Source organism: Rhipicephalus microplus, chromosome X, assembly GCF_043290135.1.
Source record: "Rhipicephalus microplus isolate Deutch F79 chromosome X, USDA_Rmic, whole genome shotgun sequence".
Classification (NCBI taxonomy): domain Eukaryota; kingdom Metazoa; phylum Arthropoda; class Arachnida; order Ixodida; family Ixodidae; genus Rhipicephalus; species Rhipicephalus microplus.
Genome location: NC_134710.1, coordinates 67,573,456 through 67,717,634, shown reverse-complemented (window position 1 = coordinate 67,717,634; position 144,179 = coordinate 67,573,456). Strand labels below are relative to the sequence as shown.

At 45.9% G+C, this 144,179-nt stretch overlaps 3 protein-coding genes and 3 long non-coding RNA genes across 7 annotated transcripts; 4 read left to right on the top strand and 2 right to left on the bottom strand.

The window, feature by feature from the left end:
• The first annotated feature begins 2,949 nt into the window (after positions 1 to 2,949).
• On the top strand, positions 2,950 to 4,289 carry LOC142775588 (uncharacterized). The gene is made up of 2 exons (XR_012886803.1): positions 2,950 to 3,242; positions 3,943 to 4,289. It is a non-coding gene; the product is annotated as an uncharacterized LOC142775588 (long non-coding RNA).
• Positions 3,863 to 8,894, bottom strand: LOC142775587 (uncharacterized). Its single transcript, XR_012886802.1, has 2 exons — positions 4,913 to 8,894; positions 3,863 to 4,062 (listed from the first exon to the last, which is right to left on the bottom strand). It is a non-coding gene; the product is annotated as an uncharacterized LOC142775587 (long non-coding RNA).
• An 11-nt stretch (positions 8,895 to 8,905) lies between these two features.
• LOC142775586 (uncharacterized) lies at positions 8,906 to 13,141 on the top strand. 2 transcript variants are annotated; one of them, XM_075877053.1, is made up of 3 exons: positions 8,906 to 10,440; positions 11,540 to 11,628; positions 12,405 to 13,141. In XM_075877053.1, the coding sequence occupies exons 1-2, from the start codon at positions 9,091 to 9,093 to the stop codon at positions 11,615 to 11,617; spliced, it is 1,428 nt and encodes a 475-aa protein (XP_075733168.1). In that variant the 5' UTR covers positions 8,906 to 9,090; the 3' UTR covers positions 11,618 to 11,628; positions 12,405 to 13,141. The 2 variants fall into 2 exon arrangements, with proteins under 2 accessions (XP_075733168.1, XP_075733167.1); XM_075877052.1 differs by having other exon boundaries at positions 11,540 to 13,141.
• Positions 13,142 to 16,502: 3,361 nt separating this feature from the next.
• LOC142776867 (uncharacterized) lies at positions 16,503 to 17,359 on the top strand. Its single transcript, XR_012887857.1, has 2 exons — positions 16,503 to 16,834; positions 17,195 to 17,359. It is a non-coding gene; the product is annotated as an uncharacterized LOC142776867 (long non-coding RNA).
• Positions 17,360 to 44,074: 26,715 nt separating this feature from the next.
• Positions 44,075 to 49,729, top strand: LOC119175912 (protein O-linked-mannose beta-1,4-N-acetylglucosaminyltransferase 2). Its single transcript, XM_037426948.2, has one exon. The coding sequence runs from the start codon at positions 45,220 to 45,222 to the stop codon at positions 46,915 to 46,917; it is 1,698 nt and encodes a 565-aa protein (XP_037282845.2). The 5' UTR covers positions 44,075 to 45,219; the 3' UTR covers positions 46,918 to 49,729.
• Positions 49,730 to 62,611: 12,882 nt separating this feature from the next.
• Srp72 (signal recognition particle 72) lies at positions 62,612 to 143,338 on the bottom strand. Its single transcript, XM_037426947.2, has 17 exons — positions 143,127 to 143,338; positions 142,634 to 142,751; positions 142,394 to 142,514; positions 142,237 to 142,302; positions 140,281 to 140,355; positions 140,086 to 140,203; positions 136,166 to 136,238; positions 136,009 to 136,089; positions 130,677 to 130,734; positions 128,545 to 128,811; positions 125,734 to 125,871; positions 122,188 to 122,283; positions 110,705 to 110,886; positions 91,459 to 91,631; positions 84,206 to 84,325; positions 73,810 to 73,849; positions 62,612 to 62,837 (listed from the first exon to the last, which is right to left on the bottom strand). The coding sequence occupies exons 1-17, from the start codon at positions 143,230 to 143,232 to the stop codon at positions 62,684 to 62,686; spliced, it is 1,986 nt and encodes a 661-aa protein (XP_037282844.1). The 5' UTR covers positions 143,233 to 143,338; the 3' UTR covers positions 62,612 to 62,683.
• Positions 143,339 to 144,179: the final 841 nt, after the last annotated feature.

Sequence of the window (144,179 nt, the reverse complement as noted above, 5' to 3'; positions counted from 1 at the left end):
TCTTTGGTCTTTGTCCGCACAGTTCGTGAGAAATAAAATTACAACAAGCATTTGATTGCTCGCTAAAAGGATCTACTGCGCAATACTTTGGTCGGTCATTATATTCGCTACCGCGCTCTTTACAGTGAGCCTCGTGATAGAATAGGTGAACCTAACGCCAGGCGTGAGAAGCGTAGGTAACCTGGGCGTAGTTACCTTATTAGCTTCAGCGTATCTATAGGTATGTATATAACGAGGTCGCGATTCTCTCAAAATCTCCTTACTGAACGCTGCAGCAAGTTCGCGGCCGTCTGAGGATTTATGCGACGCGAAATAAGCATGTACGAGCTAGGAATTGTCGATTTTAGAAACGGTGAGGTTGTGGTATCGCGAATTAACAGAAACAGACTAAACACCCGTTGAGGGGGGAAGGGGGGGAGTCCATTTGCACATGCGCTCCGAATAGTTGTATCGTCCGCGACCTCCCGGTGCTTGCCTAGAGCTCTCGCCGATCGGCCCGCCGTCCTCGAACTCCTCTGACCGTCTCCCAGTCTTTTTCTTTCGTATCAAACTTTGCCTCTCTCTATCATCCCTCCTCATACCTTCTCTCGTGAGCTGAGTTACGGTAATCACTTAGCATTTTTCCTATTTATAGATCTCTACCCCCCCCCCCCCCTGTCCCGGCCGCGATGTTTACCCGACATGAAATCCTTCGTGTACATCTTCCTGGCGAAAGAACTAAAACTCTTCCATGTTTTTTCACCTCTTGATGTGTCATACACAATGTCTTTCTCTCACAAACACCAGGAGCGTAGCCAGAAATCTTTTTCGGGGTGCGGGAGGGGGTTCAACCATACGTTCTGTTCGTGCATGCATTTGTATGGTTGCATGCATACGTACACAAGCAAAACTGAAAATTTTCGTGGGGATTTACACACACACACATTTCATTATTAGGGGGAAATGCACACACACACACATTTTATACATATATATGAGAGGTTCAACTTGAGTACCATCCCCTACATTTCAGATTTGAAGCGTGGCTTCATTACGCCAACCGGCCGGACCTGAAGAAAAAACCAAAAAGGAAAGTTCATGCCACCTATATGCTGTGCTCAAAGCACTTCACAAGGGACTGCTTCACCAACAACGCTTGCAAAAGGCTAGGCCATGGAGCAGTCCCCCGTGAAAGTGCAAGAGCCTAGGCTGAGGCCCTTGGTGCACCCAGGTGATTAGTAGTTGGCATTGATCAAGCATTACTCTTGCTCTTTACTAACATCCATATAAATGTCTCCAATTTGTTTGAGTTTGTAATTGCACCTAACCTATTACGTTTTATATTAGATTTTTTTCAAGAGATGAACAAGCATGGTAAGCCACCCAAAAAGGGATATTGATTCTGTTAATGAGGCATTGCTTGGGAAGTACATATGATTAAGAGCAAAATCTGCAATGTAAAGGTGAATTATTTACTTCATTGTTTTTAAGGCTAAAATTGGTCTGTGTGATGTGCATACGCACTCTGTGGTACAAAAATTTTTTTTTGCTACAGATATGCTCACAAAATACCCTCTGTTTGAACACTGTAAGCACTTACAATGTATGCAATGTAAATGTACTTGCTCATAGTCTTCTAAGCCGATTTCTGAAATATTGATAGTATTTTGTCACTGCAGACTACTGCCGAGCATCAACCGTGGCAGAAGCAGAAGACAGTATCCCATGAGGTAAAAAAGTTGCATTTTTAATGTGCATGGAAAGAAGCTGCGGCTTCTTGCCATGCTCAAAAGAACTGCTAATTTTACACAAGTATTATTTCAACATGTGCAGAGGATATGGTTTACACATTATTCATTGTGAGAACAATCTCTATATAGGTGATCATTTCGAGATGAAAAAGAATTTCAGCCATGCGAAGTATTCACAAGTGTGCTGACAACATAAGAAGAAATGAAATGCACATAAAACCTTAGCTGACAGAACAGAAAACCAAAATAATGAATGTCAGTGTTGCTAATACCAGGAACAAGCTTCCCTTGTATAGAGTCGTGCAGGAAGCATAAGGACAAGATAAGTACATGTGCGCGGCACCTAACTGGAGCAAGGTTTGTGCAATTCAAGGTAGCCATGTTAATGCTTCATCACGCCAGCTTCACTGGAAAACGCTGCATTGTACTCATAAGTCGGCCAACTCATTAATGAGCCGACTCACTCAGACTTCGATAAAGCCGCAAGTCTGAGTGAATCCCAGTGAGCAATATTTTGGCGAGCCTGAGTCCGGTTAAAGAAAATTTTCGTGAGCGTGAGTCTAAGCGAGTCCAGCTCGGGTAATTTTTGGTGAGTACAAGTCTGATTGAGTCCTAAGTCCAAAATATCCTTCATGAGTGAGCGTAAGTGAGCTCCACCGTTTTTGCCAACTTATGAATCATACTACTGTACCACTACATGGGAGACAGATTCTTTGCAAGTACAACTACACATGTTTTTTTACCATATTCTCATTAAAGCAAGCCACTTGTCAATCATCTATGAATTTCAGAGTGTAGTTTGTTTTTTCTCATAGTGATGCCACAGTTTCACCTTTACTGGGGATATATACTGTAAAACTTAGTTTTGGTGGGTTGCCAGCAGCCCTCCAGCTGTGCTGAAAGACGACTTGAGCTCATCTGGAAGGATTCCATTTGCTCAATTATATGGCTACAGGCTCCTCCTTTATGCATGACATCTCAGTTGCACTGGTTTACTTCATATCAATGTTTTGCTTGTGACTTCATTACCATGCTGGAGCGCAAAACAGTATGATGACATGTTGTCATGTACTAGTGAACACAAGCAGAGAAAAAGAGAGAGCAAGAAGATTATGGGAAGGTAGAAGGGTCAGCCTGAGCTAGTGTGTGCTAGCCTACTACTCTGCACAAAGGAAAGAGTAAAATGGGGGAATAGGAAAAAAAAGAGTTACCCATATCTGCAATGGCTGTGCACCAGAGTTGTTTCACTAGAGTAGCAACTATTCAGAGCACCAGCATATAAAGCTGGTTTGGAAACTTGATTTCAGATGCACACATTGTTGTGATGTATACCTCTCGCCTTTGTATGTCTCATTCAATATTTATTTTTGTAATTCCCTGCCGATGGCTCTCACCCAGAAGCCACACCGCCCTGCTCAACAGCTGCTGCAGCTTTGTCATCACCCAAACCAACCACGGCCACACAATTTGGCACACCACCCTCATAAATAACAGACAGTGTTCCAGATGAGTGTACGTCTGTTCACTGAATTACATAACAGCTGTAATTCCCCCATGCAGTTAGGCAGGCATAACATGTAAGGTATGATATGAAGAACCGTGTTTTACGCCTATTGATAGAATAGTTTGGCATTTGAATGGAACATTCTTATGAGGCAATATGTCAGCCGCACGATAGATTTCAAAGCACATATAGTTCCATGATGAATATAGGCGATGTAGTAAACACAAACAGTCCCACAGAATGTGGTGCAACAGATAGAGCAAAGTGTAACTGATCTACCTCCTAAAGAGCTTCAGTGACGGTTCCTTGATTTCAAAAGGTGCAAAGCAGCACATGTAAGAGTAGTAAGGATAGCGAAGCACAATTTTTTCCATAAATAACTAAAAGATACTTCTGTATAAAAAATAGAGGTGGAAAATTACCACGAGGTGTCACTGGAGCCGATGATTCAACAAGCAGCCTTGAAAAAAATCTACAATTGTGGAAACATTGGCTACAGCGACACCCCGTGTTCATGAATTTTTTCATTTCCTTCTGGTTTCCACCTTTCTTTGAACTTCTGCCTGTCTTGCACATGAAGAAGTCTTGTTAAAAAGCATACCAAATTCTATTCTTGACCTACAGGTAATAAGTTATGTGATTTATTTTATTTTCATACTGCAAGATGCATTATATCACAGTACTAACATGATTAACATTGTTTTCTAGGTCCTGCTGGTTCCAGTGGCCTCTCGGGGCTTTCACGAACTCCACTGACTGCAGCGATGTCCACAGGTTTTCAAAGCACACCAAAACCAGCCCGTAGAAAAAATGCTTCTGTGTACACCCCTAGAACCAAAAAACATACGGATGACCTTGTGAATCGAAAAAACAAGTACCGCAAGGCATTGGCGAGAATTAGACGGAAACACCAAGTTAAAAATATAACACGACTTGAGGCACTGAGCAGGATTGAACCACATTTACCAAGAGACCTTTCTGAATTGGTGAAAGCTAAAATTTGGCTCTGTTCTTTTCTAAAATCTAAAAAACATTGGTCAAAGGAAATAAAACAATTTCAACTAAACCTATTCTTCCATTCACCGAAAGCCTATCGCTTCTTGAGGGAGGTGCTTCACTTGCCGCACGTGAGAACATTAAGACGCTGGCTGGCAGACATCCCCATGACACCTGGCATCATACCTGATGCCATGGACATAATTCAATACATAACTAAGGATTGGCCAATTCAAGACAAAGCATGCTGTCTGCTATTTGATAAAATATCTTTAAAACAAAATTTAATGTATGACCAGTCAAAGGATATTGTAATTGGCTTTTCAGATGACGGACATAGCAAGACTTCTCGTGTGGCAAACACAGCCCTTGTTGTGGCTGCGTCAGGCATGTCAAGCAGTTGGGTCCAGCCAGTCACTTTAGTGGTCTCTCACAATGCAACTCCAGCCCTTGTGATGCGACGGCTTTTGCTAGACTTAATTCAACAGCTTGAAACGAAAGGTCTCTAGGTAAAAGCAGTAATATGTGATCAGGGCTCAAACAATGTGAGTTTGTCATAAATGCTCGTTGTTCATTCTTTAAATGAGCCCTTTTTTAAGGTTAACAGAAGAGTATATTTCATGTTTGACACTCCACACCTGATCAAATGCATATGGAACAATTTGAGGAGACTAAAACTTACAATTGGCTCACAGGTTGTGGTTTGGGAACACATTGAAACCCTGTACAAAAAAACACGTCACACATATCCGGCATTTAAGAAACCTGAGAAACATTTGTAGATTGGCAAAAAAACTCAGGGATCAACACATCTACAAGATGCCCTTCGCTGACATGAGAGTGGAACAGGTTTTCAGTGAATCTGTTTCTGTTGCATTACTCACTCTCATGGCCACTGAAGAGCTTCCCATAGATGCAAAAGCTACAGCAGAATTCATAGAGAGAATGGACAAGCTTTCTGACAGCCTCAACAATTCAGCAATGAAAAAACAGGACGACAAATTGAGGTATGCCATGTCACATGGTTCTGAACACCACACCTTCCTTGAGCAGTGCATAACTTGGATTGCTGGCTGGCACTTTGGTGGTCCTCAAGACAAGCAGCCACACATCATCAAAGGATGGCAAATCACAATCAAAGCCCTGCTTTTGCTTTGGCAAGATCTACAAACAGAATTCGGCTTCTCAAACCTCCTAATACGTCATCTACAAGAAGACCCATTGGAGAACTTCTTTGCCACCATTTGCCAAAAGCATGGTTGCAATGAGGCACCCAATGTGTACGAATTCACAGCAGCCCTAAAACATATTTGTATTGGAAAGCTTTTCCGGCTATCTGCACAGGGAAACTGTGAAGTGACAACAAATGCATTCCTCACCAACATCGAGGATGCTTCTGGATTTGTGTCACTAAGCAGCACACCTGCTGTTAGCCAGAGCACACTGCATTACTTTGATTGTGATGACCCGCAAACACCTTTACAAGAACACAGTGATATTACATATGAAAATGTCATATATCATGTCACTGGAACTCTTGTAAAGGGCTTCCTTGGCCTGAGGGCCACTGACTGTACGTGCAACAGCACGTTATTGGACAAAGATGGTGGAGTTTTCTCTGGAAAAGATCGGCTTTTGCATTGCTCAGGGAAGATGGTGTTCTAGAGCACCTGTTCAGTGCCATATAAGCGGCCACTGAAGAGTGCATAAATTACATCAAGCAATTGGACAGCCACTTCACGTGCGAGATTCCCTACACTGTACATTTCACAAATATATGCAAGCAGCTAATCCAGGACATGCCAAAGAGGCCCAATCTTTTTTGTTCCCCTGTCTGCAACACCAAATTCCTACACGTTTTGCAGCAAGAGGCTCTATTGGTACATCACATTTGTTAACAAAAACACAGAAACCAAGTCCAGGAAAAGTACTGCTGCAAAAAAAAAAAAACCCGCAAACTTATAAATTAGATTCAAAATCACAAATATTTCAATACATGACTCTGTACTGAGGGGCTTCAGGTAATTTTGACCATCTAGTGTTCTTTAATGTGCACTGACATCACCTGTACATGCACTGCCAGCATTTAATTAACCTCCATCGAAATGCAACCATTGCAGCTGGAAAACATGCATCTTTCGGGTCAGCAGCTCACCACTGTAACCACTGTGCCACTGTGGTGCTTTTTCTTTTTTTTTCTAATTACCAGTTCTTTATACGTGTACAAACGTATCAAAATGCCTGTGAAACTGCCTCTTCAGTGGTTGCATACATCTGTGCCAGACAAAAATGAACGGGGTGTATGCAGAAGCTGTGCTCTTGGTCTATGCTTTAGACGACATGACTACTCGTGATGAACACTGAATTGTTTTCACTATCATTTACGCACTTTACTGACATGTTTTTTGTAACTCACACACTCTAACTCTAAACTATGCAGTGTATCTTATCTGTCTAAATACTTGCAAAGCTTATTGCATACATTGCGTTACATCGGGCTGGTGCAAAGTGTGCCAACATGTGCTGTGCTCCACATTTACACTTTTGAAAAGCGTTTTAAATTTGCTTACTTATGTGTGCCAATATTTGTTGCTTATTGTCTGTACAATGTACATTCAAACGTAAAGTACACTCTAAAAGAAGAGCGAGTAAAAAGGGTGTCTTTTTGTCCCACAACCATAATCGTCATCTATATTGCGTTCCATCCTTGCACTTTCGCCCCGCGCCCGGTACATTCCGGTCACAATCGACATGCCCATTATCAGGGTTACATTGCATTCTCGATGGGAAAGTGGCTAGCGCCGAGTTTTCAAGAAAGGAAGCGCACGCAAGCCTGATGACGATTATTGTTACAGGACAAAAAGACACCCTTTTTACTCGATATTTCTTTAGAGTGTATATGTAAAACAAGTATACAATAATGACACGGCCACTTTGTTTTTGCAATGTGACCGCGACGCAGGTCTCGTCTCGTTGCGTGAAAACTTTTTGGAACACTTTCGCTAATCCAGGTGTACCTGCATGATGCAAATATGACTAACTATATCGTACAATGTATACGTAGTCGACGCATTCAATCTGTTAGAATATCATTGTCAGAACGTATGTGCATATTATGACCGTTTGCGCATGCAGACGGGTGTCACATGACCCATTCTCCGGCGCGGAATTCGATTTCTCGATCGCGAATGCCTTATTAGCACAAACTGAAGAAAAGGTCCAACAGCAGTCATGAAATTCGATACTGAGAGAGCCTCCATTCCGATTACAGCCAGTGCAGTGTTCGTATGACATCCGTGCATATTGCGTGACGTGCTACTCAAATGAACATGGTGCAGGCATACACAAGTGATTTGATATACAGTCCGCAAACACTGTCTGTGTGATTTGCTGAGTGTGCAAACTGTGCGCGCATTAACAGAACCTGACAAAACCATGGGAATCCTGCCGCAATAAAGGTTATAGTGTATCTGCAATGTGCACTGTTCTCGTTCTGTGATCGCGCAACTATGACAATCTACAAACGTCATACTACATGGAGCAAACACATTTCAAGAAAATGAAGGTAATGAAAACGATTACAAACGATTTAAAACGCTCTACAAGCACGGCCAACCAACCATAAGCCACCAGTGAGCTACCGATTGCAAACAGCCATGTTCGATTATTTGTGGATCGGTACGATGCACGAAGGAAGGAACGGAGGAAGGAAAAAGGTAAGGAGAGGGCATGCCCAGCCGGCGCAGGGCGTAAAAAATGTGGCGGAAATGACATCACGGCGGCCATATTCAGTAGGCACAATGGCGGCGTTGTTATGGTTACGTGTTGCGCAGTGGAGCTGGTCTAGCAGTGAGCGGCCGCGGCTGGCGGCGGAATGTGTGCCTCTCCAGGTCTCGTTCTGAGCCGTGGCGGGCAATATCTGTGCTCTGCGCCACGTTATTGGTTACGCAGTGTTCTCCTGGCTGTTACATTACTCTTAGCAACGTTTACAAATCCCTTTGTCCATCACGGGGTTTCAACAGTGCGTGGAACAAGTGCACATCCATGTGTCGTGCGGCGGATGACGCGGATGAAGCAGTTAGTGTTCAGCGAAATTGCGTTGGGCACCATGACGAAGCTCAATGACGACGAACGCCTTGCAGGTCAGTGACGGTTGAGCAGTGCTCCTCTTGTGACAACGGACGACGCTGTTGAGCCCAGCAAGACGCGCCGTGAGGACCATGTGCACATACGTAGTTTCGTGTTGTGTGTGTACAGTAATAACTTGCATGTGCGTATTAAAACACCTTTTCTGTTCCGCTTGGTACACTCTCCACCAGCATTGCATGTAATCTCAACGTAACAGCAACCGCGTTCAAGTGTCACTTGCACCGTGCTCAAAGTCACCACGGTCGCAGAATGCTGACGCCGGTGAGTTTCACGCGGAACACGGACACAGGGGCAGGACGCTGCGGCGGTCGCGTGGCGGAATGCAACCGTAGAAGGCGCACGACCGATCGTGTTGTCTGTACAGTTGCTGAATTAATGACGTGAAAGCACTCGCCGTTGTCAGTGCATCTAGCGCGCGTTCTCTCGTAGTTGCTTCGTTGTCGGCGAGCTGTTACTCCCTGTTATTACTCGGATGAAGCGATTTCGCTGAAGGTGTCCCGCTGGCTCAGTATCGGATGATATCGCTACTGCATGTACAACACGTGGCGATCAGTCAAGATATCTTTGGCTTGCCCTCGCCCGTTCCACCTGTATATAAAGCATGGCACAATAAACTTAGGGGATTCTTCCCGTTACGCTCGGACTGTCAGGATGGCCCAACGACCACACACGATACATGGTGTCAGAAGTTAACCGAAGCTAGCGCCTAGCATGTACAACATGGATTTTGTGAAGCCACCGCCCCCACTACGTACTAATGGGGAAATCAGCAAGAACTGGCAGGGCTTCAAGCAGCGCTTCGAGTTGTTCTTGACCGCGTCGGAGACCAGTGGCAAACCCCGAAAGGAAGCAACAAAGACTGCCCTCCTCCTAAGTATCGCAGGTGAGGAAGCCATTGAGATCTTTAACACGTTCGAATACCAGCAAGAGGAGGATAGCAGCGATTACAAAACAGTCGTGCAGAAGTTCGATGCATATTTTGCCGGACAGAGTAACGAAGTGCACGAACGCTATGTATTTCGCTCAAGGATCCAGAAGCCGGGAGAACCCTTCGAACATTTTGTGAGGGATCTGAAAACGCAGGCAGCATCGTGCAACTTTGGCAGTCTTAAGGAGTCGATGATCAGAGACCAGATCGTTTACGGGACTACTGACAGCAACCTTCGAGAAAAGCTGTTAAGGGACAACAATTTGACACTACAAAAGGCCGAGCTGGCAGGTAAAGCCGCAGAAGCAGCAGCGGGACACCAAGAAGTTTGGGCACGCGAACTGAAAGAAGTAGATCCGGTAGGCGTGGCTCCTATTGACAAAACTTTTTCGCCAGGACCCGCCTTTTCTAAGTGTCTGAGATGTGGGCGCAAGCATGCACCACGAAGCTGTCCAGCGTTCGGGATGAAGTGCCGGAAGTGCCACAGGCGCAACCATTTCGCCATATGCTGCAAAACAACCACGGAAGTTCACGAGCTCCGAGGCTCCGAAGACAACTTTGACATTCTGGACGTGTCAAATTTAGGCAAAATTCCACGCGACTGGACGGTGCGAGCTCAAATCAAGAACCTGCCAGTAAACCTAAAAGTCGACACGGGAGCACAAGCAAATTTGCTGCCTTTGAGCTGCTACCTCAAGATGCGCCCTCAACCGCCGCTGAATCCAAGTAGCGCGGTGTTACGTTCGTATGGAGGAGGGGCAATTCAGCACGTCGGGGTCATACGTACCGAAGTCACACTGAATGACTCGACCTCAGTACTGGATTTTTTCATCGTACGGAAGGGGCGTCAAGCGATCCTCGGACTTCAAGCATGCCAACTCATGAGGCTTGTGCCGCGTGTCTACAGCGTGTCTAAAAGCAACCATGAGTGCATCTTTGACGAATTTCGCCATCTGTTCACCGGAACCGGGTGCGTGCAACGAGCATACAAGATGGTGTTACGTGACGGCGCCATACCCGTCGTCCAGGCCGCACGGCGTGTTCCAGTGGCCTTACAAGAACCCCTCAAGATGGAATTGGACCGCATGCAACGAGCCAGCATTATCACGAAGGTGACCGAGCCTACAGACTGGGTGAGTCCTGTCGTTATTGTTCGAAAGAAGGACGGGAAAATCCGAGTGTGCATTGATCCACGAAACATAAATGAGTGCCTAAAAAGAGAACATTACATAATGCCTCGCAGAGAAGATATAGAAGCAGACCTCGCCGGCGCGACAGTTTTTTCACGCCTAGACGCAAACTCGGGGTTTCACCAGATCCCTTTAGATGACGAAACCTCCCGAATTTGCACCTTCGCAACACCATTCGGCCGCTACCGGTTTTTGCGCTTACCCTTTGGTATAGCATCGGCTTCAGAGGTCTTCCAGAGGACCCTGAATGAAATTTTTGAAGAACTTCCTGGGGTCAGAGTGTACGTGGACGACGTCCTTATCTGGGGTGCATCCATAGAAGAACATAATGAGCGTCTTAAGTCGGCGCTACGAGCAGCTGAACGCGCCGGCCTTACATTCAACCCAGAAAAGTGCACGTTTGCGGTCGAAAAGATAGAATTTCTCGGGGACGTGATTGACAAAAACGGCATCAGACCAAGCCCATCCTTGATAAATTGCATGCTACAAATTCCCACACCAGTTGACAAGCTTGCGGTGCAACGAATGCTGGGCGTTGCCAACTACTTCAGCAAATTCTTGCCGTCACTCGCTGAAAGAACCACACTACTGAGGGGCCTGATCAAAAAGGACCGAATCTTCGAATGGACAGATAACCACAATCAGGAATGGAAGCAGCTATGCGACAGTTTGAGCAAAGAACCTTTGCTATCTATCTTTGATCCTCAGAGAAAAACCAAAGTGTCGTGCGACGCATCACGGAATGGGGTTGGATCAGCTTTGCTGCAATACCACAATAACGCGTGGAAGCCGGTCGCGTACGCGTCACGAGCGCTCAGCGAAACTGAGCAACGGTATTCACAAATTGAAAAAGAGACGTTAGCATTGCTGTACGGCTGCGAAAGATTTCATCACTTTATCTACGGCCGCAATGTCATTGCAGAGACCGATCATCGGCCCTTGATTACCATTGCTCGGAAACCAATAGGCGATATGCCGCCAAGGCTACAGCGTTTCTTCCTCCGTTTGCTGCGTTATGACCTTGACTTGCAATTCATTCCAGGGAAGCAGCTCGTCCTGGCCGACATGCTCTCGAGAGCCACAAGCAGGCAAGCGGGTGACACCGACAGCGACGATGTAGAAGTCCACGCGGTAAGTGTGATGTCTTCATTAGTGAGCGACCGAACATGGAAGTGGTTGTCAGCAGAAACAGAGAAGGACGAAGAGCTTAAAGACGTTCTGAAAAACCTAGAATCTGGAGAGGATATCAAGGGCCAATGGAGGCCATTTCAAGCAGAACTATCTCAAGTTAACGGTGTACTTTTGAAAGGCTGTAAGGTGGTAATACCGGCTTCTATGAGACGTGAAATGCTAGATCGCATTCACCAAGGTCACTTAGGTGTCAACAAATGTAAATCAAGGGCAAGACAGCTTGTTTTTTGGCCTGGAATAAATCAAGATATCGAATCGATCTGCCATAAATGTGCACCATGCAGAAAATACGCATACAAACAGCCGACAGAGCCTCTTAAGATGCGCCCGGCGCCACCCCAGCCTTGGTACCGTGTAGGGGCGGACCTTTTCGAATATGGCGGTAGAACATACTTGTGTGTTTATGACGCGCTCTCCAACTTTCCCGAGGTGGAGTTGCTCAAAGACACATCTTCGAGAACTGTCATAGAAGCAGCAAGTGCCATCTTCGCCAGATATGGCATACCAGTTGAACTTTGTACCGATAATGGGCCGCAGTTCACAAGTCATGACTTCGCTGCATTTTCTCAGCTGTACGATTTCAAACACGTCACTTCAAGCCCGAGGTATCCACAATCAAATGGCCTCGCAGAAAAAGGAGTACAGGTCGTTAAGAGAATACTAAAGAAAACTACTGACGCGAAACAAGACTTTTGGCTTGGATTACTCGCTTACAGGACGACACCGATGGAGGGTGCGCCTTCACCTGCCGAGGTGTTACAAGGAAGGCGACTGCGAACGACGCTGCCGGATGTCCGTTCCGTTCCAGAATTTCCGGTCCGAAAGCATCGCCAGAGCAACGCCTGCAGGAGGACCCTAGCGCCGCTGGGAGCAGGCGACACCGTTCGAGTTAAAGGGGGGTCATGGTCGACCAAAGCACGAGTCCTCGAGCCATGCAATACTCCCAGGTCATACCATGTCGTCACAGAGGAAGGAAGGGTCCTCCGCCGCAACCGCCAGCACCTACTTCCGACCGGTGAAAGCTTTCGAAGGCGCACGTGTTCCAGCAGCAGTGAGGACTTCGCCGAACAAACTGCAAATTGCAGTAGTGGGCCCGCAGCTCTCCATGCACCCAATACGGCAGGCATCGTAACTTCAAGAAGTTCGACAAGACTGCGACGGCCACCACAGCGGTTGACCTACGACAGAAACTTTGTGCAAGTGTCGTGATGAGCTTCCCAGTGGCGTGCAATGAACGATGTTTCTTCTGTGCACTGTTCAACCCTGTAACTCCCCGTTAGAAAAATATTTAACTGTTCTGTTTTGTTTACTCATACGAAAGAGGATGTATCGGATGATATCGCTACTGCATGTACAACACGTGGCGATCAGTCAAGATATCTTTGGCTTGCCCTCGCCCGTTCCACCTGTATATAAAGCATGGCACAATAAACTTAGGGGATTCTTCCCGTTACGCTCGGACTGTCAGGATGGCCCAACGACCACACACGATACAAGTGATGAGCCCAGTTCCATTAGTTTCGGATCGTCACGACACACGCGCTGCGCAGCCCACGTGCTTTCCGAGCCGGAGAGGGAGTCGCGCCTTCTGCTTCGCATTCATATGTAAACAAGAAAGGAGAATTTGCCTACTCAATATGGCCGACTTCCGGCTTCATCGCGGCTTCACAACGAGTGACGTCAGGGCCTCTCCTTACCTTTTCCTTCCTCCGTGGGAAGCCGCGATGAAGCCGGAAGTCGGCCATATTGAGTAGGCAAATTCTCCTCTCTTGTTTACATATGAATGCGAAGCAGAAGGCGCGACTCCCTCTCCGTCTCGGAAAGCACGTGGGCTGCGCAGCGCGTGTGTCGTGACGATCCGAAACTAATGGAACTGGGCTCATCACTCTGAGCCAGCGGGACACCTTCAGCGAAATCGCTTCATCCGAGTAATAACAGGGAGTAACAGCTCGCCGACAACGAAGCAACTACGAGAGAACGCGCGCTAGATGCACTGACAACGGCGAGTGCTTTCACGTCATTAATTCAGCAACTGTACAGACAACGCGACCGCCGCAGCGTCCTGCCCCTGTGTCCGTGTTCCGCGTGAAACTCACCGGCGTCAGCATTCTGCGACCGTGGTGACTTTGAGCACGGTGCAAGTGACACTTGAACGCGGTTGCTGTTACGTTGAGATTACATGCAATGCTGGTGGAGAGTGTACCAAGCGGAACAGAAAAGGTGTTTTAATACGCACATGCAAGTTATTACTGTACACACACAACACGAAACTACGTATGTGCACATGGTCCTCACGGCGCGTCTTGCTGGGCTCAACAGCGTCGTCCGTTGTCACAAGAGGAGCACTGCTCAACCGTCACTGACCTGCAAGGCGTTCGTCGTCATTGAGCTTCGTCATGGTGCCCAACGCAATTTCGCTGAACACTAACTGCTTCATCCGCGTCATCCGCCGCACGACACATGGATGTGCACTTGTTCCACGCACTGTTGAAACCCCGTGATGGACAAAGGGATTTGTAAACGTTGCTAAGAGTAATGTAACAGCCAGGAGAACACTGCGTAACCAATAACGCGGCGCAGAGCACAGATATTGCCCGCCACGGCTCAGAACGAGACCTGGAGAGGCACACATTCCGCCGCCAGCCGCGGCCGCTCACTGCTAGACCAGCTCCACTGCGCAACACGTAACCATAACAACGCCGCCATTGTGCCTACTGAATATGGCCGCCGTGATGTCATTTCCGCCACACTTTTTACGCCCTGCGCCGGCTGGGCATGCCCTCTCCTTACCTTTTTCCTTCCTCCGTGCGGCTTCCCAACGAGTGACGTCAGGGCCGCTCCTTACCTTTCCTTCCTTTTCCTTCCTCCGTGGTACGATGCGACTGGCGAACAGATGGTAATCGCCGGAGCATAGCCTCCTAGATTTCCCTTGCCTGCCGGATTATCGGCGGTCACTTAGAAAGCGGTCGTTGTCGGAACTATGGTAATGGCGCCACCTAAAAAGGGGTATTTTCAAATAAGTTTTTACGTTTTTAGAACTTATATGCAACAAAAATAGGCAAGGTTCTGACTGACGTTACAAAAAGTGTTGCCAGACTAAGAGAATCAGTGTTGCCAGACTGCTGCCACATTTGGTAGAAAAATTTGCTCCTGTAGTTGGGGCTTCCTCGCGAGAGTATCGTGTCGTCCGCGGTGCATTGTGCGAGTGCATGAGCACTGCTGGCCATTTTAATTAACAGAATAAACCGCGCCTTGCAGACGTTGGAGCGCGTTCTCTTGCTGTGTGCGCTGCTGTGCAATTAAGAGATCGTGTCTCAGAGTTAGGGAATCAACGACGCGTCGTCCGCCGTGCATTTCACGAGTGCGATGAACTTGTCCACGAGTGCGTGTGCGACGTAATTAACGCAATGAAACACGAATTCTCTTGCTGTGTGCGCAGCTGTGCAATTAAGAGATCACGTCTCAGTATTAGGGACGACGGGGAAAACTGAATAGAGTCGCAGCAGGCAGTGCGCTGCCCCCCCCCCCCCCTTTTTTTTTTACAGCTGATCGTGCCGCGTCGACCGCGTGCCTTGACGCGGACTCTACGCTTTCCCAAGCTGTGTCAGCACAAGACATATCGTTCGGACTCGTGTACATGTGACGAATAAACGTGCCAAAGCTGGCTAATTGGGGTACGTCGGATATGCTACAGCTATATACGCCTGGAAGGCTGCTTTATCGACTCAGTTGGAGCGAATTAAGCATGACTCGCGCGTACCTGTAAATGGGACCCCGCATAAGCATTCATTATTTGGAATTTTCGCCCTTTGTGCTTATTGCGGGTGGGCCCTGCAAGCGATGGTGGCTGGTCGGTGGGGTCCTATTGACAGGTACGTTGAAGTCCTTAATTTTTTTTCATAAATATACGAAAAATACTAGGGATTTTTTTTAGACTTCTACGTCATGTTTTTCCTTCCAACATGTCTATGTAGGCCAACTACCGCACTTGTCTTGTTTACACACTATGGGCGGCAACGAGCGCTCTTCATAGCCCAAGTTAAAAAACACAAAAACGTTGCGCTTTAGGCGTGTGCGTGGCTACAAGCGTGACGTAACAAGGAAAAGTGAATAAAAATACGTAATACGGCCGCTCCTCGACGACGTCGGCCCCCTTCAAGGCGGGCGAGCACCCATCCACAGCTCTTGACCTCAAATTCGTGTGTTTAGTAAGGGTGTGCCACGATTGAAGCACCAGGTACCAAACTATACCAGAGCCGTCCCGACGAAGGCTCAATGTGGTTAATTTTGTGTGTTTAGTAAGGGTGTGCCACGACTGAATCACTAGATTCCAAACTATACAAGAGCCGTCCCGAGGAAAGCTCGGTGTGTTCAGAATAACTCAGGTGAAAATTTTCTGCTGGTTCCCTGCTGGGAGTTGCTGGTTTTTAATGGAACCAGCAGTTACGCTGCTGGTTGTACTGGTTCCAGCAGTGTGCCTACTGGTTTTCTGCTGGTTCCAGCAGGGTGCCTACTGGTTCTTTATTGGGACCAGCATGCTACCTACTAGCTTGCTGATGGTCCCAGCAAGCTACCTGCTGGTTTTAGCGGTTCCAGCAGTGTGCCCATTGGTTTTCTGCTGGTTCCAGCAGGGTGCCTACTGGCTCTCTACTGGGACCAGTACACTGCCTACTGACCTGCTGGCTGTGCTGGTACCAGCTACTCCTCAGTAGCATTAGTCTCGTATCTATTATTGGCGTTTTTTTAAACTACTACTGAATAGTTTGCTACATAATAATAAAAATACTACACAATAAAAAGTTTCATAATTTATTTACAGGTAAAAGCATAAAAAATAGTAGTCTTATATAACGTATAAATTATTATGACGTCTTCGAGCCGTAGTTTAGTACAACACATGTGCTCTTGTCGTCAATTGTCTGTCTTTGCATTTGTATGTTTGGTGTGTTAGTTGCAAGTTTCCTCTTGAATATGTGTGACATGAGCACGTAATAGTTTATTTTTAGGTCAATTGCGTCTGTGGAAAGTGTAACAAGTGAATATCAGCCTATTTGAGCTGTTTTTGCTGCTATGCTATGCGGTGTCTTGATTTCGTGAGTGCAGATCGAGGCCCACCTTGTATCTCAGTGATCAATCTTTCATGCAGGTAAGTTGCATATTTATTTCAAATATAAGTAAACCGTGCATATTCCGAATGCTTCTGTGCTTTATTAAGCTCAGTGTCATCGTACATTTGTGTTTGTGATGCTAATGAATTCGCATATCCATGCCGGTTGCTGTAAGTAAGCCATGCTCCTTTGTCTCCGTGTAATGAAGTATTAACACACTGCTTAATTCTAGTTTGCTGAGTGAACTAATGGGGGCTTATATATGTAAAAGTTATTTGCTTAATATGTATGTCGTCGTGCACACTGTTTCCCGCGTATTGACGTTAAGTAGCATTTTTAAAGATTGAGATCTGCTGTCACGATGTCCATTGACAACAAAATATTTTATTTTGTTATAGATTGCCTGCATCACTTAGCTGCCCTTGACAATACAGACATCTGTGGTGTGGATCAAGGTCCCCTGTGAATTTTCATTTGGAACAATTTGAGCGGGAACCGAAGCTGGAAGATTACCTTCTTCAAGTGTAAATACATAATTTTTAATAAATTGTAATAGATCAATGCATGGGTGTATTTAATGGACTTTTGAAAAGCAGCCCATTTAGAACTGCATTTTATTGAGTGGAACAAACTTAGTGTGCTCATTTGTACCACTGTAACTCGTATTACTAACTCATATTACTAAGTATTACGAAAATGGAATGTGACGATTGTTCAGCTGTGAAGGGACTAACTTCCAGTTAGAAACAGGCCGTATTTCAGCTGGTTCAAGCTGCAATAAAGCTTGCAGCTGACAATATGCAGCTCGAATCAGGCTTATTGCCTGCTTTGTTGCTTGGAGGTGTACTCCATGTCGGCGAGTTACAAGTTGGCTGACTGCCTGCAATACTGCGCTGGAACCACCAGCTACTCGTTCCATCAGCAACTGGTTCTATCACTTGCTGGTTCTATTACCTACCTGGAATGTGCTAATAAAGCAGCGCTGCTGGAACCAATAGCCAACCAGCAGGAAATTTTCACCTGGGAACAGATCTATTTGGAGTACGACGTACTCTACTATGGGAGAGCGTTACGCCGTCCCGCGGGGGGGGGGGGGTAGAAAAAAGTGGGTAACGATTTAGAGTACAGCGTACTCTACTATGGGAGAGCTTAAAGCCGTCCCGTGGGACTCAATGTACAAAGCCGCACTAGTAAGTCAGATAAACCTTGCGTGTGTTTAGAAAAAGTGGTTAACGATTTAGAGTACTAGCGTACTAGGTACTCGTTCATGGGAGAGCGTAAAGCCGTCTCAACTCGACCAATGGCAGAAAAGCACATTGACTATGTGCGCAACCGTCCAACTGCAGAAACAGAGGTTTATCTATTTTTCATCAGCCCCTGTGGTTTATTCAGTTCATGATCAAGAGTTTACATGTCTAGCCGAATTGACTGATCAGTAATTTGTGCCATTGAAAGAGTTTGGAAAATGAAATTACGCTTGCATTCTAACCTTTATTTAAGTAACGAGAAGTAGAGGTATTGTTTAAAGTGGTACTCTTTTTTTTACCTCCGTAACACAAGACCAGCCTTAATTTTTTCACAGAATCTCTCCGGAAAATTAGGTTTTGGTAGAGTGTACTAGAAGTGCTGAGTGGCGTGACCACGCCTCGCCGCCTGATCGCTTCGACGTTGCCCGCAGCGGCGGCGCTGCAGTCGAATAGTACTGACAAAGCCGCGCGCGGCGTGCAAGAACTGCTATGCGCTTCGGCTCCTCCGTCGCGCTTTCTTGATGCAGATTTCTTCGTACCTGCCCATAATTCATGTCTAGCACATGATGCCATAGCCCTTGAAGTATGACACGCCACTCTACTGAATTTGAGCGCCATAAAAGCCCTTGTGAGATATCAAAAATAATTGAAAAAGGGTGTGTCTTATACTAATTTCTTCTCTCTTAACTCTTGCTTCGTTGGTTAGGCGCCTACAATATTCAGAATAACTGAGCCAATTTATTATATGTTAGCTGTGGTCAGAAAGCTGTGAGATTAAAAAACAAATATTGTGTCACACGCACGCAGAACCAGAAAGCCATAAGTAGAGAGGGGAGTTGAATTTCAAGTTGAAATACGTGGCGCAAGGTTACCAATGAGAAGAACAAGAAGAGACAGCCTCTTCTCGTTCTTCTCATGGGTAATCTTGGGCCACGTATTTCAACTTAATATGTACCAACTAGCCCAACATAACGTACTGATAACGTACTACAGAGGGGATATTAAGGGAATCTGAACCCCCTACACCACGAAATGTTTTCGTAATTTAACTTTTCAGGGTATTCTGAAATATTTATATGCATTCACAGCGACCACAAAGTGCCAAAGTTAGGCGTGCTGCTGCACACCCCACCCCCTCAAGAAAAAAATCTGCCATGGGTTGCCCTGCGCCAGTATTTTACAGTTGTTGAAGCTGAATATATCGTGTCCCTACAAATGCGCACTGTGGATTTCACCTTTTCGACAGTATGAGGTCTCAAAACTAGTTCAAGTCTAACGTAGTCGGACGAGAAATGCACCGCCTAAAAATAGTAGCTGTGCTAAGGTGCATATATATATATATATATATATATATATATATATATATATATATATATATATATATATATATATATATATATATATATATATATTGTGAGCATTATTTATGCGTCCCATCTTTTCATCTGTACATACTCATCATCACTAGTCAAGTTTAGGTTGTGGGGCACATACTCGAGTCAATAAAGGAGAGTCTTGAGTGTACTCGACGCCATCTTTTTTTTATTGATATGATATATAAGGAGATGTTGGCGCACCATTATGGCGCCGGCTACTCCTTAGCCGTTAATTGAAACTTGAACACGTATCTTGAAGCAAAACATACAAAGCAGTGCATGGAAAATAGAAAACTCAGGCACAGATATGCAAAGGCACACTTATACGTACATATCACAATGGTAAGTAAATGTTTGAAAGTCATTGTAAGAAGTCTCTGGAAACAACAAAACACAAACAACAAACACAAAACACAACAACAAAACAATAAAGCACACGTCTGGTTCTTATAAAGATGCATTCGCTCGTATGTACATAATAGTCGACACGTCATTCATTTCACAACACACACGTGATGGGTGTCACATGATACTGTATATAATCAGTACATGTGTTACAAATGAAAGCTTGTTCTTTGTTAATACTTGTCAGCAATTCCGCTGTCTTGTAAAAAACGTGTTAATGCTTTTAAAGCGTGGGACTGTAAAACTCCAGTTGGCCACGGGCCCAGAAGTTTTTTCATGCTAAATGGTCTGTGGTCCAATGCGAACAGTTCACTTTTAAGACGGCGTCTTGGCGTGTCATGATGTGGACAGTGTATGAGAAGGTGACATACGTCTTCATCTAAAAATCCACAATCGCATTTGGGAGTTTCAGCTCTGCCGATTCTGTGCAAAAAATGTTTTGTATATGCGGTGCCTAGCCTCAATCGGTGAATTAGAGTTTCCATCCTTCTATCTAATGCCAGCGTAATTTTGAATTCAATGAATGGATCGATGTGGTATAAATCGCAGCTCTTTGTACTTTGGTCAAACCAAGCAGTTTTGCTCATTCTGAAAGTTGTATTCTTTATAATACTACGCAATTCATTTTTCGATATCGGTAAAGAAACAGTAACGTCTTTACGATGTGCTTGTCGTGCTGCTTCATCGGCAGCTGTGTTTCCAGGAATGTTGCAGTGGCCAGGTATCCACTGGAATTTGATCTCATGTTGCGCCTTCTTTGCTTTAGTGAGCTCCTTCAGCGTTTCGTATGTCATACTATCACTTATTACTGTCCTGTTTGCACTGGAGAGTGATCCTAATACAGCCTGTGAGTCACTGAAAAGTACCCATTTTTTAGCGCCTGCTGCCGAGTTTATAAACTTTAGAGCATACAGAATAGCGAAGAGCTCAGATGTTGTAGATGACGTCGTGCGGCATAATTTAAACGATTCCTGAATATTGAGCTATGGTATGATAAATGCCGATGTTGAAGACGTTGTAGTACTTGAGCCATCTGTGTAAATATGTATGTACCCTGGATACCGCATGTGTATCTGATAAAGCGCTAGTTGTTGAGCAGCTTGGATGAACATGTCTCTCTTTCTAATAATGCCATCCACTGAGAATTCAATGCTTGGTATAGCAAGCACCCATGGAGGATAGTCCATTTCAGAGTTCCAAAATTCATGTCCGGGTAATATATGTACATTACTCTGTACTTCGTTATGAGCATTGCTTTTATCTCTTAGTAAAATCTCCAGCGCCAATGGGTGGTCCCTGTGTTGCGTCTGTAAGCGAAAAAAAATGGCGGCATGTTTCAATTGTTCTCATGACTGGAAAGGGTGGTTGTCGAGTCTGTGCTATGACAAGGCTGCTGGAAGTCGCTCGTGGAACACCTATGCAGACGCGCAGTCCCCTAGCTAATAGTCTTTGAAGTCGCTCCTCTGAAGTGCGGGAAAGGCCGTGTAACACTGCTGCAGAATATGCAACTTTTTGTCGTATTAAAGCATTGTGAACAGCGAGCATGGATGATACAGATCCGCCCCATGATGTCCCAGCAATTCTGCGGAGTATATTCACTAGCGTATTCACCTCGTTTTCGAGTTTCTTTATGTGAGGTGCCCATGATAGCTGCCTATCAAGTATTACTCCGAGAAATCGATGCTGTGTCACAATCATTAGTGGTTCTTTTTCTAAATTGAGATTGAAGTTCTTTAACTTCTTACGGGTGAAGGGCAATACAGCTGTCTTTGCGTGCGATAGAATCATTCCTCTTTCTTTTAAAAAGTTGTTGATAATATTTATTCTGTCTTGCAATGCAATCTGAATTAACCGTATGTCCGTGCCAGATGCCCAGATGCACACATCATCTGCATATAATGAGTATTTCAACCTGGAAGGCAGTCTTTTAGCTAAATCAGCCATAACACAGTTGAAAAGAAAAGGGCTGAGTACGCTTCCTTGTGGCACTCCCTGTCTGACGTCGTGTTCTGCACTTTTTCCTTCGCTCGTCTGAATGAATATTTTACGACCTGATAAAAATTTGGATACCCACCGCAAAGACCTGCCGGACAGTCCGTGTTCCAACATACTCAGCAAAACATGAATGTGACTGACTGTGTCAAATGCCCTTTTGATGTCCAAGAACACTGCGACCGTCAAACTACCACAGGCGCGTTCATGCTCCACATACGTTACTAGGTCCAGTATTGCATCCATTGTGCATCTCTGTTTTCTAAAACCTGTCAAGTAGTTGGAGAATACACCAGTTCTGTTGCACCACCATTGAAGTCGCGCATCAATGATTTTTTCCATTACCTTACATAAACAGCTTGTCAGACTGATTGGACGGAAGGATTCAAGGTTCAAGGGTGTCTTAGCCGGTTTTAAGATCGGAATGATGCGAGCAGACTTCCAAGACTCAGGTACAATTTCTTGCGTCCATAAATTATTGTAAATATCTAAGAGAATAGTTGTGCCTGTGGGCCCGAGGTTCTTTAGCATATTGTACGTAATGCCGTCCGGTACAGAGGCCGATTTTTGACGACATGATGCTATAGCACAATGCAGCTCCCTTAACGTAAATACAGGGTCTAGCTGAGGATGCTGGGCCCAAAAGCAAGTATTAATTTTCTGGCTGGCTAATGCGACAGAATTATCAAATAAGGCACATTGTGATGCGGCGGGCCTACTGATAAGTTGACAAAATTCATCTGCTACCACAGCTTCCGGTTTGTCCAAAGCTACAGCAAGAGTACGAAATGGGAAGCTCTGTGATACAGGGCCACTAAGTGCTCGAATTACAAGCCAAATTCTTGGAACAGGTGTGTGGGGAGAGAGCATGCCACAGAAATCACGCCAGCGTCGTTTACCTAAATTTTCTAGCCGTCTGCGCATTACACTGTGGATTTTCTGTGCATTTTTGTATGCTTCTAAACTTCCGCTGCGTCGATATGCCCTTTCTGAACGTCGTCTGATGGCTCTTAGATGTTCATACTCTCCATCGACTGCAGCATAGTCTTTTGGAATCGGGACTTTCTTTGTACATTTATTCGCACTATCTTGCAGAAATTCAGTAAACCTTTCAACTGTCGTGAGTTCACTATTTTGGTTTGTTAGGTGGTGCCGAAAAGCTTTCCAGTTCGTCAGTTTGCTGTAGCGTCTGGTGTCGTCTTTTCGCAAGTAGGGGTGACTTATTAGAATGGGAAAATGGTCACTCCCACGTGTTTCTACATCCGTTGTCCATACCACACCATTCACTAGATCTTGGGAACACAAGGTTACATCGATGCAACTAGAGTAATTATGCCCTCGGAGAAAAGTTGGGGAGCCGTCATTTAAAATTGTCAAATTGCATTTGTCTGCGGCACACTCAACAATGTTCCCACGTGCATCACATCGATCACTACCCCAGATTATGTTGTGCGCATTAAAGTCTCCGCATATAAACGTATATGAATTAGAAATGCTGAAGATATTTGTTAGCTCTTCCACCGAAATGCGGCTTGAAGGTTGTAGGTAAAAATTGATCACTGTAAAGCACTGCTCACCAAAGGATACTTTGCAAGCGGCGAATTCCGGGAAGTCCGAATCACTTGAGTTAACTTGATGAGAAGGTAGGTCCTTTCTGACGCACAAATGTACTCTGCTAGGACCACTTCGACGAGATGACTTATATATCACGTAGTTGGAGAGGCGGAAATCATCATTCATTCCTGCCTCTTGGATGCAAAGTATTGGAAAATTATACTGCAGAAGGAGTTTACGGAAGTCAGCACACTTCCTTCGAAGACCATTGGCATTCCACTGGTATATGGAGACATCTTTGTAGCGCTTATTCATATCTTACTTGTCGCAGGTTTGACCCGGACTGTTGACACAGTAGTACTTCCAGAGGCAGCAGGGCTTTTACTTCTGGCAGGTTGTTTGCTTCCGGTAGAGCAGACAGGATTGCCTTAAGTGCTGCGAAAAGCATTGGCAGAATCAATTGCATGACTGATGCAGAGGCACGGTCTCCATTGAATGGTTGATTTTCTGAGGCCTGTTGAGAATGACCTGGCGTTTCGATGTTGTAGTTGGGGCGAACACTGGCACTGTCGGTTTTGCTACTTTCCGGCAGAGGTCCCGTGGGCGTTCGTAGCTTTGACGCGTAGGTTTGGTTACTTGAAGGTACTTCTCGTGAGTGGTCTTTCGAGTGAGCTCTTGACGTCTCTCTTGGCGGTTCTCTTGGCGTGCTTGTCGGCTGTTGTTGCGGTGGCCGCTGAGGTGGATCACGTACAGGATGAACAATCTCAAGGTTTGGAGATGGTTCATTGGGGCGCGGTTTTCTTCCATGGATGAGCTCATGCTGACGCATTTTTGCAGCAGCTTTACTTTGCGGGCAGCCTGAATATGAGGCAGCGTGATTACCTGCACAGTTTGCACACTTAGGCTGAAGAACAGACTTGCACTCCTTATGATGGTGTTCTTCTGAGCAGATCTTACACCGGCGTGTGTTACGGCAACTTTTCGCCATGTGTCCGAATCGCTGGCAGTTATAGCACCGAAGTGCTGGACCAAGATATTCTTCCACTGGGTGACTGGTGAATCCTAAGTAGATTCTTCCTGGAATCGGGCGGTCATCTCGAAAAGTCAGGATCACTGAGTGAAGTGGACGCGTCGTTACTCCTCCATCTTCCTGGCGGTAATATTTTATTTGCCGTCGCGCCGATATAACCCCTGCATCTCTCAAGTACTCTAGGAGTTGTTCGTCTGAATACCGCAGAGGAATATGTTTTACTTTCCCAACGTTCCGAGTGAATGACTCTGGGATGAAAGGCTTAACTTCCAGGCCACCTACATTTGAAAGCATCAGAAGTCGCTTAGCTGAACTTAAGGAAGCAACGCTGACACTAAAGCTTCCATCTCTGTTCGTTCTGAATGTCTGCACTTTTTCTTTAGCAGCGGAAACTACTTCAGCTGACACTCGATTGGGGTTCACTTTCCAGAAGCTAGCACCTTCAGCTGTTGGACGAAAGACGACTGGGATACCCTCTGCTCGTTTCTTTTTATAAGTAACCAACGTAAATGGTTCATCTTCGCCAATGTCTTCTTCATCACTTAGGTAATAAGTTGACGTTTTATCGTCGAGAGGATTCTCTTCTAAGCGAGGCTTCTTGCTCTCAGCTTCATCGTCTTCCAATGCTGCTGTGCTCGCTGGAGCCATTTCGCGGTTGTGAATTTGCAAACGTGCCGGCTTTATGATGCTTGGACGCACCTGTAAGCCCCCAGGCTTTTCATTGTGTCCTGCAGTATCACTCATGTGGTTTAACGCACTTGGACGAGCATAAGGCTCGTGGCGATGGCTACCAACCACCGTAGTGGTCGCGTACTAGCCAAATCTTTGATAACGGAACCTCGTACCTGTAGGGCGCCGAGCCCTCGAAGTCTTCACCCGGCGTCTTGTCGGCACACCGCGAAGAAAAAACGGTGCCACGTTCTTCGTGGTTCCTCGCGACGCTAGCTGCGTCGCAGCGGTGACGGCGGTGTCTACGGCGAACGCTATGCAGGTGGCTCTTCTTCCGGCGCAGCGAACACAAAAACGGGCATAAAATGGTCAAATGCAAGTCCTCCCACCTGATTTTTCGTCAGGATGGTCGCGATGACTTGTGGCGTCGATTCGTAACGACAAATACGCTGGATATGGTGATTTCCGCCGCGAAACATCCAGAAAACACGGAGCCGACGCGATGAGCGACTGCTCCTGCCGGGCGCCTCACGCGTCTCCTCGACGCCATCTTACAAGTGGTGGAGAGTGCTGCCGGGTTCCTGCGTCCTCTCGCGTTCTCGGACACCCCAGCGTCTTCTAGAATACATCCCTGGAGCTCCGTTCAGGCCGCCGCTTAAACGACCTGGGTCCGGTAATGTCGCAAGCCGCCCAGTCCAGCGTGCCAGCTTCGCCACCACTCCCACCGCCAAGAAACCCTTCTCACCTGGTCACCAGCCCTCAAAAGAATCCTCCGCTGTTCGCAGGGCTTCCGGGTGAAGACGTTGAAGACTGGCTCGAGGAGTATGACCGCGTGAGTGTTATCAACAACTGGGATGAGCCTGCGAAACTCACCCACGTTGCATTCTACTTGAGCTGCGTCGCAAAAACGTGGTTTATCAACCACGCCACAGATTTTTCCGACATGGCCCGCCTTTACACGTCAGCTCCACCAGATTTTTGCCAACCCGTCAGTGCGCTCGGATATCGCCAAAAAGAGGCTTGGTGCACGTGTTCAACGCCCTGGCGAGTCTTACACTTCTTACATCGAAGATGTTCTCGCCCTTTGCCGCCGCATCGACAACGATATGGCGGAAAACGACCGTGTGCGCCACCTGCTAAAAGGAATTGCGACTGTCGCTTTTAACGCGCTTGTGGTGCAATATCCCCAAACCGTAGCCGATGTTGTCGCTACCTGTCAGCGCCTTGAGGAGCTTCAGACCACTCGAGTACAACCTGATGTGTCTGATCTGAGCTCAAGTCATGATACAACAGAGCTGCGTGCACTGATCCGCTCTATCATCCGCGAGGAACTTCATGCACAGGCTTCACCTCGCCATCTCGATATCCGAACGACGCCACCCGCTACTAGTTTACGCGACGTCGTGAGGGAGGAACTGGCCTTGATGACTTGGTGACTACTACACCAGCTCCGAGTTCACACCCCATGCCCAGTTATGCTCACGTTGCTGCAACGACACCTACGCCCCACCAGAGCCTGGCCTCGATGACTGTCACACCTGTCCCGAGCTCATATCCTGTGGCCATGCCAACGTATGCTCAGGTTGCTGCTAGGACACCTGCACCCCAGCAAAGCCCAATGCAGCTACCAGCGCCCGAAGTGCATGGTTCGCTCAACTCACTTGCACCGCGACCATCTTCCCAGCCTTACAACGCCTGGCGCAGTTCGCGGCCGACTTGCTTCTATTGCGGCATCCGTGGTCATATTTCAAGGTTTTGCCGACGCCGTCAGCAAGACGAACGACGAAGCTACGATAACCTTGAACGGGACGACTTCTACGCGACTGGACCACCCTATCGTCGGCTGTATCCGAATAGCACACGTCGGTCGCCGTCTTCGCAGAACTTTGACCCAGTTGGCAGTTCCCGGTTCTCACGTCGTCACTCATCTTCACCGATGCGGCGTTCCTCTTCTCCTCTCCGACCTTCTACTTCAATCAATTCCCGACCGCCAACTGGAAAACTGAACAGTGCAGCTTCGGGAGGGAAAGCTGCATCTTTCGAACTGCGTCAAACTCCTCCGGACCACCCATCGAATGTTTTATTGGTGTATGTTGAAGGTATACAGACAGAGGCACTGGTGGACACAGGCGCATCACTTTCCGTAATTCGTGCAGACTTTTGTGCCCGCTTGAAAAAAGTTAGGACGCCCTACGATGGTCCTCCCCTTCGTTGCGCAGATGGAGTCCCTATTCAGCCTTTAAGTGTTTGCACAGTCCGCGTTTTCATAGATGGCATCCTTCACCACATTCAGTTTCTTGTACTTCCTTTGTGCACTCACACAGTAATTTTAGGATGGGACTTCCTTTCTTCGGCATCAGCTTTCATATCGTGTCGTCAGCGAGTCATTCAAATGTCAGCTACTGAGAGTTCATCGGATGTCGATCCATACAGCTTCCGTTTCGTTGCTGCCACTGATTGTTTCATTTCGCCAGGAGATGAACAACTTCTAATGATCGCTTCGGATACTACAGTTAATGGTGACGTGTTCATAGCTCCATCAGTTCGCTCCAAACCTGCGGGGCTTACCATAGCACCCGGCCTCGTGCGGTTTAACGACGGTAAAGCATTGGTCACCGCCTTGAATCCAACTTCTTCGCCAGTGATGCTGCCCCAGTGCACTGCTGTGAGCTGCTTCGCTGACAGTGAGCCCTTTTCGCTGGTTCCCTTTCACGCAGAATCACCGCCTTTGTCGGCTACTACTGATATCAAGGCTACCACTGTTACCTTAAATGACACCATAAGTCCTCACCTCATTGCCGAGCAAAAGAAAGACTTCTTAGACCTTCTCCAAAAGCACAGCCTTTCGTTTGATGTACATTGCAAAGTTCTGGGCCGCACCTCCGTTGCAGAGCACAGCATCGAAACCGAAGGCAGCTCCATTGTACGCCGCCGCCCATACCGTCTCTCTTCGGCAGAACGGCAAATCATTGAGGAAAACGTCGCCGACATGCTCAAACGGGATAATATTCGACCTTCATCCAGCTCCTGGTCGTCTCCTCTGGTGTTGGTCCGGAAAAGGGATGGCTCTGTCCGCTTTTGTGTTGATTACAGAGCGCTCAATAGGATCACGAAAAAAGACGTTTATCCGTTGCCACGCATAGATGATGCCCTGGACTCCTTACAAGGCGCAGAATATTTCTCCAGCCTTCCGATGCGGGTATTGGCAAAAACCTATGCGCGAAGCAGACAAGGAGAAAACAGCGTTTGCGACGCCTGACGGGCTTTTCGAATTTAACGTCATGCCCTTTGGCTTATGCAACGCTCCAGCAACATTCGAGCGCATGATAGATACTGTCTTACGTGGTCTCAAATGGAAAACCTGTTTATGTTATTTAGACGACATCGTCATTTATTCTTCTACTTTTTCTCAGCACCTTAAGTGTTTGGACGAAGCTCTAACGTGCATTTTGAACGCTGGCCTACAGCTCAATACAAAAAAGTGCCACTTCGCCAGCACAAGCATCAAAGTATTGGGTCACCTTGTGAGCAAAGACGGCATTCGACCCGACCCCGACAAGGTTGCTGCCGTAATTAGTTTTCCACGTCCGCGCAATCAAAAACAATTGCGAAGTTTTATGGGCCTGGCGTCTTACTTCCGCCGCTTCATCCGTCACTTTGCTGCCATTGCGGGGCCGTTACACAAGCTTCTGACATCAGGGACGGATTTCACGTGGACTGACGAGTGCGAGTGTGCTTTCCAAGCCCTAAAGCGTGCTTTGACATCAGACCACGTCCTCCGTCACTTCGATGAGAGTGCACCCACTTTCCTGCACACAGATGCCAGCGGCCACAGAATCGGTGCTGTCCTCCTCCAGCGCGACGACACTTCACGTGAGAGAGTAGTTACGTATGCCAGCCGCGCACTAACACCTGCAGAGCAAAACTACTCGATAACAGAGCAGGAATGTCTCGCTGTCGTTTGGGCCATCCAGAAATTTCGACCTTATCTGTATGGACGCCACTTCACTGTGGTTACCGACCACCATGCCCTATGCTGGTTGTCCTCGCTGAAGAATTTGTCTGGGCGCCTCGGTCGCTGGATACTGCGTTTGCAAGAGTACACTTTTGACGTTGTGTACAGGTCCGGCAAACAGCATTAGGATGCTGACGCTCTCTCTCGCTTCCCTCTGCCACTTTCATCTCCAACCACGCATCCTTAATGCCCCTCAGGTCATCAAGCGGCTTCCCCTTCACTCACGTTATCACCCCTGGCATTTGCTGGGTCGCTACCTTTAAACAACAGCGCCCAGTTTGCCGCGTACCAACGTGACGACCCCTACTGTAACCGCATCATCGGATACTTGGATGGCTCGCCTTCTCCACCTAATGCCAGACTACGTCGTCAGCTACGGCTGTTCAAGCTAGAGAACAATGTCCTGCAGCACTATACTTACAATGCGGATGGGCATCGGTGGGTGCCAGTACTTCCCCGTTCGCTGCGAAAACAAGTTCTCGAAGCATTGCACGACGAACCATCAGCTGGACACTTGGGATTTCAAAAGACCTACAACCGCGTTAGGAGCCGTTTCTTCTGGCCTGGTCTTTCTACCTTTGTGGCTAATTATATCGCTTCTTGCGCACTTTGTCAACGCCGGAAACGACCAACTTCAGCTCCTGCTGGCTTATTACAACCCATTCCATGTCCCGACACACCTTTTGCCGTTGTCGGAATAGACCTCGTCGGGCCACTTCCCGTAACGCCAGCGGGCCACCGCTGGATCGTCACAGCCGTCGACCACCTCACACGATACGCGGTGACCGCTCCTCTACACACTAGCTCCGCCTCAGACGTTGCCGCCTTCTTTTTAGAAGCCATTGTGTTGCGTCATGGTGCACCTCGCACATTGTTGAGTGACCGGGGAAAGGCCTTCATATCGACAATTCTGGACGAAATTCTAAAAACTTGTGGCACAGTTCATAAGACCACATCCGCTCACCACCCGCAGACAAATGGGCTGACAGAGCGATTCCACAGGACTCTAATCGACATGATATCCATGTACATCGGACCGAACCACGATAATTGGTACAAAATCTTGCCGTTCGTGACATTTGCACACAACACCGCTGTTCAACGAACCACCGAGTATTCACCTTTCTTCGTCTATGGTCGTGCGCCGACATTCACCATTGACGCCTCTTTCTTATATGTAATGACAAAAACGTCGACGACTATGCCAGAACATTTCGTCTCCAGGCTTGCTGAGGCACGGCAACGTGCTCAACTCAACATGGAGGCCAGTCAACAAGACCGCAAGCAACGCTATGACAGCTTTCGTCGAGACGTCACCTTGCGTCCTGGAGATGAAGTACTACTTTGGACGCCTGTTCGCACACCCGGATTGTGTGAAAAGTTTCAGTCTCGCTTTCTAGGACCTTACGTTGTTTGTGAACGATTATCTCCTGTCAATTACCTTGTCACTCCCGTCGAGGGTTCCTCGGACCGTCGTTACCGTGCCTCCGAGATAGTCCACGTTTCACGCCTTAAAAGCTTTGTGCGCCGTACCTTTCCCGCCTAAGTCTCGGCCGGGCCGGCCGCTCAAGTGCACGGGGAAAATAAGTGTGAGCATTATTTATGCGTCCCATCTTTTCATCTGTACATACTCATCATCACCAGTCAAGTTTAGGTTGTGGGGCACATACTCGAGGAGTCAATAAAGGAGAGTCTTGAGTGTACTCGACGCCATCTTACAATATATATCGGAAGTTGCTGACTTCGTCCTTCAGGCCATAATACTACGTCATGGTGCACCTCGTGTACTTCTGAGTGACCGTGGAAAGGTGTTCTTATCACAGCTTTTAGGTGAAGTTCTTCGCGTTTCTGGTACCACACACAAGATGGCGTCTAGCTACCATCCTCAAACAAATGGTCTGACCGAGAGATTTCATCGAACCCTTGCCGACATGATAGCCGTATACATTCAACCGGATCACAGAAACTGGGATAAACTTCTACCGTTCCTCACTTTCGCCTACAATATATATATATATATATATATATATATATATATATATATATATATATATATATATATATATATATATATATATATATATATATATATATATATATATATATATATGGGAAAGAAGTGTATACCTAAGGGCTCGTTTTTCCGTGTTTTAACACAATATTAATGAGATCTAACAGACAGTAATGCCAAGGAATGCACAGGGGAAGTTATAACTTCCCCTGTGCATTCCTTGGCATTACTGTCTGTTAGATCTCATATATATATATATATATATATATATATATATATATATTGTAGGCATCTATATTACGCTTCATCCTCATCTAGACAGCAGTCAATCATCATCACCTGTTCTGGCTGACAATCATCGTCTTTTAACGTGCGCCTCATCTTCGGGTCCGTTGCGCTTGTTCGTTCCCGAGTTCACCGCCAATAAACCTCGTTACAACCGAGTCGTCATACGTGGTGGAGGTGGATTGACGATCCCGGTCATCTCCTCACAACGCCTACTCGCTGGAGGTCCTTTCAGACCGCCACTTGGACCCTCAGTCCGCCAACATGTCTCAGAGCGAGTGGGCGGACGCGCTTTCTGCTCCCGTCTCTGCGCCGCAAGCCCATCCTCTTTACATCGTAAACCACCAGCGCGACCTTTTGATCTTCGCTGGTCTTAGCCGCGAAAATGTGGAGGACTGGCTCGATAACTACGAGTGAGTAAGCACAACTAATCACTGGGACGACTCTAACAATCTCCGCCGAGTATCGCTTTATCTCACGGGCGTTGCCAAGACATGGTTCTTGAACCATGAGATTGACCTCACCGACTGGCCTGCCTTCAAGCAGCAGCTTCGCCAAGAATTCGGCACACCTGCCATTCAATCCGCTCTAGCGAAGAGAACCCTAGATACTCGCCATCAACATCCCGGTGAGTCGTACACATCGTACATCGAGGATGTCCTTGCGCTTTGGCGGCGCGTCAATTCTTCGACAAACTCCGTCACATCCTGAAGGGCATCGGAAGCATTGCCTACAATGCCCTTGTTGCCCAGAGTCATTCTACTGTCGCTGACGTCGTCTCTACGTGTCAGCGTCTCGAAGAACTTGATTCTGTTCGCCATCAGTCGGGCAATAGCGAACACCGCCCAACAGGCCGGGACCTCCGTGACATGATACAGAATATCATACGCGAAGAACTCCAATCAATGGGCTTCTCACCACCTTCTTCATCTGTCACACAGCCTTCAAGCATGGCCTTGCGTGACATCGTAAGGGAGGAACTGACATCATTCACCGGTCCAGCACACGTACAGCCACCTCCGTCCAGCCCTCCAACGTACGCGCAAGTTGCGGCGGCGCCTCCTCGCAACGTTAACTCAGCGCTGCCGCTGCCATCGTTCACGTCGGTTGCTGCTGCACCACCGGTCCACTTCCGGCCAATGCCACCCGACCCTCCGTCTGCCCACTTGAGTGCGCCATCTCCCGGTGCGCCAAACGCCTTCTACTACCCGCCTTGGCGCCCGTCTCGCCCAACATGTTTTTACTGTGGATATCGTGGCCATATATCGCGTTTCTGCCGCAAGCACCAGCAGGACGAGCGTCGCGGGTACGACATGCGCGAACGGGACTAAATATCCCCTCTTTAGTACGTTATCAGTACGTTATGTTGGGCTAGTTGGTACATATTAGGTTGAAATACGTGGCGCAAGGTTACCCATGAGAAGAACGAGAAGAGACAGTCTCTTCTCGTTATTCTCAATGGTAACCTTGCGCCACGTATTTCAACTTGAAATTCAACTCACCTCTCTACTTATGGCTTTCTGGTTCTGCGTGCGTGTGACACAATATTTGTTTTTTAATCTCACAGCTTTCTGACCACAGCTAACATATAATAAATCGGCTCAGTTATTCTGAATATTGTAGGCGCCTAACCAACGAAGCAAGAGTTAAGAGAGAAGAAATTAGTATAAGACACACCCTTTTTCAATTATTTTCGATATCTCACAAGGGCTTTTATGGCGCTCAAATTCAGTAGAGTGGCGTGTCATACTTCAAGGGCTATGGCATCATGTGCTAGACATGAATTATGGGCAGGTACGAAGAAATCTGCATCAAGAAAGCGCGACGGAGGAGCCGAAGCGCATAGCAGTTCTTGCACGCCGCGCGCGGCTTTGTCAGTACTATTCGACTGCAGCGCCGCCGCTGCGGGCAACGTCGAAGCGATCAGGCGGCGAGGCGCGGTCACGCCACTCAGCACTTCTAGTATACTCTACCAAAACCTAATTTCCCGGAGAGATTCTGTGAAAAAATTCAGGCTGGTCTTGTGTTACGGAGGTGAAAAAAAAAGAGTACCACTTTAAACAATACCTATACTTCTCGTTACTTAAATAAAGGTTAGAATGCAAGCGTAATTTCATTTTCCAAACTCTTTCAATGGCACAAATTACTGATCAGTCAATTCGGCTAGACATGTAAACTCTTGATCATGAACTGAATAAACCACAGGGGCTGATGAAAAATAGATAAACATCTGTTTCTGCAGTTGGACGGTTGCGCACATAGTCAATGTGCTTTTCTGCCATTGGTCGAGTTGAGACGGCTTTACGCTCTCCCATGAACGAGTACCTAGTACGCTAGTACTCTAAATCGTTAACCACTTTTTCTAAACACACGCAAGGTTTATCTGACTTACTAGTGCGGCTTTGGACATTGAGTCCCACGGGACGGCTTTAAGCTCTCCCATAGTAGAGTACCCTGTACTCTAAATCGTTACCCACTTATTTCTACCCCCCCCCTCCCTGCGGGATGGCGTAACGCTCTCCCATAGTAGAGTACCTCGTACTCCAAATAGATCTGTTCCCAAGTGAAAATTTCCTGCTGGTTGGCCATTGGTTCCAGCAGCGCTGGTTTATTAGCACATTCCCAGTAGGTAATAGAGCAAGCAGGTGATAGAAACAGTTGCTGATAAAACCAGTAGCTGGTGGTTCCATCGCAGTGTTGCAGGCAGTCGGCCAACTTGTAACTCGCCGACATGGAGTACACCTCCAAGCAACAAAGCAGGTAATAAGCCTGATTCGAGCTGCATAATGTCAGCTGCAAGCTTTATTGCAGCTCGAATCAGCTGAAATACGGCCTGTTTCTAACTGGAAGTTAGTCCCTTCACAGCTGAACAATCGTCACATTCCGTTTTCGTAATATTTAGTAATATGAGTTAGTTATACGAGTTACAGTGGTACAAATGAGCACACTAAGTTTGTTCCACTCAATAAAATGCAGTTCTAAATGGGCTGCTTTTCAAAAGTCCATTAAATACACCCATGCATTGATCTATTACAATTTATTAAAAATTATGTATTTACACTTGAAGAAGGTAATCTTCCAGCTTCGGCTCCCGCTCAAATTGTTCCAAATGAAAATTCACAGGGGACCTTGATCCACACCACAGATGTCTGTATTGTCAAGGGCAGCTAAGTGATGCAGGCAATCCATAACAAAATAAAATATTTTGTTGTCAATGCAGATCGTGCCAGCAGATATCAAGCTTTAAAAATGCTACCTAACGTCCATTCGCGGGAAACAGTGCGCACGATGACATACATATTAAGCAAATAACTTTTACATATATAAGCCCCCATTTGTTCACTCGCAAACTAAGAATTAAGCAGTGTATTAATACTTCATTACACGGAGACAAAGGAGCATGGCTTACTTACAGCAACCGGCATGCATATGCGAATTCATTAGCATCACAAACACCAATGTACGACGACAGTGAGCTCAATAAAGCACAGAAGCATTCGGAATATGCACGGTTTACTTATATTTGAAATAAATATGCAACTTACCTGCATGAAAGATCGATCACTGAGATACAAGGTGGGCCTCGATCTGCACTCACGAAATTAAGACACCGCATAGCATAGCAGCAAAAACAGCTCAAATAGGCTGATATTCACTTGTTACACTTTCCACAGACGTAACTGACCTAAAAATAAACTATTACATGCTCATGTCACACATATTCAAGAGGAAACTTGCAACTAACACACCAAACATACAAATGCAAAGACAGACAAGTGACGACAAGAGCACATGTGTTGTACTAAACTACGGCTCGAAGACGTCATAATAATTTATACGTTATATAAGACTACTATTTTTATGCTTTTACCTGTAAATAAATTATAAAACTTTTTATTGTGTAGTATTTTTATTATTATGTAGCAAACTATTCAGTATTAGTTTTAAAAAACGCCAATAATAGATATGAGACTAATGCTACTGAGGAATAGCTGGTACCAGCACAGCCAGCAGGCAGCTTGCTGGGACCACCAGCAGGTCAGTAGGCAGTGTACTGGTCTCAGTAGAGAGCTAGTAGGCACCCTGCTGGAACCAGCAGAAAACCAATGGGCACACTACTGGAACCACTAAAACCAGCAGGTAGCTTGCTGGGACCATCAGCAAGCTAGTAGGCAGCATGCTGGTCCCAATAAAGAACCAGTAGGCACCCTGCTGGAACCAGCAGAAAACCAGTAGGCACACTGCCGGAACCAGTACAACCAGCAGCCTAACTGCTGGTTCCATTAAAAACCAGCAACTCCCAGCAGGGAACCAGCAGAAAATTTTCACCTGGGTTATTTTAAACACACTGAGCTTTCCTCGGGACGGCTATTGTATAGTTTGGAACCTAGTGCTTCAGTCGTGGCACACCCTTACTAAACACACAAAATTAACCACATTGAGCCTTCCTCGGGACGGCTCTGGTATAGTTTGGTACCTGGTGCTTCAATCGTGGCACACCCTTACTAAACACATGAATTTGAGGTCAAGAGCTGTGGATGGGTGCTCGCCCGCCTTGAAGGGGGCCCACGTCGTCGAGGAGCGGCCGTATTACGTATATTTATTCAGTTTTTCCTGTTACGTCACGCTTGTAGCCACGCCCACGCCTAAAGCGCCACGTTTTTGTGTTTTTTTTAACTTCGGCAATGAAGAGCGCTCGTTGCCGCCATAGTGTGTACACAAGACAAGTGTTGTAGTTGGCCTACATAGACATGATGGAAGGAAAAACATGACGTAGAAGTCTAAAAAAATTCCTAGTATTTTCTTCGTATATTGTCACGGGGTCGTGACGTGTCCGAAGACAGGAGACTTCGTGTTGGGATTTAACTGTTTATTTGGGCGAACCTGTGCCCGGTAAACGAAAAGTCCAATTACAGCAGCAGTCTCACACAGATATCAGTCTCGGACTGATAGCGGCGAACGGAGCGTCGGCCTTCGATCAACAACTGACAAGCGGTGAAGCGCGTCGGCATTTATACTCTTGCAGTCGAATGTTCTAGCGTTATCGCGTGCGGTGGCGTAGGTTCCAGTACAATCTGTACCGTTCGCACAGTGGGCGTGATCTTATCGAAGTGATCTACTACATTCCGTAACCTTCTCGAAAACTGCAGGCGCGGTTTGCGCTGAGAATCGTGTGGTGTTTTGGGACGATAACAAAAACTTGGGAAATGGAACGTGGCATTGCCCCCCTCTGAAAAAAGGCATCGTCCCGAGGCTTTAACTAAAGATGAAGGTACAATAATAATGCAAGAAAGTACAATGAATAAATTACGATACAACAATAATACAAAAAAACACTGTTTCAGTTTGTTAACACGCTGAAACGGCTTGAGGCGCGTGACATGGACGACTTCAGGTCGCGATCGGCGTCGTTGAGAGTTCGTGATGCCGTTGGGGACAACCTCGTAATCAAGTGGGCCGAGACGTCGAAACACCCTGTATGGTCCGAAGTACCGTCGCAGAAGCTTTTCATTTAGTCCACGTCGGCGTATCGGTGTCCACACCCAAACACGTTCACCGGGCTGGTATTCCACGAAGCGTCGTCGAAGGTTGTAACGGTGGCTGTCGGTCGTCTGTTGATTCTTGATACGGAGACGTGCAAGTTGTCGGGCTTCTTCGGCGCGTTGAAGGTACTCGCTCACATCGAGGTTTTCTTCGTCGGTGACGTTGGGTAACATGGCATCGAGCGTTGTTGCCGGGCTTCTTCCGTAGACCAATTTGTATGGAGATATCTGCGTCGTCTCCTGCACCGCCGTGTTGTATGCGAAGGTCACATACGGAAGAATGGCGTCCCACGTCTTGTGTTCGACATCGACGTGCATTGACAGCATGTCGGCGATCGTCTTGTTAGGCCGCTCGGTGAGGCCGTTGGTCTGTGGGTGGCACGCTGTCGTCCGGCGGTGGTTTGTTTGGCTGTATGCCAAGATCGCTTGAGTTAAGTCGGCAGTGAATGCCCTTCCTCTGTCGGTGATAAGGACCTCCGGGGCGCCGTGACGTAGGACGATATTTTCGACGAAGAACTTAGCTACCTCGGATGCACTGCCTTTTGGCAGGGCTTTTGTCTCGGCGTAGCGGGTGAGGTAGTCGGTAGCTACCACGATCCACTTGTTTCCGAAAGCCGACGTCGGGAACGGCCCCAGTAGGTCCATACCAATCTGCTGGAAAGGTCGGCAAGGTGGATCAATTGGCTGCAGAAGTCCCGCTGGCCTTGTCGGTGGTGTCTTGCGTCGCTGACAGTCCCGGCATGTCCTCACATAACGAGTGACCTCGGTGGTAAGACGTGGCCAGTAGTACCTTTCTTGTATCCTCGCGAGCGTGCGAGAAACACCGAGGTGCCCTGCCGTCGGATCGTCGTGCAGGGTCTGCAGGAGTTCTGGTCGCAGAGCTGAAGGCACCACAAGGAGGTACTTAGCTCGAAGCGGTGAAAAGTTTTTCTTTTGTAGAAGACCGTTTCGTAGAAAGAACGACGCAAGTGCGCGCTTGAATACCTTCGGGACTTCGGCGGTCCTGCCTTCGAGGTATTCTATTAGGGCCTTAAGTTCCGGGTCGGCCCGCTGTCATTCAGCGAAGTCGTCGGTAGCTATCGTTCCCAAGAAGTAGTCGTCATCCGGGTCGTCGTGTAGCGGTTGGTCGACAGGCGTACGAGAGAGACAGTCGGCGTTGGAGTGTTTTTGCCGGACTTGTAAATGACAGTAATGTCATATTCTTGAAGTCTCAGGCTCCATCGTGCGAGGCGACCTGAAGGGTCCTTCAAGGTGGCTAGCCAACACAAGAAGTGGTGGTCGCTCACAACTTTGAAGGGCCTGCCGTAGAGGTAGGGGCGAAATTTCGACGTAGCACAGATGATCACGAGACACTCCTTTTCTGTTGTGGAATAATTTGCTTCTGCTTTGGATAGCGATCGGCTGGCGTAACTAATAACCCTTTCAAGTCCGTCAGCCCTCTGCACAAGAACGGCGCCAAGACCTACGCTGCTTGCGTCAGTATGTATTTCTGTCACGGCGAATTCGTTGAAATGGGCAAGTAACGGATGCGTCTGGAGGCGATGTTTAAGCTTTAAGCTCCTGGAAAGCGTGTTCCTGTGGCGTTTCCCACTGGAACTCCACGTCGGTCTTGGTAAGGTTAGTGAGAGGATCGGCGATGCGGGCGAAGTTTTTCACGAACCGCCGATAATAGGCGCACAGGCCCAGAAATCGGCGCACGGCTTTCTTGTCAGTGGGCAGCGGGAAGTCGACGATGGCGGCTGTTTTCCGTGGATCGGGACGAACTCCAGACTTGCTGATAACGTGCCCCAGAAACAAGAGCTCCTCATACGCAAATCTGCACTTTGCTGGCTTCAGTGTGAGTCCGGAAGTCTTGATGGCTTGAAGTACAGCTTCAAGGCGCCGAAGATGCTCGTCGAAACTCGAGGAAAACACGACGACGTCGTCCAAGTACACAAGGCAAGTCTGCCACTTCAATCCTGCCATACTGTATCCATAACGCGTTGAAAAGTTGCAGGCGCTGAGCAAAGGCCGAAGGGCATCACCTTAATCTCGAAGAGGCCGTCCGGTGTTATAAACGCCGTCTTCTCTCGGTCTCTTTCGTCGACTTCGATTTGCCAATAGCCAGTCTTGAGGTCCATTGACGAAAAGTACTTGGCGTTATGGAGCCGATCAAGTGCGCCGTCTATTCGTGGGAGAGGATACACGTCCTTTCTTGAGATTTTGTTCAGGCGGCGATAATCGACGCAGAAACGTAGGGTCCCATTCTTTTTCTTCACTAAAACCACGGGGGATGCCCATGGACTCTTGGACGGCTGGATGATGTCATCCCGCAGCATTTCATCAACTTGTCTCTTCATGGCCTCACGTTCTCGCGGCGAAACCCTGTACGGACTCTGACGGAGTGGTCTGGCATTTTCTTCGGTTATGATGCGATGCTTCGTGATTGGGGTCTGTCGCATTTTCGATGACGACGAAAAGCAATCTTCGTATTGCAGGAGCAGGGCCTTGAGCTGTTCTTGCTTATCGTTCGGAAGTCTGGGATTGACGTCGAAAGCTATGGGAGGGGCTTGGTTCCTCTGAGCAGGTTCTGCAGAATCGGCGAGGGCGAAAGCACTGGTGGCTTCGACAATTTCTTCGATGTATGCGACCGTTGTTCCTTTGTTCACATGTTTGTACTCATTGCTGAAATTCGTGAGCATAACCCTTGCTTTGCCTCCCCGCAGCTCTGCAATTCCTCTTGCGACGCAAATATTTCGGGTGACCAACAGATGCTGACTGCCTTCAACGACGCCTTCCAAGTCAGGTGATTTAGGAGCGCCGACTGAAACAACTACGCTTGAGCGAGGTGGAATGGTGACTTGTTCTTCCAGCACATTCAAGGCATGGTGTCCTGACGGCGTGCGCGGCGGTAGTGCTTCTTCTGTGGATAACGTTATCGACTTTGTTTTTAGCTTGATGACAGCACCATGGAGGCATAAGAAGTCCATGCCAAGGATGACATCTCTCGAGCAACGCTGTAGGACTACGAAGTCTGTAGGATAAATACGGCCGTTAATGGTGACTCTCGCTGTGCAGATTCCTGCAGGCGTTACGAGATGACCTCCGGCTGTGCGGATTGCAGGGCCTTTCCAAGCTGTCCTAACTTTCTTTAAATTCGCGGCGAACGACCCACTGATGACAAAATAGTCGGCTCCAGTATCGACGAGAGCGATCACACTGTGGCCGTCTATAAGAACGTCGAGGTCGCTAGTTCGCCGTCTCGCATTACAGTTAGGGCGTGGCGTCGGGTCACGGCTGCGTCGGCTTGTTCCGCTGCTTCCATGTTGCGTCGTCAGGCCACCTTCGGTAAGTGAGCTTTCGCCGTCAGGGCTTTGCCTGGTTGGCGTTGTGTTCGGAAAGCTCCATCGTGGCGTCGTCGTCGTCGGAGGATCTTCGGTAGTTCGTCGCACAGCAACCGCACCTCCATCGGTTGCTGCCCTTAGTTTCCCGGATACGGGCTAAGAGACCGGCCCCGCTTTGGGCCAGAGTACTGCCGGTGGTGCGGTGACGTGCGGCGGCTGGGCGACGGTGCACGCGAAGGGCTTCGTGGTGTCCACCGAGTTCCTGTCAGGTAGTCGGTGATGTCACGTGGTCGTTCTCCTGGCTGTGGACGCGGTGCATTGACGGCGAAGCCACGCAGTCCCATCTGTCGGTACTGGCAACGGCGGTATGTGTGTCCGGCCTCGCCGCAGTGGTAGCAGAGTGGGCGATGGTCAGGGGTGCGCCAGACGTCAGTCTTCCTCGGTGCACTGCGCTGGGCCGCTGGCGAACGGTATGACGTTGGTGGGGGCGGTGGCGTATGTCGACGGAAGTGCGATGGGGCAGCGTTTTGGTGTGCACGGGGAGGAGCGTTGCGGCGCGGTGCAGCGGCGTAGCTCATAGCTTCCGGCTCGGGCAGCGGTGCTTGGGGAATTCGAAGCGATTGCCGAACTTCTTCTCGCACAATGTCGGCGATTGAATCCACTTGTGGCTGCGCCGAAGGCAACAGCTTGCGCAGCTTTTCCCGCACGATCGCTCGGATCGTTTCACGCAGGTCTCCGGAGTTACTGGCTTGAGCAGCAGCGCAGTCTGCAGTCAGGCGACGATTATACTGTCTGGTGCGCATGTCCAGGATTTTTTCGATAGTGGTCGCTTCGGCTACAAATTCTTGGACGGTGTTTGGCGGGTTTCTCATCAGTCCCGCGAAGAGCTCCTGTTTGACCCCTCGCATGAGGAAAAGAACTTTTTTTTTCCTCAGGCATGTCTGGGTCAGCGTGACGGAATTGTCGGGTCATTTTTTCTGTAAAAATGGCGACATTTTCATTTGGTAGCTGAACCTGGGTCTCTAATAAAGCAGCGGCCCTCTCTTTGCGAGCGACGCTCGCGAACGTTTGCAGGAATGCACCGCAGAAAACATCCCACGTTCGGAGCGTGGACTCCCGATTTTCGAGCCAGGTCCTTGCGGTGTCTTCCAAATAGAAGAACACATGACGCAGCTTTTCGTCATGGCCCCAGTGGTTGAGGGCGGCCACACGGTCGTACGTTTCTAGCCAGGACACCGGGTCTTCGAACGATGACCCATGGAAAATTGGTGGTTCCCTGGGTTGATGCATGACCATCGTGGGCTGAAACGCTGCGGTTGTCATTGTCGCTGCAGTCGTGGTCATGGCCTTGGTCTTCCGCGCCTTGTCTTGTAGAAGCCCGTACTCCGGTGGTAGCGCTTGCTGTCGGCGGCTTGTTCGCTGCTCCTGGTTGGCGTCGGTGTTTTCTCCGCGACGTGGGCTGGGTTCACGGCTTGACGGGGGCGTCCGGTATACATGAACGAAGCAGCACCTCCACCAGATGTCACGGGGTCGTGACGTGGCCGAAGACAGGAGACTTCGTGTTGGGATTTAACTGTTTATTTGGGCGAACCTGTGCCCGGTAAACGGAAAGTCCAATTACAGCAGCAGTCTCGCACAGATAGCAGTCTCGGACTGATAGCGGTGAACGGAGCGTCGGCCTTCGATCAACAACTGACAAGCGGCGAAGCGCGTCGGCATTTATACTCTAGCCGTCGAATGTTCTAGCGTTATCGCTGGTGGTGGCGTAGGTTCCAGAACAATCTGAGCCGTTCGCACAGTGATCGTGATCTTATCGAAATGATCTACTACAGTCCGGAACCTTCTCTAAAACTGCAGGCGCGGTTTGCGCTGAGAATCGTGTGGTGTTTTGGAACGATAACAAAAACTTGGGAAATGGAACGTGGCAATATTTATGAAAAAAAATTAAGGACTTCAACGTACCTGTCAATAGGACCCCACCGACCAGCCACCGTCGCTTGCAGGGCCCACCCGCAATAAGCACAAACGACCAAAATTCCAAATAATGAATGCTTATGCGAGGTCCCATTTACAGGTACGCGCGAGTCATGCTTAATTCGCTCCAAGTGCGTCGATAAAGCAGCCTTCCAGGCGTGTATAGCTGTAGCATATCCGACGTACCCCGATTAGCCAGCCTTGGGACGTTTATTCGTCACATGTACACGAGTCCGAACGATATGTCTTGTGCTGACACAGCTAGGGAAAGCGTAGCGTCCCCGTCGTGGCCCGCGGTCGACGCGGCACGATCAGCTGTGAAAAAAAAAGAAGGGGGGGGGGGCAGCGCACCGCCTGCTGCGACTCTATTCAGCATTACCCGTCAACCCTAATACTGAGCCGCGATCTCTTAATTGCACAGCTGCGCACATAGCAAGAGAATGGGCCCCGACTTCTGTAACGCGCGGTTCATTGCGTTAATTACGTCGCACACACACTCGCGAAACAGTAATCGCACTCGCGAAATTTTGCATGGCGGACGACGCGTCGTTGATTCCTTAACTCTGAGACACGATCTCTTAATTGCACAGCAGCGCACACAGGAAAAGAACGCGCCCCGACTTTTGGAACACTCGTTTTACGTTTATTTTGTTAATTAAAACGGCCAACGTAGCTCACGCACTCGCAAAATGCACTGCGGACAACACCAAACCCTCACGGAGAAGCCACAACTGATAGGGTAAATTTATCTACTAAATTTGGTGGCAGCCTGGCAACAACCACCGCGAAGTCTGGCAACTGACCTATAAAACGCCAAACAGAACCTTGCCAAAAAAATAACGTAAAAATTTAAAAAGGCGTAAACGTAATTATAATTAACCCTATGTAAGTTACGCTGTCACTCAACAGGCAACTTTTAAAATACAAGGCATAGCCTCTAAAACTAGTAGCAAACGCCAAAGTTGCCAATCTAAAAGGCCAAGTACAAATACTTTAATTCCTACGTAGGCAGCGCCGTTATAGATGACCGGCATTTCGCGCTCATTCAGCAGGCAAACAAAATTTAGGAGGCTATGGCTAGAGCCAACAAAGTCTTCTGCACTATGACTTCTTCACTCACAAAGTATTATTTCAATAATTTTGTTGTAGTACTTTTTATTGTGCGACGCTACTCTCGCTTCCAAATTTCGGTGCCCACGCGCTCCGGGGGCGCGCGCATCGAGGCACTCTATTCAAAATTGTTGTCACCATTACATCACCATTGGCTCTCTAGACGTGTCACCAAGGAGGATTAAAGAAAAATTGCTGGAGTGGAAGCTCCTGCAATGCCTTGCCAGCAGAAGTGAAGCCACGTTTTGCCACTGCCAAGATGGCGGAAACATGCTCTTTTCTGATAGTGCCCGCTTAAAGCTCAAGTGGCTTTGATACGTTATGTAAATGCTACGTTAGTTCTATATTAAAGGATAGTTGTTCCCGACGAAATAACACACAGAAACAAGTATGGATGACTGAAAATTCAAAGAACTTTGCCTCCGATTAGAGGCTCACGAAGGAAAACTAGTAACTTTAAGACGCACTTGGAGCACTATGTGGCCTGAAAAAGTTCCCACATTAAACTCGTTGGGCGTGCGAGGGAAACGCTTCGTTTTTATTCGCTGAAAGGTGATACTTTATCATGCCCCTAGTAAGATGGCCGCCACAACCGCCATCTTGCCAGAGGAACGGCTTCACTTCTGCGCAATCATTTCCACTCCAGCAATTTTTTAATCCTCCTTGCGTGTCACGGCCCATACCACAGCCTCCTAGATTTCTCTTGCCTGCCGGATTATCGGTGGTTGCTTGGAAAGCTGCCGTCGTCAGAACTATAGTGATGATGCCACCTAAGTAGGGGTGTTTTCAAATACATTTTTATGTTTTTGGAACTTATATGCAAGAAAAATAACGTAAAAAAAGTTTAAAAAAAGCGTAAACGTAATTATAATTAACCCTACGTAAGTGACGCCGTCATTAAGCAGGCAACTTTTCCAATACAAGGCATAGCCTTTAAAATTAGTAGCAAACACTAAAATTGCCAATCTCAAAGGCCAAATACAAATACCCTTATCCCGAAGTAGGTAGCGTCGTCATAGATGACGGGCGTTTCGCGCTCATCCGGCAGGCAATGGAAATCTAGGAGGCTATGGAGGGAAAGCTAGGAGACTAGGAGGTATAAGTTATAGTGTTCCGTGCTATGCCCGTACCGATACACTGGTAGGTGTTCAGTGACAACGGCACTAGCAGTGATACAAATGGTCTGTGGCGATACTAGCCGGTGTTGCCTCTCCTTGCGAAGTTTAGGCTCTGTGCCGTGCTTCCTACCGGGCTGCAGAAATTAGGCGCCTTCTTCATCTTCTAATCACTACCACCACCACCTCGCTACCACCACCACCTTGCTTGTACAAAGACTTCGTGTCTGTCGCCGCCAATCTACGCAGAAGGATACATTGGCGACACGCGTCAGGCACCGACACTGGATGCATAAACGCCTTCAGCATAAGCGGCGAAGCGCGGAAGATTCCCAACTCGCGTGGTTGTTGAGTTTGGAGAGCCTGTGCAGTTTCTCTATGGGGGAAGGCATTCTTCAAAGGACAGCTGTCTGCCTGAATCGCGGGTTATCTTGTGTGATTACGTGTGGTGCCACAACTGTCTCCTGTAGGACACAGTTGATTTGTGGGTTGTTTAGGTGCTGCACGTTTCGCTCCCTCCGTATTAGCACTTTTAGCCGCACTTTTGAAGCAGTTTAGTGCTTCTGGCATAAATTTGCTTGGTTTGGACTCGCCGATTCTCTTTCGAGTGACTCGTGGTACTTTGTTTGGACCAAATTTTTAGCTTTGTTGTGAAACTGAGGAGAGACTGCGGTACAGATAAGCTCTTAGACTTTCTTAGAAGTTGTTCATGGTGTGCGTTCATAACGTTCTCGTGAAGTGGAATTGATCTTCTAATGGGGTGCACAGTTCGACATGTTTCTTCGTCCCAGCCATGTTATTTGTGTACTTGCATGCGTTTTGATTGACCGTGTACTAGATTACACGAATGAGTACGTCGATAGCAGTTGTAGACTAACCGATATCACACATTCTGAAGCGGCCCCGGTCAAGGCATCGAGCTCTGTGTGGTGTCGTGGATCCAACTATACTGTGAGGACATGCGTATTTAAGAACTTGTATTATCGAGGAGACACGGGAGATTTCGTTTTTTTACATGGCCCAGGAACGACTCTGCTTGGCGACCTGAACAAAAGAAATGATCCTGCGCTTACCGATCTGTCGTCCGTAAGCGATCATGGGGCATTTTACTTTAATTTTGTGGACGTACCTTTGTCGGCATTTCCAGAGCTCGATGTTGTAGATATTGACAGTGACACGCTTGTGGTCAGTCGCTTCAATCCGAACAATTTGATGCATGTGTTTCACGATGACCTCATACCAATATTTTCGACTGTTCGAGAAATGCGTAGCTGCAGCAGTAATGTAGAAGTGCTGCACTGCCTTGACAACATTACACTGTTTTTGGCTGATGAAAGACGAAAGGGACCTTACTGGCAGCTGTATAAAGCCCTTATCAAAAATGGAAAGATACTGCACAGAACTCAAGTGTCTAAGTGGTACCGCTTTAGAAGGGCATTTGTTGGATTGCGAAAGGACAGTACGTGGTACCAATATGGTTTTGTGGTCCCACAAGGCCCTCTCAACAGTAACCTTAAGACAGCAGGGGCCGAAGTTGGTTTGTTTGCTCAATTTTTCCTTCATGCACTTGATATACCGTTGAAATCGGAGATAAACAGGAGCCATGCACTCATAATATCTAGAACCAAGAACAGGCTTATCACAAACCTAGGTGAGCTAGTCAACATTGTGAAGCGGCACACCAAGCTTACACCAGTAGTCATTAACCTGGAAAGTGAAGCTATCCGAGAAGTAGTAACCTTGCTGAGACGCACACGGCTTCTAATAAGTATGCATGGCTCAGCATTGATTTTATCAATGTTCTTGCACCCAGGGTCATCAGTGTTAGAACTGTTTCCGTATGGCATTAATCCTGACAACTACACTCCATACAAAATCCTCGCAAATCTTCCATCAATGGATATTTCCTATGCAGCATGGAGAAATACAAACAAGGCCAACACAGTTTTTCACCCTGAATTTGAGCCACAGTATGGTGGAATATATCACTTGCAACTGGAAACCCAGCAAGAGATACTCCTAAGCAAAGAAGTTCCACCACACTTGTGCTGTGACAATCCCAACTGGCTCTTTCACATTTATCAGGACACGGCAGTGGACACATCAGTTGTCCCAATGGTTATCAACCTATCTACTGAACATATTCTTATACGCAATAACCATAACAAGAATATTTTTCCAGGAAAAATTCTGGAACTGAAATGTGAAGTGCACAAGCATTCTGAAAGCAACACACAGTTGGTAGTCTCCTGGCTTGAGCCATGGAACGTAGCATTAGCTAGTTTCAGTCATTGCTATTATGAAGCATGGTTAAAAAGTGGTGCAGAGGTTCATATGATACATACAAATACAACATCTTTTGTACGAAACATTACAACTGGTAACCTTCACATATGGGTTAAAGCTGTGTGTGATGGAAATTCTGGTGGCTTCAATGCCTTTCCTCCCATCTGCAGGGACAATGCCTATTGAAAACTTTCACAGTTGTATGACAGAACATACATGCTAGATAAAGTGTCTTCCAATGCGTAGATTATGACAACATGCTGATGGTCACTCGTGTCTAGCTTTCTGTAATGTGTGCAAAATGCAGCCTTCCCATTTTTTAAAAATAAATGATAAATAAAAATGAATTCAGCAAAGCAAGCTTACACTGTAACTGCACTGAACTCTTTTTTTTTATTTGAACATACTGTAGGCTTTTCACGACCTATGCAGGAGCTTCATGTTCTCTCGCTTCATGTTCAGACTGTACCAACAAAATTATCTTCATTTTCTGCCAGCCAATGACAAGCAGGCTCTCAATGACAAAGTCTACATTATCGTGTAACTTTAGTCACAAATAAATGATGCACTATGCCTATTGCTTTTTTTTTTAAGGAAAGCCTTCCTGCAACTTGCGTCATTGTTACACCAGTATGCGTGTTTTGAAAAAAAAAAAAAAAATTGTAGGTATGAAGTCAATTTTTGTAATGCATTGTATACAAGCATTGTGATGTGGCAGTTTAGCAGTTAAAAAAATGCCTCAAATAAACTTTAAATACAGCAGCATTTACCAATACAGCCATTGATGCATGATGCTGGAATAGTTTAGACATGTGAAAGAAATCTTCGAATTACGCATTCGATGCTCTAACCACTGAGCTATCACAGCAGCCTTGTAAAAGAAATCTTGAAATCATAGACTACTACAATGTAATAATTATATTAAAGTGGCTTGTGTCAATGAAGCTTTTTCATGTGGCTGCATTCTGTGTAATGAGTAGCATGCTTTAAACCACAATCAATTATGCACATGAAATCTTTTCAATCTTGCTATGCATCCGCTACATGGTGTTAGAGGAATATGTGCTGTAGCATGTGTGCCTTTAGTAGTGGGTGGCCGCTTTAAAGCCACAAAGTCATTATGATAATTGCATGTTCTAATGCCTGATGGCATTGTATGCTTGTACCACACAATATTATTGCGATATTACATGTATTGTGAAGCCTGTATAAAGGACATGTGTGTTTGTAAAGCAATAATATTATTTTCACTCCATTTCCAAGCAGAGGAAGTTCTCCTGGCAGGCAGGTGTCATAGAACACCTGCCTGCCAGGAAAACGACCTGGTTTTGATTCTCACTCGGACCTGGAATTTATATTATTTATTTTATTTGCATATTTCTAGGTTTTTCGGTCACACACAAGATGATTTTTCGCTCACAACCGACGCCCATGTTGACACTGATGCCAATGCTGGAATTTCTGTGAAATGCGCTCTTTAACGCTATTGTGTCAAAACCTGCATTTCATAACTTTGGCAGGAAACATTATCTTTACTATGCCTTAACTTGGTACCACTGTACTCATTGCATTTCCTACAGCCATAATTTAATGAAGGCTTAACACAAAAAGCTTACAAATGCTGTCACTGCTACTCGTGAGCAGTTGGATAATGCTAGGCTCCCTCTAGCATGTCTATAGCACTTGCACTGGAGCGACAATCAGTAACAAGCCACTCATCTAGTTACACCATTACACCGTCCACATTGTTTAAGCAACTCAGTTCAACTTTTTAGCCTTCACTTGCCCCTGATGGGAAGACCCATTTATGGTTGTTCAAAACATTAGTAACCTTTCTTATCGCTCGAAGCATGCCACAATCGGCGCATCGTTAAGCCCGACACGCATCTCGCAGCTCAAATGCTTTTACACTTGACATCAATATTATTGTTGCCTATCCTGCTAACTGGCACTTCTTCATTCAAGTTAAAGGACATGAAGCCATTTGACCAAAACTCACTCTACTCCTTTATTATGGTGTACAGCAAGGCTAACTATAGGACCTGATTGGAAATGAATGTTTGGAGATATATGGCAACATATGCCCTTTTCATACTTCGCCACATCACCCAGAAGATCCACCCATGTATTTACAGCATCTACAATATCACCGATTGGACCCATCAAGCTCAACCACCTGCTGTTCCTTCTGGCACCTGTACTAGCGTTTCCTGCTGAAGTTAAATAATCGCCAGTTGTCCACTCAGGAGGCCTGCATGAATGTGCACACCAAGTTTCAAGCCATTCGATGAAACGTGGTGTGTGATGTGCCTTTGAAGTTGGCGTGTACATTTATGCACACCATGACTGAAAGGATTAGTGGGGATTCACTGCAGAATGCTGCCTAGCATTAAATATAAATGAACTGTAAAAACCTTAATTCATATGTTCTATGTAAAAAAAAAAAAAACATTGCAAGGTCTGAAAGCATGGCTTTAGCCTACTCCAATTCCCCAGAAGGTTTTTCAGCATTCCAAGTCCCTTGCTGGTGGACATTACTTCCTACACATACCAGATTACTCAAGCTTTTGTGCTGAACAAGCTTATGTTTTTATCATAAGTGTTTATTTATATTTATAAGCAAGCATTGTGTGGCTGTGTGAATACTAAAATTTTTGAATCAAGTAAAAGCATTAGACAAAAAATGGCTTTAGGTATGGTATATTGCAAAATTCCTGATCAAAATCAGACACAAAGCTAAAGCTAAGCGAGAGTCTATTTGATCCATGAAATTAGGCTAATATACAGACATGTCCCCATCAGAGGCAGTGGCCATGTTTGTGTGCGTGACTTGTTTATGCTAGTTTTGTCAACTTGTGGCCAAAAAAGAACAAGATACATTGTTCATGAGATGAATAGAACCTTCTGCATTTTCAGTATGACTTGACTCAACCTCGATGTGCTGCGTATAATTGTAGCCAATCTCGTTGGTGAAATAAATACGTTTGACAAGTTTTCAGATATGCCATGTTCATGAAACGTCAAAAGTATTACTTATCTTTTCTCGAAATGAATGCAAGCAAAAACTAAATGCCCACACATGATTTTCTTAGACTGTAATATTGAGTATCATCGCATTACATTATGTGAATTACACATTTGTAGATAGCGCATCATATTTCGTGCCTCAAGGGGACATACATACAGTACCCATGGCTTAAACACGACTGAGGAGTTTCTCCGAGTACCAAAATGGGTCCCGTTGTTTAAAAGGCTAGAGACCACCACAATTCGATATTTGAGTGCTCAAATTTATCTAGCAGCAGTAGGCATAAGCTGCTTTTCAAAAGCCCCGAGCAGAGGCGTCGTATGTTTAGTCTTTGAAAAACGAGTAAACGAAAATGGCTGCGCACCGCAAAATTGCTCAGCTGCGTCCTCATGGTAAGTAAATGCTTAGTTTTCAGTCGTAGCATGAGCGACAACATCTATAGCCATTTGTTGAACTGTGGACACCCTAAGGATCACATTAGAAGTAATTTCGGTCTGATACCATTATTACACGCAATCATAGACTTAAAAAAATTAGGATGTATACTGCAGGTCTTTATTGTGTTTTTTAAGCTTTTCAGCTACGTACCCGAGTAGTGGACTAAACACGCTAGCTACTAGCACTTTACTACTGGTACCAGTCAGTGGCATAACCAGGCAGAGGCACACCGAGCCATTCTCCCACCCAGAAATTGTTTTCCCATGGGACAGGGAGCACAAAATGACACTTGACCACCTGCAAAAGACAGTCACCTGCCCAGACCCCATGTCGCATCAAGGGCGCTTCCCCCCAACCTCCGCCTGAAACGAGTTGCCGTCTACGCCACTGGTACCAGTAGCTACTACCTCAAATCACTAGCCGACTACTAGTAGCATGGGTGGTCCAGCCAGTTTTGGATTTAGAGAAATTTTTGGAGCAGGAAATAAAAAGTCTGTTTTGCAGCAGAAAAAAACAGAATTCAAAATCACTTGGAGCAGAACATGTCAAAATTTTCAGTAAATCATCTTACAAGGAAACGTATATTTGCAGATATTTACGACGATTACACGCAACGACAATGCCTGGCACACTGGCGGGCTGGGACCAGTCTCTATCCACTTCGTAGTCATTTCATTCAAACAGGGACCCTCTACCGCTTTATGCCCCAATCCCACTGCTGCCTTGTGGCACTACCCCGCGGCGTTAAAGCGCCGACCCTACGCTTGTCACGAAAGGGGAGTGTTGGGTGACACATAAGGTTTCAGTCTTACGACGTGCACAACAGTGGATGGTGGTAGCATTGAGTGCGCTTCGTCGACGACTCGCTGTATCTCGTAGGTGAGGTTGGTGATCTTGCGCAGGACTTTGTATGGTCCGTCATAGCGAAATAAAAGTTTTTCTGAGAGGCCGATGTGACGACATGGGGTCAACAAGAGTACGAGAGAACCTGGTGCATACAAAACTTCGCGGTGGTGACGATCGTATCGTTCTTTCTGAGAGGCTTGAGAAAGTATGAGTCGTTCTCGAGCAATCTGTTGTGCTGCGTCGGCTCGCTCTATGGCATCGCGGACGTATGTGACAGGGGAGCTTGAACCAGCGGGAAGGAGTGTATCAAGAGGCAGAGAGGGTTCCCGTCCATAAAGAAGGTAGAACGGGGAATAGCCTGCGGTGTCATGTCTGGAGGAGTTGTAAGCGAAGGTGACGTAGGGTAACGTTGCGTCCCAGTCACGGAGGTCTGGAGAAACATACATTGACAACATGTCCGTGATAGTGCGATTCAGGCGCTCTGTAAGTCCATTAGTTTGTGGATGGTATGCTGTTGTGAACTTGTGGTTCGTGGAACAGGAACGTACGATATCCTGGACGAGGCGAGGTAAAAAGTATCGGCCTTGGTCAGTAACGAGCTGTCGAGGAGCGCCGTGATGCAATATGATGCCATGCAGTAGAAAGTCGGCGACATCGGTAGCGCAGCTGGTTGGAAGAGCGCAGGTGATCGCGTAACGTGTCGCGTAGTCGGTCGCCACGGCAACCTATTTGTTCCCGGATGCAGAAGTGGAAAACGGCCCGAGAAGGTCAAGCCCTACGCGGTGGAATGGCTCAGCAGAGATCTCAATAGGGTTAAGAAGGCCAGCTGGAAGTGATGTGGGTCGTTTTCGACGTTGACAAAGGCAGCTGGCGACATACTTTTGCACAGAGCGATATAGGCGTGGCCAGAAAAAACGGCGCCGGACGCGATCAAAAGTGCGGGTGACTCCCAGGTGACCAGCGGCAGGTTCATCGTGAAGCTGTCGGAGAACATCTACTCGCAAATGGAAAGGCACGACGAGAAGGCGGTCAGGACCATTAGGGCGCATGTTGTGGCGGTAGAGAACACCTTCATGAAGGAAATACAGGTTCAGAGAAGTGGGTGGAGTAGCGGAACTCAGGCTTTCTATGATGGGAAGTAAATCCGGGTCGCGGCGTTGCTCAGAAGCGATATCAAAAAGTGTCTGATATTGAGAAGACGCAAGCCTCCGTAGCTCTCTCTGAGGCATCTGGTGGATCCACTGGATATCGTGACAGGCAGTCGGTGTCTTGATGGAGGTGACCAGATTTATACATGACCGAGAAGGTGTATTCTTGGAGGCGGAGAGACCAACGACCGAGACGTCCCGTGGGATCCTTGAGCGAGGAAAGCCAGCAGAGTGCATGATGACCAGTTACAACAGTAAAACTGCGGCCGAAGAGGTACGGGCGAAATTTAGAGACAGTCCAAACAAGAGCAAGACACTCTCTTTCGGTGATGAAATAGTTCCTCTCGGCAGGGGTAAAAGGCGGCTGGCGTAGGCGATGACACAGTCACGTCCATGATGACGCTGAGCTAAAACAGCACCAATTCCGTGGCCACTCGCGTCCGTACTAACTTCTGTCGGGGCAGTCTGATCGAAGTGGGCTAATATTGGCGTAGTCGTGAGGGCTGCAATGAGCGCCGAAAATGCAGCACTTTGAGGCGAATTCCAAGTAAATGGGACGTTTTTTTTAAGAAGCTCGGTGAGAGGCGGCGCAATATCGGCGAAATTCCGGATGAAGCGGCGAAGATAGGAGCACTAACCAAGGAAGCTCCGGACATCCTTAGGAGAAGAGGGCACGGGAAATTGAGTCACTGCGCGAATTTTGTCCGGATCGGGCTGTACCCCAGATGCGTTAACGAGGTGACCAAGTACAGTTATTTCACGACGGCCGAAACGGCATTTGGAGGAGTTCAGCTGGAGACCAGCGTTGCGGAATACTTGGAGAGTACTGGACAGTCACTCAAGATGGCTTGCGAACGTCGGTGAAAAAACAATTATATCATCTAAGTAGCATAAGCAAGCGGACCAGTTGAAGCCACGCAGAAGGGAATCCATCTAGTGCTCAAAGGTGGCCGGCAGATTACAAAGCCCAAACGGCATTACTTTAAATTGGTATAACCCATCGGGGATTACAAATGCTGTTTTTTCTCGGTCCCTTGGGTCAACAGCAATCTGCCAATAACCAGATCGAAGGTCAATGGACGAGAAAAACTTTGTGCCATGAAGGCAGTCAAGGGCGTCATCTATTCTTGGTAAGGGGGTAAACGTCCTTCTTAGAGACCTTGTTGAGATGTCTATAGTCGACGCAAAACCGCCATGTGTTGTCCTTCTTCTTGACAAGCATGACCGGGGATGCCCACGGACTAGATGAGTGTTCGACGACGCCTTTGGCGAGCATTTTCTCGACCTCTTTCTGGATGACAGAGCGTTCGGCAGCGGAGACGCGGTAAGGGCGGCGATGAATTGGGTTGGCATCGCCGGTGTTGATGTGATGGGTCACAAGTGATGTTTGGCCTGAAGGGCGGTTGTCAAGATCGAATATGTCCACATAGCATGTCAACAGACGGTGGAGGTCTTGTGCTTCGGAGGGCGAAAGATCTGGCGCTATCATTTTAGCAATGTCAATGCTTGACAGGTTGGGCGCAGTAAGCAAGTTGACGTGCGGAGTAGGTTGCTGAGCCGACAGTTCAGAAATATCACACTCATGCAACGACGACATGACGCCTAGTTTAATACCAGCAGGCAGCACGTGCGCAGAGAAACCAAAGTTCAAAAGAGACAGATGGGTCTGGTTGTGGCGTACTCTCACCACGGTGTGCGGGACAGCATGGAGTGCTTTAGCACAACGTCGGTAATAGGTGAAACGACATATTCACCATTGCGCACAGGCGGATCACACACGAGCTGCACGTAAGTCGCGGCTTGCGGTGGAAGATGCAGGAACTCGGTGGCACAAAGGCGACTTTGAGCATCACGGGTGACAGCGGCGTCAAAAGGCAGTTCCAACTGAAGAAGACCCGTCGAGCAGTCGATGAAGGCGGAGTGCGCAGAGAGAAAGTCGAGACCAAGAATCACGTCATGTGGGCACTGCTCAAGCACGGTGAACAATACGACGGTCTGGCGCCCAGCAATGCACACGTGAGAGGTGTACATGCCGAGAACAATAGATGTGCTCCCATCGGCAAGCATTACTGCACACTTAATAGGAGGCGTGATCACTTTTCGCAGTTTAATACAGAGAGCAGCGCTCATGACTGAAATTTGTGCGCCAGTCGCTACGAGGGCTGTAACGGTAACGTCATCCACCAAAAGGTCCAAAATATTGCGGCGTGTAGGAATCGTCAACAGAGGATTTGCAGAACGGGTCGTTAATGCAGCGTCACCTCCAGGAGCTGCATGGTCTAGTTTCCCGAGGTTGAGGGCCCAGGTCGTGCAGGGGACCTGGATCGAGAAATCATCGGCGAGAGAGATCGGCGGCCTTGGGGTGATGGTGACCGGCTGAACCTTCGGCCCTGAACGTTAGTAGGAGCAGGTTGTGGATCATATGGGGTAGAAAAGTGGCGAGAATTGCCTTCAAAGCGACGCCATGTCCCAGTGTTCCAAGATGAATTGGATGTCCAACGATTGCGACAGTAGCGTGCAATGTGGCCGGCGCGAGAGCAGTGAAAGCAGATCGGTCTATCATCCGACGTTCTCCATTCAGCAGGGTTCCGGTAGCGGAAACGGTAGCGTGAAGGGTACACCGGAATCTGGTTAACAGAAGCCGAGCTCTCGGTAGTGTGAACAGCGCAAACAGGTGCGATGCCGAGATTCGCTATTTCTTGGCAAACGACGGCTTGGATGAGGGAGACGGTGGATAGGCAGACGCGCAAACTGGCGAATTATGCGACGGTTCTTGGCGTGCTCGAAGCGCTGACATTCCTTCACAACCACGTCGACGGTGGCGCAATCTTCAACGATCAACAGATTGAAGGCGTCATTGGCAATTCCCTTTAATATGTGAGCGATTTTGTCAGTTTCGCTCATGTTCTCGTCCACCTTTCGACAGAGGCCCAATACGTCCTGTATGCAAGATACATATGATTCTGTCGATGTCTGCACGCGACATTCCAGGTCTTTCCTCGCGGCCTGCTGTCGCCCAAATGGCCTGCTGAATAACTCGACAAGCTTCAGTTTGCAAACGTCCCAGCTGGTCAACTCCGACTCATGCGTCTCATACCAGGTGAGCGCTGTATCCCGCAAGTAAAATACAACGTTGGCCAGCATCAACGTAGGGTCCCACCTATAGTATTCGCTCACGCGCTCGTACAATGCGACCCAATCTTCAACATCCGCCTTGTCCTTGCCTGTGCCCGAGAAGGTTCCGGGGTCTCGTGGAGGCAGAAGAACCAGAGGTGGCAGCTGCTGCTGCTGCTGCTGTTGCTCTTGTGGGTGGGCCTGTTGATCCATTGCAGGAAAATGAAGGTGGCGACCACTCCGAAGTTCAGTGTTGGTTTGCCGGGAAAGCCAGGTAGGCGTACCCAGCACCTCCACCAATAATCTTACAAGGAAACATATATTTGCAGATATTTACGACGATTACACGCAATGACAATGCCTGGCACACTGGCGGGCTGGGACCAGTACCTATCCACTTCGTAGTCCTTTCTTTCAGACAGGGACCCTCTACCGCTTTATGCCCCAATCCCACTACTGCCTTGTGGCAATATTCTTATTAGAGTCCGTAATAGGAATTTTACTGCAATGCGAACACGAAAACAAGCCGAACATTTAGAGAATATCCATTAATTGACGTCTTAGCACAAAACCTTGTCACACTCTAGTTTCATTGCCTGCACAACAATATGTGTGTTGAAGTGACGCATTAGTAAGACAAGCATTGAAAACAGAAGACTCGCTGCAACTGAGAACAAGCTGTTTGAAATTGACTGAATACATAGTGCATTTAATAACTGCCGCAACTCAATATGAATGATGCTCCATCATACTTCATTATTTTAAAAAGCATTAGCACTGAATGGCTTTCTCCTTTCAATTTTAGGGACTTTGGGTTGAACACTTACTCCTGGTTCTTCAAATACTGACGAAAAAAATCTATACTATAACACACATAAAAAGTAAGCTTGTATGAAGGAAATGGGGTCAGTGATCAAGATTAAATTGAAGGGATGCTCATCATCCAAAGATTGGCTTCTGCAGTGACACCCCGCGTTCACTAATTTTCCACCTTATTATGCTGGCAACAGTGATTTGTGATTGATTGATTCGTGGGGTTTAACGTCCCAAAACCACCATATGTATACGAGAGACGCCGTAATGGAGGGCTCCGGAAATTTCGACCACCTGGGGTTCTTTAACGTGCACCCAAATCTGAGTACACGGGCCTACAACATTTCCGCCTCCATTGGAAATACAGCCGCCACAGCCGGGATTTGATCCCACGACCTGCGGGTCAGCAGCCGTGTACCTTAGCCACTAGACCACCGTGACGGGGTGATATGTGGGGTTTAACGTCCCAAAACCACCATATGATTATGAGAGACTCCGTAGTGAAGGACTCCGGAAATTCCGACCACCTGGGGTTCTTTACCGTGCACTGAAATCTGAGCACACGAGCCTACAGCATTTTCGCCTCCATCGAAAATGCAGCCGCTGCAGCCGGGATTCGATACCACGACCTGCGGGTCAGCAGCCAAGTACCTTAGCCACTAGACCGCCGCGGTGGGGCAACAATGATTTGTGGGTGTGCGCATTCGTACTAGTCACAGGGATAGTAAGCGCTTCTGCGAACAGGCCATATGACACAGGACAATTAAGTGGTTAGGGGGTAGGAGTACCAACCTTCCTTTTTTGCGGGGTGGGGGTGTACGGCACCCCCTCCCTTCCCCACAATCCCCATCCCAGGACCAGATATAAGACCGGATCCAGGAAGGACGTGAGGTTCAGCTAGTGCTGAAGACTAAAGCAACTACACTTCAGTTCAGCCTTAACGAAGCCACCACATGGCTCATTAGGTAGTCCGTGAATAGCGAGAAATCTCTGGGGCAGCGCCGCTCAATGCTCTTCAGTGCGCGATTTGCGAAAAAACAGTGGTGACTACTATTCTTAGGATTTTTGTCGTTTGACAGAAACATCCATTGTTTTAATGGCATTTAGAATGGTATTTAGGAAATACGCTGGCTTTCCACCTCCGCGTTGCGTCTGGTTCACAATTAATGCATAACAAATGCTCGAACGTGTGTGAGCAGCAGCTGCACTAATTGTAGCACAATGTGCCTCCTGATAGATTCTACGCGAGCATTAAGGTTTAACCTTATCATAGGCATTCCGAGAAATGTTGCATATTGCAATTAGGAGGCATTTACTTTTTTGTGAAATATCCAATTAACTTTTAGATGGTTGAGTCTCCATTTGTGTGATTACGCCATGTACAGTGTGCAGTGCTGGTAGCTGTTGCTGTTTGGCCACGGTGGCTACATTACAGTACGCGAAGCGACTTATAAATAAAAAAAAACTGTTCTACATGTTATCGCCAATTTCCCAACAAATGAGAGGGTGTTGATGGCATCCTTAACTTTCATCAACAGAGACACATGCGGCAGAACAGAGACTGCTTAGGCTGAATATAATGACAAAAAGCACATCGCTGGCATGGATCGAGTAGAGAGCAACAGTGGCATTATGCAGTGGTGGGAATGCCTTCTAGCATTTTGGAGCAGCCGTTGGAGCAGGCAAAATCTACTTTTGGAGCAGCTATCTCTATGTTTTGAGCATGCATGGGCTTTGAATAACACACAGAGGGGAAGAACATTTAACTTAAATTTAGTTTAATGTAGCTCTGTAATAGAGCATCGAACGCGTTACTTGAAAGTCGCCGGCTCAAATACCGCAAGTGGTAAGTTAGTTTTTCATCCACATTTCTTTCTGCACAATTGCATTACAATTACTTCTAATACCAACCCCTGTTTCCCCTGGCATTATTGTCTGTAAGTTCTCATTATTATTGTGTCTAATAAAGGAGACAGGCCCTTAAATTTACACTTTCCTTCACTGAGTTTACATAAGCACTTAGACAGAAGCTGCAAACCAAGAAAATAAGCACAAAAGAATAACAGATGCAGGATTATACACAGAAGCAGCGACATAAGATAGTGAAGGATATTGACCAGCACGCTAGCTGCAGCATGAAGTTCATAGCAGTGCGCACTCACACACACATGCATGAACACAGACACCTTCAAAGCTCATTGCAGTATAACCTTGTTATTACGTACATACATGCCAAGAACCTGCCGCAAACGCGGCTAACTGCACACTAAATGTATCCATTAACCACTAAGCGCAAATTCCACTGAGAGAACAGGAGTAGAAGGGCAGGGGAGAGGGAGACAAAGCACTGAGAACAGAATCACTCGATCTGCCACTGGTATGCGGCACGCTCTCAAAGAGCAGGTGAGAGGAGGATAAGGGGACCATGTGATCGAAACATTCCAAGCCCTGGCATATTCTCTGAGGAGCAGCAGCAAAGTACACCTGAAATTGGCCAGTCGCTTTTTCATTACCCTAATACATAGTATATTTGTGCAACGACGCATTTGGCAGACGTGCAGCTGTCATCGTCGCCACCTGTAAAAAACAGCAGGACAGTGGTACAGTGTTCTGGAAGGTTGCAACAGTGCTTTCAAACTACACATAAATGCTACCATTGCCGCCACACTCGTCGGCTGAAGAAAAATTCGGAGACTGCGACGTTCAAAGGCCACGTGACTCGTCGTACTGCGCCTACTCCGCTTTTCAGGCGAGAGCTCTACAAAGTGCTCCTGGCTGCTTTCAGCGCAGCAAAAGCGCTCTCGCTCTACCAATGGATGACAGTGCTCCTGCACCTGTTCGACCACTGAAACATGCCGGCTCTGAAGAGAGCACTTTCAGAGTGCTTTTGAGTGCGCCTGCCTGCTCTCCCAGTGAAATTCGCCATAAGCACATAAGCGTGCGCAGGGTTCCCTTTTGGGGAGAGAGGTTCGTCGCAGTGCCCCCCCTCCTATCATGTCAATGAATGACCTGTATGTCTATGTACAGACTAGGACTATGAGGGCTGGCTTTGCGCCCTCCTGCCCCCCCCCCCCCCCCCCCTTGTGCACGCCTACGACGAAGTACGAATTTCTTTACGTGCCCCATCACCGCTCAAGAAGGAATAAATACAATGCCACAGCCAATATTATCTAATGCGATTTGATTGATATGTGGGGTTTAATGTCCCCAAACCACCATATGATTATGAGAGACGCCGTAGTGGGGGGCTCCGGAAATTTCGACCACCTGGGGTTCTTTAACGTGCACCCAAATCTGAGCACATGGGCCTACAACATTTCCGCTTCCATCGTAAATGCAGCCGCCACAGCCGCGACCTGTGGGTCAGCAGCCGAGTACCGTAGCCACTAGACCACCACGGCGGGCAATATTGCCTAATGTGCCCACCACGAAGCCATTTCATTGCTTTTGCCAATGCTCAGAAACGACTGGCATTGTCGCATGACAGTCCAATAGCACATGATGGCGACACCAAAGAGCATTCTGAAACTACTGCAGGGTCCAAGATAAGCAGGCAATGCAGCGACTGATATAGTGACAAAACGGACATAATTGTCAGTCCGCGATAAATGTGTGCCATGATCTGCTACTTAGCAAAAGCTGACAGTTTTCTTTAGACGTGATACAGTCGCAGGGAGCCGATCGTCTACTGGCTAGTTGCTTGCAGCGCTTTGCCTACTTGGCGTACGCACCATGCTGAGCCACTTGTGCCCACACCGCTTCAGACTGTGCACAGATGTGGCGAGAAGTCTGTTGCGTTAACGCGATGATGCGAGCTTTCTGAAAGCGATGCTCTAACGGTCCTGGCACTGGACGGAGGCGTGTTTGGGCTGTCACCTCATCAAAGCGTATTCTACGCTTGCCGTCTCTGTGCTCGTTATCTAAAAAGCTAAACTCTGCAAGAATTAGCTCCTTTTGTTTCTGTAAAGCGTTGACGCTGAGCACAGTCTCGTACATTGACTGAGGTGGCAACGATCGGCGCCTCAGCGCTCTCAGGTAGTCACCGGCTATCAAAGGTGTGCAGTAGGCTTAAGGCAGCGCTACGCCAAACACTCATGCTTTTTGTCTGCAATAGGTGATACTGGCGTGCGTTTTGGTAGTCGCCACATCGCCTTCGTTCTTTGCGAATAGTTATCAGAGACGGCACCGCTGCAATCGTGCTGAACTCACAAATAATTATTCAGCCAATTCCATGCTTTTGCAGCAGTGAAGCAATACGCAAATGCTGCAAGGTACAAGACAGCAACAATCACGTAATAACTGCTCACGAAGCATGCTGTCAACTTTACTTGTGGTTCCAAAGCTACGTTGTGGTGCAGAAATGGCTCAAATTAGACAGAAAAGACCATTTTAGAGCAGTATGGCGCAGTAATTTCTAATTGGCACAGGTTGGCACAATTGGTGCAGGTTTTTCACCACTGCAATATGGAAAAAAAAAACTTGGGTGATCTCACTTTATAGAAATTGGTATAACACAAAAGTCAAATGACTCTTTACAGAGGTAGTTTAGCGTTCAATCTGCATAGTTTCGCCACAATGGCGAAGGAATTAATTGTATAGCAACAAATGGCAATGTCACATGAAGAATGGCCAGCAGATCGAAACTTCTAGTACACCGCTTGAGCATACAAAGATTGAGCCCGAACAAACGACTGTCACAATTCTTTCTTTGTGTGTGAGCAGTACACTCCTTTTATAAACATGGGCACAGCAGTGAGCAAATTGACGTTCATGTTTTTTTGTACTGTAATTTTAAAGCAAGCTTGCGGTGGAAGCTCAGTATGTACAAAGTGCACTAATCCAGAGATAAGTGCACGTGCAAGTGAGCCACAACGCTAGAGAACATGTACTATACACACTTTAACCGCGCCATGTGGAGGCACGTGCTACAAGCGACGCAGGGGCTGGCGCAGTGCAATGACCTTGAGAGCGTGCGTGCCCAGCGAGCTAGCCGTGCCATCTAGCTATGAATGACAAAAACGCACTGAAGTTGCCGAGTTCTGAGAACTGTCAGCGGTACATTGTGTATATAAATGGCTTGTTGCTAACGCGTTGGATAAGGTTCGTTGTGTGGCTTAGTGAATAGCGTTGCACGCTGAGGAGTGAGAGGTAGCTGGTTCGACGCCCTTGCTTCAAAACGTTTCCTTCCCATTTTTTTTCTTTGCAATCTCTGTTAATATACATTTTAAGTCATATTGTGACAGAAATACATCAGTAGAGCCTTGGTGGACTCTGGCATAAAACACTTTAGTCTTGAAAAACTTCTGCAGTGCTTGTGGCGATGGAGAATATTTTTGGGTCCCAAAAGGTTGGATCCTGCGTAAACAGGTGGACCAGAAACTCAGGGGCAGTTGGCGTAAGTTGTACTCGAATGTGCGCAGGAAGGATACCAAAGAAGCGAAAAGGATAGTTGAGCCTAAAATCAACCAGCAAACATGTAAAGCCAGAGAAGCCAAGGCAGCCACACAAGAATAAAAATGTCTTCAATGTTGAAAAATAAAATGAAATATAAAAAAGTTATAAAACACAGTATAAAAAACTATTAAATATCCATGTGCCATAGGTAGCTTACCTCCTTAATTGAAAGAGAAAGGTATGTTAGGATCAACTGTCCTTTTTGCTTCTTTGTTATATCAGGGGTGCACTTTGTGGTTTCCAAATTTTCAACTGCGCACTAATACCTTTGGTTGATTGAACCTTAATTGGCAAGCAATAGTCATGTTGTTTTTCATCACTTTTTTTCATCATGTTATCCTTCTACTGCTTTGATGTGTGCTTTGAAAAAGGCTTTGCGTTCAAAGAAATAAATCAGTTACGAGTTTAGCGCTGTGTCTGTGTAATTTTTTTGTCTGTTTCACCATTTTTGCGCAGGTAAATGTATCTTCTGTACATATACTACAGTTCACACTTTGACATCTGAATAACTGAGGAGCATTTAAATATTAAAATGGAATAAATTACCTCATGCAACATAGAACATGTTGCCAGATCCATGTACAAAGTTGCATTTGATTAAAGAGAGAAGTGGGATATCACACTTCTTTCTCTGATCAAATGTGTTTATGAATGCAAACATGGTGACATTGGCCAAATAATTGATTAGAACAAATGTTTGAATGTCATTACATTAAAAAATCTAATATGCTGGACTCCTCCCTAATAAAACCTCTTCCTCCCATTATCCCCCCCCCCTTCCACCCCACCCCATAAAAGAAGCGTATTTGACAGGTTTGATTATAGTGGCTTCTTGAATAGAAGTTGAATGGTATTAAATATGTTAGTATTTAAAATTCTAAATATTCCCACGTCCCTACCACAAATATAAATCAGTTACGATTGGTCTAACTGTTAATTTTTTGTTCACTGTAACTGCTTTTTCTAAACCAGGCAAGCTAAAATATCCGGTTCCACGCAACACTATGTTGCACTGTTACCGAGAATAAACACAAAGATGTTGTGCACCTTGGCAATGCAAACTCTTTATAAAAAAAAACAACTGTGGCAGTGAGAGGGCAGTCGACTCTCTTTACCAACGACCACTCTTTTTCTTCTTCTTTTTTTGTGCAGGCAATGGTCTTTGTTGCCTAGGGCCTTGCTGCGATGACTGCTGCGCTCCGGGTGACAACTGCGCTGCAGATACCGCAGGACTTGGCAGTGGTGTTGTTCTTTGTGCCATGTCCCTAGGAAAACAGAAAGAAGTATGGCACCAATGAAGACAAAGGCTGTGCAGTTACAGTATATCAATGAAAAAGTGACAGGCGCAGGTCCCGCATAAGCACTGCACAATAGTGGCAAGTGCATAGGTTAAGTCCACATATCATTGTTCTACAATGATATGCCGACCACGGGAAGTTCATAATGTAACTTGCAATGTGTGGCTGTTCACATGAAACAAGCTAAGGATATCATCTTTATTTATATCTTACAGGAGCTTTTTTAACTTTCACGTGACATGACATCTAGTGCAATAATGGCTGACGGGCTTTCTAGCCCAGCTCTGTGAATTGGTGAATCAGTATTCTCTGGTGGATCAGTAATACCCTTTTATATGTACACTTTTACTTGATAGGTAGTGAAGAGCTCTATGGCTGTGAGGAAATTTCTGTGAGGAACTAATAGCATCAAAAGTACCAAATGTTACAGCAATGAAATTGAAAATGCTGAACCCTACATGCAAGACTGCTAAACTTTAACTATTCAGTGCACAACTGAAAATGAGATAGATAGAGGTGGGGGAAATTTGCATCTGACATAACTAATGATGATGATGATGATATATGGCGTTTTTTGGCGCAAGGGCCATTTGATGGCCAAAGAGCGCCAGTTCATGGGATAAGGAATGTGGACGATGATAGTGATTAGCGGCTGTATAAGGGCCATAAAATTTCTCGCGGTAAGGCGGGTAAAAACATACAAGTAGTAAAATCATGACCATGCCGTGAAAGGTGTGTGGTGCGAATAGGTGATGAAAGTTGGTGATAATAAAAGACGATGGTGGATATGTATGGCATTAGCACAAGTGCCTCACTCGTTCATACCCTTGCGTCCAAGGGCCGTGAGGCAAGTGCTTTCTTGTGTAGCCATCGCAGCGAAAACCTCTCAGAAGAGGTCGTGCTACGGAATGCCCGGGTATATGATATGAAAACTATGAATTTCTTTTAAAAACGCTAGCAATGATTTATAACTAAAAAGCGGTTCCCTACCGACTAACATTGCAGGGTGTAAAGGTATATGTTGTCAGTAGGGTAATGGAAAGTTTTCTTAGAGCGTCCAATTGTTTGCACTGAATTAAAATGTGAAGGACTGTTAATCCTTCACCACATCTGTCACACAATGGTGGATCCCCACCGGACAAAAGATGTGTGTGTGTCGTGTATGTGTGTCCTATCCTGAGTCTTGTAAGTATTACCTCTGTATGACGCGATTTCGATACGGGCAGCCAATGACCAAGGTGTGGCTTAACAATGCGTAGTTTGTTTTGTGTGTGTGTATCCCACTTGCTCTGCCAGTAGTCCCTGAGATTTCGTTTGAGAGACGGCTTAAGATCAAGGGCCGGGATCGATAAAGGTGTAATGGCGGTGCTTTCGTGGGCGGATGCAGCAAGCTGATCCGCCATCATGTTGCCTTGAATCTCACGGTGCCCTGGCACCCAGCACACAACAACATGTCGGTTGAGTGTGTAGAGTGTGCATAAAATGGAGTAAAGTGAAACGAGGACAGGGTTTTTTGCTTTTTAAGACTTTGCAGAGCCGTTACCACACTGAGGGAGTCTGTATAAATTACTGCTTTTTGTATTTGTGATTGTTTTATGTGTTAAGCTGCCACGAGTATCGCGTAAGCTTCCGCTGTGAAGGTACTTGTGCCTGGATGTAGAGGGCCAGCATCCGAAAAGGAAGGGCCAACAGCAGCATAGGACACAGAGGAGTTGGACTTAGAGGCATCTGTAAAAAACTCAGGACGTGTGTATTTGTGTTGAAGTTCCAAGAAGTATGTTCGAATATGGGCAATAGGCGCATGTTTAGTAACTTCTAGGAAAGACACATCGCAATCTATAGTCTGCCACTGCCACGGTGGCGGGTATGCTACAGGAGCCATTAAACTGTGTTCGAGTGACACTCCAGTGTCCTCAGCTAGACCCTTCAGGCGAACTGAGAAGGGCTGCCTCATTGAAGGCCTGTTTTGGAAAAGAACGGAGCTCGACAAGTCATTAATAGTAGAGTATGAGGGGTGCCTCTTGTCTGCCTTCACCTTAAGGAAATATACAAAGGACATGTAGGTTCTTTGCAGATGAAGCGACCACTCATTTGACTCAACGTAAAGGCTTTCTACGGGGCTGGTGCGAAAAGCACCCGTAGAAAGGCGGATGCCCGAATGGTGCACGGGATCCAGCATCTTCAAAGCACTTTGAGTCGCAGACTGATAAACAATGGCCCCATAATCTAAGCGGGTGCGAATTAGGCTTCTATACAGGTTCATGAGGCATTTCCTGTCACTACCCCACGTAGTACGTGACAACACTTTTATAACATTCATGGCTTTTAAACATTTTGTTTTTAAATACTTTATGTGGGGTACGAAGGTCAACTTGTTGTCCACGATTAAGCCTAAGAATTTATGCTCGGCTTGGACGGACAGACGTTGCCCGTTCAGTCGAATGTCAGGTTCCGAGTGCATGCCTCTCTTTCGAGAGAACAAGACACACATGCTTTTTTGTGGGTTAAGTCGAAATCCGTTTTCATCTGCCCATTTGGAGACCTTATTTAAACCCAGCTGAACCTGCCGCTCACACATGGCCAAGTTGCATGACTTGAAGCCAAGCTGAGCGTCGTCGACATATGTACAATAGAACATATTGCGGGGAATGGACAAGTGCAAAGAATTCATTTTAATAATAAAAAGTGTGCAACTAAGCACACCACCTTGTGGCACGCCTGTTTCCTGGACAAATGTTTGAGAGAGCACACTGCCCAGACGGACACGGAATGTCCGGTTTGACAGGTAACTTTCGATTATATGAAACATTCTTCCGCGCACGCCAAGGTGTGACAGGTCTCTTAGAATTCCGAAACGCCATGTTGTATCATAAGCCTTTTCGATATCGAGGAACACATAGAGAAAATATTGTTTATGGACGAAGGCGTCTCTGATCTGTGCCTCGATACGAACAAGGTGGTCTGTGGTGGATCTACTTTCTCGAAACCCGCACTGAAATGGGTCGAGCAAATTATTTGTTTCAAGAAAATGTACAAGTCGGCAGTTTATCATTTTTTCGAAGACTTTGCACAAGCAGCTTGTAAGTGCTATAGGCCTATAACTCGAGGGTAAAGAAGGGTCCTTGCCCTCTTTCAAAATGGGAATAACAATAGCCTCTTTCCAGGCGGTAGGAATAGTGCCAGAAGACCAAATAGCATTGTACAAACAAAGTAGGGTTTTTCGGGTTTCGTTTGGTAGGTTTTTACACATTTCATACATCACACGGTCAGAACCTGGGGCAGAAGTACTGCAGGAGTTTAGAGATGTTCGGAGCTCAGCTAGACTGAAAGCTTGGTTATATGCCTCGTATCTAGTGGATTTGTGTTCGAGTTTCTGCTTTTCTATTCTTGTTCTGTATTTTTGGAAAGTGTCAGTATAGTGGGACGAGCTGCATACCTGTTCGAAGTGTGCACCGAGGAAGTTTGCCTGATCTTCTAAGGTATCACCCTGAGTGTTTACGAGTGGAAGTGCGTGTACTTGTTTTCCTGCTATCCTACCGACCATGTTCCATACTTTAGCCTCCTGTGTGTATGAATTAACCCCTGATAAAAACTTCTGCCAGCTTTCTCTTCTGGCCTGCCGACGCGTTCTCCTGCCTTGAGACTTTATTTTCTTGAAGGTTTTAAGATTTTCGGCTGTCGGTGAGTTACGAAGCAGCCTCCAAGCTCTGTTTTGCTGTTTGCGCGCATTTCGGCCTTCATCGTTCCACCATGGCACACATCGTTTTCCAGGGTGTCCATTTGTTTGTGGGATGCATTTTGTTGCAGCATCAATCAAAAACGCTGTGAAGTAGTTCACAGCAACATCAATGTTCAAAGTACAGATGTCATTCCAACCTAGACAAGCGATAGTATAAAACTGTTCCCAGTCGGCTCTGTTTATGAGCCACTTGGGAACACGTGGTGGACACTCAGTTACTGTAGTTGTGCTCAAAACTACGGGGAAGTGGTCACTTCCGTACAGATTACTGACGACTTTCTACTGGAGTAGAGGCACAAGAGATGGAGATACTATGCTCAGGTCTATAGAGGAGTAGGGGTTATTAGCGAGGTTATAATAGGTTGGTTCTTTTCGATTTAGGAGACACGCGCTCGATGAGATAAGGAACTGTTCGATCAGTCGACCTCGCGCGTCATACCGAGAGTCACCCCATAGCCTGCTATGCGCATTAAAGTCTCCAAGGAGAACATAAGGTTCCGGAAGTTGATCAACTAAAGAGTGTAAATCACGTTTTTGCAGCTGATAGCTAGGAGGAATGTAAATAGTGCAGATTGTCATCAGTTTATCAAAAAGAACCGCTCGAACAGCCACTGCCTCAAGGGATGTTTGTAGTTGTAAGTGTGTGCATGCAGTTCCTTGTTTCATATGATGGCAACACCTCCGGATGATGTCATGGCATCATCACGGTCCTTTCGAAAAATAACGTGTTTACGAAGAAAATTTGTGTGTTTTGAATTAAGGTGTGTTTCTTGTACACACAGCACTTTTGGTGTGTGTTCGTGTAAGAGTTCTTGGATGTCGTCAAGGTTTCTGAGAAGGCCCCTGACGTTCCATTGTATAATGTGAGTGTTCATGGTGAATGTAAAATAATGCTGTGTGTACGAAAAGCGAGTGGCTGTTTAGACGGGGAGTTTGAGTTCACTTAACAGGGCCATCACCAGGCCCTGTTATTTGCTTTTTTGTTTTCTTGGCGCGCTCCAAGGAGCCACGCCGCTCTTTCGGCACCAAGGGTGCCGACGTATCCATTGCCTCCTCGGAGGCACTGGATGCCCGCACGTGCGGGCTGTTAGTTCGGATTTTAGGCCTCGCCTGGTGAGGGGAGGCCTTGAGACCCGAAGACTCTGGAGTCTCCGGCCTCTGTTTGGGAGCAGGCGGTGTAGCCTGGGCTACAGCCGCCTTGGGGGCACAGGTGCCACAACCGCCGGCTCGGTATGCGCGGGCCGAAGGTGTGGCGAGGGCTGGTGCGGCGGTGCCCCCTGACGTGCCACATCAGCGTATGTAGGTCCATAGAATGGAGCGACTCTTCGCCGTGCTTCCTTAAACGTAATGTTCTTCATCACCTTCAATGTAATTATTTCTTTTTCTTTATTCCAGTATGTGCAGGAGCGTGAATATGCGGCATGGTTTCCTTCGCAGTTTACACAGTGTGGCGGTTGTTTGCAGTTCTCAGACACGTGGCCTAAAACTCCACATTGTGCGCAAGTCTGGCGACCACGACAGGTTTTAGAGCCATGGCCATACCTCTGGCATTGGAAGCAACGACGAGGGTTTGGTATATACGGTCTGATAGATGTCTTTGTGTACCCTGTTTGTATGGAATCTGGTAGTTTACTGGATGCAAACGTGAGTATCAAGTGTTTCGTTGGTATTTCCTTATTATCTTTTCTGATGATAATTCTCTGTACATTATTGACATTTTGGCTCTTCCACCCCTCCAAAAGTTCAGTTTCGGTGAGTTCAAGTAAGTCTGCATCAGATACTACTCCGCGAGTGATGTTCATGGATCTGTGTGGTGTTATGGTGATCGGCACGTCACCAAACGTTGCGAGGCTGTCTAGCTTTACATATTGTGCTTTGTCCCGAATTTCGAGAAGAAGGTCTCCGCTAGCCATTTTGGTTACTTTGTATCCAGCCCCGAGAGTTTCATTAAGACACCTGGCAACTACGAAAGGAGATACGGTCCTGGCTTGCTTTCCGGTTTTTTCACAGTGAATGACGTGGAAGTGGGGAAAAGTTTCTATTGGCTGGTTGAAGAAGTTTATGTCGTCGGTGCGTACCCGCTTTAGGCCGGTATGATCAGACAGTTGAGGGAATGCTCCATGCATGCCGGTCTTATTTTTGTTCGGCAGCGTTGGCGGCCACCCACCACGGAGCCCAACGAGGGGACGCTACAAGTTTACAGATGCTGAAAACTGCAGACGCCAGCCGTACAACGCCACTATAACCCAATGCGCCTAGACCAAGGTAGGCTATTTGCACAGGGTTAACCCTAGCCGCCAGGAAGTTTGGAAGTAATCGGAAGAGAGTAGAAGACAGGAGAGATAAACAGTAAGAGATAAAGACGAAGATGTAGGGAGAGAGAGATAGGAAAAGGCGACTGCCGATTTCCCCTGGGTGGGTCAGCCCAGGGGTGCCGTCTACGTGAAGCCGAGGCCAAAGGGGTGTGTTGCCTCTTCCGGGGGGCCTTAAAGGTCCAATCACCCAGCGTCAGCTCAACCCCCAGGATCCCCTTTTCCCCGGACACGGCAAAGCCACGCACGGCTAGGCGTGGGAGGGAGCCGAAACTCCCCCGTTAGCTCGGGTCCGTGGTGTCGCTACACACCAAACGCCTACTTGCGCAGGCGCCCCTGCGGGGGCTAAGGTGTTGAGAGCATGTTATCCAGCTAACCATGAAAACTGTCAACAAGCTGGAGAGATGGTTGTGGGAGCCTCCTGCCCCTCACGACATGCCGAATCAAACCCTCTCTCCTTTCCTGTTCCTCCCCATCTTTTACCAACTTTTCTCCCCCATCCTCTTCCTTAAAAATGCTAAGTCGTGCTCCACTTCAAGGGCTACAGAGGTAGAGTCTGTTTCTTGCCTCATTTCTTCCACCTCAACAGAACATTATAGAGGATCTGGCACACATACTGTAGCTAAAGCTACAGTCCTCTAACACTATAATATTATTTGCTTAACACTTGTAGTGACATGTATCCCAAAGGAGTAGGGCCACTAGCGTGGGTCCGGTTTTAGTGAGCCGTAGGGCACGCGGTAACCATCGCCGTGGTGAGAACACGATACTGCTCAAGGTTGCAACACTTTATTGTCTGTGGCAACACCAAAACGTAGTACAGCCCGTTGCAAAGGCGCGGCGGGAAAGCAAATGGGCTTATCCATGCCACGGGCGAGAAGTACTACACAGGGTGCCGCGAGCACGTCTCCATGGTAAAAGTGATTCACGGAGATACCGGGACCAAGGCCCAGTTGCTCAAGCGAGTGCAAAGGCGCTCGCGTTGGCTTCGGAGAAATACAGGTCAGCGTAGCTCGGCCACGCACTAGGACACCATACCGCCCTTCGGCCGAGCGTTTGCAAAGGGGCAACAAAAGGTGAGCGTTCGCCTCGGGTGCGAGGCGCCATCAGCGAAGTTCGACGAGCCCCAAACAACTGGAGTCGACGGACAGAAAAAGGAATGCGTGCTCACCGTAAGCTGCCCGAAGAAATCTGACTCGCGACACACGCGCGCGAAACCTCTCGGGAGACCTTGCGCGCGACGCCACAGTCGACATCCGCTACCGCGTGAGAGGGGTTAAACATCACTTCTCGCTCTCCCAGCGCAACAGACAGCAGAGGAGGGGAGTCATGCTGGGACATGAGAACGGCAGAAAAGGCAGTAAAGCCCACACTAAGGGGGCGGGCTAGCCTCAATTCCCACACACTATACTATTCACAATATAATATTGCAAAAGGCTGCACCTGTATCAGACAGGTGCACTCAAACCTCATTACAACAAAGTTGCATCTTACACAAAAATAAGATTCGCTAAATCCAAAAAATCCTTATGGAGGGTTATTTCTAGAAATATATTTATTGCAAAAATACTTTTATTTACTTTACTATAACCAATATTTAGTTATATCCAGGTTTGTAATGTAGAGGTTTGAGTGTAGTTCTGCGATTCTGGCACAAGTAATTATCAAATAAATAACCAGGCAGTTTAAAAAGAAGCATCATCAAAGAATGCCATCACATGCTGCCCATTATTCTGGCCAAAAATACAATTCTGTATCGTCCAATCCAACAGCCTCATGATTCACTAAGAAGGCATCTTCTTAAATGTCAGCCAAGAGCTGTGCCTAGTACACAACTTACAAGGCAAGCCACAGACACTTCAATTAGTAGTTTTACATCGCTGTCTGTATATCTGCAAACACCATACAGTGATGCTACTGGTTAAGGCTGCTTTGGAGCAGCTTTTGGTGCAGGCGAAAATGCACTTTGTAGCAGCAAGACGGGCTTTCGGAGCAGATATTGCTAGAATCAATTTAAATACACATACTGTGGTCATGACACATGACTGATGACTCTACCATATGCTTCAAGCTTTTCAAGCATAATAAGTAAAAGAAAAAATTATACCACCACAGCTAATCTGACCGTTCATAAAGGTTGAGAGCCATGATTGATTGATTGATATGTGGGGTTTAACGTCCCAAAACCACTATATGATTATGAGAGACGCCGTAGTGGAGGGCTCCGGAAATTTAGACCACCTGGGGTTCTTTAACGTGCACCCAAATCTGAGCACACGGGCCTACAACATTTCCGCCTCCATCGGAAATGCAGCCGCCGCAGCCGGGATTCGAACCCGCGCCCTGCGGGTCAGCAGCCGAGTACCTTAGCCACTAGACCACCGCGGCGGGGCAAGGTTGAGAGCCAAGCTTCCCTGTACTTCACCCTACGTTATAATGATAACCTGACCATATTCAGCAGACAAAGCCAATAATTAAGTTTAAAATTCATAGGAGTGAAGATGACTGCCTATTTTTCAGACGTGTTCAAATTCGAACGCTTTCGCAACAGCTTCACAAGCCTAAAGAACGTCCATGTATAAACATGTGTAAAGTTTTGGATGCTAAAACTCTTCAGCATCCGATTTTTCGAACTTTCAGACAACATTACCCGAGGTACCCACCTCTGTTACATCTATTTCTTCGTAGGCTTGAAGGAGCGCGTTCGCGAGTCATTTAACGTTGCAGCAATGCCCAAAGTCGGCTTTGCCACAATGAATAACCGTATAGGGTGAAGCAAATACAGTAAAATCTCATTAACTTAAACTTGGTTATTTCAAAATCCCGCTTAATTTGAAGTATTTTCGTGGTCCCGTATTTTGCTATGTAAGTTTGAGTAGATAATTAGAAGCGGCGGCCAACACCAGTTTGGTTAATTCCTTGGGTGCCATGTGCCAATTCAAGATCAAATTTCACCGAAAATCTGCGGAAATGACGGTCCTTAATAGCCATAAGGCAATGCAAAATAGTGATATTAATGAGTGGCAGCTGAAGCACTTTAGTCTCACAACTTCCAGTGCGAAAAAAAAGAAAAAAAAAACTCTCGTGGTAAACCAAAATGTGCTTCACTGCAATGCAGCGTTGACACGCGGGCAGCATATCGCATGTTTCTCGCAACATCAGCGGGTCATGGTTTTTACTCATTCTTTCTGGGATTGTAAAGAAATTAACAATGGATAGTTTGGCGGAATTCGCGATGTATACGAACCTCCGATTGCCGGTTGCTCCAGCAATTTGCGCCTTGCCCCTGCTGGCGGAGTTCTTGCCAGCAACACCTACTTCAAAAACTAAGTTCGAAAGTTTCAAAGATATTTTTTTTCAGCCAAAACACGTTGCAAGTTTCGTCATACTGGCCATTATTAAATTCCTAATTATACCAGAGAGAATGTGCGAATGGTCGCATCATGACGTGCTGGTGCATCGCGGAGCAGGCGACATACTGCCCGCGTGTCATTACTGTGTTGCAGTGAAGATGTCTTGTTTTCAGCAGGCGCACACTTCAGTTCATCATGCCAGCGTTTTTTTTTTTTTTTTTTTTTTTTTTTCAGTGGCAGCAGCGAGGCCCATCATTGCCCTGTGTTCGCGGCAAAATTAAGACCAGGTATTGCTGGAAAACATAACCCTTGGAGCTGTAAGCTAGCCGGCACAGCAAATGACAAGCCCTGATAACTTTGAATAGTTTTAAGTTCCTGGCATCCCACTTCTTATACGTTCTGTTAATACGAAGATTTTTCGCGGCCCCAGTGACATTGAATTAAGAAGCGGCCAGCAGCACAGCACATTTAGGTAATGTCTAAATAGATAAACACCGAAAAGCTCGAAGGCGTGATGGCGGCAACACGGCAAATGTGCCAGTAAGTTAGAAGGGTGGCAGCTTGGGCTAGTTGGTATGGCATGACAATAGTTATAGCGCGAGAACAAAACGACGACACAGAGATAAGAAGGACAAGAAGACAAGTGTCTTTCGTGTCCTTCTTGTCTGTGTCGTCGTTTTGTTCTCGCACTATAACTATCGTCGTGCCAGTAAGACTTGATCCCTTTATAATAAGCATTTTTACCCAACTGCTTGTTAGTGCATGCGGCGCAGTTTTAAGTGTACTGCACGCTTTTGTTCACCCACGCACGCTGACGTCCACACTCTTTCTGTGTGTGGAGATGGCTAACTATGCCGCACAGACGCAGTACCTTCACGAATGAAATCATCTCGCCATTGCTGCACTCGTTTGCGATCAGGAATCATGACAAACATGTGTGTACAATGCAAAAGCGCCCCGGTAGGAACGGCATCAGCTGTGTTCGTGACGTGCAACAGACAACTAGTTCCGCATCGTCATTTCTACATGCGATAAAGCTGTTTTTACTCCATGCTTTTGGTATTGGTGGCAATCATCATGAGACGTAAATTTGCATATGCAGCTTGACAAGTAGTTAAGTGGGGTTTGCGGAAGTTCCCAAATGTATTTATGAGAGCCTAGACGTGCACCAGAATGCCTGATAATTAATAACACTGGGAGGAATTGAAGCTATTTCAGACACGGCTGTGGAGGTTTGACTTGAACGGAATAAAAAAAAGCATGAATCAGTTTTTTTTTAATTCTTTTTTTCAGACGATTTTGCGGTCCCAAGGATGTCCAAAAAATCAGGCATAAACTGCATCCTAACAGGAATATTAAGCCCAGCTTGGCTTGGTTTGGCTTGGGTTGCGTCCGACGCAGGTGCACCACGATGTCGCTTCACACTGTTACAGATATGCAACGCTTTTATGCAGGGAACTTGAACCAAGGTACATGTAGTAAAAAAAAAAAATAGGATGCTAAACAAACACATGCAGCCTATATGCAACACTCACCCTTCGGATGTTGACCCAACTGCGCCTTGCGTACCCTTACCTGAAAGAGAACATTTTTAAATATCCAAACATTGCAAAATATGGCAAGTTGATACATTTCAAATGACTAATTACAATTTGCATGGATAAGTCTGGCCATATTTTGACAATTTTGTTGTCTTCAGAACTACTATTAAGAACTATTGATACAGTTCGTTTGGGGTGAACTGTTTATACTGTAAGACACTCCTACCTGCTCTGTGAACTTTGTGACATAGTTTCTGACCTTTTTTTTTATATTTCAATTCATTTGTTAGCAACATACGCCTACAGCTCTGATAATAGTTATGAGTCATGTATCACAGCCCTCACTTTTGATGGAAACAAGAAAGTCTGGGAAATGCATCGGAGTATCAGTACTTTTCTAATACTATTCTATGATGCAAGCTTCCAGCATGTGGACATGGCAAGGCTAATTAACCAGTGGCTGATACACTTCTTTTAATATTTGAAGCTGTCATGCAAACAGTGGTGGTCCAGCCAGTTTAGGATTTTGAGCAATATCAGGAGCAGGAAAGAAGCTATTTTAAGCAGATTTGGAGCAGACGGTACTGTCTTTAACAGCAAGTTTGGAGCTGAAAAATTTCCGCATTGAAGCAGGTTTATAGGACACAAAATGGAATTTCAGATCACTCCGAGCAGTCCAGCAATACATCTGCAACTATTTAGTACATATTCTTACTACTGCGCAAACAGGAAACGCTGCTGTATCACAAAACTTGGAGACAAGACCAAATGTCGGACCCTGTAGCTGTTAACATAAGATGTCGTATGCTGGCTTCACTGCACAACACAAGATATGCTTTGCGGCGAAGCATTAGTGCTAAGGCGAGAAGCAGGTGTCAACACATTGCTTGCCAGAGGTCCTCGAGAGGGGAATGAGGAGGCCTCCATATATGCCTCCCACCCCATAAACTACCATTACCTCTCACATCCGCTGTCGAAGGTGTTCTCAAACTGGGTTCCACGAAGAGAAAATTATGGTTGTTCAAACATGCTTTACAGCATCGTATTAAAATTGTGACCCTAAAGTACACTTACATTAACACAGTCAACGTCCAATTTCCCGTACCCTCGAGGGACCGCAAAAACATTTAAAAAAACCGAGCAGTCCAAAAGAATGAACGAAAGCGAAGACGCATTTTTCAATAGGTATTGTTCGCTGACAGCATGGAGGAAGAAAAGCTGAGAAGAGGCCTTCTTAATGCGCGCTGCAGAGCGAGAAGTGTGGCGGAAGTCATGCTTTTGCAAGGGGGCTGTGGGGCAATGTGAGCTCGCCGGCGTCTCGTGCACCAGCGAGAGGGAGACGCCGGGCAGCGAGATTACAAAGGTGAGCCGCCGGGCAGGCTGGCACCCGTTGCGAATGTGCGAGCCGCTGTAGCGTGCCCACAATTGAAAGAAGGAGTCCTCTACTCTTCCCTACGTCCGGCTTCACAAAATGTGACGTAATGGCCTCTCCTCAGTTTATTCCTTCCTCCATGGCTGACAGAGAGGGTCACGGAAGGAGTACAGGGTTGTCATTGCAATTCAGCAAAGGCATCATTTGGGTGGCTTTGAAAAGACCCGAAAGAAAGAAAAGAAAGAAAATCCGATGTGGCCGGTGCTACCGCATTTGTAAACACTTCGGCGCCAAGAAAAAAGGGCACTTAATTTTATTTGCACCGCGTCCCACATGTTCCCAATGATGTCTGCCTCAATTTCAGATAACGTCGTGCAGTCACTGTCCACTGATGACAGTGGCAGTGCTCGCATCAACTCCGAGCTCGTTGGCTGTGTAGGCGTTGCCTCTTCGATCTCTGTGTCGTAGTCATCAAAATCCTCCACAACTTGACCAATGATTTCGTCATCGGCCAATTCTGCACATATCTCGATGTCTTTGTCAGTGTCGGCGAAGCCCTCAATCAAGTGTTATCCCGGCTGTAATCGAAACACCGACAACGTGCAGATCGTCAACGGCAACGTTCGTGGCGGGCGGAAGTGCATCGCACACGCTGTCCAATCTGAACGACACGGCTGTCTCAGCGTCCAGTACGAAGCTCACGTGGTGAAAACGGTTCCAGATGGTCTGTTGCGTAACCGCCTCCCTAGAGCCCGCAAACTTACGACAGCCAAAGATAGGTCAACAAATGTTTATATAGTCGAGCCCACATATAACGGCCCCACTTAGAACGAAATTTTGCTTAAAACGAACAATATTCGCGCGACCGCGAAAATATACATTGTTTAAATGACAAAATCGCACTTACAACGAACGTTTCTGAGCGCCGCTGATCGGTTACAGTGAACCGGGTCGGCGCTCTGCTGACTTTCCGGGAAACTACTTTCGACTACAGATGAGGCATGGGCTAGGTGCTCATAGATTCTTATTGTTAAACGCTGACCCCTCCTCCACGCCCCTCTAGTTCCGCTCTTCCTGATCGCTCTTTGTTACGCACCCTTCCGTCCTTTGTCCTCCAGCTATTCTGAGCACCCCGCACCGCCAGACACGGCCCGTGTTTTCACACTGCCACCCATCTTTCGAAGACCAGTCGGCCATCTCCCGCTTTTGATCGATGGTACTGTCGTTGAAGTCGCCGGCCTGGATTGATCAGACCATTTGCCAACATCGTCTGTATCCGATCCTATACGTCTTGTCTTATCGCATCGTTCTAGTGCACGCGCATTCTTTTGCACACGTGCGAAAGCATAAAAACGGCTGTTAGTTTGTGCAGAAGGAATCGTGAAATATCAAAGTCGGTGAGGCCACGAAAACCCGCTGGCGTAACAACGCAATTCTTTGACTACGGCCGCCGATTCTTTGAACACCGTCGTTCGCGCCGATCCTGGCGGCCGTGCTTAGACCTCTGCAGGCGTCTGCGCGCAAGTTGCATGTTTCACGGACCTTTCAAGCAAAATAAGTGACTTTTGAAAGAGGAAAAGGAAAAAATAAGCGCAGTTCCGTTACTGCCTCTCTCTCAATGGAGGGCACCTCCACAGTTTTGCACAGGGAATGGGGGTAAGGGGGGATTAAAAAGGATAGGGAGGAATCAAAGGTATAGAGATAGAGAGAGGAGCAGGAAGAGAGAGAGGCGCAGAGACAGCCACATAAGGAGAAGGTAGGAAAGACGGACACCGTCGCAGAAATCCGTGGACGGGGCACCACTCAGTGAGAACTCTTGTCGGGGTCAGGAGATGATGTAGGGCGAGCAAGTCGGCCAGAGCTGCGCTGCAAGCTGCCCGACCTGCCTTCTTCCTGGATGTTTTGGTTTTCAAGGTCGCCTTCCCGCCGTATCCTTCCCTGTCTTCACTCTATCACAACTCCTTGCCCTTCTCTCGCAAATCGGCTCTCCTCTCTTGACACAACTCCTTCGCCCGTCTTCACCGCTCCGCGACCCCAGCCATGCTGACTTGAAGTTTTGTTTTCCGACTATAAACGAGCCCAGAGCTGTACCACGCGTTCTGGCATGTGTGTTGTGTGTGCACGTCTTGCTCGGTTTCGGTACACTGTACTCTCGGTGTGTGCGTGTCGTCAGGAAGGTAGACGGGCGTGTTAATTCGGAAAAAGCCTTGCACGCTTTTTGCTGCCGCTCAACAAAATGTCGAAAGTGTGACCACTTGGCGTAATCTGTGCGTTAGGTGCCGCATTGCGGAGCGCTTGCTCATAGCTGTTGACCACCTGGCAGCCGACCTGGCAGAGCGAGTGGGACATCAGTTGCGATAGTTTAATTACGGCCGATGATGATGCCAACACCGTGGGACTGTGCACGGATTAGGGCATTGTGAATTAAGTACGCGGCAAGAGCGATTTGGGGGAATCGAATTGCGAGAACAACGAAACTTTGGAGCCAGTGCCTCATACAGCTTACGCCACGGGCCTCGGCGAAGAGCACGCTGCTGTTTGAAATAAACTTGAGACAGCCCTTATCGCTTCTGCTCTTCGAAACACGTGGATCACGGACTTTTTTGGGCAAAAAATATTGTGTTTTCACTCGTAACTATTTTAAAAGCTTTGTTTCATTTACTACAAACTTCGAGATACAGCGAATGAATTCCGTGTCAGGCTCAGGTTCGTAATATGGGGGCTTGACTGTAGATACTTTTTCACTTTCTGAACTCCCCGCTTCACCTACGGGGAACAGGCAGCCGGCTGCAGTTCCCACTACAGCGGCACTGCAGTAGAATTTTGTGCCAAGCAAACGAGGTTCATCTGCTACAGCTAGGTGCGGTGTTGCCAGTGTGCAGCATTTACACAATGATTACAGGCTACGGAAGAACCCTGCACCACAACGTCTTGTTATAGGCATGAGGAGTCCAACTTCAGGCCTTGATGCCCGATCTGAGTCTTCCAGAGTTCTCGGTAAAAAATAATAGTTCGCGTGAGCGTGGTGATAGGTGTGCACTTGCCGATTCAAGTCATTTTGCCACCCTTTAACTTCTGGTTTTTTCATGTTATAGAATTAACATTTGGAGCTCCGTTGTATTAGCTACGTCTCAACGAAGCCTCGGTACAAGCTGTGACTCATATGGTTCCATTAGTTATTTAGAAGCTGTTCTCTTGAGTCTTGACATAGGAATCTTTGACACTGTGCACATTAATTTTGAGCAGGAATAAGCACCTCGGTGGGCCGTACCCTAAAGGAAGTTGAAACTATCCCTTTGCTGTGATTATGAGCGTCGTTTAAAATCCTTCTGAAATGATGCCATTCCTCTGTTCAGGTGACATAAGCCATTGAACTTTATTCTTTTGAAGTATTCGGATTTCTGGGTGTGTGTCAGTGGACAATATTTCAGATCATTCAAACTAAAAATGTGAGTTCTGTGGAAGTAAGACAATATCAATACATTGACACAAGAACACTTGCCATGATCACGCACTAGTTTACAAGTAAACTGCGTTTAACTTATGAAAAGAGGAATGTATCTAATGTACACTTGTAACAAGCATTCGAATTTCCCACAAGTTCTAAAAGCTTCTTGTAACACTTCGGGCTTGTGAGCTTCAGCAGCAAACAAAGCATGGAGCCAACCTGTTGTGCACGTATACCTATTCGGTGATTTTGCCGCATGGATGTACGAATGGACACTTTCTGCACTTTAGGCAAATCTCGAATACCGCCCATTAAGCGCAACGAGTAGCAGCAAAAGACATGGTTGCACAGAATCAGAAGTGCGAACTTCAGGCCGACATTTTCGTATCCACTTTGCTTCTCTGTAAGTTACGCTTCTCTAACTCGCGATTTTTTTTCGGTATTTACTCAATTTGATGCTTGATCTAATGCCGTAAACAAGTCACAGTTAATTGTGCAGTATGTTGCCATTTCTCACTCAACTTTCATCAACACTCCTGCAGGGGCTGTTTTTTTTTGGTCAACATACATGCTTATGTGTTCTGCTTGTCATTATGTGCCGACTGGTTCGAGTTCACGGTACTGGTTTGTGTGCTTAGCATGCACGCGAAAAGATGACCGAAAATGTGAATGGGAAACTTCAGAGATTGCGTGCGGCTGTTTTGAATAAACAACTGGAGTGGAGGAACTCTCATTACCATCAATACTCTCCGTTAGCTTCTGTTGCGTGCTCGTATGAGGAAATTTCGCTTTAGTGCTCTTTTGTGCCGACCGATCAGCTGGGGGACTCGTGATGTGAGGGCAGCTACGTAAAGGGTGAAGGCCTTCGAGTCGTTAGGTGAATGCATCATTTAGAAACCTCACTCATATCCGCCAGTTTATGTTTTTTTTTTTTTTGCTACTTTGTGTAAAGGTTTATATTCACGACTGAAGCTCTGACGAAGTTATCGCGTATGGTCGCACGCTAGTCCACTCATATGCTAGCTCGTTTTTTCAGCCATATAGTTTGTCAGGTCATACGTCCACAAGGCGCATATCTGAAAGATGATTGGTGCGTCTAACCACTTCACAAAACAACCACAGCTGAGAATGTATCAACTATAAATGATGTACACCTTTGATATATTATTAAGGTGAAAGCCTTAGATGCCTTACCAAACCCTAAAATTGGCCGTCGGTGACATCGCCGTCTTGTGTGGACAGCTTCAACACGAGTTGTTGCTTCCACTGCATGACAGTCACTGCGAATGCTCTCTGCCCATATTGTGTGCCCTATGTGGCACTAAACAGAGCTGCCATGGGCCAACGTTACACTTGTTTAGATAATTTATGATGAGTTAGCTGACGCGAATGCTCTCAGTGCGATGCCTGCCAAGCAATCTCTCCCTTCGCGAAAGGGCGTCTGCTACGCAGGAGCAAGGCAGGTGGCTCCGCGTTCGAAAAGAGAGAGCAAAGGAGAAGAGTGTCGCTACTTTGGGTAGTTTGAGGGGCATTACACAAAGTTAGACTGCAGCGCCACTACACTCCCTAGAAGCAAATCGTGAGGAGTAGTTCGGAAACTGAAAAAGTATCTATAAATGTTGAGGTCAACAGCGTTGCTTTTCCCTCTGTCGGAGCACAGGCTGCACAGCACCAGCACCTTGCAGCCTAAGCTACGGCTCGCAACGGATTAGTGTGAGCTGGATTGTGACATTTTCAGTTTCGAGGGTACAGCAGCTGCAGCAGACTGGGTTTGAAGGCCCCATGGAGGAAGGTATAAACCCTCCATGGAGAATCTGAAAACAATCATCTGAAAACAATCAAAATGGCAGCGTTGATAGCAACTTCAAGTCGGCAGTTAGCGGTAAAAAGTCCGAAAAATCGGATGGTAAAACCTATAAATGTTCAGAATTTTAAACTTTTTAAGGGGGGAGGCTACCATCGGATACCAACTTTTTTGTTTATTGAGATATCTTAATGAAATTTTCAGGATAGACTTATAGCAAAAGCATTAGAAGAACTACAAAATTTCATCAAGTTATGTTCACTGGTTTTCAAGTTACAGCAGAATATCAGGGAAGTGCACATGGTTTTCTTATTCCAGGCCTGGAGAACTTTCAAAAGGTGCTGGAACTGTGAAATTAACTATGATGATTCCCAGATTGATACTCCAGGGGGTAACAGAGCCCTTTTTTTGAATTTCCTTGCTGAAAAGTTTTAGCAGACCATCAAACTCGTGATTAGGATATTATCAATCAAATTTTGATTAAATATAATAAATAACACACACAATATATTGAAAAAATGGGCTTGTCACCCCCTCAGAAATTTATTCATGTACATAATAAAAAAAGACTTATGGAAATCCAATGAGTGGTTCCAGAGATATGGCTGGAATAAGCAGCCTCACTAGCCAAAAAAGTCATTTTGAGAAAACGACGTTTGAAAGTTTTGAGCACATAGGCAGTTCTAAAATGAACCTGCAGCGTAACTGGAGGTGTCCTTTGGCACTCTCTTTCTTTGCCGCCTTTCCATCTTCTCTAGGGATCGCTTCTTAGCCTTTTTCAAGCGCAGAGAATCTTTCTCGGCTGCCCGTTGAATGGCCAGGTGGCCAGGTGTTAGCCCCACTGATGAAGCTAGCTCTTGGGTGGCCCTGTAGCAGCCAGCATTGTATCTTAGCACTGCATCATGCAGTGCTGTCTCCACAGCAATCAGTGACGCATGCTGCTCTTTGGGCATGAGGGACCACAGCACAGAGTGAAAGGACTCTGATGCATTCTGCGTCTTTGCTCCCAGGCAGCGTTGCAGAAGAGAAGCCTGTGAGAGCCTCTCATAAATGGGTAGAAGTGCATCTACAACATAGCGTGGCAGCTTGTACGAATGCTTCGGAGGTGGAACACCGGTAATCTTGCTGGCATTGTGACGACACCAGGAGTCTGCACCCTCTGGGCACAAGTCGTGGTGCGGCTCCTCATCCGTCGACGTCACATGGTGGTACGATGCCATCACTGCCCGCCGCATTGCAGCCACATCATCGGAATTGTTCCGTAGGGCCCAGCCATAATAATCTGTCAACTTGTCGATGAGGGCCTTTGTCAGCCTGCCCTTCCCTCCCAAAGCCTTGTCACTTTTCTGCACAAGGTTGCGAAGTGCAGTCCCCATCCTCTTCTGAACGTGGTTCAGGCATTCCTCTTTTGAAATGGGGACCAGTCCATAAACATTTTCTTGTACAAGGGCAGAGAAGGTGGCACTATCTCCATCAGACACGAGCGTTGTGTAACGGAGGTTGTGCTTCGACAGTGAGCGTGAAAAGAGGATGATAGCTGCCTCAACCTCCATTCTCCCTGATTTAGAGTCGGTGTTTTTTTGGCACACATGATTCTCCAGCCAGCATGCATAGTCTGCGTCTCCAGGCTTTGGCCCTACTTGGCAACCAAGGCACTGATTAGACAGAACAACGGCGTCCAAGATAAGGCCCGTATGGTATTCGATAATTGCCCCGACTCCAATATGGGATGTGTGCCCACGCTTGTGCCATGTTCCATCATAACAAACTGTTATATCCCTGGTGAAATATTGATCCATTTCTTTGTAAGTGGCGTTTACAGCAGAAGCAGATTCTGCATAGAAATTTTCTATGCATTGTGTCTGCGGTTCCCTGAATTTCTTCAGGTGCTTCTGAAAGGTCTTGTGATGGAGGCCACGATGGGACACGTTCATCGCTGCCCAAAAGTCGTTGAGAGCTGTTTGTCCCTTGCCTATTTGTTTTGTTGCCATAATGGCTCTTACATTCACATCAAAGGCCTTTGTGTCATCCTGACGAGATGAACTCCATGAGCTTGAAACTACTCCACAATGCAAGCATACTAGCTCAAGCTTTGCAGCAAGTCCAAGTTGGGTACCTCCTCGTACCTTCATCCCAATCGCGGTGCACCGGTGGCACGGGGTCCGAGATAGCAGGTCGTCTAGGGCATCCATTTGCACAAGGAAAAATTTTTCGCCTTCACTTGTAGCGGTGGCAGCTTCATGATCGCGCTCCATTGCCTGAAATTTCCGCTCCGTCGCTGGCATAGCGCCAAGTTCTCTTTGCACAGCAGCGCGTTGTTGATCCGCCGCCTCTTTCTCCTCGCACGTCAGGAAACTTGTTCGCAAATGCACAGTTGACGACGCGATCGCACTCGAGGCCGATGAAAGAGAAGATGCGGAAGCCACTGTCGATGAGCACGAGACACCAGGCGCACTTGTAACGACAAATTCTTGCACCGGCGGAGCAGGAGTCCCGTTGCTAGGCGCGTCGATGCGACCACTCTCTTGCGTAGATGAAGCAGAAGCTGCCCCACAGGTACCGTCGGCGCGATCACCGTCGGCGCACGTGCGAGCGGAGAGCCTCGCCGCGCGGACAAGCTTCATAGCTCGCTTCCTTGCACCGAACGATTGTAGCGTCTTCTTTTTCGTTGGGCGCATCGTGAGCGAACACAACAACGGTCTCGTATAGACGGTTGAAAATCGTCTCGTAAAGACGGTTGAAAATCGTTTCGAAGACAGTTGAAACGTGGAGAGTATGCGAACGGCTGTAACGATACACGGAAGCGAGCGGAACACAAAGACGCCGGACGGAGGAGCAGCAGACGAGCGGCCGCATCGGCCGCATTATGCGCAAGAGCGCTACGTCATCGCGCGCAGCAGCCAATGGCAGTCGCGGGCTCCCCCGCGTCCTTGGGGAGCGCGCGCTTCGCCCAATCCCAGCTGCGCGCCTCAGCCGCGGGAAACTTGAAAGCTCTCGCGAGCCCTCCAATCATGAGCGGCTTGCTCCTCTCCTGCGCTGCCGCCGGCGACGCAGGTGGCGGGGAAAGAAAGAGCAAGAATTCATAAACAAAACAACACCAAAATGGCGGCGCTCCGTCGAGCGGTCGAGAAACTGCGATCACGCCAAGTTGGGGCATTTTGAGCGCTCGCGCGCCGCTCGAGGGCCGCCGCGGCATGTTCTAAACTTTATTTCAAATGGTTTCGCGACGAATTAGACGTTGATATTTACAGAAAAGATAGCTTATGACACATACTGCCCGAATATGTGGTTTGCCAAAAATCGACTTTTTCGCGATTTTTCGGTTTTCAAAGGCCGCGTCCCCCCTTAATACAATGACTCTATGGGGAACTTGCGAGTGCTGCAGATGAGTCTGGGAAATCATGCATGTCCAGAATTTCAGGTGTCCGAGAAATCAGACGTCAACTGTAAGTACTAATCAAAAACAGCACCACCCCATAAAAAAAAAAAAGATGGAGGGGGGGGGGGGGCAGATGTAACCCAACAACACATGTGCTTTGATCTACATGGAATGCTTCACTTTCTCAAATGAAAGAGGCACAATATGAACCATGCTACAGAAGAAAGAAAATGCACAAAATCGTACATATGAAAGCACAGGTTTTATCCAGAAAATATTGCATTAATTTAACAGGAGTATCTGCGATACCAAAATTTTAGCAAAATGTCAGAATACAGGGTAGAAGGAGTACAGGTAAAGTAAAAAAAAGAAAGCCCAGTCTATTACCGATGGCACTGCTGACTCCCCTCCTATCCTTGCGCTTCTTAAAGGTGGAACGCTCGCGCCGTGGAAGCCAGCGCTCAGGGTCAGGATCAACATTGGGATTATAATTTTTGGGCAGCTTGCCTGCAACACACATGGAATTGTTTTCAGCACGTGAAGTCCATCAGCACATTATTTGAAAAATTAAGACTTGTAACTGTACAAGTGCACTGTTCATTATACTTGCCCAGGTCACAATTCTCTTGGGATAAAGTTTGTTGCTGTACCAAAGAAAGTAAAAGATAAGCCTAGTCGCCAGCTGCAAAGCCTGTTTCATATCAAGTTACTTTCATTACCATCATCATATCAGACATGACTGGCTGAAAATGTATGCTATGGAAGTTAAAAACACTGCAGCTCAAACAAGCAAGAGAACTAGCCAAGGACATCCCTTTCTTCTATGTATGCAATTGATACAAACCAGGGTTTATTATTTTCTCATGAATCAGTCACTTGAAAGCTCCTGCCAACATCACATCTCACTGCAAGAATTTTGTTCTCGTACTACTTGTATTTTTTGTTTTAACCTCTGAGTAGGTTTGAAAAAATAAGCCCCAATTCAACAAGCACTCCATATATTTGATAAAAAGTCACCTCATTTCATTCCTTTTTTATGGCATATTCCCATTGTTTCAGTTTTCTAAAAAATTCGTGAGCCATACCTAAGCAATTCATTTCATACTTTACAGGTGCGAAACTCATTTGTTATTCCCTCAACAAAGTGTACTACTACATGTTTTTCATTGCAATACACTGTACAGCTGGACACAATTTTTTTTTTAGACGATAGTCTTTCTTGGGGACGTTAGACGAAAAAATTTTGGTCTGTCTGTCTGTACATTTGCCTGTCTGTCCGCCCTAACGATACCTCAAACGGCATTAAACGGCCAACCCCATCCGCAGCGCCCACCAATATTGCTCAAGGTTTAGCATTCATAGTTGTGCGATTGTCAATTAAAAAAGCAAATATTACGCATATCTGAGGCACCATAACGACACATCTATGTTTTGTATATCTGCCTTTATACTAGAAGAGGCACACACAAGTAACTCTAAGGACTGTAGCATTTATCGCGCTGCGCTGACAGTGCAACGCGATGCTCAAGGTGTTTCCAACGCTTTGCTACGACGACACGGTGGTGGCACCTGCCCATCGCTTTCAATTCTACACCTTATCACCTCCAAGACTGGCGCACATCTTTCTCCGCGGTCACGCACGCCTTCGTTTTCGAAGATAACTGTCAGATGGCGCTCGTGTCTAACGTGCCTAGATGCGCTTGTTCGCCTCCGCTACACACTCGAGGCACTCTACCGCAGCGCCTTCAGAATACCATTCACCGATTTTCTTGCACAGATCATCCCATAATTGTTTTGTTCACTCTCTCCAGATGCAAGACTATCGTCTTTCAATGACATTTACAGTGTAACATGTAGATTCGGGCCAATTTTTTAGTGTTTGAAAACTCACTATTTTTGCACAGGACAGGTTCATGCAACTTTGAAAACACAATCTTCAAACAATGAGGATATGTTGGTAAGCTGGTTAAAGAGAGCTAGAAATGCACAGAAAACACGGATGAAAAAGGGTAGAAGTATAAATACACACAGGCACAACTAAAAATAAAGTTCAGCTATGTAGCAGTTCGGGCACGTTGGTAATTCAGTTTCAAGTGAGCTAAGAGCACATGGAAAACACTGCAAACATATGCAACTGAAAGCAAAACAGTAGATATCAGACAGTAAACAGCATCAATAAGCACAGTAAGATAATTTTGCAATCGCTAGGGTTTTATGTTGCTTAAAGGGGCCCTGCAACACAATTTGAGCACATATTTTCCACCAGTTCTTCTGGTGCTGTGGAATGCGAATATTTCGTTGCACAAGTGGCAACCCTGAAATCGACACTGTTATAATTTTAATTCACAGGACACACATCGGCTATTTTTGTTATGGGAAGTCGTGTCATGTTATGCGACGTGACGACAAAGACCGTTTGCTTTTGATTGGCACGACGCGACAAGTAGCGTGAAATATTCATGTGGTGGTAGCTAGGTCATGCGAGTGAATACTAGAAACAGCAAAAACCCTTTATATACTGTCTCAGAAAGAAATCATTACTGTTTATAAATGATGTATTTTCAGAACAACGAACACGACACTTAGTCTGGAACGAGGCTATGGTACGGCAGCAACTAAAGATGGAAAAGCATGCCGCCTTTTTAGCGAGCCAAAAATGCGACATGTGGCGGACACTGGTGTTTTTGTATAACGCGTCTTGCATGCAAACAAACAAGTGGCCCCGCACAAAGCATATGTTTGTATCTTGCACAGTGTGACAGTGGGAGCGTCTGCTACCCGACGCACATGGTTCGTCGTAACCATGCAAGAGAACGATAGCGAGACATTGTGTCAAGGCCACCATGAGGTGACATTTCTGGTATGTTTGTATGAGACGCACGCTGTGATTGGAAGAGATCTTCGAAGTCAGAGTGAAATGCAAAATAGAATGTACCTCGTCGTCGTCTACTAGGGTTTTGAACTTCGAGGACTCACAACTTCACTTTTTATCCACCGATTTCGATCATTCTTGTCGCATTAGTCTCATCAATCATTGCTACGCACGCTCTGGTGCTAAATAAGGCTGTCGTAAAAGTGTAGTAGGGCCCCTTTAAGCAACATTACGTTTTGCAACCTTAGGAGGAGATGCTACTTGAAAAAAAAAAGTTTCATTAATCTGTAGCCTAGCCAAATGAAATATTTACTGTATACATGGGCTTTTATGCTCATTTCAAGAACAATCAGTTTTACAGCAAGTTGCATAGTTTCCACTTTGTACCATGACAATGCATAAATTATAGTTCTTTTTGGACACACTTTTTTTTCCACTAAGCTTTTATGGATCTGAACCATTAATAGCTCATATTGCTCCACATCAACTGTAGAATGCAAAAAAACTAAGAAGAAATTGCGTAAAACACCCCTGTTACACTGGTCATTCGAATAGAATAACATTCGCATCTAATGACATTATGCGGCAGCTACACAGAAATATATAATGTCGTTAGAATGAAATGACTTTGGTAATCGAATGAGTTCAAGAAACACATTCACCGTCGCAGTCAAACTGGACGTATACCCTCAAGTCTCAGACAAAATAATAGAATTATATTTACATTCACAATGATAAATCAACTCTGACCACTTTAGACCAACAAATACAGTCAGTAGAGTTGTTACATCTGTTTCTGAAGTAAAGGGAAAAAGTTCTAAATTATTGCATTTGTTTTAATAGGCATCCTTGAAGATCTTAGGAATGTGACCATCTGTGCATTTCACATATATTTCACAATGTAGCGTTGGTAATTTCGTGACTTCGTGAAATCTAGTGGATTTACTACCAACCGAAATAAAATTACCTATAAGGAGTCAACTTCTCAAGCTGTTTTTTGCTAACAAGTTGGTGTTTCTTGCAATACTTAATGACTTATTGCATTCACTGATCATCAAGAAAGTGAACTGCACATAAACTTAAATTGTAACAATTTCAGTGAGTGCATGGCACACAGCTGGAAAATACCTGCTCATATCTTCATTTCAATGTTTTTTCTCTCACCTCGAAAATTGGCATCATGTGGAATGCAGAATCCATAAACGAAAACAAATATGTGCTTTTCTAGCTACAAGCCATCTGACGTACCAGTGCCAACTATGACAGAGGACACTGTGAAGGTTTACGTAGTATTCCCCCTCCCCCAAAAGAAACGTATAGATCACATTTAAGCAATGGCATATCAATGCTGAATCAACATGTTAATATAGAAACTACTGTTCTGAAATAAGGCCAGCATTTTATATAGGAAACTTTGGGTGATCTCTAATCAATTTGGAAAGTTGGTCATAGGGGAATATGACACAACAAAAGCATCCTATAAACCAGTGATTTCCAAGTAAAGTTATGTTTACATGACCATACTACCACAATAACACACACTACAAAATCATCTTAGCCCAACTGCAGTTCCCCACAGAACCTGCAGTTTCAGGTTTCTCTTCTAGAGAAAAAAAAAGTGAAGAAGTTTGGGCTCGTTCAAAAAGATCCTGCCAAATTCCTTTCTATTAATCATCTCGCCAACCTCTGGCAGAGGCAATCATAGACCACATAAATTGCAGCAGGCTTGGGCCTGAGTCATCGTGAAGTTGTCTCTAGATTTTAAGATGATGTGTTTGTCAATATTGTAAATTCAAGGTTAATCCAAATAATTCTCGAGACTAGGGACAGTTTACTGCCCCACCGCGGTGGTCTAGGGGCTAAGTACTAGGCTGCTGACCCACAGGTCGCGGGATGGAATCCCGGCTGCGGCGGCGGCATTTTCAATGGAGGCGAAAATGCTGAGGCTCGTGTGCTCTGATTTTGGTGCACGTTAAAGCACCCCAGGTGGTCGAAATTTCCGGAGCCCTCCACTACAGCGTCTCTCATAATCACATGGTGGTTTTGGGACGTTAAACCCCACATATCAATCAACCAGGGACAGCTTACTAAGTTGCTGGCTGAAGTGGCACACTTTTACACTACTCGAGAAAGCAGAAAGAACTACCACAAAATCCCATGCAAGTGCCCCTACCCAAGCAAGCATCCTAACAAGAGCAAGCCCCCCTACACAAGAAAGCGCCCTCCTTCCTTCTTCAGGAGATTTCAAATATGGGCACCCTTTTCCAGTTTAACAATTTTTCCTGTTTCATTCACTGGGCTTCTTTGGCCGACGAGGACAAATGGGAACAGTGAATGCAAGCATATTTACTAAAACATTGCATTAAAAGCATGGGTGTGCATTATTTTTTTAGTGGCTCTTCTGCTGCCATGTTAAATTTTGATCAATGACCAGGCAAGCCCCCTCCCCCCCTCTGGATCTTGTCAGATTATCCTTCACCATGAAGGGGGTGGGGAAGGGTCCAGTTTGCTTAGAATTTTACGGAACAATTCTGAAAATGAAAGCTGGCACTGCTGCAGAAAGTGTCAAGAGCACTAAAAATGCTGATCCCGCTCACGGCACTGCCATCGAGTCCAAACGACTTTCCCCCTCTCCAATAATAGCAATGAAATAGTAACGATAAAGAAAAAACAGAACGTCTTTATTCTGACTCAAAAAATTTTATTTAACACACATTTGCGCTGAAGTCCCTTCTGTTTCACATAGTGAACAATCCAGACTGGTCTGCTCTCTGCTATTGGTACACACACCTATTATTCATTAACACTACATTGTGATTAAATTAAACACTTTTGGCCATACCTCCATTCAACCTTTGAGTGCACCAAGTACGCAGCCTTGCAAGTACGTGACACAAGCAAGCAAAAGTAGGGCTTGTGTCCAACGGAGACGAAATCTACATTAAACGCAGCACTTTTGAATTCGCTGTCACATGCCTTCAAAAGAATGTGGTGAGTGGTCACAATCTAAACTAGCACCAACTGTGTCACACGCAGTAGCACGATTTCATTACCTAAAATGTGCAATAGCAGACCTTCCAGCTGCCACCCATAGCCCATTATACTTAGTGACATTGTCAACCTATTTTCTGTTCAAATTCTATGCTCCTAAATAATATAATGCCATGACGTCCAGGCATGTCTCTTGTGCAGCGAACTTATTAGCAATAAATATCCCACAAAGCAGCATTTGAATATGTGCGGTTAGACTATCCCAAAACCACAATATGATTATGAGACGCCGTAGTGGAGGACTCCGAAAATTCTGACCATCCGGTGTTCTTTAATATGCACTGACATCGTGCAGTACACAAGCTTTTACCATTTAACCTCGATTGAAAAGTGACCGCCCAGAGCCAGGATCGAACCCACAACCTTCCGATCAGCAGCCGACCACCCTAGCCACTGACCCACCGAGGCAGACACAAAGCACCACTTGCTTGGTAGGCAGCACCAACATCAAATGAAAAGAAACATACTGGGGAGGTGGGGGGTTCTAGCACATATACAGGGGCTTGCTTAGAATTTGACAGTAAACTAAAGTGTTCTTACCATTTATCTATAAAGGAGGTTATCGCACATATCATAGAACTTTTATATTTATTTTATTTTGTTAAATGAAAGTATCCGACCTCACATCCAAAGCAAAAATACTGCCAACCTTCAGACAGGCCTTAATTCATTAAAACAGTTTTTCTACACCAAGTAGCGCTTCCATTTGCGAAGGTTGTACAGTACCGTGACATAATGACACGACACAGATACATCACGTCAGAGCAAGACATTACAACACTTTGGCATTCCCTATGGCTCACTCGAATGCCTACTGCGAAGACCAATGTAGCGGATGACAAAATGAGGCTGAGGGAGCAAAAATGCATGTTCCCACTCTTCACTGATCAGCTTCTGCATCATGGAATCACTAAACAGAATGAACTCTGAGAATGAAACTAAGCTAGCTTGTGTAAAAGCTGTTACAATAAAAAAATAATTCTTGGTGCTAAGAAGCCTGCAAACATTTTTGCAATGGTGTTCTGGTCCCGCAACTTGAAAATTAAAAAAAAAATCCGCAACCGCAACACTGATTCCTTGCCATCCAGAGTGAAAAAAAACGAGAGTAATGTGTACATACATAATAACAAAACATGCAAAGTGAAAGAAATAACCATAACAGTAGAGCTACTTTTTATTAGAAATGGACACTTCTGGTCAGTGACACCACAACATTTTTTTCAATACAACAAGGTCACCATAACTGCAGGACTACAAAATCCAGTGCCCAAGTTTCTTTTTGTTGTGTTTCACATATCATGTGTCCCCAGAAAAGCAATAGACAATGCGGGCAATCATCTTTAAAATGCCAGTGAAAAGAACTTAGAGCCATTCAGGATAAAGCACAGTTTTAACAAATAAGCTCATGTTCAAAGCAGAGACTTGCTACTATGCAATTCCATATTCATTCTGTATTTACCGTAAAATGCCGAGCAAGCGCCCCCTCCCTTTTTTGAGAGATCTGAAAAAAGCATCAAATAAGTGCGAATGACTGGTCCGGGACCAAGCAAGCACCCTCCCCCCAAATCTGCTCTGATTATCCCTCACCATAAGGGGGGGGAGGGCATGCACTTGGCATTTTATGGTATACATAACAAATTAAACCTAATTAGGCCTGCTGAAAAATTTACCCACACGAGCAAAGCTTGAAGTGAAAGTGCCAACTCTGCACACTCACCCTTCTTCTTTTTCTTTTTCTTGACAATGTCCTCACCCCGAGTGATGGGAGAAGCTTCAGACTTGACCACTTTCTTGACGTAACGAGCTCCCATTGTCCAAGACAATACTTCTAGTCCACAGACATCTACTCGATGGGTAATCTCTTCAGCTGGAGGAAGGTCTGCGCTCACGCTGTATAGAGTAGCTTAAGGAAAACATTCACAAGAATTTTTTCCTTAGTGAACAAGGAGTTGCACCTAACCATTCCTACCAGCAGATATTTTTTTTAAGTCTTTCTTCTTGTGTGATTTGCACATTTAACATTAAGTCATTAAAATGAACCAAAAACTCCCTCAAGATTATCAACTTGATAAGTATTTGATATCAAGCCCGAAAGGTAGTGTATCTCATGCAAACGCATTAAAAAATTGGAAAACAGGTCTTTCACTGCAGCTACAAAAATACTAAGGCCAAATGCAAATATAATTTAACAATATTCTGAAACTTTCCACACAAGGGTGTTCCATGTCAGGGTATACAATGACATGACTCATTTCTGCCGTGGGACAGACAACAGTAAATGGCCACGCTGGCATGTCACACAGAAAAATAATCATAAAAGAACTTTGGCTAAGCCACCCAATTGGGAAATATTGTTACGGGGATTATGAACACAAGGAAAAGAGAAACGATTGTATTTCCAATATTTACAGGTAGGTGCGACACCCCAGGGCTGCCAGCATCTCGCGCGGCGAGTCCGCTTCTTCTTTATCGATTCGTCTACGACGGTGAAGCCATGCCCACTGCCTCTTAACATCACCCCCGGCGGACGAAGCACCGTCACGGCGCCGCTAAGTCAATCAGGACTGGCAGTATAGTAGCGTTTTAGTCAAGACACATGAACAACATCGGTAGGTGGTGTGGCAGAAGATGAGTGTGGTTGAACGGGAGTGATGAGGTAGTCGACGTCGGTGACCTTGCGGAGAAGTTTGTAGGGCCCTGTGTATCGTGGGAGGAGCTTCTCGCACAAGCCTTTACGTCGATACGGCGTCCAAAGTAGGACGAGAGTCAGCAGGGTAGTCAACGTCACGGTGCCAGTCATCATAGCGAACTTTTTGTGATGCCTGAGAAGCAGTGAGCCTAATGTGCGCAATTTGGCGAGCGACGTGGGCTCGAGAATCAATGTCCTGAGCATACACCATTGGTTCGGTAGTACCAGAAGGATGGAGTGTGTCGAATGGCAACGCAGGGTTGCGGCCGTACAGAAGAAAGAAGGGAGAATAGCCGGCGGTGTCATGCCTTGATGAATTGTATGCAAACATAACGTAAGGGAGCATTGCTTCCCAGTCATGGTGGTCATCAGAGACTTACATGTCACAACATGTCTCTAACAGTTCGGTTGAGGCGCTCCGTGAGACTGTTGGTCTGGGGATGGTGGGCAGTAGTAAGGTGATGTTCGATAGAGCAGCTACGGAGGATTTCGTCGATAACTTTCGCGAGGAAGCAGCGTCCACAATCCGTCAGAAGCTGGCGTGGAGCCCCATGCCGCAGAATGATGTCATTCAGTAGAAAGTCTGCGACATCTGTAGCGCAGCTACTTGGCAAAGCACGAGTTATAGCGTATCTGGTCGCACAGTCAGTTGCGACAGCGATCCATTTGTTGCCTGACACAGACATCGGGAAATGTCCGAGCAAGTCGAGGCCGACGCGGAAGGATGGTTCGGGGGGAATGTCGATAGGTTGGAGCAGGCCAGCCGTATGGAGAGCAGGACATTTGCGACGCTGGCAGCGCTCCCATGCAGCGACATACCGGCGCACAAATTTATACAGGCCAGGCCAAAAGAACCGTTGCCACACACAGTGATAGGTGCGTGAAAAACCCAGGTGTCCTGCCGTTGGAGCGTCGTGCAGATGTTGCAGAATTGTGGCACGCAGGTGTCGGGGAATAACTAACAAAAATTCCGGTCCATCATTGATTGATTAATATGTGGGGTTTAATGTCCCAAACCACCATATGATTATGAGAGACGCCGTAGTGGAGGGCTTCGAAAATTTAGACCACCTGGGGTTCTTTAACATGCACTCAAATCTAAGCACACGGGCCTACAACATTTCCGCCTTCAACGGAAATGCAGCCGCCGCAGCCGGGATTTGACCCCGCAACCTGCGGGTCAGCAGCAGAGTACCTTAGCCACTAGACCACCACGCCGGGGCTCCGGGCCATCAGGCTTCATGTTGTGGCCATACAGAATTTCGTAGCGGAGGACATATTCACGGAGCAAAGGGTCAGAATGTCCTGAAGATACTCGCTCAATGACCGTCTTGAGGGTTGCGTCCCGGCGCTGCTCTGTGCCGATGTCGCACAAGTCAGATATGGCAAGCACACAAGAATCACTCTCATGGACAGTGAGGCTAGCAGGGTCCACCGGATAACGCGAGAGACAATCGGCATCTTGGTGTAACCTGCCAGACTTATAAATTACGTTGAAGTTATACTCCTGGAGACATAGAGCCCAGCGACCTAGGCGACCAGTTGGGTCCTTGAGGACGACAACCAACACAGAGTGTGGTGGTCCGCAATAACTGAAAACTCCCGGCCATACAAGTAGAGGCAAAATTTCGCTACAGCCCAGACCAACGCAAGACACTCGCACTCCGTTATCGAATAGTTTCGCTCAGATGTGGAGAGAAGGCGGCTGGCATGCGCAATAACACGCGTTTGGCCTCTTTGGTGTTGAGCGAGGACGGCGCCGATGCCGTGAGCACTGGCGTCTGTGCAAACATCAGTCGCCGCGGACGGGTCGAAGTGAGCCAGTATTGGTGGTGAAGTGAGCAGGTCGATCAGCTGCTTGGTCTTGGCCCCACGAGAAGGGTGCGTTCTTTTTGAGAAGCTCAGTTAGTGGTCGTGCGATTGTAGCGAAATTGCGTGGGGTAGGCAGCCCTGGGGTGTCAGCATTTTGCGCGGCGAGTCCGCTTCTTCTTTATCAATTCGTCTACGATGACGGAGCCATGCCCACTGCCTCGTACATCACCTCCGGCAGACGATTCGCGTAATTTCAGACGCCAGTGAAGACTGCTGACGAGAGGTCAGTCCATCTTCGCAGGAGAGATCCGCTAGGTGGCGTAGGGCAGTGAGGACGTGCTCACATCGCTCTCCGCTTTATGAAACGCTTTCAGGCGGAAATTTCATTCAAGTCTACTTGAAGTGTGCGTCATCTTTTTTGAGAAGTTTCGAGGATTCGAAGGACACCAAATCTGGAACCAGCACCAGCTTCACGAGAAACTATCAACATTGGAAGACACAAAATGCACGAACGCAGCTCACCGTATCACCGGCTTCGGTCGGCGGCGCCGGGACGCTAAATCGTGCAGGGTGCGGCGATGGGTGTGTGTGCGTCGACTGGCTCACAACTATTCGACCGACTTTCACGGACATTTTCTGACCGAGTTAGAAGTCGATGGTGAGTGCCATTTAACCTCCCTTTTGGACTATACGCCTTGCGCAGAAGAAAATGGAGGTCGGCCCATTTCACTGTATCTACTGAGCATGCATGCATAAGGACACCTAGAAATTCTTCGTCTACATGGACGTCGACGAAAACCCTCCCGGCGCATCTCTAGTGTCAGAAAATCAATTGAACGACGCGAGTAGCGTCCTGCCAAATGAGGAACCAAGTAACGATGCGCGAGCGCCCAGCGCCGCGTCTCTCGATAACAAGAACGATGACAACGCGGGTCTGGCTCTTACTTGGACGGGGGACGGCTGGCACACCGTCCTTTCACGCAGAAGAAAAAAGAACCATAAACAAAGTCAGAAAGAACCCGAGAAGGGACTAGAGATGAAAAACGAAAAGTCAGCAGGCCATCCGCCTGTCGACGCAGCACGGGACAGCCAAGTCAAGCGGGATTTTCAGCGCAGAAAACACCGAGGTCCGACGCCCCTTCCAAAGGAAGACATAAAGGTTATCCTGAGACCGCACAAGGGTCTCACAGTGAAAAATCTGTTTGGATCGGAGCTCTCTATGGCAGTGATAGAGGCCTGCCGGAACAGCTTCAGAGGAGAAAGTTTTTTGCCGCGGGTCCACCCCAGATCGAACATCATAATATTGTCCACGCCCCACGAACAAGTGGCAGGCAGGCTGAGAGAGATCAACCAATTGAAAATCAGAGGACGGATTCACCCCTTCAATGCGTACGTGGCAGACCCAGAAGACGTGCTGTGAGGCATCGTTCACGGACTACCGCCCGGAACCACTCAGGCCGACCTGATGGCAAACTTACGAATACGGACACAAGGGGTGAAGATAGAGAGAGCCAGGATGCTGGGCTCTTTGAAGTCAGCAATAATAACTTTTACGGGTGATGTGCTCCCCAGGTGTGTCTATTTTATGGGTGCAGAGACGATCTGTTATCCATACAAGCCTACCGTACAGGTTTGCAAGATTTGTCGATCAACTGGACACCGAAACGATGTGTGCCCAACTCCGAACACCAACATGTGCCCCAAGTGTGGGACGTGTGATCCTACTCAAGGACACGAATGTGCCCTGAAATGCGCCATATACGATGAAGAGCACGCTACAGGAGACAAATCGTGCAGAAAGAAACTGAAAAATGTGGCTCCCCGAATATCAGTGGAGACGCCTCGAAGACAGAGTGTACCTACGCCGAAGAGGATTTCCCGAGACTTGAGCAACACCCAGCAGAAACCTCCTCGTTAGTTCAGCTCAGACCGAGAGGAAGCAACGCTCCAGAAGCGGCAGACATCTAGATCCAGCTCCAGATCACGATCAAGATCAACATCAAAGAGCCCGCAACAGCGAAACATCAGCAAGCCTGCGGAGGCCCCTGGCAAGCCAAACTTGAAGAAAACACCGAGCATCAGCTGGGAAACAAGCTCTGCCCATGCCAGGAAAGAAGAAGCAGCAGCAGCAACCACTGGCCTTAGTACAGAGGATGTACAAAACAACCAACCAAACAAGGTGAGCTGGGCGTGTCCAGTGCCTCCCAATGTTCCAGTAACTGATAGCCCCCAGTAGAGGAAAATTCTAGAGGAGAACAAAAGATTAACACAAGAAATTAAACAGCTTAGAAATCAAATGGCTGCGGAGCGGAAAGAGTATAAACTTGCCATCTCGTCAATAGAAAGCAAATTAGAAAATGCAATTAAGAAAATACAAAACCCAGGGTCGGTAGGCAACTCCACCGAGGGCAATAAAGAGGCGCGAGAGTGTCTAGCCAACATGAAGGATAGCGCAGAAACGAGCGAGGAAACGATAGACGACTCGTTCGCTACTCAATCAGAAAGCAGTGAACTAGTAAAGCAAGTGCAGATGCACGTTCACGCAAACAGGGAAAGCATAGCTACTTTACATAAACTTCTAGCTGATTTCATGGCGGAAATGAAAAGGTTTGTCGTAGAAGAACTGAAAATTCAGATGCAGTATGTTAACGATGCTGCGAGAGGCTTGCAGAGGGCATTAAACAAACGCGCCCTGTCCGCCCCAGTTATTGACAAACCATCCAAAGCGGGCCGCGACAGCATGGATAAGACCATGCAGCATGGCCAAAAATAATATAAAATGTGTAGAACATTTAGAGATTTGGCAGTGGAACTGTCGCACTTTTCAAAAGCGCGCCTCAGCACTCCAAAATTACATAACTAGGTACCAATTCAGCCAGACGTAATATGCCTGCAGGAGGTTGGGCCCAAGATGGTCAAACTGCAGGGATAATATTGTTTACAAGATCCAAATTATCCCCACGTAGCCTCGCTGGTTAGCAAAAGTATTGCAGCAAAGATTGAGCACATAGAAAGTTTGCGGATAAATCATTAGATAATCACCTTCCTTCCTCTGAAGAGAGGCAAAGTGAAAACGGTAATATTAAATATATACAGCCCTCCCAAAGATAAACACGAGGACTTTGGTGCACTGCTTAAAGATGTCGTCGGCATTGCAGGGGCGAGAGATCGACCTGTGGTATTGGGCGACTTTAACGCACCCAGCACCACCTGGGGTTATTCGAGAGATTCCCCTAAGGGAACTCGTCTTGAACACGCCGTATCCAAACTAGGATTGAGCTTAATTACGCTACCCACAACACCTACGAGGCTGGGTAACAGCGTAAGTCGAGACACGTTCCCAGATCCGACATGCACACGCAATATTAACGACCCTAACTGGACAAACCTGGAAGAGAATCTTGGCAGCGATCACTACATAATCAGCATTTCCCTGTCAACTCCAAAACTACGTAGAGTCATAGGAGACGTGGTGATCACTGACTGGGAAAGGTACGGACGACGCGATCCCCCACCCGACTCTGTACCGGAGTCGATTGGGGAATGGTCAGAGTACATAATCTCAGTTCACAAACAAACATCTAAACGTATCGCAAGAACAGCAGAGACTCCTGCAGTCGACAGGCACCTGCTCCACCTGTGGGAGAGCAGGCGCCGTATGCTGAAAAGGTGGAAAAACCAGCGACTCACCCGGAACCTTCTCAGCAGAATTGCCGCTTTAGGAGAGGAGGCAAATCAATACGCTAACAAAATTGCAACTGAGGGATGGATACAGTTCTGCAGTTCACAACAGGACACTCTGAGCACTGCAAAAACTTGGCCCATCCTAAGAAATATGCTTGACCCAGAAAAATCAAAATTGGCCACGAACAGAACACTACAACGAATAATGCATGATTTTTTGGGCACAGAGGAGGAGTTATTACAAGCAGTTAAGAACAGATACATAGGAAAGAATACCGATAGTTGGAGTATTGAAATGCAGTACACTGGTGCGAATAATGAGAGACTCGACGCCCCAATCACCAAGAAAGAGGTCTTTGCGGCTGCCCAAGCAGCCAAGAGAAATTCTGCCCCTGGTTCATATCAAATCACAAATGCAATGATAAGGAACCTCAGTGATAAGGTTATAGAGGCACTGACAAACCATTTTAATGACAACTATTGGCTCAAAGGGAAGATACCCGAGGAATGGAAAGTAGCCAAATTATTAAGATACCGAAACCCGGGAAAAAGCCATCCCTGCAGGCACTCAGGCCCATATCTTTGACGTCATGCATGGGAAAGCTTTTCGAAAGGGTTATTCATAATCATCTCCAAAACTATATAGAGGACAACGGCCTTTTTCCAGCCACTATGCTGGGTTTCGGAAATGGCCTCTCCACTCAAGACGCATTTCTCCTATTACAAGAGGAAGTTTTGAGCTATATACCTACAGGAGGAGAACATCTAATACTACTAGCCCTTGATTTAAAAGGAGCATTCGACAATATCTCGCATAAAGCCATCCTAACAGAATTAAACATCGGATGTGGGACAAACACCTACAATTACATCAAGGCATTCCTCACAGAAAGGCGGGCTTCGATAAGCGTAGCACAAGTCATGCCAGACGCTTTTGAGATGCCAAACAAAGGTACCCCTCAAGGAGCTATCCTCTCTCCCCTGCTCTTTAATATCGCCATGTTAGGACTGACGCGAGCTCTGGATGAAGTTCCGCAGTTACGATACACTCTCTATGCGGATGATATCACCCTATGGGCAACGCGTGGATCTCTGGCTAACAAAGAGCAGACACTTCAAGAGGCTGCAACAGCAGTTGAAAACTTTGCGAAGGCAAGCGGGCTCAGCTGTGCCCCCCAAAAATTTGAAATTATCAGGGTACATGTAAAAAGATACAAAAGTAACGAAAGCATCGACATACACATTGAAGGTGTCAATGCACGTGAGGTGACCGTCGCACGTATTCTGGGTTACTGGGTTCAAAGTAACGGACGAGCGAACCATACAATAAACATGTTAAAATCAGCCACGAAACAAGTTGCACGAATGATCCATAGAATAACATACCACCAACAGGGAATGAAGGAAGGAGACACAATTAGATTAGTAGTACAGGAACTTGTACTGTGTAAGGTTACGTACAGTCTACCTTTCCACGTGTTAAACAAATCAGAAGAAACCATCGAGTCTATAATTAGGAGTGCCTACAAAGTGGCCATAGGGCTACCGGTAAGCACAGCAACCCAAAAGCTTTTGGACCTCGGTATATATAATACATACCCTGAGCTAAAGACAGCGGTACTGACTGCGCAGAGAAACCGTCTAAGTCAAACGAAAGCAGGGAGAGAGATACTTGCTAGGGTGGGCTTTCCGCCATACCCCAGAACCTGGACAAGGTTCTTGTAGAAATCCCGGATCCCGTTCGCAGCAATATCTCGATCTCACCGCTGCCCAAGAACATGGACGTAAAAACAAACAGAAAGCGCAGAGAGGAGAGAGTGTGATGGCTCCGCAAAACATTAAAAAACAAATCAAATGTTTTGTATGTGGACGCTTCGAGGTACAATTTTAAACGGTCAGTTGCATCAGTACTTAGCAACGACAACTGCATGGTGACATGTGCATCGCTGTACACGTCCTCGATCGCCAAGGCGGAATGCTTTGCCATTGCCCTTGCAATCAAAGCGCAGGAACAAAGAGATGAGCCGCAGACAACTATCATTTTCGACTCACAAGAAACGTGCCCTTTCTTTTTAAGAGGCCGCCTTTCGATAAAAATAACCAAATTCTTAGGTGCGAGATTGACGAAAAAATACAGGCTGATCTGGTGTCCAGGACACGCAGGCCTGGAGGGGAACGAAAGTGCCAACACTTGTGCTCGTGGGCTCATGAACCGAGCAGAGCTCCGACAGCACATTCGATCCTTTGAAACACTCCAGCAGGAAGCTCTCGAGGAGGATGATGAGCCATCCAGAATGGCCCCTCGCGAAATTCTTGCTAACCAGCGAGGCATGCGAGGAAAATACAGCGCCCCCCACAAATCATTAGAAGGGGAGGACGCGATTGACCTCAACCGAATTCAAACGGGAGTCTTTCCCAATCTTCAAAGATTACACAAAATTTTTCCAATGCTGTATGGGCATGCGTGTCCGTGGTGCGGCAGCTCGCCATCGCTCTACCACATTTCGTGGGGATGCCTAAAATGACCACCAAATTTAAATACCTTCTTAGGTCAGTACAAGCTTTATAATACTTTCGAGCAATGGGAGGCACAGCTCGCCAGCTCTGGCCTAGAGGTGCAGCTTGCACTTCTGCGTCACGTCAAGCAGGCGGCGACAGCCAGTGGAGCCCTGGACTTGGGGCCCCACCCATCAAGCTCATGACCCCTGTCCCACACCCTTGCAAATAAAGTTTTTCCTTCCTTCCTCTTATCTTCACAGGAGGACGTCGCAGCGGTGTTCGGCATTCGAGTGAATGATCTTGAAATACGCCTGCTTTTGGCCAGTTCAAAACGCCGGAATTCTTTAATAATTTCGTCGACCGTCGCGCACTTCCAGCACATTAGCAGGTTGAACGCGTCGTTTGCTATCCCCTTGAGGACGTGGCCAACCTTATCAGACTCTGACATGTCGTTATCGACTGCGACATAGAGATAGCACGTCCTGTATATACGAGATATACGGCTCTGTGGACATCTGAGCACGTATAGGCAACTCCTTCTTTGCAGCCGTATTCGACCGATGGGCTTCCCAAACATGTCGCGAAGTTTCTCCTTGAAGGTGTCCCAACTGCCAATCTCCTCCTCATGGTTCTCATACCAGACACTGGCCGTGCCTTTCAGGCAAAACAGCATGTTGGCCAGCATGAGAGTCGAATCACACTGGTTGAGCGCACTGGTACGTTCATAGTCGGCTATCCAGTCGTCGACATCAACTTCGACCGTACCACAGAACGTTCTTGGATGTTTCTGATGCGTCAGCACGTACGTGGGTGGGGTGGGGCTGGTGGAGGCGATCCTGTCGATAGTGCAGGCATTGCAGAGGCCGATGGAGAGGTGGCCGTGGGATCAGTCCCGTGTTCCATCGCGAAAACTTCGATTTGACGACCACTGTGGAGCTCTGTTGTATGGCAATTCGTTATTCAGCACCTCCACCAATTTTTACGGGCATTACAAACACACGAAAAAGAGAAACGAGTGTATTTCCAATATTTACAGGTAGATGTGACACCCCAGGGCTGCCAGGATCTCGCGCGGCGAGTCCGCTTCTTTATCCGTCAACGACGGCGGAGCCATGCTCACTGCCTCGTAACAATACAACCACTGGCTCCACAGACCACGAGCACAGAAGCCTGATGCACTATGCCACTAATACAGGCAGGATTTTCAGCAGAAAAGAGTTATACAGTCGAATCTCGATAATTCGAACTCGACGGGGCCCGAAAATTTGTTCGAATTAAAAGAAGTTCGAATTAATGAAAGCTAAATAAACGGAGGGCTCTCCATGCAGTGGCGCATGTGCATTTAGCTAACACACGAGGGGAAAGTTTCATAAGAATTACATTTATTCACAAATCACAGGACATCCGTTATTGATTGACGTTATCAGTGATGCGCATCTGCCCACGTTTGCCTTGCAGCGAGTCAATCAATTTCGCACACAGCTTGCAAAGCATTTCTACTTCGGCTTCAGCATTCTCCTGGCAAGAGAAGTTGCGCGCTAAAATGTCCAGCGCTAGCACTTTCCAAAGACGACGACAACAACTGCGTAGCGTACGCAGCCGCAGCATGGCCAGCACGCGATGAGAAAGGAGGAGCGTCTCCACGCGAAAAAAAACAGATCGGCATTTGAGAGAAAACCAACACTCCACGGCAGCTTTTTTTTCCCCTTTGCTCTCTTGGCGCGTGTCGTTGAAAGGAGAAGGGTTACGTGGCAGGGACGGAAAAGGGGGAAGCGTGGCATCGGCGCGTGAGAGACCCCCCCTCCTTAGAAGATAGTGCCTTTCTCTTTTCCTAGAACCAAACATTCATTTAACCCAGCGACAGCTTTCTTTTTTTCCCCGCTCTCTCTTCGCGCGCGTCGTTGGAAGGAGAAGGGTCTTTACGTGGCAGGGACGGAGAAGGAAAAAAGCTTGACATGGGCGCGTTGCTGATCGGCATTTGAGAGGGAGCAAGTATTCCGCTGCAGCCTTTTCTTTCCTTATCATTTCCTTCGTGTGCAGCGTTTAGGTGTCGCAGGTGGCGCCGCAGGATCGGGCAGGGCGCTGAGAGCATTTTCAGAGTGCGGTATGTTCAAATTAACTATCGCAAGTGCTTGTGCGTTCAAATTACCGGGCGTTTTCGCCGATTGAAATACGCATAGCTTTGACGGGACCTCATTGTGAGTTTGAATTAAGCGTGTTCGAATTAATGAGATTCGACTGTATATGTACTCCCCCTCTACCTAACTGTGCTGGGCTAACTGTGCTTCACAGAAATGGCATTACCATATTAGGAGCGGTGCAGCAAAGTACTGCACCATGACACCAAAAAGCACTGAAGTGCTGCAGGAGTGTGTCAGCACAGCGGAAGCTCCAACAAAGGCTGGAGCATCAGCTTCAATAACTACGCAGTTTCACAATAGATCCTCTTCCGCGTCAGATTGGCCCAAGACATCTCCTTGCCGTCGAAGCTCATTCTTAACATGCAGCAATATTTTTTAGGAGTCAACTATTATTGTTCAGTTGCAATGGTGCAAAGTAAGAATACTGCCCCATTAAGACTTGCAGAAAGGCAGCAACCCCAAGAATATTAAAGTGACTGTGCATTGGACCATAAAGAGATAAACCAGCAGAAACCACAATGCTTCCACGAGTTCGAGAATTTTGCCTCTCACAATTATGAAGCTGAGCATATTGCGACATGCTGGGCTGCCAAAGATACTACAAAGCCAGCACTAAGTGCTCGGCAAAGATGCGGTAGTGAGTGTCAATGTGGGTGGATCTAATCTAAAGAGGCTGACATCCTGGCGCAGCAGCCACACACTCCCTGCAAGTTGTACTTTTATTAATGACCAGCTAGCTGGAGCTTTTCAGAACATTAATTGTTTTGAACATAGCACATTTCACTCTCATGTCCTGAAAAATTCCAATGAAGGAACAAAAAATAACTTGTTTTCTTTTATATTTATCAGTGCCAGTTGACAAAAATTATAGTGGCCATGGTGACAGTGCTTCTACAGTGACAGCTCACCAGCTTCTTCAAACAGTGAAGTATATTTAATGCCTACCTTTAATGCACATTACAAGTATAATGTAAATGCAAGGCAATAAGCTGTAGCAGCGTCAGGACAGAAGCAGCAAGAGCTGGCCGGATATACGGGCGTCGTCGCAGCAGCAACCAGACAGTCCCAGCTTGCGCCTCGCGCCAATATGTCGATGTCGCTGCGGTAGTGGGCATTCCTCTTCACTACATATCGTCCCCCGTCGGAAAAAGAGCCATCCTGGCGACTCACGGAGAACAGAGTACGAGCGGATCGTAATATGGTTTCAACCGCTGTACGTGAACAGTTTCACGAACCCGAAAGCGCTGGTCTGTGGATGGCGTCACGGGTTCGATGATGTAGTTAACCGGTAAAGTCTGCGAGACAACGCGGTAGGGTCCCTGGTATTTTGAAACAAGTTTCGAAGAAAGGCCTGAAGGGACAGCTGGAACCCAATGCCACACAAGGGTGTCCGGAACAAAGTTAGGGTACAAGTGGTTATCGTCACGCCCAGATTTTTGTCTCCATTAGTCGATGGTTGTGAACGACTGGGCGAGCTTACGGCATTCCTCGGCACGGCGGGCAGCCTTAGAGATGGGCGTAGACTCTGAGGAATTGGGGTTGTAGGGCAGAATGGATCTAGTATGGTGGAAGGGTCTCGGCCATATAACAGGAAAAATGGCGAAAAGCCCATAGTAGCCTGTGGAGCAGTATTGTAGGCGTATGTCACAAAAGGCAGAATGAGGTCCCAATCGGAGTGGTCTGAGGCAACATACTTAGATATCATGTCGCCAAGGGTACGGTTGAATCTTTCCGTCAAGCCATTCGTTTGGGGAAGGTAGGCGGTGGTAGTCCGGTGAATGATACGGCATTCGGCAAGGAGTGCATTGACTTCAGAGAGGAACACACGACCTCTGTGGCTGAGAAGTTCACACCGTGTGCCGTGACTGAGAATGATGTTCCGCAGGAGAAAAGATGACACGTCGCGTGCTGTGGCAGCAGGCAAAGCGGCTGTCTCTGCATATCACGTCAAGTAGTCGACAGCGACAACGATTCAACGGTTTCCGGAAGCCGTGAATAGAAGAGGCCCGTACAGATCGATTTCAGTGCGGTCAAAAGGCCTGGCTGGGCAAGGGATTGGCTGGATCTGACCAGAGGGGTGATGAGGCAGAGCTTTCCGTCGTTGGCACTGCGGGCATGACTGAATGTACTTGCGCACAAAGGTGTACATGCCTCGCCAATAAAACCAGGAGGAGAGGCGAGCGTATGTTTTGAAGATGCCTGCATGTGCGCACTGAGGGTCAGCGTGGACAGCTGAACATAATGCAGCACGAAAATGGCGAGGTATGACCATAACCACTTTTGGCCACCAGACTTGTAATTCCTGCGATAAAAGAGGTCATCATGCATTTCAAAGTGAACCGCTTGACGGTGCAATGCTCGAGAAGATGGAAAAGTCGACGGGTCTGAAACGAATCGCCGAAGAGCGTTGATCCAGTCATCCTTACGTTGCTCAGACGCCATGTCGCAGTTTGCTGGAAACACAACCGTTTCATCCACGGCAGATAGATAAGCAGAGCTTTCCGATGATACAGGTGAACACGATAGGGCGTCGGCATCAGTGTGACGTTGGCCAGACCTGTAGACAACACGCATGTCAAACTCTTGCAACCACAAAGCCCAGCGAGCTAAACGGCCAGAGGGGTCCTTCAACGTGGATAACCAACAAAGTGCATGGTGATCGGTGATTACGTCGAAAGGCTTACCATATAGGTACGGTCTAAATTTTCCTAGAGCCCAAATAATTGCCAGACACTCCTTCTCTGTTACAGAATAATTCTTCTCCGCTTTTGTGAGGGTACGGCTTGCGTAAGCGACTACGTACTCCTAGAATCCCGATTTGCGCTGCGCGAGTACGGCGCCGAGTCCAACACCGCTTGCATCGGTGTGTACCTCAATCGGAGCAGTCGAGTCGAAGTGACCAAGATTGGCAGTGAGGTTAACAGGTAGCGCAACTTTTTGAAGGCATCATCACAGGCGGATCACCAAGCGTAACTTTTGGAGTCATTCCGTAAAAGTTCAGTCAAGCGGGCGGTGATCATCGCAAAATTCCGGAGAAAGTGGCGGAAATACGAGCAGAGTCCAAGGAAGATGCGCAGATGCTTCAGAGATGAGGGTTTAGGGAACTCTGCAACTGCCTAAAGCTTGGCGGTGTCAGGAAGAATACCGTGTTTAGAGACAATATGGCCGAGAATCGTGAGCTGACTTGCGCCGAAGCGGCATTTTTTCAGGTTGAGCTGAAGGCCTGCGTCAGTTAGGCACTGTAGTACTTCATCTAGCCTGCGAAGATGCGTGGAGAAATGTGGCGAAAATATAACCGCGTCATCTAAGTAGCACAGGCATGTTTTCCACTTCAGGCCACGCAAAAGATTGTCCATAATCTGCTCGAATGTTGCGGGCGCATTGCAAAGACCGAAAGGCATGACGCAGAATTCACAAAGGCCATCAGGTGTGACAAAGGCCGTTTTAGGCTGATCTTCAGGTGCCATAGGGACTTGCCAGTAGCCGCTCCGTAAGTCAATACAAGAGAAGAACTCCGCACCTTAGAGGCTGTCAAGGGCATCGTCGATTCTCGGTAAGGGGTAAACGTCCTTTCGAGTTATGTTGTTAAGGCGACGGTAGTCAACACAGAAGTGAATTTCCCGTCCTTCTTCTTAACGAGAACGACTGGAGATGCCCAGGGGCTATTCGAAGGCTGGATGACGCCACGCTTGAGCATGTCAGCTACTTGGTCTCAGATAACCTGGCGCTCTGTCGCGGACACGCGATAGGGTCTTTGATGCAGTGGTGCATTGGTTGATTGATTGATTGATTTGTGGGGTTTAACGTCCCAAAACCACCATTTGATTATGAGAGACGCCGTAGTGGAGGACTCCGGAAATTTTGACCACCTGGGGTTCTTTAACGTGCACCCAAATCTGAGTACACGGGCCTACAACATTTCCGCCTCCATCGGAAATGCAGCCACCACAGTGGTGCATTGGTGCCCGTGTCGATGCAGTGATACACAGCTGATGTGCGGCCGAGGGGACAATGCTGGCAGTCAAAGGAAGAACGGAACTTGTTCAGGAGTCACAGAAGCTGAACACGTTGTGAAACAGTTAACGTGTCGGCAATGGAGCTGCTCAGTATGTCAGGTCTAGTTGTCTGCGGCGAAGAGGCACAGGTCAATCCAGCGACTTCGTGTTCGGCAAAAGAACCAGTCGGCATGTCAATAATTGCAGAAGGGTCGAGACTGTAAACACGCCCGACGCAGTCGCCCCGAAGTAGTGCTACAGAACATGACAGCAGATTTGAGATGAGCAGTCTGCTGACACCGTCATGAAGTTCCAAAAGGGCATGAGGTAGCGGCGAACACTTGCGACGAACGAAAACGGCAGATGGCGCGAAAAGGGCACTTGACTCGGCGAGCGCATTGCAAGACACCACGGCAAGGGCAAAAGAGTACGGCGGTATGCTAACGTCTTCAGCAACAAATAGTTTGTCTTCAGTTTCAACAGCGTCATGTAAAGTAGCGTCGCTAAACACTTCAAATGCCACTTCAGCGCACGAGCAGTCGATGACGGCCTTATTAGCGGAGAAAAATTCTCAGCCCAAAATGAGGTCATGGGAGCAGGAATCTAACACTAGTAATTCGACGACATAGATGAGGCCGTCAATCGCAATGCGAGCAGTACAGGCAGCGGCCGACGTGACGCGCTCTGCGCTTGCTATACGAAGCGATATACTGGCTTGTGGCATCGTAACTTTTTTGAGCAAGCGGCAGAGTCTGGCACTGATCACTGAAACTGCGGCACCAGTGTCGACAAGAGCGAGTGCAGCAACGTCGTCCACATATACGTCCAGTACATTCGTCGGTGAAGAGAGAGGCCTTGGTCTTTTCGCGGATGTCGCAGTTCCTGCCTCTGGAACTGTGGCAATTAGTTTTCCCGCTCCGGCAATGAAGGACGATGACGCATCGGCGATGGCGAGCAGCGTCGAGGTGATGGCGAGCGACAGTTAACAGGAGGGTGGTGGTCAACGCACAATGACATCTGGTCGGGATGCTGAGAGCCTGCGAACAAATGGCACAGTGACACATAAGGGACAGGTTCGAAGCTCTGGTAGTAGTTCTAGTGATAGGCAGGGACACGCTGACGGCAGTATCGCGCTATGTGGCCAGGCAAACCACAGGCAAAGCATATCGGCCGATTGTCAGGTGTACGCCATTGTCCACTACTCTGGAGGAACTTTGGGTGAGCAAACCGAGGAGTGGGCACAGCTGATGGTAGTGACCTAAAAGTCTGAAGAGGTAGCCTTGCGGCAACCTCAGCACAGCTTAGAGGTGCATTCACCTCGGCACAGGCCACAGGGGTCGACAACGGCGAAGTGTCGCGGGCAGGTGGCAGAGCAGCGCAAACTTGCTTCTGGATAACCTCACGAATGTTTGCTGGCAGATGTGATGGTGGTTGGCCGGCTGTTCATAGCAGTGACAGCTGACGAGCGACCTCAGCGCGAAAAAACTCCTTGATCTACAATAGCAGCGAGTGATGGTCAGAGATGGTTGTCAAGCTTGAGAGGGTGGCATCCGGGACGTTAGGGCGTCGCAGGAGAAGACGCTGTCGTCGGAGCTCGTCAAAACTGACACAGCTCGATGAGCTCCAAGACAGGGGCAGGGTTTTTCGAAAGGAGCATTTGAAAGGCGTCGTCGGAAATGCCTTTCATAATGTGTCGTACCTTGTCAGTTTCCAGCATCGTCGGGTCAACACGCACGCCGGCAGAGGTCGAGGATGTCCTCAATGTAGCTGGTGAATGGCCTCACCAGTTTGTTGGGACCGGCTTTGTAGACGTTGTTCTGCACGAAGTTTGCGCACCCCAGAACGCCCAAAAACAGCTGTGATGCTGGTCTTGAAGGTCGTCCAAGTAGGAATGTCCGTCTCGTGGTTTTTGTACCACAGCTTGGCAACATCCCTTAAATAAAACATCATGGTACCCAGTTTCATGGCATCATCCAATTTGTTGGTAGCGCTGGCTCATTCGCAGGATTTCAGCCAATTCTCAACGTTTTTCTCATCTGTGCCGCTGAAGATGTCGGGTTCACGCAGGAGCTGGGAACCGGGACAGCCCCTGGGTGGTGAAGCCCGGGGGGGGTGAAGACAGCGTCGTCAGACATGACAGATGGCAGCTTTCGGCTATGCAATTCCAGGGTCGGGGAAAACCGCAGCAGCCTCCACCAAAATATAATGTACATGCAAGGCAGTAAGTGGTAGCAGCGTGAGGACAGAAGCAGCAATAACAGGCCGGATATACCGGCGTCGTCGCAGCAGTAACCAGACAGTCCCAGCTCGCGCCTCACGCCGTGTCGATGTCACTGCGGTAGCGGGCATTCCTCTTAACTACAAAAGCATCTTCAAAGCCTACCTGAAAGCATTCATCTTAGTCATTTACTGGATTTACAGTACTAGACTTAACATCCAGACCCACCTTGTAAGTCAACTTAATATCTCAAAACCAGCACAATGGAGACATTACACTTCAACCATCCGTTCCCATGTCAGCTGGCCGCTCAGTACAGCCACCATGGCCTGCAGTACATACAAGGCCTACTATTCCCCAAAGGCCACAGCAACATGCTGAGCCCATTCCTGAAGCACACCACAGAAAGTTCAAGCCAGTACTCCAGAATCCACTAACAAGACATAACTACCCCACAGCTATTCCCCCTCCCTTATCCCAATCAACTTCTCAAATTGTTGCACAATTCCCATATCTTCACATTTCCTTAAGGGTGGGAATCAAAGATGAAATTCTGTAGTTTTTTGTTGTAGAGCAATAAAATTTGGCATGCTTATTGTAAACTGTGTTGAATGACAAATGACAAAGTTTCATTTAGCTATCTCTAGTAGTTCTAGAATTAGGAATTTTTTATGCATCACTGTACTAGTACCAAACTTGCCCAAAGCCTGGTGTGACAACAAAACATGGTAGAAGCCCATAGTTGCTCTTACATTTCAGCCATTGAGATGGTTGATGTCGTGACATTCTGCAAATATTTTTATGACTTAGCTTTTATTTTACAAAGAACATTTTATACAAGCTTGTAAATGCAGTCGTTATCACAATGTGCAATTAGCTTAGGAGAAAAAATGAGACAGTAATAAACAAATATGGAAACATCACAACACAGGAAATTCACTTAGGAACACACTGCAAAAAACCACATCGAAATCCGTCGAACCAGTCATGCAAACATCATGGCAAGCAGGACGGTCGGATCAAAACACAATTCTCGGAAAACTGGCATAAAGTTGAACGGTCAGTACAGGGCCATCAAAATGCCCCGGGACTGTAATATTTTGTGTTCTTGCTTGCGAGGGTCTTCTTACGTCTCTGCTGTGTTATTTTTTCTGCACTGCATGCTTTTCTTTTTCTTTGTAATTCCTTTTCTTCAGTTTATTGAAGGGAGAGGCTAGCAGGTTTGATGCCCACAGACTTGCACAGTTCAGTGTAAGCTTGCAAATTCCCAAAATTGTACCGTGCAACTGCTTCTTGTACAGCAGTTTCCGCTGCGAATAATGAAGCATGCTTATTCTTTGAAGTCGGTGACCAGATGACTGAATGCAAGCTTTCCGCTGCATTCTGCGTATTGTTGCCTTTGCATCGCTCCAGCAGTTGCGGGTCAGAGAGATGTTGGTATACCGGCAACAGAGCCTCCGCTACACGTTTTGGCTCGTAGACACATGGTTTCACCGGGAGAAGTACGGTGGTGAAACAAGCTTTCCAGAGACAACAAACTTTCTGCGAGCGGTGGCGACGGCGTGGGGTTATCACGCAAAAATGGACCATTTTCGCGCAGATTTCTGCCAGCTTTTTGCAATCCGCGGTCAGAAAAAGTTTTTTAGCTTGCTTTGAGATTGTCTTCGGCAGAAATATTAGATATGATAGAAATGGTCATGCAGAATCCAAATCTGCCCTTATACAAAATTAGTTTTTTTGCGAGAATTTCGTGATTTGATCCTTCACCCCCCTTAAGAACCACAAATAAACTTTAAAATTTTAATGCTGAATTGTTCAAAACCGGTATTCCATGTTGCATGATATGCGTGTGAAAATAGTCAAGTGAAGCTTACGTCAGTGATGCATCATAAATCACTCAGCAGAACGAGCGTGAAAAAGGATACATTTTGGCTTTCTTGGGGTCAAACACCGAGTAGGCTGAAATTAGCTGTGCCAGAACCTTGGGATCCTGGGGCTCTACCTTGCGTAATTCTTCAAGCATGCTGGCAGCCTCCTGGACTTGCCCATTGGCCAGGTAGAACTTGGCACTCTCCCGTGTTAGCAGGTTCAGCTCAGCAGATCGAGGCTATAAGAAGGAACATGCACTCAAATGCCTGCTCATTATGCAGTCCAACTTGAATGCAATGAATTAATTTCAGCAGGAAAATACATGATACAATAAACTTCGTCAGGTTGAGGTTCCTAGGTTTGAACAGAAAGTGTAACCGCAGTTGTTTGTATGGAAGCCCTGCATTTCATCGGTAAACATATTGAAGTGCAACAGCCAACAATAGTGCAATAGCGTAACTGTTTGCCAAAAAACCATTGATTGATTATTTGATATGTGGGGTCCCAAAACCACCATATAATTATGAGAGACGTCCTAGTGAAGGGCTCCGGAAATTTTTACCACCCGGGGCTCTTCAACATGCCCCCAAATCTGAGCACACGGGCCTACAGGATTTTCGCCTACATCGAAAATGCAGCCGCGGGAGCCGGGATTCAATACCACGACCTGTGGGTCAGCAGGCAAGTACCTAAGCCACTATACCACTGCGGCAGGGCCACCAAAAAATCCATATCTAAATGTAAAGCGCAGGACAAATTCTGGCTCTCACATGGAGGGCACACAGAGGTGATACCAAAACGTGTTTCAAAACCATCCAATGGTGACAGGGCAGACAATTAATTCATCTGGCTTTGCTCCCTGCACAAGTGCATTTGTAAAGTGATCGATGATGATGATGATGATGATGATGATGATATATGGTGTTTTTTGGCGCAAGGGCCATTTGATGGCCAAAGAGCGCCAGTTCATGGGACATGGAATGTGGACGATGATTGTGATTAGCGGCTGTATAAGGGCCATAAAATTCCTCGCGGTAAGGCGGGTAAAAACATACAAGTAATAAAATCATGACCATGCCGTGAAAGGTGTGTGTGGTGCGAATAGATGACAAAAGTTGGTGATAATGAAAAATGATGGCGGACATGTGTGGCATTAGCACAAGTACCTCACTCGTTCATAGCCTTGCGTCCAAGGGCCGTGAGGTAAGTGCTTTCTTGTGTAGCCATCGCAGCGAAAACCTCTCAGAAGAGGTCGTGCTACGGAATGCCCGGGTATATGATATGAAAACTATGAATTTCTTTTAAAAACGCTAGCAATGATTTATAACTAAAAAGCGGTTCCCTACCGACTAACATTGCAGGGTGTAAAGGTATATGTTGTCAGTAGGGTAATGGAAAGTGTTGTTTTCTTAGAGCGTCCAATTGTTTGCACTGAATTAAAATGTGAAGGACTGTTAATCCTTCACCACATCTGTCACACAATGGTGGATCCCCACCGGACAAAAGATGTGTGTGTGTCGTGTATGTGTGTCCTATCCTGAGTCTTGTAAGTATTACCTCTGTATGACGCGATTTCGATACGGGCAGCCAATGACCAAGGTGTGGCTTAACAATGCGTAGTTTGTTTTGTGTGTGTGTATCCCACTTGCTCTGCCAGTAGTCCCTGAGATTTCGTTTGAGAGACGGCTTAAGATCAAGGGCCGGGATCGATAAAGGTGTAATGGCGGTGCTTTCGTGGGCGGATGCAGCAAGCTGATCCGCCATCATGTTGCCTTGAATCTCACGGTGCCCTGGCACCCAGCACACAACAACATGTCGGTTGAGTGTGTAGAGTGTGCATAAAATGGAGTAAAGTGAAACGAGGACAGGGTTTTTTGCTTTTTAAGACTTTGCAGAGCCGTTACCACACTGAGGGAGTCTGTATAAATTACTGCTTTTTGTATTTGTGATTGTTTTATGTGTTAAGCTGCCACGAGTATCGCGTAAGCTTCCGCTGTGAAGATACTTGTGCCTGGATGTAGAGGGCCAGCATCCGAAAAGGAAGGGCCAACAGCAGCGTAGGACACAGAGGAGTTGGACTTAGAGGCATCTGTAAAAAACTCAGGACGTGTGTATTTGTGTTGAAGTTCCAGGAAGTATGTTCGGATATGGGCAATAGGCGCATGTTTTGTAACTTCTAGGAACGACACATCGCAGTCTATAATCTGCCACTGCCACGGTGGCGGGTATGCTACAGGAGCCATTAAACTGTGTTCAAGTGACACTCCAGTTTCTTCAGCTAGACCCTTCAGGCGTACTGAGAAGGGCTGCCTCATCGAAGGCCTGTTTTGGAACAGAATGGAGCTCGACAAATCATTAATAGTAGAGTATGAGGGGTGCTTCTTGTCTGCTTTCACCTTCAGGAAATATACAAAGGACATGTAAGTTCTCTGCAGATGAAGCGACCACTCATTTGACTCAACATAAAGGCTTTCTACGGGGCTGGTGCGAAAAGCACCCGTAGAAAGGCGGATGCCCAAATGGTGCACGGGGTCCAGCATCTTCAAAGCACTTTGAGTCGCAGACTGATAAACAATGGCCCCATAATCTAAGCGGGTGCGAATGAGGCTTCTATACAGGTTGATGAGACATTGCCTGTCACTACCCCACGTAGTACGTGACAACACTTTTATAACATTTATGGCTTTTAAAAATTTTGTTTTTAGATACTTGATGTGCGGTACGAAGGTCGACTTGTTGTCCAAGATTAAACCTAGGAATTTATGCTCCGCATTGACAGACAGACGTTGACCGTTCAGTTCAATGTCAGGTTCCGAATGCATGCCTCTCTTTCGAGAGAACAAGACACAGGTGCTTTTTTGTGGGTTAAGTCGAAATCCGTTTTCATCTGCCCATTTGGAGACCTTGTTTAAACCCAGCTGAACCTGCCGCTCACACATTGCCAAGTTGCATGACTTGAAGCCAAGCTGAACGTCGTCGACATATGTACAATAAAACATATTGCGGGGGATGGACAAGTGCAAGGAATTCATTTTGATAATAAATAGTGTACAACTAAGTACACCACCTTGTGGCACGCCTGTTTCCTGGACAAATGTTCGGGAGAGAACACTGCCCACACGGACACGGAATGTTCGGTTTGACAGGTAACTTTCAATTATGTGAAACATTCTTCCGCGCACACCAAGGTGGGACAGGTCTCTTAGAATTCCAAAACGCCATGTTGTATCATAAGCCTTTTCGATATCGAGGAACACAGAGAGAAAATATTGTTTATGGACGAAGGCGTCTCTGATCTGTGCCTCAATACGAACAAGGTGGTCTGTGGTGGATCTACTTTCTCGAAACCCGCACTGAAATGGGTCGAGCAAATTGTTTGTTTCTAAGTAGTGGAGTAAGCGGCAATTAATCATTTTTTCAAATAGCTTACAGAGGCAGCTTGTTAACGCTATAGGTCTGTAACTTGATACAGTAGAGGGATCCTTTCCCTGCTTCAAAATTGAAATTATAACAGCCTCCTTCCAGGAGGAGGGGATCACACCTGAAAACCATATGCGATTATAAAGAGAGAGGAGGGTTTCTGTAGTTTTGGAGGGTAGTTCCTTCAGCATCGCATACATTACGTTGTCAGAACCTGGGGTAGATGTATTACAGCAGTTGAGTGCTGTTCGCAGTTCTGCTAAGCAGAATGGTGCATTATATGCCTCATTTCTTGGGGATTTTCTTTCTAACTTTTGTTTTTCTATTCGTGCCTTGTAATTCTGGAAGGATTCGGAGTAGTGTGAGGAGCTCGATATGTGTTCGAAATGTGTGCCAAGAAAGTTGGCTTGATCCTCCAAGCTTTCCCCGAGGCTATTTACTAGTGGAAGAGAATACGTTTGTTGGCCCTTAATTTTCTTTACCTTATTCCACACTTTTCCCTCATCTGTGTACGAGTTGATACTCGATATAAACACTGTCCAGCTCTCTCGTCTAGCTTGTCGACGCGTTCTCCGTGCCTGCGATTTGACCTGCTTGAAATTTTCCAGGTTTTCTGCTGTAGGGGAATCGCGAAGCAACGCCCATGCTTTGTTCTGAGTGGTCCGTGCTTTCCTGCATGCGTCGTTCCACCATGGGACTCGCCGTTTAGAAGACATGCCACTCGTTTTGGCAATACATTTAGATGCGGCATCAAGTATAAAAGCTGTAAAATACGTGACAGCGTCATCTATGGTCAGGGCAGACAGCTCAGTCCATGTCATGTGTGTAAGAGTTCTATACCCTTCCCAATCAGCTGAGTCAATCTTCCATCGAGGAACCTGCGGGGGTAGTTGATCTTTGTTCGGCGCACTCAGGATGATTGGGAAGTGATCACTCCCATAAGGGTTTTTAAGAACGTCCCATTTAAAAACAGGTAAAAGGGACGGTGATGAAATGCTAAGATCTATGGAGGAGTATGTGTTGCTTGCAAGGCTAAAATACGTAGGCTCCTTCATATTTAAAAGACATAAACTAGAAGAGAAAAGGAGCTGCTCAATGAGACGTCCTCGCGCATCACAGTGAGCATCGCCCCACAGGACATTGTGTGCATTAAAATCACCTAGAACCAGAAATGGCTCTGGGAGTTCATCTATTAATGATTCCAGATCACGTCTGTGTAGCTGTTGATGCGGTGGTATGTACACAAAACATATGGTAATGAGTTTGTTAAAAAGTACAGCTCGAATGGCCACTGCCTCCAGGGCCGTTTGGAGCTTCAAATGCTGGCATGCTATACTACGATCGACTATAATGGCTACACCGCCAGATGGTACAACAGGATCCTCCCGGTCTTTTCGGAAAATAATATATTGTCGTAGGAAGTCCTTGTGCTTAGGAGTTAAGTGCGTTTCTTGTACACATAGCACTTTCGCGTTAAACTTACACAGAAGTTCTTGGACGTCATCTAAATTTCTAAGTATTCCCCTTACGTTCCACTGTATTATTTTGTCCATAGTGGAAAAAAAAAGGGGAAAAAGTGCTGTGTGCAAAGAATACGGGGATTAACTCATTTTACAGGGCCTTTGTCAGGCCCTGTAATCGGCGTTCTGTCCTTTTTGGGGCGGTCGAGCGAAGCTCGCCGCTCCTTCGGCGCTTCCTGCGCCGTTTGGCTTGAACTGGTGTCCATAGCCTCTTGCGAGGCACTGGACACCCGCTCTAAAGAGCGATCTGTGCGTCGCTTAGACTTCGCCTCGATCGACGAAGTCTTTGTCCCCACCGAGCTGGGGGTTGATGGAGCCCCCTTGGCCTCGTGATTGCCCTGGCTGCTGCCAGAGCTTGTAGAGGCCACTGGTGTGGACAGGCTGAAAGTGGGCAGGGCAGCGCTGGCTGCTCCCGCCGCAGGGGCGTGAGGCATTGGCCTCGGCACGCTAGGCATGGTCCGGGCAACTGCCAAGGGCCTTTGTGGTGCCGCCCCTCGTTGCACCACTTCGGCAAAAGGTGTTTTTAGTGCTAATGATAACGAGACTCGTTGTCTTGCTTCCCTGAATGTGATATTTTCCTTAACTTTTATAGTTATTATTTCTTTTTCTCTTTTCCAGGCTGGGCACGCTCTGGAGTATGCGGGGTGGCTACCTTCGCAGTTTGCACAGAGGATCTCGTCATGACTACATTCATCAGCACTGTGGCCGGTTGTGCCACACTTAGCACACATCAGCTGTCCTCGGCAGCTCTGGGATGCATGACCAAATCGCTGGCATTTAAAACAACGCCTCGGGTTTGGAATGAAGGGTCGGACATGGAGTTTTACATAGCCAGTTTCGAGAGTCTCGGGTAAAGTGGTTGAGTTGAAGGTGAGTATCAAGTGCTTTGTTGCTATTTCATTGTTGTTACGTCTGATTTTGATGCGCTGGACTTGTATTACACCTTGATCCTTCCATCCATCAAAGAGCTCTTCTTCACTCAGTGTCATCAAATCTTCGTCCGATACCACGCCCTTCACTGTATTCATGGTACGGTGTGCGCTCACAGAGACAGGGATGTTACCAAAGGCCACGAGGTGCGAGAGTTTATTGTACTGTTCCTTGTCTTTTAATTCGAGAAGCAGATCTCCACTTGCCATCTTCGTGGCCTTATAACCGGTTCCAATCGTCTCTCTCAAGCACTTGGCCGCAAGGAAGGGTGAGATTGCTCTAGCTTTTGTAGACGATTGTTCGCAGTGGAGGACATGGTATTTTGGAAAAGTTTCTCTGTTTTTGGGCCAAAGTAGGAATGTCGCATCGGTGCGTACCCTTTTCGAAGCACGATCAGTTAAAGAGGGGGTCGGGGATCCCATGAGAAAATGTGTATTTTTCGGTAACGGCGCCTACCACCCACCACGGAGTCCAACGAGGGGACGTGGCAGAGCATGTGGGCATGTCTGCGCAACGCCAGCAGTACGCAGTTACTATAACCCAATATGGTTTACCCTAGTTTGGATAGCCACACAAGGTTAACCCTTGCCGCCAGGAAAAATTGGAAGTAAAATGAAGTGAGGAGAAGACAGGAAAGATGTAAAGTGAGAACAAAAGACGAAGATATAGGGAGAGAGAGATAGGAAAAGGCGACTGCCGATTTCCCCTGGGTGGGTCAGCCCAGGGGTGCCGTCTACATGAAGCCGGGGCCAAAGGGGTGTGTTGCCTCTGCCGGGGGGCCTTAAAGGTCCAATCACCCAGCGTCGGCTGAACCCCCAGGATCCCCTTTTCCCCGGACACGGCAAAGCCACGCACGGCTAGGCGTGGGAGGGAGTAGAAACTCCCCCGTTAGCTCGGGTCCGTGGTGTCGCTACACACCAAACGCCTACTTGCGCAGGCGCCCCTGCGGGGTTGTAAAGTGATCGGTTACTGAGTGAAAACTGGTGTCACCTCAATGAACTACGATCAACATAGAGCCAATCATCCTTTTAGTTAGATGTATGCGATAAGTTACTTGCTATGCTTATGCCGTTCCGCGAAACTAGCTGTGTCATATGTATATAAACGTTTCCTACGAGAGTGGGTGCAGTGAAATTTTTTCTGCCCGTGTCACTCTCGACTGCACACAAATGCATCGCACATATATTGTTGGGCCAATGCGGTAAAAACGGTGCTCCAACACCAAACACAAGGTAGTGTGCAGTACAATGGTACTGCACAAAACACATTGCTAGGTAGATCAGGTGCTTATAACTACTGGCTCACGCATTTGTTGGTAGCCACCATCACACCTCTGCACTACCAATGCTTATCCATATAGTAACTGCACCACAGTTGTAATCAGACCACGACATTTAATGATTGGTTGGTAGGCCTTTGTAAAAGAAAGATGTAGTGGAGCATCAGCCACATGGAAAGTGGAGCAGGACACTTCGCTTTGCAAGAGGAATATCCATAAGGAAGTGGTGCATTGCATTCCATTCACTGGCTGGTACTTTCACATATCACTTCCAATGCCTAAGCGCCAATGTCATCGTTGCTGGCCAGATGACCTAAGCAGCGAAAAATGCCGCCTTTTTGTGGCACCGTGTGAGATTTGCAAGAACGCGAGTTAATGGCCGCAGTATTTCATGAGACAACAAGTAACAACACAGCAATTCATTAACAGTTTTTTTTAATGCTTGCCGGCAATGTTTTACATAAAAGGGCACTTGCAAAAGATAAATTTTCTCTGGATTGATTATCACTTGCCCTATGTTCAGGGATGATCAGTCACATGAAAATGGTACACAAGGACTTGAACAAATCGAAACTGCAGCATAATGTTACAATGCCAAGCCGTGAAGACATACACATTGTTCTGAATGGAGCTAAGATTGAGGAATGAAAACAGTTTATAATATAGTGGATTTCTCTAAGTCAAGGTTTATTATATCGAGATTTAACTGGACATGGTAATGCATTAGAATACATGCTGTATACTAAAATACAGAAAGTCATGCAGTCGCTACCGGCACAGTGTCGTTCAGAGAACATTTTGAGATAACTAGGGGTTTTTCATCTGAAATGTGCTCATGGGCAATGAAAAACACTTTAGTGAAACACTACACACTACTGTGTTTCTCATAGTCCACGTAAAAAACAAACACCTATAAGAAACACCTTAGTGGATAACTGCTGAACGTGACTGCCCAGTAATGTCCCACAATGAGCAAGCATATGAATGAAGTGGACAGAAAATACGTATCCTCCCACGTTTCCTTTAACATGCCGCAAGGAAAGAAGTGTGTCTGCCAAGTAAACTTCAATCCATCCATGTATCTTCAAGGTTTCCACCAGAATCAGTTATGCAACAGAGATCATCATTACACTGGAGATTGTTACAATAGGTTTGTAATAAGCATTTGCCCAGAACATTTAACAATTATTGTGACTAAAGAACTTACTTGCAGTACAGGTCACGTAAAATATTCTGCAGAAATAAACCATGATTCTATTACTAAATTTTGAGCATTTTAAAACCCATTCATTCTATCGTATAACAGTAAGTTATGAAGTCCATGTGTGTCCCAAATTTCACAAAAGTTGATGCATAAATAGCCAAGTAGGTTTAAGGGGAGATGCTACTCGAAAAACGATTTTCTTTAATAAGAGTCTGAATTTAACACAAATTGGCATGCTAATAAAGTTTTTTCTCCTCTTTTCAAATATGTCATTTATTTTCATGTAGATTGCTTAGTTTTCTTTCTGCAGGTCAGATACTGCAAAATTATGGCCATTGTTATGCAACAATTCCCACCTATATAAATTTGAGATGAAGCATGCAGATATAGCTGACTATGATCCTTTGGAACTGTAGAGTGCAAAAAACTATATAAATTTTGTGTGTAAAAAAGTGAAATACAATAATAAAATACAAAAATTTACTATGGCTCTAGTTGCCAAGGGCTTTCAATGTTATGTAATTTTTGAAAAACATAATCAAGCAGCACTGACAATCTGAATAGATACTTGCACTCTATGGGCCTTCATCATGCTATGTGCAAAATTTCATAGAGGTATGACAATTCTAAGTATACGAACTAGCGTGTATAAGAAGCACAGATCACACAAAACTGCAAAGGAGAAAAACGGATTTTGAAAGTTTGAAACCTTTTTTTTTTATCACAGAGTTGTTAGAAATGCATAATCTTTGGCCATAATGTTCAACAGAACTTTGAAAAGCACTGCAAGTTACTAGAACTGTCCTGCAGCATAGGTTATGCCCTCGCGGTCCTTGCGAACACTCTCTTCTAGCCGTGCCCTTTTCACTCCACGACGACGGTGGGCCCTTGCTTCTGCTGTCAGACGCTCGGACATTCTCTTGATGCGCCTCGCATCGCGGGAATCACTGAAAGTAACTAGATCTCTAGATGGCAGTATGTTGAGCTCTTCCAGGATGTGCTCGAAAGTAGCATGACCCTTGTTGAACCACAGGATTGCCATAGCTGTGGCAGTCTCGACAACCGTTCGGGAGACAAACTTAGTCTTGGGGCAAAGTAGCCAAATTTTGCTGTTCAGGGATTCCGATGCGTTCTGGGTTTTCCCTTTGATGCATCGAGCAAGGAGCTTCTCATCCGTTAGCCGCTTATAAATGGGCAAAACAGCCAATCCCTGTGCTTTTGTCAGGAGAGGTGTGTGCCGTGGTGCAGATTCACCAAGTGCTTCAGCGCGTTGATGTTTGCACCACGACTCTGTTCCTGCAGGGCAAAACTTGTGGCTGCCAGCATTGTCAGTAGAGCATGAGTGGAAGTACGAAGCCCATACTGCAGTGTACATATCCCGTACACTCCCCCTGTTGCTTGTTATGGCAATCTGATAGTATGTTTGGAGCTTCTGAATGGCTGGCTCTTTCATTTTCTGCCCTCGTGGTAATGGCACATGCAGCTTCCGTAGCGCGGTGCCAAGTCCTTGGCCACATGATTAGTGCAGTCTTCTTTTTTTATATTGACAGCACCATAGACTTTTGACTCCGCAACTGCACTATATGCTTTGCTGTCACCGTCACTCAAGAATGTCACGAAATGCAGTGGGGTGTCATAAGTCAATGTTCTCTGCCAAATGCGCATTGCAGCCTCCGTTTCCATGGCATGGGAGGAACAGTCTGCATTTTTTTCACAGACTGGGCCATGGAATGCCTGCCACACTTCCTCGTCTGGGCCCATATCCTTGTGCCTACTGCATGTCAGGCAGTAATTTGATATGACCTCGAAGTCTAAGCAGAGGCCAGTATCTAAGAAGATAACTGCACCAATCCCGTTGTGGCTTTTGTGGCCCCTCTTCTACCAAGTGCCGTCGAACATAACAGCCACATCAGTTTCGCCTGCTACTTCTTTCGTCAACTCTCTGGATCGGTGCAAGTTTTCACTCACAGCTGCCAGCGGTGTGCACCTTCTTTGCTATTGAAAAAAATCCTCGGTGGTGCATTGGCTTTGGGAGTCCAATAATGGAGCAAAATCTCGACAATCGCTCATGCCCAATGCCGACAGCGCGTGCAGTCACCACCGCCTTCACATTTACAGCGAAACTATCTCGGGAGCTCCCACTGTCGTACCGTTGGCTCACTCGGCTGCTGCCGTCCGCCGTAACACGCAGTGACGTATAGGAGCACGAAAGAACAGTCGCTGAGCATTCGCTGTTTTCGCAATGAAGTTCGAGGAGCGACAAAAGTCCCTTGCGCTTTTCTGCCGGCTCCCGAACGGCAAGTTTTTGAATACCGCAAGCAGGGCATGCCGCACCTGCCACAAGTGCCGTAAGCAAGAGGGTGTCGCACAAAACTGTCGTTGCACAAACCTCATCGCGCTGTCTTTCGTCTTTTTCGAAGAAGCCGAGCTTCTTTTCCGAAGCACTGACGAAAGAAAGCGCAGCGTCAATGCCTTCATCGCAGCCACTGTCGCTCGCGCACTCGTCGATGCCGCCGTCAGGCCTAGCACACGTAGGCGCGTTCTCGTTCATCGCCGTCGTTCGGGGCGCTTTACGCCGCCTTCCCTTGAACTTGTGCTTCGTTCGAAACTTCTGCGGTCTCACGTTGCACTTTTTCAGGCTTGTCATCGCGGAAATATGCGTAGACGCGCAGAAAAGCAGACGGACCAAATGCCGACGGCCGCCACCAACACATGACAATGACTCGGCAGCCAATGGCGATGCGGCTTAGGGTGCCAGGCGTTTCAAACCGCTCAAACCATGTGATAAAAAGGCCTCGTTTTTTTTTTTTTTTTTTTTGCCCACGTACGAAACTGGCAGTCATCGGAGCTGTAAGAAGAAGGCCGGACGCAACTTTCCCAACCGATCGCGATGGCGGGCGGCACTGCGACGGGGAGCAGCGCGCAGTCAAAGATGGCCAATATCGGCGCAAATTCACGAAATTTTGAGCCACCGCGATGCCTTCATACACATTTTTTTTTTGCATTTTGCGGTTCGAATTCAGTTTTGAAATTTTCACAGATGAAAGAAGAAGGTTTGAAGATTACAATGCAATAAAAATCAGAAATACGAGAAATTTCGCTAAAAACGCGATTTTTCGACTAGCATCTCCCCTTAACGGCGTTAAGAAACCTAAGGAAAATCAAGTCATGAGAGGTACAACTTACTTTGTTCTTTTTATACCAGGATATGGCATCAGCAAACACTGCTGCAGTGGCTTCCTTGTCGTCAAGGTGCTTATAAATGGTCACCAAGGCAGAAATCTATAAAAGGTGAGGCATGAATGAGCTAGTTTTTTTTTTTTTTTATCAAACAAATAATTCATCAAAGCTAAGACGAAATATAAGTGTGTGCTTAATCACTGACAGCACAGCATTATTACATTGAAATGGTAGTTTAATGAAGTGGCTGATAAAAGAAAAAAAAACAGATTTACATGGCCATGCCTCATGCTTTGATGAAGCAAAAAATATTAGTTATGCATTTCACCTTAAGGGCCACCTGACATTACATAAAGGGTATCACAAAACCCTTTTTTAGTTTAAAACAAATATTTTTGTCTAAAGTGCATTAATTAGATTAATGTCGGCCTGTACAGAACGCTTTCAGTAACTTTCATGACATGGCAGTTAAAAAAGGTACTGTTAGAAAAAATTGTGGCCGAGATAGCTTGCGGGATCGATTCCAAAGAACATGATTTTAGAGAACATGCGGACAACAGCGAATATGTAGCTTGGAAGGTACCGTAATTACTCGAATGTAACGCGCACCTCTTTTGCGGTTAAGCGAGTTCATGAATCGCATGCGCGTTAGCATTGAGTACGAAAATAAAACGAATACGGTCATTCTACTGCCATCGGCATTTCTAAAATGGCTATCCCTTACGTGCGTTGGCATGGCGCGTAAGCCATTTCTGCCTATGTGTTTCCCATGTGCAGCACTTCGTACGTGTTCTGAGGAGTTCGGCATCTTATAGTGCATTAGCATCGACGGCATGGAAGGACCGACTCCAAAAACTCGACGAGTGCACCACGATGCCGCTTTTAAAAGAAATGTCATCGCATGTGCCAAAACGGACGAAAATCGGGCCGCATCGCGGTCGTTCGGAGTTCCCGAAACGTGCGTGCGGGACTGGCAGAAACAAAAGCAGAAGATTGTCGACAGCAAAGCTTCACGCAAAGCCTTCAGTGGACCACAGCAGGGTCGGTTTCTGCAAATTAAAGAGCTGCTCGGCGAGTAAGTGCTTGAGCAGCGAGCGACACAGCGGCCCGTGACGACAGAACTGCTCCAAGTGCAGGCTATGCAATTAGCCTTAGAAAAAGGTCTAATGCGGAGCCAGTTTAAAGTGAGCAGACGCTGGCTAACTAACTTTATGAATAGGAAAGGCTTTTTCCCTCCGAAGGGGAACGGGCATATGCGAAAAGTTTTGTGGAGGAGTACGATGAAAAGCTTTACAGTTTTCAGAGGTTCGTCCTAAACTTGTGGCACAGCGGCTACCTGCTTGGGCAAATCGGGAATGCCGATCAGACGCCTCTTTACTCCGACATGCCTGCCACCACAACCGTCGAGAAAAAGGGGGCGAAGCAAGTTTGCGTGCTGACATCGGTCTACGGTAAAACTACAGTGACGGCAATGCTCTGTTACACGTCAGATGGGCACAAGCTTCGCCCGTACCTCATATTTAAATGGAAGACGCTATTTAAATGGAAGACGCTCCCGAAAGGAGTAGTTTTTTTGAGTGGTATGATCGCGCGGGCCAGCGAGAAAAATGGGTGCGCGTTGCAATCGATGTCTTCCGTTTTTTTTTTTTTTCGTCATGGAAATCGAGTGCGCGTTACAATCGAGGGCGCGGTAGAATAGAGTAAATACAGTATCTTAAATTAATTTTGACGCTGAAAAGCCGAATTGGCGAGTTGGTGAGGTTCCATGATAAAAATATAAAACAGCACTTCAACACAGGAAAGAAGAGACACACGCGGCACTGAATTTGCGACTGAAGCAAGTTAGTTTGAACTAATCCAAGTTAGTTTCAAGCTGGCATAAGTGATCAACTCCCTCGCACTATTGACAACCTCAAAGGTGATCCTCACTTGCGCCCCACTTCCCTCACATAACCATGCTGCAAGAAATTATGATGACATCATAGCCACCACTTTTCTTTTTGCCGCGTTTGCTTAAGCAGACTAACACACGGTGGCTGCTGACGAGCCCGTGGCCACAGAGCACGTGTTGAAAGTTTTGTGTTTGGCAACATTGCTGTTTTGTTTCCAGTTTGAACGACTTCCTGACATGTGCCGTGGATCACAGTTCTGTGTATTGACGTGGTTGAGCGTTGCACCCGCTAAATGGAGATAGTTGCATCCGGCGGCTTGTGATTTCTGGAGCTGTCTTAAACTAAAAATGGTCAGTAGTGAGAAGTCCATAATTAATTATCTCGGTCAAGTGGGGCAACAAACAACGTGCCATATTACAGCTAAGAGGTCCTCAGCAACACATTGCAGCAAAATAACATGAGGCCAAAACTTTCGTCTCAGTGCCCCTTTAAAACTGTCATGAGCTGCTGGTCACGTGGCAACATGCCAAACAATACTGAATTGTAGGTCATCACTGTTATTCCACCACTTCTGCAATCTGCTGCTATGTCACCATATCCAACATAATCCCACAGTGACGACAGAACAAAGCACTTTGGTTGAAACTAAAAAGTCATGTACTTTTACATAGGTGTAAAATCGAAACAGTGGGTTTGGGTTTCATTCAGTACATACTGTGCTACCACATCCAGAAGCACAGATGAAAAAAACTGCTGCTAAAAGGGTTCATGGCTTCAAGTCCTGCTTTTGCATTTTCAGCAAGTTTAGGCTGTATTCATTTGAAGAGCCTAATTGCCGATTCCTCATGATGCAGCTATGCCCTGGTTTTTTAGTTACACACTTTAATGCACAGGCAATGTTTCAACCCATTTTCCACCAAAAAAAGTGCACATGAGAGTTGGATAAATGTTACACTGACTTTGAGCTACCAAAGGCAGGCCAGAAAGTTGAACATTCAGTGAGAATTTGGACTTGTTCATTGTTACAGAGCACAAAGATAGATGCTCAAGTAATTAATTAAGGCAACAATTGAGTCCAGCACTTAGGTCAAGAAGATGTATACACATCCTGGCCAGTTGGCCAATTTATCAAGCATGAGCCAATTTCAAACATCAATATAACCAAACCTTCTGGCGTGTAGAAATCTGTGAGCATCATCGAAGAGTATCAGTCAGATTAAATTAATAAAAAAATAATGGAGTCGAATTAAAGTCTACCTGTCATTGTGTGGCATCTGAGATCAATACACACAATCATAGAGGGTTTAGCAGGCTCTAAAAGATTCACTTTAGTATCATGATGAGCTCATGCACGAGTGGGGTAGGCAAATCTGGCACAAGGCCATGAAAATCAACTTCTATTTTTTTTTTTTTTTTCACCTTAAAAGGGCACTAATCCACTACCTACACTAAGATTATTTTGACTTTATTATTCTGTTAAAAAAAATAATTTTCTTAGTTACACAAAAGGCTTTCAAAAAACATGCTCTGGAGAGGGACATATATTTTGTTATAGGCAAACAAGCATTTACCATGAAGGAAAACAAAAAACAAAAAGTTCACATACTGATATATAAGATTAAACTGCGACACACAAGTTTCAAATGAAGCATCTACGCACAATTCCAAGCTTGTAGCTGGTGGCGCCAAGTGATTTCAGGATATCACAGCAATCACTGAAGTGCCCTTGGGACAACAGCAGTTGAGCCAAGGTGAGCGATATCGACAGTGACCTGCTAGGGTGGTGTTCAGCGTATTCCTGAAAAAAAAAAAAAACTATATATAAAGGCAGAAGCATTTTTATGAAAAAATAGCGAATCATTTCTACCCACGCTAACAGTGCACCAACATGTAGAAAAAAACAATGCCTCACCTCGCTGCAAGGGTGACATAAAGCATTCGATCTCGCACAACTAAACAAAATTGTGACACATGGGGACACGGCTGCTGCCGAGAGTGAAGCAAACTTCGCGCTGTCTACCGCCTCAATGCAAACAAAGTGGTGAGAGCACACCATGTACAAAGACAGGAGCTGTCTGATGATTCCTGTCAACTTAATTAAGGCACATGCAACTACACCCTTTGAATAAAAGTTTGCAGTTCCTACAAAAGCGAAGCAGCCCCAGATACCCCTCGCCAATCGGTCTTTCCCACAATGAAAGACAGTTCGCAAATTACCTGTTTTCTTGGGCAACAACCAATGGCTGCCCTTGCATGCTTTCACTCGCTAACACACATGCAGGGTGATGTTATTGATTTGCACTTTCACGGAACCTCACGGCGATGGTGGCAGCAAAAATGCACCTGCAGTGCAGTCTATCCATTATTGCTATTGTGGTAAAATGGGAAGAAATTAGATTTTTATTACAGCTCTGCAATGTCAAATAATTGAGACCTTTTGAAGTCATTCGTCACTAAAATGACCTTATAGCAGATTTGACCTCGGCACTGCAAAGCAGACAGCCACAGTGAATAGATCATGTAAGGACGATCAGCAAAGTAGTACACCAAAGTATGCAGCGAAAACCAAATGAAAATTGAAATGAAAGCACGTATGCTATTCTCCTTGTAAAAATCACTTCAACAGCAAGCATAGATGGATAAAATGCACAACAGCACTTCCACATCAGGAACATTGGCTACAAAACACAAATAGTCAGCGACAGCGAGAATAAGGCAATCTTGCAGCTGTAATGTGATATAAGGCAAGAGAGGAACATCTCTCGTTGGTGCTGGCATAGACAATGAGCTCGGAGTATCAAAGAAAAACAAACAAAATAAAAAAACGAAACAAAAGAACACTGATTTTTGTGCGATCCAGATTGAAACCAAAATGCTATGATATTGTTCACTTCAAAGTGAAATTGGAAGAAACTAAGTAAGGGTTTTTAATTCAGATTCTCTCCATTTACTAGAGCTCAGCTCAGCCATTTCTGACACTAGTGGCTTAAACATGCTGCCTTTAACCTAAAAAAAATTTACTGATGCTTTATGCCCTAAATTTACTTAAATTTTACCACATGTGGTATAGTTAATTAGGGATATCACATGAAAGAATATCACCTGAAGAATAATAGGGCAACACCTGCCACGAAGACCATTTGAGGCCATGAGCCAAGGTGGGATGCATGTTCAACTGCCCATTTGGGGCTTCAACTTCTCAGACTTGGAGACAATTATAGCATCTTAGAAGGAGCTTAAGGCATGCAATACAAATTGGCACTTGCCAGACCCCACAAAAAATTTCTGTCCTCAAAAATTATCGGGCATCACAGGCACCTTTTGCATGTAATGAAGGTGCGTAGTCAGGGCCTTGCCCCCATACAGCACGCTTGCACAATGTGACTTGTGCAACCTGCTCTGCCACGAAATTTCAGTGAGTGTTTTAGTGCTCTTTGAGAAGCACAATATCTTCAAAAGAATAGTAAAACCAAGCGAAAAGTTGTTTGCACAGAAAAATAAAATGTAAAAGAGGTTCGCTAAGCCACTACATTCAGCATATTTGTACGCAACTGAAAACAATGGCTTTCTCTCGCATGACACTGGTCCCCAGAACTGACTCAACTGCGTAGCAGGAATGCAAGAAATATATTAAGCTCTTGCTAGACATCTCATTCATAGTGAATAAGCAACTAAACATGGGCATGTGAAGAGTGGCAACTTCAAAACTTAAGGACAACTTGCACTACTACTGCCACTTTTCAATTAAAATAAAAGCCACAAATTATAATTGTGATATCCCCTTTGTGATGGCACTTATTGTTTCTGTGTACTGACAAATGTCCCTCTAAGTACTACATGCCATATTCACTTTCAGCCTCAAGTAGAACATTTTTGTCTAAATGTCCAACGAAAGGTTAGATGCCAAACTGTTGCTGCACGGAAATTTTTCATTAAAAAATTTTAAATTGGAGTGGTTGTATATGAAAACAATGCCACAAGTCCTTTCAATATGGAATATCTTGTTGAAACACTTCAAATGAAACCACAGCAATGTGTGTTGCAGTAATGGGAAGCAAAAAAAAAAAAGAACTCTATGGTAACAGCCGCCTCAAGTTGTTTTCAAAGTGCCACAGGTTCGCATGCAGCGAGCTTTCCTCACAATGAAACATGTTTCGCCAGCTTTTTATTAGCCCAAAAGGTGTGCCTCTCCGCCCGATATACTAAGTGAATCATTGCTTTTGACGTGTGCTTCAGCAACGTGACCTTTTTAAAATTTCTGGCACAAGGAACATGCATTCACTTCACTTGCACAGCTGAGATGCATCATTCAATTTATTCACAAAATAAGCTGATGTTTTCTATGATAATTACATTCCGTCAACGAGTATGTAGCTGTTCAAACCAATATTTTACTACCCATGGGAAGTGATTTACTATGCTGTCAACAATGAAGTGGTCATAACTATAATAATGCACAAGGTTGACTTACCTTGAGTAGTCGTACGGCCTTGTCAAGCTGCTTATCCTTGCAGTGCATTGTCGCAGCTCGAAGCAACACTGCCTCATCAGCAGCATTCGGAAAGTTCTTTTCTAATGTGGCAATTGCTCTGACACACTGATCTAGCTGGCCTGTGTGGTACAACAGCAGGCAGTGATTGAGCGCAATGGCCTGTCGTTGTTGTGATGTCAGTTTGCTGTCCAACCCTTCAGCCACCGCCATCTTGATTTTCTTCTTCGAGTCAAACATGTTCTGGTCCTGTGTAGCACAAATTACAAAGTAAAAAATACCAGCTAGTTCCGCATTCACTCTTTTTAAATTTCTAGCTTGTGCTAGTAGCAACAGCTTTGTTGCAAGTACTGGCCTCACCCTTCCCACCTGACCAGCCTGAAAAAAACTTTTTTTTTTACATGAAAAAATAAATTCTGTTCAGCCTTAAGCCCAGTGACCACTATTTGATGGCACATTGCAGTGTCACATGTAAAGACAAAATAAATGCAGGTTTAATGCATAGCGCCATTGGCTCATCATCAGAACATCGAGTGTTGCCAAGGGAAGTGCGACACCGGTGCTATTATGCTACACAGCCAAACCACTACCTCTTCACAAACACAGAACATACTTGAGAACTAACAGACAGTTATCATTAATACTGTGTCCCCCCAAAAAAAACAAGCCCCTAAATTTATGCTCCTATCCAAGATTGAAAACTGTCACACATAAAAAAAAATAGTTACAGTTTCCCTGCGAGGGTGAAAATTAATGTGATAGCAAAAAATTGAACTTTTATACAAACTAAGGCTACCAGCTCCCTCCTTCAGGAAACGTGGCCACTGCCGCAAACTAAGGTACCTGTCTACAGGTTCAACGGAAGGTTTGCAATTACAGCACAACATGTACAAAGGCATGAGCAGTCTGCCGATCACTTCAACACACAGATCAGCACAGGCGACCATCCGATGAAGCATCTACATAGGCATGTAAGCTAACAAATGGTCCATCAAACACAGGCTTCACTGCTTTAGCATCACTAAATGAATGCTTGCACCCAACAGCATGAAAAGTTGTCAAATAGAGGTGTTAGCACTATGTTTTCAGTACCTTACGCAAAATTCTAGAAGTGCAACCTATGAGAAGTTCAAGACTGTTTCTCTCAACTACACTATAGCACACTGCTCAACTTCCCACAATTGACAATGCTAGCTGCATACAAGTGCTCTAATGGCACTTATGCACATTATTGGACCACGATTATTAGTATATTCAGGACATAAAAAAAATACAGCTTTTTTTACTCTTTTGCATGCATCACTACCCGAGTTCCCACAATGTTTGTATTTCAATCATGATTCAATCAGAGAGAAAACTGATGGTTCAATCATGTACTATGGCCTTGTCCTAGCAATGAAGCACTTCATCAAACATTCACCAAACTACATAAAAAAACGGATATCTTCAATGTCCCTTCCAAGTTATGCTCCAATGAAGCATACTCATCTTGTTCTGCGGTTTATGTGCCACAAGCTCTCAGTTCTGAACTCTTCACGGAAGGCAGAGTTTTCAATAAATACACTAGTGCAGACTCTGGCACTAGTGTCTATGACAGCTACAAAACACGGTGCTTTAGCCAACATGGAAATAATGAGTATTACGAAGATTTGTCCAATCATCATTTTCTAAGCTTCGTTTGGCTGCGTGTGGCCTGAATCCACTTTGCTGCAGGATGAAGTTCAGCAAAGGCTTAGCAGTTCACCACCTTTCTCTTTAGGCTCACCAATTCAAATCGCCTCAAAAAGTTCACAACGGTTCATTCTTTAGTTTGAAACAAAACCAAAATGCAGCAATAAACAAAGCCAAAAGTGCGTTTAAAGCTCGCAAACACGAAGACGAGGCAAATCCGTGCACTCATTCCCATGGTGGCTGAACGATTGCAGCACCAGGGTTCCCCCTAGTTAATTTTTGAAAACTCTATGGCTCGAGGTACACACATGATCAGTATAATTTAGCCCCAAAAAACCTCACGTACTTAAATCTACACACTACTGAAAGCTTTGCTGGGAGCCAAGAACATAAAAAAGAAAACATCAAATACAAGGTAAGTGTGATAAGAGATGTTTCCTTACCTTGTTTATTGTTACAATGTTGTTAGCAGCCACAGCAATGATGGCATTGTCAGAAGGTCTGCAACAAAATGCCACTAACTATGAACAACCAATCTGTACCATAAACAATGGCTGGATAAGAAACTAACTGTACAGCTGTGCCCAGCACTGAGCACATGAGTGTGAAACTATTTTGTTAGCATATGTGCTCAGAAAGTGTAGCACAGGCCTTTTATATGGGGAAGGAGGAGGCTGTTGAGGAGCATGCCCATCTACGAAACACACCTCTCATATCAGTGTTTTTTTTTCTATCTTTTTGTATGGCCCGTACAAATAGACAAACAAAATGTAGACATTAAAAAAATAATGAAAAGCCACCACAGAATCCACTTGGTGCATGTGAATTGGACTCTTACAACTCACCCCGCCTCCTCACCCAACCCCCCAAATGTCCCTCTTTTACTTTGACAATAGTCACAAGTTTATCTTTTTCAACTTCTCCAGCAAAACGCATATTTTTCATCTTTTTATTTTAAAAGACTGTCCCTGAATGAAACATTAGCACAAAAAAAAAACTAGGCTTGTGCTAATAGTGACCCGTTTCGAATAATTCAGAATTGAATTAAAATAGTATATATCACACTTTTGTGAAGAAAAATGAGTATTTCTCATGACAAAACTAACCTGCAAAATATATATACATATTTTTTATAACTGACACAAGGCATGTGCAAATGTCATTCTTTCTGGTTCAAAGAAAGTGGAGGCAACTCTGAATAGTAGCAGGATCTGACTCCGGGTAGAAAGCAATGATTACCTGTAAAATAAGTTACCTCTTAAAATTTACTATCCTTGGAGCACAGAAACTAGAACAACAAGCTTTTAAACATTAGATATGTTCAGTGGTGGTCCAATCAGTTTAGGATTTATAGCAATTTCCGGAGCAGGAAAATGTCTGTTTTGGAGCAAATTCAGAGCAGAAAGAATTTTGTTTTAGAGCAGACAAAATAGAATTTGGGATCACTTAGAGCAGAACATATCTACATTTTTTATGAATGTTCTTATAAGTGTGCGTACTGAGAACGCCACTGCGATGCCAACAGGAGACAACATCTAGAGACCAGCCATTAATCAAAGTCTTAGCACGAGAGTGTCACAGCCTGGCTTCACTGCACTTCAAGTGAAGCATTACCGGCAAGCATACACATATGGTTTCTGCGAATAACAGGTGTCATAAGGTCACTCCAAAAAGAAAAAGTCCTAACCAGAAAACCAGCAGAGTAACAAAGAATAAAGATGAAGAAATCTCTGTGCGACCGAGAAGATACTGTATTAAATTACATGCGTACCTAGTGCCTTCACTAATTGCCATACTCGCTTAGCACGACCTGAAATAAAGTAGCAAAGTGGGCTAGTAGAAACATACTTATCACGATCAGTGTAAAAAAAAAAGAGAGGACACGAAAACACAAGCAAGTGCACGACACAACCACCAGGAATGTACCTAAAATTTTTTTCGGCTGAGGGGGGGGGGGGGGGGGGGGGGAATTGTGTGTAGAAGCTTTGCCAATTTTAAAGAATTATACTAGCTTATTTTTGTGTATGAATGAAGTACATCACTTACATTGTTTCGATCGTACCTTTCAATTAGTTGTACCGAAATAAAAAAGTGGTGTGTTAACCTCACATTGTGGTCAATGCAAGAAATAAAGGTTTGGATTATAACACCACCAAAGCCGGAAGCAGCAAAGCTTCATGAACGAACACTATGTCGCCTTTGTCATGCATGCCGTTGCAAAGCACCATGCATATACTATAGAGTACTGGAAGCTGCCAGTGAACCAATTACCAACAGTCAGCGAACTGTGTTTGCCAATGCAGTTTTAAGTGCTGGTTGCATTTTAACGCAGTAGCATTAAAGAGATCATTTTGCAGAAATTCCGGCGACGCTGTCAGTGTCGTTGGCTGTGAGCGAAAAATCATCTTGTCAAAGACTAAAAAATCGAGAAAGATGCAAATAAAATATTAAAAATTTTCGACTGACGATCGAACCCGGGTCGTCTGCATGGCAAGCAGGTGTTCTACCACACAGCCATGTCTCTGCTTGGGAATACTGCGAAAATAACTTCCTCTTCTTGGAAACGCAGCGAAGATAACTTCCATGCTTTGCAAGCGTACTTTATACAGGCGTCACAATATAACATGTAATAGCCCAGGAATATTGCATGGTACAAGTGTACATTGCCATCGGGCGTCAGAATATGCAACTATCATAACGATTTCATGGTTTGAAGCCAGCCACTCTTACAAACAGCACACACTTTACCGAGTGTATTCCCTTAACACTACATAGTGGGTTAATAGCAAGTTCAGAAACATTTCCCATATTTGCCACACATAATTGCTCCTAGTTTAAAGCATTACATTACCCATTACATAATGCGCACTAAGTGGTTGGAGTACGTACTAGGGACGGGATACCGCTATCGCGTTCAACTCTTGAAGGCGAAGCTTAAGGGTCTCCCAATTTTTTCTATGTAGATGAATGCATGCACTTATCGCGAATGCCAAATGGCAGTGGTAGGTCATTTACGTTTTATTGTAACTTCGTTGGATATGCAGGCACAAAATTTGTGCAGATGTTAAAGTGTGTTGCAAGGTTGCTTTTGACGATACCAACCCATGTGAATACTAATGGCTCCTGATAAAATACCACAATGTAACCACAGTACGAAAATGGAATGTAATGAGTGCAAACAAATGAACGTGTAGCCCGACACTCTTATTTTTTTCGCACATTCTGTTCTCTGGGAAGCTTCCTCATAATCGCAAAATAGAAGGGTTGCAGCTTGGGTAGCTGAGGCTAGCTTTTAATCGACTCTTGAAGCACTGAGACATGTTCAAACGAAAAAGCTTTTCCTTCTAGGCAACTTGCTAAAGTCTGAGAACTTGTTCTGGCGTCACTTCAATTTGTCGATGGATGCTGAGGAGTGCTAGTTTGGTCAATTTCTTGTTGCTCATGCAGTTCGGAAGGTAACTCTTCAGTCTTCTCAGTGTCGAAAAAGTCTGTTCCGGGGTCCACGTCAGCATGGGTAGCACCGTCAGGATGAAAAGCAGTATATGGATGTTCGTGAAAAAAACTCACGGTTGCACATTGCTAAGGCCTGTAAAGCACAAGCTCGGCGATCATTTTCTTCTATGTGGCAGCACTTACTCAACCACAGTGGGAACTCTGTTTCAATGGCAACAGCCGAAGGAATGCAGTAAAAATAAAACTTAACTGCTTCATCAACTGTAGAAAGGCTAGCCGATGCGCAGAATTTCGGCAGCAGCATGTCAACACCAACCACCACCTTCCTATGGGCATGGAACCGGTCCCTTAATTGATTCTCGAAGTGTGCCAGCAAAGGCAGATACACACTCCTCCGGTAGTACTCTTCAGGAGTTGCAGACAGTGCGTTGCTTCTTTGCATGCACTGCCTTCTAATGATTCGTGGTAGGAGAATCTCAGCGTTTGTGATATTCAGAAAAGAGACTGACTTCTGAAATAACTTGTTAAATTCCGTTTTGGCACTCGCCCTTTTTCCGAAAATAACGTCCATAACATTAGTATCTACGCAATCGGACGCTTGTGACAAGTCGCAGTCAACTTTTGGAAGAAACTTGCAAAATGGCATTGTCAAAGAAAAGAGGTCACTGCAGACTTAAAGTAAGACAACATACTCGAGCTTAGTAATGGCAGTGAGCAGCTGAGACACTTTTGATGAAGAATCAAATGACACAGCTTCATCCTCCAAATGTTCGAGAAATTAGACTCTGCACCCACCTTGTTTGACAAAAGGAGAGAACTGCTTTTTTTATTGTGTTATATCTTCTACCTTGTCTTGCAGTTGGTTCGTCCTCTGTGGCGAAGCTCTCACAAACACACAGGTTGAGGATACAGTCCCCAAACACACTGGGGGGTTTGCACGCGTGAAGCAGCACAAGGTTTTATGAGTGGGCACTAAAATGCACGTACAACGCTTTGGGCGCTGTTTGGCGAATGACGGCCTGGACACCGTTTAAGTGGCTGCTCATTGATGTCATGTCGTTGTATCCTTGCCCACAAAGCAGATTCAGGTCAAAGCCATGACCCCTATGGCTGTTTAGAATTGTGCTCACCAGCGCCTTGCCAGAGAGATAGTACATGAGAACGAAGTCCGCAAAATCTTCTTTCAGTATGGGTACTCCCAACATGTCGTCCTCAGCCTACCTTACACACAGGGAAATTTTGGCAGCGCGGTATCAGTGGCCTTGTCAGCTAGGACTGAAAAACATGATCTTGAGTTGACATTTACAACTATCTTTTTTTGTAAAATTTTACCACAGAGGGTGATCAATTCATTTAGAATTTTTGAGCTCGTGTACTGTGCATTCATCGATGTTTCCATGTGAGCTTTAGAGGCGGTATCTTCACATTTTGCCCTCACCCTGACCAGTGCCCAGAAATTTCCATCGTTTTTCAATGCCAGCACTTCAGAAACATTTATAGGAGGAGAGTCTGTACCGCAAAGCAACGTTTTTTGCCTGCCACAATCCTAGGAATGCAATGAGTGTAAAGCGCCACAAATTTTTGGCCCCAAAGAACAAAAACTACATGCACAGCGAACCAAAACAAGGTGACGTGGTCAGAATTGCCATTGTCATTGCTGTGAACTATTTTTAAATGACAGGAAAGCCAGACAACTTCATATTTATTTGTGTTTACCACCCTGTGTGATGCCTCAGTAACCAAGAACTTCAAGAAGGGCTGGCTGCCATCCACAATTGCATTCTTAGAGACCAATGCTTCAGTGGCTATGTCAAACTTATTCAATTTATAGCAAAAAAAGCATCGCCATGTGCACCTAGTGGTGGCGGTATGTAATGAGATAGCAGTGCAGTGCAGTTTCTCGCTAATTAAGAAATCCAGATCTTGTCTCATCGTAGCATTATGAAAGATGTCACAGGATGATAAAAACTGTGGCTTTTACCATGACCTTATACTTGCAGCATTCATTCATGCATTCATGAAGAAAACGAAAGTGTGTTAATAGAACAGACAAATGCTAATCATTTTCTTGATATTTTCGATAATTCAGAAATCGGTTGATACAATCACTATTTTTGGTGTCGTGAAATTCAAATTAACAAGCTTTTCTGTACGCTTAAACACAGCAATTGTGTTGTCAACGAGAACAAACTGAAAACCCTCTCGCACCGGTTCTCTTAAATGACATCTCGAAATACAATATAAGAGCAAGGACCCATGGCTGCAAAGTGAGGTGTGGAAATGAGTAATCCAGTACCAGGAATGTGACACAACTCTACTCACCGTTGCTTGAGTGTTAGATTGTACAGCTTCATAGCCTGTTCAGGGTGGCCTAACCTCTGCTTGACATAACCCAGCTGTGACCTGCAAGAAAGTGTACTTGAACACTTCAGCCACAATTTTATGACTGTATAATGCATGGATTCTAATAGTAGCTTACCTCACAATGGCCAGCTCTTCCTCAATTTCATCCTCAGGAAGATCATCGTCTTCCAGAGACTTTTTGCATAGTTCTGTTAACAATGCAAAGTACTTGCAGTGACACAATCACAATCCCAACAAATAGTGAGATTCTGCACACACAACTCCGTAATATTCAAAATGGATGCAAACATTTTATTACTTTGCTTAAATTTATTTTAACTATGTCATACAATCAGCTTCCCACAATTTGACCCTAAAGGGACCATCTGAATTGGTCAATTATGCAGCTGAGTGAATTAAGCATCACACACAATGAGTTAAGCATCACACACAGGTGAGCTTACAACTTTGATTTTTCATGCACATTATCTACACAACCGCAGTGCACTTACAGGAAAGATTGTTAATTAATGTTACATCGAATGAGAAGATGTTACAGCAATTACACTATAAGCACATCTATTGCTGCCTTCGCTTAAGAAAGCATGATCTGTAGGGCTAAAATGAAAACAGAATGCCTTGCCTCTTGTACAAATTACAACAGCAAAGTGGCAACTTGAAAGAGTTGGTCAGGCATATTAAAATAATTTGGGCTAGACAACATAAACAAAGAAAAGGAATAGGGGTATAGACATATAATGCAAACATCACACCAAGTCTAATGCATTACCTCATGCTCTTTCGAAAAACTAATTTGCCATGGATGCCAGATCATCTAGTGCAATTTTTTAAAGGGCAGCTCTTTCTGCCCACACCTGCAATAACTCTTTCGTTACCAAGCCTATTCAAATCGATCACCGGTGATCGACGCTTTTCGGTCATTGATTTTGGCATGTTAAAATTATTTCTCGTGCACCCAGCACTTTCTAGTAGTTAGTTTAGCCACTCAACTTTCGAAATTTTTTTGAATTTGCCGACTTGGGCATCACAGCCATCTTTTTACAGATTTTTGCGCGAACCAATGTCATGTGTAGTTGCAAAAATGCACTAGGTTGGTGAACTTGACAGAAGTATGTGCCCCTCATGATTATGCTACAGTAACATCGAAGTTCTGTAATGAAAAGAAACTCTGCAAGCCAAATATCGAATCGATGAGTTAGCTTTGCAATTTGACAGAGTTGAGTAGTAATAATTGTTGGAAATTTGTGCTAGCTCATGAATAGAGAGCTGTTGCTAGAAGTCGGGAAAATTTAATTCTGCAAAACAATATTTCCCAAGGTCCACTGCATGTATAAAGTGTGCAGGTGGCTCTCACAGCCAGTTTCCAGCCACTTTAGTTTTGCTTGTATCGTTATATCAGACACAGGGTCACATCTAGTGTGACTAGTAGCTCCTATTATGCGGTCATCACAAGCGCATGGGTGCGCATCAACACTGCAAAACACATGCACTGCTTGAAACTGTCCTGAGACCCCACCTGAATTGAGTGAGAACAAGCTGAGATTTCATGGATGACAGCACCTCAGCTTCAAGTTTTATGGGGACGATATTTCGTGTCAGCCTGAGACATCCGTAGCCGTTCATGGGTTTGTTTTGTGTACATCCTCAAGTTATCTTCTCCACCGCAAGTGCACATAGCTTCTGACCTTTGTGCATAATTTTATAGTTACCAAGGTTACATGCGTGGTCCACACTTCGCTAGGGCGTGGTGTGGTGGCGCTGGCTGCAGACCTTCTCCTAACGGCAAGAAGGCCCCCGGAGCACATCTTGGCCCTGACTACAGTGCGAAACATTTTAGAACTGCACATGATATGGTCCATTTTTTACTACGATATGCAGAAAGATGCAAAGAAATATGCTTCAATGCATATATTAGAACGCCAACCTATGCAGAGTGAGGTGGCTCGTGGAAAGAGGTGACGCTAAATGAAATAGCAAAGTTCATTGGACATCTCATTTATAGAGGGATTATTCACATAACGGGTTTCCATCTATACTGAAATACCTAGAGACTCTTATCGCAAGGCATTAAGAATTTACTGAGTAGAGTGTACGAGTACACTTGTGTCTCCCGAAAACCATGCAATGCTTCACCGCATGGCATGAGCAATGAAGCAGCACCTCGTGGTTCCGATTTTTTTTTTGTGTGTGTGTCTATGTGAAGAGAAACATTTTGTACAGCATTTATTTTTACACTGTTCCTGGGTCATTTATCTACAAAATGTATATTCTGAATTTTCTTTGTTTTGAATATTTTTGCATATATGGTGTTTTTTTATTCCACTGTTTACCAGCCGGTGACGAAAATTTTCACACTTTTCACATTCTTATTCATTCTAAAATATGTTTGTTGCTCTACAACCTATATTTTTTGGAAAGAGCATTTTATTCTGCAAAGTTTGGTATGCCGCAATGCGTGCTGGAGTGCTTTTCGAGCTGGCAAAAACGATCTTCCCGAGACGTATAAAAAACAACTATTCTCGCGCAGTAACGAAAGAGTTAAGCAGCGTCACCATTGTTGGCGCCACCGATAGAGCAGGATGAAAGAGAGCATAATAGAGACTACCCCAAGAAGTTTTCCATCACGAGGACCAGCAAGCCATTGTGTTAGCATCTGCCGTCTCAATGCCTTGCGCCTGATCGCGCTTCTTGTGACAGTGCAACTCAAGTCTCTTGCATGCAGACATGAGAAAGCGGGTTGACCTGCGAAGCTTGGAAGATGATGTGCGTTAGTTGAAGAGACACTTTTTGTGTGGATCACTCTTGTGCACTCGAACCCTTTATAGTCCAGTGCAGTGTTCGTGTCAATCGGTGGCAGTGGAAGTTGGTGACGCCAGGTCTGCCATGTTATGTTGGCACGAAGACCAAGCTTTCTATACTCCCACTTGTGCCATCCATATTACCTTGAAGCATGAGCATTTGCTCAACTTATTGCAAAATCAAAACATTAAACAGATAACTCAAAATTTGCATTAGACAGTATCGTAAATTTTGGTGACTTTTGTTTATTTATTTGTTCATGTTTTTCTCTTTTTTTTTCCTATTACAACAGAGGCCACAAATAGGCCACATGAACAGAGAATATTATGCTTCTTGTAAAGCAAAATCTTGCAAATCCTCACATTACCAAAACACTCTGTTCAAAACTGTACACATTCTTAACACACACCTTATAATCAATGTAGAGGCCAACCTACCAGCAATAGCCAGCAAACAAGTACATTTATTAGCATGTATTCATCTAAGAGCTAACTCGACATACTGTGGATAATTCAAAACGGGGCATTTTTGAGGTTATAACATTTAGTGCAAATGAATGGACCTAAAGCGAAATTGCACAATGTGTATTATTTCCAAAATACAAAAAAAAGTGCTCCACACTCACTGCAATGGAAACAGGCTGCGCTGACTGACGCTCCCATGTTTAAATAAACATATATACCCTATAAAGTGGACGAAGTATGACCGCCACCGTAGCTTAGTGGTAGAGCATCAGACGCGTTATTTGAAGGTCGCAGGTTTGGATGCTGTCAGTGGCAAGTCATGTTTTCGTCCACTTTTCTTTCTTCACATTTACAACTACTCCTATCAACATCCCCTATACTTCTCTTGGCATTATTGACTGTTGTCATTCATATCATAAGGGCATTCATTTTATTAGAACGGTAGTGAATTCCATCCAATAAGGTATGTAGCATTTTTTTAATAAACTATTTGAGTTTCACCAACAAAAAAGAGCACTTAACATTCATTTCTGCAGACCACTTGCGTGAAGTTTTTGAACGTCTACTTGTGTCACTCAGGCACAAGTACAGATAACCAAGAAAATTAGAAGGCCTCTTTATCGAAAAAATGTGCAAACAAAACTTTTATATGCGAGGCTACCAGAACTCATTTAATTGATGTTTTAATCATTAAAAAATAGTTTAACAAGTTCAAAATTCGTAACCACTCTTAAAAAACAAAAACAAAATAGCAAAAGAAAAATCTCCTTGCCTTCAGCTTGCACAAGCTTTTGAAGTGCATCAGCATACTTTCCCAGACCCAGCAAAGTGCAAGCCTTATTGTAGCACAACTCGTACGAACTTTCTTCTAGACTTGGAGCACCTTTCACCTGGAAAGTAAAGTGTGTGCATGCTATCAAAATACATTAGGCTAGTTTCCAAGCACTTAAATATGAGAAGCACAAACCTCTTGTCCAGTTTGCATTGTCAAGGATGCTATGACAGCAGCGAGATTTGTTTGTCTTTCCTCTTCATACTCATCCTGAGGGAGACAAAAAAGAAAGAAAACAAATGATTTTACTGCTAAGACTGTAACGGTTTTTTAGCATGAAAATCTTTCGTAGGGTGCATTTGAACATTTTTTTATTATGCTGACAAATGCCCCCAAATTATATAATGTTTTCATATTGTAACAGTGCAAAAGGTGAAGCACAAAGGTTGATAGAAAGTCCTCCTTTTCCTATATCATGTTTATCCCTTAAATTTTCTAATATAGGCCGGGATGTTCAAATAAGAAACAATTTTACTTCTACAAGTAGATTACCCTTCCACAATACAAATTCATCACTCTTGACACTTAAAGATAATAGGTAGGCCAGGAAGGGTGTAAAAAAAAGCAGCAGCAGTGATGCTGCCTTGATGTTTCTGCACCAGTTTGCCATGTATTCATAAATATTCACTTCTGCTATAGTATGTGCAATTCTTTCCTAGCAAAAATTGAAGCAATGTGTTCCAATGAAGCCAGGGACTTAACAAGGCAAATTTCCAGAAGTTTTATGACGATGATGTGGCCAAACCACACAAAAGTACTTTAACATTTGTGACATCACAAAGACACAGCACTGATGGCAGTATCAGAATGAAATTCATGAAATAAACCGTTGGCCTTCATGACCACTTCTACAAATGAACATGTGGTCATAAAACTACAATAACAGAGCTCCCAAAGAATAATTTTTCAGTTTAAAATTGGTTTAGTGTTCAACGTTGATGTGCATTTAAAGTATTTGATTAAATTCAGATATCTTGTCAACAACTAATTGAGCAAATTCTTTACTGCCTGAAAAGGAGATATGTGCATTGAAGAAGCCGTAGCACAGTATCCAAGTTGTTCGCACATATGACATTGTGCTTCATCTACTCGAAAAATCACTGTCTTAATGGAATACACCTATAGTGACAGAATAGTTTTATTTTGATTAGTATGTACGTAGGTATAACATACAACACAAACACATACCTGCCAACCTGTGAACAACAATATTATTAGAAATTCTACAAAACATGACACCCAAGTGGGAAATAGTATGCATTTCTTTCGAAATCTTCGATGCTCACTCTGGCTCGCTCGGTCATGTGCCACACAACATCAGTACTCACAATGAGTGTCAGCACAAAAGGCGATCATGTGAGCCAGAGCATCTAAAATGCCGCGATGTACTGATTGACAGTGCCCTTCTCAAAAATGAAACAGAAACTGTATGAAAAAAAAGCTAGAAAATTATTTAGGGTGGCCTGATGCTTGGCAACAATTTTTTTTATGGTTTTGAAATCCAGGATCCTTGTATAAAAAATGTAAAATATGTCAGCCCTCCTCTATATCCTAGCAACACCAGCTTAGCCTGATGCCGATTTCACCTGCTGCAGACACTCAATAAAGATGTTAAAAGGAAATTAACCTCAGAGGCTGACATCCTTTCACCATCACATCACTTGCAACAGAACTAAAAAAATGGTAAAAAGTCCATTTTGTGAAGAGATTTTGTTTACACAAAGCTTGGTTGATTTGATATATGACGGTTAATGGCACAAGGGCCATTTCATGGCCAAAAAGCACCAGGCCATAATGTGGGATGTGATCAATGATATTGAGTAGCTGTATACAGGAAAAATATTCTGCACACTAAAGGTCACAAAACTTGATGTGACATTTGTAGAACTGTTGATGCTGAACTTACTAAGTGTTAGCAAGCACAGACATAATCAGGCTTGATAACAAACCATCTAATTACAAGTAGGCCAGAGGTTTGATGGGTGTGACTCACAATTTCTACAAAGCAAGAAATGCAATATTGTATTATGAAACCTCATTTCATGCTCCTTTCATTACTTAGATAATACGGTTCGGCATCAAACAACTAACCTCAGAGTTCTTGATGAGGTCTTTGTAGACGTCGAAGCATTCCTGGTAGTTTTCAAGTCTATATAGCTGTAATAAGTGGAGGCAACAGGATTATGGACACAGCTTCTACAAAGGCACCATAGTTGAGCCACTTCAGATGTGGCTAAACATAACATACCACTTGTGCTTTTAGCTCCTTCACTCTGAAGCTCTGAGTAGTAATGCAACTTAACAACTTCCATGCCTCCTTGGTATCATTCAATCGGTATAAACAATATGCCTTTTCAAAAGCCATGTCTCTGTGGCACAAAAAAAAAAGAGAGAAAGAGAACAAATTAGTGCCACAACCACATTTGGCTTTGCTTGGTACGTTAAATAGACGCCAGTAACTGTTCGGCTATGACAGTTGCATACATACCCTATGTGTTTGGAGTTTTTATTGATAACATCAATTGCATCCTTGAAGTTCCCTAATTGTATTAAGCACACCACCTTGCATTGCAACGCTCTTTCTTCCGTTGGAAACTCGTGCAAGACTGAAACAGAAACCGGTCAGGTATTACATGTCGATGTTTAAGCAACTTAACACGCCTATTACGGAGTGTTAAATAAATGACAGCCCTTTATTTATTGGCAACTATGTCACTCAATGTTATATATCGTGTATGCACCAAGCGATAGCTGGTAATGAGCAATGAAACGAGTCAACAGTTAAGCAGTTAATGTTATGCAAGGGTGTCGCCATATGGACTTCACAAACAACGGCTATCACGATTGTATTTCATGGGAATTTATGATAGAAACAGATAGTTGACGTCAAGGGACGCGTGCAACACCTATCAATCACACGCAATATGAAGTGAGACAGACCTGAAGACGAGTGTACACATACCACGTGAAGACGTACTTACTTTTGTCGCAAACCTTCAGGGCTCGGTCGTATTCCCCGCTTTTCCCGTAACGGCTCAGTTCAAGGTAAAAGCTAGACAAAGCAGCCGACGTGTTCGTTTGAGCCATGTTTCAGGCAGGAAAGGAAAAAAAAAAGAAAACACGCCGCACAAACTTCGCCAATTCGTGCCAGCTTCGCTCGCCTCGTTGCCTCCAGCGATAGACAACGGCTATGTGGCCAGCCGATTGCTGCGCCGCCTAAGTGCCTATATAAAGACATTAATTTCAGAAAATAATATTACTGCGTTAAAGCCAACAGAATATATTTTAAATGTATATCAATGTAGTGAGAAAAATTCGAATGTTTTGTGCGCAAGCGTTGTCATACTATTCCAAAACACTCGTAGCAGACGCTTTTATTCTACTGAAAAGAAAAGAGATTGCTTTCGCAGCCTGTCCCGCTTATAAATGTATCTGTTCTTTTAAATTTTGGGCTAATAATGCTAAACAACGTGTTTTTATATTTCAATCATGCATGACAACGCCACATTTCCTCAAATTTCTAATTTCTCACGCTTATCAGAAACTCACTATCACTAGGGAAGTTAGCTGAGGTAAAAACTAAAAAGTAAAAAAAAAACATATTGAATCACTACTGTTTATATATCTCTGACGCCAGATCAAATATATTCAATATTTAAAAAATGTTCAGAACTTCTATCACTGTTTCGCGAGAATATCAACAGATCTTCTATCACTGTTTCGGGTACATAAAAGGGCAGTCGACTGAGACAGTGTAAATTAACATCGTCGAAAAAAACGAAAATAAATTTGGAAAGAAAACTATTAACTATGGTTATCTTCATGGACCTAACCAAAGCTTTCGACCTTGTAAACCATGCCATATTGCTGCAAAAATTTGACAAGCATGGTATTTGTGGAGCACCATTAAGCCTCATTAACCCACATCTCCGAAACCAGCGACAGTATGTAGCTGGGAACCATATGACATCATCTTAAATGATAACTAACAGAGGAATTCCCCAGGGTTCTATTTTAGGCCCTTTTCTTTTCCT

What these genes read in the sequence shown, in the direction of transcription:
- LOC142775586 (XM_075877053.1), top strand. Translation starts at nt 9,091, where the DNA reads ATGTACAACATGGATTTTGTGAAGCCACCGCCCCCACTACGTACTAAT. An exon ending in TGACCGAGCCTACAGACTGG is followed by an intron (nt 10,441 to 11,539) that starts GTGAGTCCTGTC and finishes AATTCATTCCAG; the next exon opens with GGAAGCAGCTCGTCCTGGCC.
- LOC119175912 (XM_037426948.2), top strand. Translation starts at nt 45,220, where the DNA reads ATGTTTCTTCGTCCCAGCCATGTTATTTGTGTACTTGCATGCGTTTTG.
- Srp72 (XM_037426947.2), bottom strand. Translation starts at nt 143,232, where the DNA reads ATGGCTCAAACGAACACGTCGGCTGCTTTGTCTAGCTTTTACCTTGAA. An exon ending in CAATGCAAACTGGACAAGAG is followed by an intron (nt 140,204 to 140,280) that starts GTTTGTGCTTCT and finishes TTTACTTTCCAG; the next exon opens with GTGAAAGGTGCTCCAAGTCT. An exon ending in CCTGGTATAAAAAGAACAAA is followed by an intron (nt 110,887 to 122,187) that starts GTAAGTTGTACC and finishes TCCTTCTTATAG; the next exon opens with CCTCGATCTGCTGAGCTGAA.